The 106,685-nt window shown below is 40.5% G+C and overlaps 2 protein-coding genes across 2 annotated transcripts; one reads left to right on the forward strand and one right to left on the reverse strand.

The window, feature by feature from the left end:
* The first annotated feature begins 35,254 nt into the window (after window positions 1-35,254).
* On the forward strand, window positions 35,255-43,802 carry optc (opticin). The gene is made up of 7 exons (XM_041033186.1): window positions 35,255-35,383; window positions 36,780-37,010; window positions 40,575-40,731; window positions 40,868-41,026; window positions 41,114-41,316; window positions 41,856-41,951; window positions 43,635-43,802. The coding sequence occupies exons 2-7, from the start codon at window positions 36,807-36,809 to the stop codon at window positions 43,800-43,802; spliced, it is 987 nt and encodes a 328-aa protein (XP_040889120.1). The 5' UTR covers window positions 35,255-35,383; window positions 36,780-36,806.
* Window positions 43,803-45,248: 1,446 nt separating this feature from the next.
* Window positions 45,249-101,062, reverse strand: LOC121178809 (dihydropyridine-sensitive L-type skeletal muscle calcium channel subunit alpha-1-like). Its single transcript, XM_041033181.1, has 43 exons — window positions 100,746-101,062; window positions 100,393-100,498; window positions 92,597-92,736; window positions 91,095-91,237; window positions 90,637-90,789; window positions 88,233-88,438; window positions 87,291-87,394; window positions 86,989-87,134; window positions 81,796-81,877; window positions 81,447-81,607; window positions 80,400-80,625; window positions 79,382-79,589; window positions 78,743-78,863; window positions 78,529-78,643; window positions 76,419-76,521; window positions 76,227-76,296; window positions 75,997-76,129; window positions 74,263-74,392; window positions 74,062-74,121; window positions 73,058-73,164; window positions 69,652-69,739; window positions 69,453-69,560; window positions 69,294-69,346; window positions 68,369-68,515; window positions 67,968-68,169; window positions 66,170-66,328; window positions 65,018-65,128; window positions 64,547-64,630; window positions 62,509-62,556; window positions 61,375-61,401; window positions 61,142-61,267; window positions 60,990-61,055; window positions 59,707-59,798; window positions 57,217-57,376; window positions 55,992-56,119; window positions 54,444-54,540; window positions 52,465-52,567; window positions 52,062-52,163; window positions 50,377-50,507; window positions 48,454-48,579; window positions 47,637-47,788; window positions 45,424-46,724; window positions 45,249-45,302 (listed from the first exon to the last, which is right to left on the reverse strand). The coding sequence occupies exons 1-42, from the start codon at window positions 100,931-100,933 to the stop codon at window positions 46,715-46,717; spliced, it is 5,022 nt and encodes a 1,673-aa protein (XP_040889115.1). The 5' UTR covers window positions 100,934-101,062; the 3' UTR covers window positions 45,249-45,302; window positions 45,424-46,714.
* Window positions 101,063-106,685: the final 5,623 nt, after the last annotated feature.

A 106,685-nucleotide genomic window follows, 5' to 3' on the forward strand; every position in this document is an offset into this window, starting at 1 on the left:
TTGAGAGTGTTTTTCACAACGTTTGCCCTGAAAGTGCCAGGTACTGCAGATGACAGAAACACACGGGAAAACTCTTCTTCTAATGTAACATAGTGTTTCCATGCTGGAAAAAGTCTTATTTTGACGCCAGCAACATATTTTAGACACACCGTTCATTTCAGCTCTAACAGTAAAATTTGACCGTTCATGCCAATTTGAGAGTGTTTTTCACAACGTTTGCCCTGAAAGTGCCAGGTACTGCAGATGACAGAAACACACGGGAAAACTCTGCAAAATTCTTCTTCTAATGTAAAATAGTGTTTCCATGCTGGAAAAAGTCTTATTTTGACGCCAGCAACATATTTTAGACACACCGTTCATTTCAGCTCTAACAGTACAGTTTTAGCGCTCCCAGCCCATATGATAGTGTTTTTCACAACGTTTGCCCTGAAAGTGCCAGGTACTGCAGATGACAGAAACACACGGGAAAACTCTGCAAAATGCTTCTTCTAATGTAAAATAGTGTTTCCATGCTGGAAAAAGTCTTATTTTGACGCCGGCAGCACATCTGATGCAAAGCTGTCATTTCAGCTCAAACGGTAAAATTTGACCGTTCATGCCAATTTGAGAGTGTTTTTCACAACGTTTGCCCTGAAAGTGCCAGGTACTGCAGATGACAGAAACACACGGGAAAACTCTTCTTCTAATGTAACATAGTGTTTCCATGCTGGAAAAAGTCTTATTTTGACGCCAGCAACATATTTTAGACACACCGTTCATTTCAGCTCTAACAGTACAGTTTTAGCGCTCCCAGCCCATATGATAGTGTTTTTCACAACGTTTGCCCTGAAAGTGCCAGGTACTGCAGATGACAGAAACACACGGGAAAACTCTGCAAAATTCTTCTTCTAATGTAAAATAGTGTTTCCATGCTGGAAAAAGTCTTATTTTGACGCCGGCAGCACATCTGATGCAAAGCTGTCATTTCAGCTCAAACGGTAAAATTTGACCGTTCATGCCAATTTGAGAGTGTTTTTCACAACGTTTGCCCTGAAAGTGCCAGGTACTGCAGATGACAGAAACACACGGGAAAACTCTTCTTCTAATGTAACATAGTGTTTCCATGCTGGAAAAAGTCTTATTTTGACGCCAGCAACATATTTTAGACACACCGTTCATTTCAGCTCTAACAGTAAAATTTGACCGTTCATGCCAATTTGAGAGTGTTTTTCACAACGTTTGCCCTGAAAGTGCCAGGTACTGCAGATGACAGAAACACACGGGAAAACTCTGCAAAATGCTTCTTCTAATGTAAAATAGTGTTTCCATGCTGGAAAAAGTCTTATTTTGACGCCAGCAACATATTTTAGACACACCGTTCAGTTCAGCTCTAACAGTACAGTTTTAGCGCTTCCAGCCCATATGAGAGTGTTTTTCACAACGTTTGCCCTGAAAGTGCCAGGTACTGCAGATGACAGAAACACACGGGAAAACTCTGCAAAATGCTTCTTCTAATGTAAAATAGTGTTTCCATGCTGGAAAAAGTCTTATTTTGACGCCAGCAACATATTTTAGACACACCGTTCATTTCAGCTCTAACAGTACAGTTTTAGCGCTCCCAGCCCATATGATAGTGTTTTTCACAACGTTTGCCCTGAAAGTGCCAGGTACTGCAGATGACAGAAACACACGGGAAAACTCTGCAAAATTCTTCTTCTAATGTAAAATAGTGTTTCCATGCTGGAAAAAGTCTATTTTTGACGCCGGCAGCACATCTGATGCAAAGCTGTCATTTCAGCTCAAACGGTAAAATTTGACCGTTCATGCCAATTTGAGAGTGTTTTTCACAACGTTTGCCCTGAAAGTGCCAGGTACTGCAGATGACAGAAACACACGGGAAAACTCTTCTTCTAATGTAACATAGTGTTTCCATGCTGGAAAAAGTCTTATTTTGACGCCAGCAACATATTTTAGACACACCGTTCATTTCAGCTCTAACAGTAAAATTTGACCGTTCATGCCAATTTGAGAGTGTTTTTCACAACGTTTGCCCTGAAAGTGCCAGGTACTGCAGATGACAGAAACACACGGGAAAACTCTTCTTCTAATGTAACATAGTGTTTCCATGCTGGAAAAAGTTTTATTTTGACGCCAGCAACATATTTTAGACACAGCGTTCATTTCAGCTCTAACAGTAAAATTTGACCGTTCATGCCAATTTGAGTGTTTTTCACAACGTTTGCCCTGAAAGTGCCAGGTACTGCAGATGACAGAAACACACGGGAAAACTCTTCTTCTAATGTAAAATAGTGTTTCCATGCTGGAAAAAGTCTTATTTTGACGCCGGCAGCACATCTGATGCAAAGCTGTCATTTCAGCTCAAACGGTAAAATTTGACTGTTCATGCCAATTTGAGTGTTTTTCACAACGTTTTGCCCTGAAGTGCCAGGTACTGCAGATGACAGAAACACACGGGAAAACTCTTCTTCTAATGTAAAATAGTGTTTCCATGCTGGAAAAAGTCTTATTTTGACGCCAGCAACATATTTTAGACACACCGTTCATTTCAGCTCTAACAGTACAGTTTTAGCGCTTCCAGCCCATATGAGAGTGTTTTTCACAACGTTTGCCCTGAAAGTGCCAGGTACTGCAGATGACAGAAACACACGGGAAAACTCTGCAAAATTCTTCTTCTAATGTAAAATAGTGTTTCCATGCTGGAAAAAGTCTTATTTTGACGCCAGCAACATATTTTAGACACACCGTTCAGTTCAGCTCTAACAGTAAAATTTGACCGTTCATGCCAATTTGAGAGTGTTTTTCATAACGTTTGCCCTGAAAGTGCCAGGTACTGCAGATGACAGAAACACACGGGAAAACTCTGCAAAATGCTTCTTCTAATGTAAAATAGTGTTTCCATGCTGGAAAAAGTCTTATTTTGACGCCAGCAACATATTTTAGACACACCGTTCAGTTCAGCTCTAACAGTACAGTTTTAGCGCTTCCAGCCCATATGAGAGTGTTTTTCACAACGTTTGCCCTGAAAGTGCCAGGTACTGCAGATGACAGAAACACACGGGAAAACTCTGCAAAATGCTTCCTCTAATGTAAAATAGTGTTTCCATGCTGGAAAAAGTCTTATTTTGACGCCAGCAACATATTTTAGACACACCGTTCAGTTCAGCTCTAACAGTAAAATTTGACCGTTCATGCCAATTTGAGAGTGTTTTTCACAACGTTTGCCCTGAAAGTGCCAGGTACTGCAGATGACAGAAACACACGGGAAAACTCTTCTTCTAATGTAAAATAGTGTTTCCATGCTGGAAAAAGTCTTATTTTGACGCCAGCAACATATTTTAGACACACCGTTCATTTCAGCTCTAACAGTACAGTTTTAGCGCTTCCAGCCCATATGCGAGTGTTTTTCACAACGTTTGCCCTGAAAGTGCCAGGTACTGCAGATGACAGAAACACACGGGAAAACTCTGCAAAATTCTTCTTCTAATGTAAAATAGTGTTTCCATGCTGGAAAAAGTCTTATTTTGACGCCGGCAGCACATCTGATGCAAAGCTGTCATTTCAGCTCAAACGGTAAAATTTGACCGTTCATGCCAATTTGAGAGTGTTTTTCACAACGTTTGCCCTGAAAGTGCCAGGTACTGCAGATGACAGAAACACACGGGAAAACTCTTCTTCTAATGTAACATAGTGTTTCCATGCTGGAAAAAGTCTTATTTTGACGCCAGCAACATATTTTAGACACACCGTTCATTTCAGCTCTAACAGTAAAATTTGACTGTTCATGCCAATTTGAGTGTTTTTCACAACGTTTGCCCTGAAAGTGCCAGGTACTGCAGATGACAGAAACACACGGGAAAACTCTTCTTCTAATGTAAAATAGTGTTTCCATGCTGGAAAAAGTCTTATTTTGACGCCAGCAACATATTTTAGACACACCGTTCATTTCAGCTCTAACAGTACAGTTTTAGCGCTTCCAGCCCATATGAGAGTGTTTTTCACAACGTTTGCCCTGAAAGTGCCAGGTACTGCAGATGACAGAAACACACGGGAAAACTCTGCAAAATTCTTCTTCTAATGTAAAATAGTGTTTCCATGCTGGAAAAAGTCTTATTTTGACGCCAGCAACATATTTTAGACACACCGTTCAGTTCAGCTCTAACAGTAAAATTTGACCGTTCATGCCAATTTGAGAGTGTTTTTCACAACGTTTGCCCTGAAAGTGCCAGGTACTGCAGATGACAGAAACACACGGGAAAACTCTGCAAAATGCTTCTTCTAATGTAAAATAGTGTTTCCATGCTGGAAAAAGTCTTATTTTGACGCCAGCAACATATTTTAGACACACCGTTCATTTCAGCTCTAACAGTACAGTTTTAGCGCTTCCAGCCCATATGAGAGTGTTTTTCACAACGTTTGCCCTGAAAGTGCCAGGTACTGCAGATGACAGAACACACGGGAAAACTCTGCAAAATGCTTCTTCTAATGTAAAATAGTGTTTCCATGCTGGAAAAAGTCTTATTTTGACGCCAGCAACATATTTTAGACACACCGTTCAGTTCAGCTCTAACAGTAAAATTTGACCGTTCATGCCAATTTGAGAGTGTTTTTCACAACGTTTGCCCTGAAAGTGCCAGGTACTGCAGATGACAGAAACACACGGGAAAACTCTTCTTCTAATGTAAAATAGTGTTTCCATGCTGGAAAAAGTCTTATTTTGACGCCGGCAGCACATCTGATGCAAAGCTGTCATTTCAGCTCAAACGGTAAAATTTGACTGTTCATGCCAATTTGAGTGTTTTTCACAACGTTTGCCCTGAAAGTGCCAGGTACTGCAGATGACAGAAACACACGGGAAAACTCTTCTTCTAATGTAAAATAGTGTTTCCATGCTGGAAAAAGTCTTATTTTGACGCCAGCAACATATTTTAGACACACCGTTCATTTCAGCTCTAACAGTACAGTTTTAGCGCTTCCAGCCCATATGAGAGTGTTTTTCACAACGTTTGCCCTGAAAGTGCCAGGTACTGCAGATGACAGAAACACACGGGAAAACTCTGCAAAATGCTTCTTCTAATGTAAAATAGTGTTTCCATGCTGGAAAAAGTCTTATTTTGACGCCAGCAACATATTTTAGACACACCGTTCATTTCAGCTCTAACAGTACAGTTTTAGCGCTTCCAGCCCATATGAGAGTGTTTTTCACAACGTTTGCCCTGAAAGTGCCAGGTACTGCAGATGACAGAAACACACGGGAAAACTCTGCAAAATGCTTCTTCTAATGTAAAATAGTGTTTCCATGCTGGAAAAAGTCTTATTTTGACGCCAGCAACATATTTTAGACACACCGTTCAGTTCAGCTCTAACAGTAAAATTTGACCGTTCATGCCAATTTGAGAGTGTTTTTCACAACGTTTGCCCTGAAAGTGCCAGGTACTGCAGATGACAGAAACACACGGGAAAACTCTGCAAAATGCTTCTTCTAATGTAAAATAGTGTTTCCATGCTGGAAAAAGTCTTATTTTGACGCCAGCAACATATTTTAGACACACCGTTCATTTCAGCTCTAACAGTACAGTTTTAGCGCTTCCAGCCCATATGAGAGTGTTTTTCACAACGTTTGCCCTGAAAGTGCCAGGTACTGCAGATGACAGAAACACACGGGAAAACTCTTCTTCTAATGTAAAATAGTGTTCCATGCTGGAAAAAGTCTTATTTTGACGCCAGCAACATATTTTAGACACACCGTTCATTTCAGCTCTAACAGTACAGTTTTAGCGCTTCCAGCCCATATGAGAGTGTTTTTTCACAACGTTTGCCCTGAAAGTGCCAGGTACTGCAGATGACAGAAACACACGGGAAAACTCTTCTTCTAATGTAAAATAGTGTTTCCATGCTGGAAAAAGTCTTATTTTGACGCCAGCAACATATTTTAGACACACCGTTCAGTTCAGCTCTAACAGTAAAATTTGACCGTTCATGCCAATTTGAGAGTGTTTTTCACAACGTTTGCCCTGAAAGTGCCAGGTACTGCAGATGACAGAAACACACGGGAAAACTCTGCAAAATTCTTCTTCTAATGTAAAATAGTGTTTCCATGCTGGAAAAAGTCTTATTTTGACGCCGGCAGCACATTTGATGCAAAGCTGTCATTTCAGCTCAAACATTACAGTTTTAGCGCTTCCAGCCCATATGAGAGTGTTTTTCACAACGTTTGCCCTGAAAGTGCCAGGTACTGCAGATGACAGAAACACACGGGAAAACTCTGCAAAATTCTTCTTCTAATGTAAAATAGTGTTTCCATGCTGGAAAAAGTCTTATTTTGACGCCAGCAACATATTTTAGACACACCGTTCAGTTCAGCTCTAACAGTAAAATTTGACCGTTCATGCCAATTTGAGAGTGTTTTTCACAACGTTTGCCCTGAAAGTGCCAGGTACTGCAGATGACAGAAACACACGGGAAAACTCTGCAAAATGCTTCTTCTAATGTAAAATAGTGTTTCCATGCTGGAAAAAGTCTTATTTTGACGCCAGCAACATATTTTAGACACACCGTTCAGTTCAGCTCTAACAGTAAAATTTGACCGTTCATGCCAATTTGAGAGTGTTTTTCACAACGTTTGCCCTGAAAGTGCCAGGGTACTGCAGATGACAGAAACACACGGGAAAACTCTGCAAAATGCTTCTTCTAATGTAAAATAGTGTTTCCATGCTGGAAAAAGTCTTATTTTGACGCCAGCAACATATTTTAGACACACCGTTCATTTCAGCTCTAACAGTAAAATTTGACCGTTCATGCCAATTTGAGAGTGTTTTTCACAACGTTTGCCCTGAAAGTGCCAGGTACTGCAGATGACAGAAACACACGGGAAAACTCTTCTTCTAATGTAAAATAGTGTTTCCATGCTGGAAAAAGTCTTATTTTGACGCCAGCAACATATTTTAGACACACCGTTCAGTTCAGCTCCAACAGTAAAATTTGACCGTTCATGCCAATTTGAGAGTGTTTTTCACAACGTTTGCCTGAAAGTGCCAGGTACTGCAGATGACAGAAACACACGGGAAAACTCTGCAAAATGCTTCTTCTAATGTAAAATAGTGTTTCCATGCTGGAAAAAGTCTTATTTTGACGCCGGCAGCACATCTGATGCAAAGCTGTCATTTCAGCTCAAACGGTAAAATTTGACCGTTCATGCCAATTTGAGAGTGTTTTTCACAACGTTTGGCCCTGAAAGTGCAATGTACTGCAGATGACAGAAACACACGGGAAAACTCTTCTTCTAATGTAACATAGTGTTTCCATGCTGGAAAAAGTCTTATTTTGACGCCAGCAACATATTTTAGACACACCGTTCATTTCAGCTCTAACAGTAAAATTTGACCGTTCATGCCAATTTGAGAGTGTTTTTCACAACGTTTGCCCTGAAAGTGCCAGGTACTGCAGATGACAGAAACACACGGGAAAACTCTGCAAAATTCTTCTTCTAATGTAAAATAGTGTTTCCATGCTGGAAAAAGTCTTATTTTGACGCCAGCAACATATTTTAGACACACCGTTCATTTCAGCTCTAACAGTACAGTTTTTAGCGCTCCCAGCCCATATGATAGTGTTTTTCACAACGTTTGCCCTGAAAGTGCCAGGTACTGCAGATGACAGAAACACACGGGAAAACTCTGCAAAATGCTTCTTCTAATGTAAAATAGTGTTTCCATGCTGGAAAAAGTCTTATTTTGACGCCGGCAGCACATCTGATGCAAAGCTGTCATTTCAGCTCAAACGGTAAAATTTGACCGTTCATGCCAATTTGAGAGTGTTTTTCACAACGTTTGCCCTGAAAGTGCCAGGTACTGCAGATGACAGAAACACACGGGAAAACTCTTCTTCTAATGTAACATAGTGTTTCCATGCTGGAAAAAGTCTTATTTTGACGCCAGCAACATATTTTAGACACACCGTTCATTTCAGCTCTAACAGTACAGTTTTAGCGCTCCCAGCCCATATGATAGTGTTTTTCACAACGTTTGCCCTGAAAGTGCCAGGTACTGCAGATGACAGAAACACACGGGAAAACTCTGCAAAATTCTTCTTCTAATGTAAAATAGTGTTTCCATGCTGGAAAAAGTCTTATTTTGACGCCGGCAGCACATCTGATGCAAAGCTGTCATTTCAGCTCAAACGGTAAAATTTGACCGTTCATGCCAATTTGAGAGTGTTTTTCACAACGTTTGCCCTGAAAGTGCCAGGTACTGCAGATGACAGAAACACACGGGAAAACTCTTCTTCTAATGTAACATAGTGTTTCCATGCTGGAAAAAGTCTTATTTTGACGCCAGCAACATATTTTAGACACACCGTTCATTTCAGCTCTAACAGTAAAATTTGACCGTTCATGCCAATTTGAGAGTGTTTTTTCACAACGTTTGCCCTGAAAGTGCCAGGTACTGCAGATGACAGAAACACACGGGGAAAACTCTGCAAAATGCTTCTTCTAATGTAAAATAGTGTTTCCATGCTGGAAAAAGTCTTATTTTGACGCCAGCAACATATTTTAGACACACCGTTCAGTTCAGCTCTAACAGTAAAATTTGACCGTTCATGCCAATTTGAGAGTGTTTTTCACAACGTTTGCCCTGAAAGTGCCAGGTACTGCAGATGACAGAAACACACGGGAAAACTCTTCTTCTAATGTAAAATAGTGTTTCCATGCTGGAAAAGTCTTATTTTGACGCCAGCAACATATTTTAGACACACCGTTCAGTTCAGCTCTAACAGTAAAATTTGACCGTTCATGCCAATTTGAGAGTGTTTTTCACAACGTTTGCCCTGAAAGTGCCAGGTACTGCAGATGACAGAAACACACGGGAAAACTCTTCTTCTAATGTAAAATAGTGTTTCCATGCTGGAAAAAGTCTTATTTTGACGCCAGCAACATATTTTAGACACACCGTTCAGTTCAGCTCTAACAGTAAAATTTGACCGTTCATGCCAATTTGAGAGTGTTTTTCACAACGTTTGCCCTGAAAGTGCCAGGTACTGCAGATGACAGAAACACACGGGAAAACTCTGCAAAATGCTTCTTCTAATGTAAAATAGTGTTTCCATGCTGGAAAAAGTCTTATTTTGACGCCGGCAGCACATCTGATGCAAAGCTGTCATTTCAGCTCAAACGGTAAAATTTGACCGTTCATGCCAATTTGAGAGTGTTTTTCACAACGTTTGCCCTGAAAGTGCCAGGTACTGCAGATGACAGAAACACACGGGAAAACTCTTCTTCTAATGTAACATAGTGTTTCCATGCTGGAAAAAGTCTTATTTTGACGCCAGCAACATATTTTAGACACACCGTTCATTTCAGCTCTAACAGTACAGTTTTAGCGCTCCCAGCCCATATGATAGTGTTTTTCACAACGTTTGCCCTGAAAGTGCCAGGTACTGCAGATGACAGAAACACACGGGAAAACTCTGCAAAATTCTTCTTCTAATGTAAAATAGTGTTTCCATGCTGGAAAAAGTCTTATTTTGACGCCGGCAGCACATCTGATGCAAAGCTGTCATTTCAGCTCAAACGGTAAAATTTGACCGTTCATGCCAATTTGAGAGTGTTTTTCACAACGTTTGCCCTGAAAGTGCCAGGTACTGCAGATGACAGAAACACACGGGAAAACTCTTCTTCTAATGTAACATAGTGTTTCCATGCTGGAAAAAGTCTTATTTTGACGCCAGCAACATATTTTAGACACACCGTTCATTTCAGCTCTAACAGTAAAATTTGACCGTTCATGCCAATTTGAGAGTGTTTTTCACAACGTTTGCCCTGAAAGTGCCAGGTACTGCAGATGACAGAAACACACGGGAAAACTCTGCAAAATGCTTCTTCTAATGTAAAATAGTGTTTCCATGCTGGAAAAAGTCTTATTTTGACGCCAGCAACATATTTTAGACACACCGTTCAGTTCAGCTCTAACAGTAAAATTTGACCGTTCATGCCAATTTGAGAGTGTTTTTCACAACGTTTGCCCTGAAAGTGCCAGGTACTGCAGATGACAGAAACACACGGGAAAACTCTTCTTCTAATGTAACATAGTGTTTCCATGCTGGAAAAAGTCTTATTTTGACGCCAGCAACATATTTTAGACACACCGTTCAGTTCAGCTCTAACAGTAAAATTTGACCGTTCATGCCAATTTGAGAGTGTTTTTCACAACGTTTGCCCTGAAAGTGCCAGGTACTGCAGATGACAGAAACACACGGGAAAACTCTTCTTCTAATGTAAAATAGTGTTTCCATGCTGGAAAAAGTCTTATTTTGACGCCAGCAACATATTTTAGACACACCGTTCAGTTCAGCTCTAACAGTAAAATTTGACCGTTCATGCCAATTTGAGAGTGTTTTTCACAACGTTTGCCCTGAAAGTGCCAGGTACTGCAGATGACAGAAACACACGGGAAAACTCTGCAAAATGCTTCTTCTAATGTAAAATAGTGTTTCCATGCTGGAAAAAGTCTTATTTTGACGCCGGCAGCACATCTGATGCAAAGCTGTCATTTCAGCTCAAACGGTAAAATTTGACCGTTCATGCCAATTTGAGAGTGTTTTTCACAACGTTTGCCCTGAAAGTGCCAGGTACTGCAGATGACAGAAACACACGGGAAAACTCTTCTTCTAATGTAACATAGTGTTTCCATGCTGGAAAAAGTCTTATTTTGACGCCAGCAACATATTTTAGACACACCGTTCATTTCAGCTCTAACAGTACAGTTTTAGCGCTCCCAGCCCATATGATAGTGTTTTTCACAACGTTTGCCCTGAAAGTGCCAGGTACTGCAGATGACAGAAACACACGGGAAAACTCTGCAAAATTCTTCTTCTAATGTAAAATAGTGTTTCCATGCTGGAAAAAGTCTTATTTTGACGCCGGCAGCACATCTGATGCAAAGCTGTCATTTCAGCTCAAACGGTAAAATTTGACCGTTCATGCCAATTTGAGAGTGTTTTTCACAACGTTTGCCCTGAAAGTGCCAGGTACTGCAGATGACAGAAACACACGGGAAAACTCTTCTTCTAATGTAACATAGTGTTTCCATGCTGGAAAAAGTCTTATTTTGACGCCAGCAACATATTTTAGACACACCGTTCATTTCAGCTCTAACAGTAAAATTTGACCGTTCATGCCAATTTGAGAGTGTTTTTCACAACGTTTGCCCTGAAAGTGCCAGGTACTGCAGATGACAGAAACACACGGGAAAACTCTGCAAAATGCTTCTTCTAATGTAAAATAGTGTTTCCATGCTGGAAAAAGTCTTATTTTGACGCCAGCAACATATTTTAGACACACCGTTCAGTTCAGCTCTAACAGTAAAATTTGACCGTTCATGCCAATTTGAGAGTGTTTTTCACAACGTTTGCCCTGAAAGTGCCAGGTACTGCAGATGACAGAAACACACGGGAAAACTCTTCTTCTAATGTAACATAGTGTTTCCATGCTGGAAAAAGTCTTATTTTGACGCCAGCAACATATTTTAGACACACCGTTCATTTCAGCTCTAACAGTACAGTTTTAGCGCTCCCAGCCCATATGATAGTGTTTTTCACAACGTTTGCCCTGAAAGTGCCAGGTACTGCAGATGACAGAAACACACGGGAAAACTCTGCAAAATTCTTCTTCTAATGTAAAATAGTGTTTCCATGCTGGAAAAAGTCTTATTTTGACGCCGGCAGCACATCTGATGCAAAGCTGTCATTTCAGCTCAAACGGTAAAATTTGACCGTTCATGCCAATTTGAGAATGTTTTTCACAACGTTTGCCCTGAAAGTGCCAGGTACTGCAGATGACAGAAACACACGGGAAAACTCTTCTTCTAATGTAACATAGTGTTTCCATGCTGGAAAAAGTCTTATTTTGACGCCAGCAACATATTTTAGACACACCGTTCATTTCAGCTCTAACAGTACAGTTTTAGCGCTTCCAGCCCATATGAGAGTGTTTTTCACAACGTTTGCCCTGAAAGTGCCAGGTACTGCAGATGACAGAAACACACGGGAAAACTCTGCAAAATTCTTCTTCTAATGTAAAATAGTGTTTCCATGCTGGAAAAAGTCTTATTTTGACGCCGGCAGCACATCTGATGCAAAGCTGTCATTTCAGCTCAAACGGTAAAATTTGACCGTTCATGCCAATTTGAGAGTGTTTTTCACAACGTTTGCCCTGAAAGTGCCAGGTACTGCAGATGACAGAAACACACGGGAAACCTCTTCTTCTAATGTAACATAGTGTTTCCATGCTGGAAAAAGTCTTATTTTGACGCCAGCAACATATTTTAGACACACCGTTCATTTCAGCTCTAACAGTAAAATTTGACCGTTCATGCCAATTTGAGTGTTTTTCACAACGTTTGCCCTGAAAGTGCCAGGTACTGCAGATGACAGAAACACACGGGAAAACTCTTCTTCTAATGTAAAATAGTGTTTCCATGCTGGAAAAAGTCTTATTTTGACGCCAGCAACATATTTTAGACACACCGTTCATTTCAGCTCTAACAGTACAGTTTTAGCGCTTCCAGCCCATATGAGAGTGTTTTTCACAACGTTTGCCCTGAAAGTGCCAGGTACTGCAGATGACAGAAACACACGGGAAAACTCTGCAAAATTCTTCTTCTAATGTAAAATAGTGTTTCCATGCTGGAAAAAGTCTTATTTTGACGCCAGCAACATATTTTAGACACACCGTTCAGTTCAGCTCTAACAGTACAGTTTTAGCGCTTCCAGCCCATATGAGAGTGTTTTTCACAACGTTTGCCCTGAAAGTGCCAGGTACTGCAGATGACAGAAACACACGGGAAAACTCAGCAAAATGCTTCTTCTAATGTAAAATAGTGTTTACATGCTGGAAAAAGTCTTATTTTGACGCCAGCAACATATTTTAGACACACCGTTCATTTCAGCTCTAACAGTAAAATTTGACCGTTCATGCCAATTTGAGAGTGTTTTTCACAACGTTTGCCCTGAAAGTGCCAGGTACTGCAGATGACAGAAACACACGGGAAAACTCTTCTTCTAATGTAAAATAGTGTTTCCATGCTGGAAAAAGTCTTATTTTGACGCCAGCAACATATTTTAGACACACCGTTCAGTTCAGCTCTAACAGTAAAATTTGACCGTTCATGCCAATTTGAGAGTGTTTTTCACAACGTTTGCCCTGAAAGTGCCAGGTACTGCAGATGACAGAAACACACGGGAAAACTCTGCAAAATGCTTCTTCTAATGTAAAATAGTGTTTCCATGCTGGAAAAAGTCTTATTTTGACGCCGGCAGCACATCTGATGCAAAGCTGTCATTTCAGCTCAAACGGTAAAATTTGACCGTTCATGCCAATTTGAGAGTGTTTTTCACAACGTTTGCCCTGAAAGTGCCAGGTACTGCAGATGACAGAAACACACGGGAAAACTCTTCTTCTAATGTAAAATAGTGTTTCCATGCTGGAAAAAGTCTTATTTTGACGCCAGCAACATATTTTAGACACACCGTTCATTTCAGCTCTAACAGTACAGTTTTAGCGCTTCCAGCCCATATGAGAGTGTTTTTCACAACGTTTGCCCTGAAAGTGCCAGGTACTGCAGATGACAGAAACACACGGGAAAACTCTTCTTCTAATGTAAAATAGTGTTTCCATGCTGGAAAAAGTCTTATTTTGACGCCAGCAACATATTTTAGACACACCGTTCAGTTCAGCTCTAACAGTAAAATTTGACCGTTCATGCCAATTTGAGAGTGTTTTTCACAACGTTTGCCCTGAAAGTGCCAGGTACTGCAGATGACAGAAACACACGGGAAAACTCTGCAAAATTCTTCTTCTAATGTAAAATAGTGTTTCCATGCTGGAAAAAGTCTTATTTTGACGCCAGCAACATATTTTAGACACACCGTTCATTTCAGCTCTAACAGTACAGTTTTAGCGCTCCCAGCCCATATGATAGTGTTTTTCACAACGTTTGCCCTGAAAGTGCCAGGTACTGCAGATGACAGAAACACACGGGAAAACTCTGCAAAATTCTTCTTCTAATGTAAAATAGTGTTTCCATGCTGGAAAAAGTCTTATTTTGACGCCGGCAGCACATCTGATGCAAAGCTGTCATTTCAGCTCAAACGGTAAAATTTGACCGTTCATGCCAATTTGAGAATGTTTTTCACAACGTTTGCCCTGAAAGTGCCAGGTACTGCAGATGACAGAAACACACGGGAAAACTCTTCTTCTAATGTAACATAGTGTTTCCATGCTGGAAAAAGTCTTATTTTGACGCCAGCAACATATTTTAGACACACCGTTCATTTCAGCTCTAACAGTAAAATTTGACCGTTCATGCCAATTTGAGAGTGTTTTTCACAACGTTTGCCCTGAAAGTGCCAGGTACTGCAGATGACAGAAACACACGGGAAAACTCTTCTTCTAATGTAAAATAGTGTTTCCATGCTGGAAAAAGTCTTATTTTGACGCCAGCAACATATTTTAGACACACCGTTCATTTCAGCTCTAACAGTACAGTTTTAGCGCTTCCAGCCCATATGAGAGTGTTTTTCACAACGTTTGCCCTGAAAGTGCCAGGTACTGCAGATGACAGAAACACACGGGAAAACTCTGCAAAATTCTTCTTCTAATGTAAAATAGTGTTTCCATGCTGGAAAAAGTCTTATTTTGACGCCAGCAACATATTTTAGACACACCGTTCAGTTCAGCTCTAACAGTAAAATTTGACCGTTCATGCCAATTTGAGAGTGTTTTTCACAACGTTTGCCCTGAAAGTGCCAGGTACTGCAGATGACAGAAACACACGGGAAAACTCTGCAAAATGCTTCTTCTAATGTAAAATAGTGTTTCCATGCTGGAAAAAGTCTTATTTTGACGCCAGCAACATATTTTAGACACACCGTTCAGTTCAGCTCTAACAGTAAAATTTGACCGTTCATGCCAATTTGAGAGTGTTTTTCACAACGTTTGCCCTGAAAGTGCCAGGTACTGCAGATGACAGAAACACACGGGAAAACTCTGCAAAATGCTTCTTCTAATGTAAAATAGTGTTTCCATGCTGGAAAAAGTCTTATTTTGACGCCAGCAACATATTTTAGACACACCGTTCATTTCAGCTCTAACAGTACAGTTTTAGCGCTTCCAGCCCATATGAGAGTGTTTTTCACAACGTTTGCCCTGAAAGTGCCAGGTACTGCAGATGACAGAAACACACGGGAAAACTCTGCAAAATTCTTCTTCTAATGTAAAATAGTGTTTCCATGCTGGAAAAAGTCTTATTTTGACGCCGGCAGCACATCTGATGCAAAGCTGTCATTTCAGCTCAAACGGTAAAATTTGACCGTTCATGCCAATTTGAGAGTGTTTTTCACAACGTTTGCCCTGAAAGTGCCAGGTACTGCAGATGACAGAAACACACGGGAAAACTCTTCTTCTAATGTAACATAGTGTTTCCATGCTGGAAAAAGTCTTATTTTGACGCCAGCAACATATTTTAGACACACCGTTCATTTCAGCTCTAACAGTAAAATTTGACCGTTCATGCCAATTTGAGAGTGTTTTTCACAACGTTTGCCCTGAAAGTGCCAGGTACTGCAGATGACAGAAACACACGGGAAAACTCTGCAAAATTCTTCTTCTAATGTAAAATAGTGTTTCCATGCTGGAAAAAGTCTTATTTTGACGCCGGCAGCACATCTGATGCAAAGCTGTCATTTCAGCTCAAACGGTAAAATTTGACCGTTCATGCCAATTTGAGAATGTTTTTCACAACGTTTGCCCTGAAAGTGCCAGGTACTGCAGATGACAGAAACACACGGGAAAACTCTTCTTCTAATGTAACATAGTGTTTCCATGCTGGAAAAAGTCTTATTTTGACGCCAGCAACATATTTTAGACACACCGTTCATTTCAGCTCTAACAGTAAAATTTGACCGTTCATGCCAATTTGAGAGTGTTTTTCACAACGTTTGCCCTGAAAGTGCCAGGTACTGCAGATGACAGAAACACACGGGAAAACTCTTCTTCTAATGTAAAATAGTGTTTCCATGCTGGAAAAAGTCTTATTTTGACGCCAGCAACATATTTTAGACACACCGTTCAGTTCAGCTCTAACAGTAAAATTTGACCGTTCATGCCAATTTGAGAGTGTTTTTCACAACGTTTGCCCTGAAAGTGCCAGGTACTGCAGATGACAGAAACACACGGGAAAACTCTGCAAAATGCTTCTTCTAATGTAAAATAGTGTTTCCATGCTGGAAAAAGTCTTATTTTGACGCCGGCAGCACATCTGATGCAAAGCTGTCATTTCAGCTCAAACGGTAAAATTTGACCGTTCATGCCAATTTGAGAGTGTTTTTCACAACGTTTGCCCTGAAAGTGCCAGGTACTGCAGATGACAGAAACACACGGGAAAACTCTTCTTCTAATGTAACATAGTGTTTCCATGCTGGAAAAAGTCTTATTTTGACGCCAGCAACATATTTTAGACACACCGTTCATTTCAGCTCTAACAGTACAGTTTTAGCGCTCCCAGCCCATATGATAGTGTTTTTCACAACGTTTGCCCTGAAAGTGCCAGGTACTGCAGATGACAGAAACACACGGGAAAACTCTGCAAAATTCTTCTTCTAATGTAAAATAGTGTTTCCATGCTGGAAAAAGTCTTATTTTGACGCCGGCAGCACATCTGATGCAAAGCTGTCATTTCAGCTCAAACGGTAAAATTTGACCGTTCATGCCAATTTGAGAGTGTTTTTCACAACGTTTGCCCTGAAAGTGCCAGGTACTGCAGATGACAGAAACACACGGGAAAACTCTTCTTCTAATGTAACATAGTGTTTCCATGCTGGAAAAAGTCTTATTTTGACGCCAGCAACATATTTTAGACACACCGTTCATTTCAGCTCTAACAGTAAAATTTGACCGTTCATGCCAATTTGAGAGTGTTTTTCACAACGTTTGCCCTGAAAGTGCCAGGTACTGCAGATGACAGAAACACACGGGAAAACTCTGCAAAATGCTTCTTCTAATGTAAAATAGTGTTTCCATGCTGGAAAAAGTCTTATTTTGACGCCAGCAACATATTTTAGACACACCGTTCAGTTCAGCTCTAACAGTAAAATTTGACCGTTCATGCCAATTTGAGAGTGTTTTTCACAACGTTTGCCCTGAAAGTGCCAGGTACTGCAGATGACAGAAACACACGGGAAAACTCTGCAAAATGCTTCTTCTAATGTAAAATAGTGTTTCCATGCTGGAAAAAGTCTTATTTTGACGCCAGCAACATATTTTAGACACACCGTTCATTTCAGCTCTAACAGTACAGTTTTAGCGCTTCCAGCCCATATGAGAGTGTTTTTCACAACGTTTGCCCTGAAAGTGCCAGGTACTGCAGATGACAGAAACACACGGAAAACTCTTCTTCTAATGTAAAATAGTGTTTCCATGCTGGAAAAAGTCTTATTTTGACGCCAGCAACATATTTTAGACACACCGTTCATTTCAGCTCTAACAGTACAGTTTTAGCGCTTCCAGCCCATATGAGAGTGTTTTTCACAACGTTTGCCCTGAAAGTGCCAGGTACTGCAGATGACAGAAACACACGGGAAAACTCTTCTTCTAATGTAAAATAGTGTTTCCATGCTGGAAAAAGTCTTATTTTGACGCCAGCAACATATTTTAGACACACCGTTCAGTTCAGCTCTAACAGTAAAATTTGACCGTTCATGCCAATTTGAGAGTGTTTTTCACAACGTTTGCCCTGAAAGTGCCAGGTACTGCAGATGACAGAAACACACGGGAAAACTCTGCAAAATTCTTCTTCTAATGTAAAATAGTGTTTCCATGCTGGAAAAAGTCTTATTTTGACGCCGGCAGCACATTTGATGCAAAGCTGTCATTTCAGCTCAAACATTACAGTTTTAGCGCTTCCAGCCCATATGAGAGTGTTTTTCACAACGTTTGCCCTGAAAGTGCCAGGTACTGCAGATGACAGAAACACACGGGAAAACTCTGCAAAATTCTTCTTCTAATGTAAAATAGTGTTTCCATGCTGGAAAAAGTCTTATTTTGACGCCAGCAACATATTTTAGATACACCGTTCAGTTCAGCTCTAACAGTAAAATTTGACCGTTCATGCCAATTTGAGAGTGTTTTTCACAACGTTTGCCCTGAAAGTGCCAGGTACTGCAGATGACAGAAACACACGGGAAAACTCTGCAAAATGCTTCTTCTAATGTAAAATAGTGTTTCCATGCTGGAAAAAGTCTTATTTTGACGCCAGCAACATATTTTAGACACACCGTTCAGTTCAGCTCTAACAGTAAAATTTGACCGTTCATGCCAATTTGAGAGTGTTTTTCACAACGTTTGCCCTGAAAGTGCCAGGTACTGCAGATGACAGAAACACACGGGAAAACTCTGCAAAATGCTTCTTCTAATGTAAAATAGTGTTTCCATGCTGGAAAAAGTCTTATTTTGACGCCAGCAACATATTTTAGACACACCGTTCATTTCAGCTCTAACAGTACAGTTTTAGCGCTTCCAGCCCATATGAGAGTGTTTTTCACAACGTTTGCCCTGAAAGTGCCAGGTACTGCAGATGACAGAAACACACGGGAAAACTCTGCAAAATTCTTCTTCTAATGTAAAATAGTGTTTCCATGCTGGAAAAAGTCTTATTTTGACGCCAGCAACATATTTTAGACACACCGTTCAGTTCAGCTCTAACAGTAAAATTTGACCGTTCATGCCAATTTGAGAGTGTTTTTCACAACGTTTGCCCTGAAAGTGCCAGGTACTGCAGATGACAGAAACACACGGGAAAACTCTTCTTCTAATGTAAAATAGTGTTTCCATGCTGGAAAAAGTCTTATTTTGACGCCAGCAACATATTTTAGACACACCGTTCAGTTCAGCTCTAACAGTAAAATTTGACCGTTCATGCCAATTTGAGAGTGTTTTTCACAACGTTTGCCCTGAAAGTGCCAGGTACTGCAGATGACAGAAACACACGGGAAAACTCTGCAAAATGCTTCTTCTAATGTAAAATAGTGTTTCCATGCTGGAAAAAGTCTTATTTTGACGCCGGCAGCACATCTGATGCAAAGCTGTCATTTCAGCTCAAACGGTAAAATTTGACCGTTCATGCCAATTTGAGAGTGTTTTTCACAACGTTTGCCCTGAAAGTGCCAGGTACTGCAGATGACAGAAACACACGGGAAAACTCTTCTTCTAATGTAACATAGTGTTTCCATGCTGGAAAAAGTCTTATTTTGACGCCAGCAACATATTTTAGACACACCGTTCATTTCAGCTCTAACAGTAAAATTTGACCGTTCATGCCAATTTGAGAGTGTTTTTCACAACGTTTGCCCTGAAAGTGCCAGGTACTGCAGATGACAGAAACACACGGGAAAACTCTGCAAAATTCTTCTTCTAATGTAAAATAGTGTTTCCATGCTGGAAAAAGTCTTATTTTGACGCCAGCAACATATTTTAGACACACCGTTCATTTCAGCTCTAACAGTACAGTTTTAGCGCTCCCAGCCCATATGATAGTGTTTTTCACAACGTTTGCCCTGAAAGTGCCAGGTACTGCAGATGACAGAAACACACGGGAAAACTCTGCAAAATGCTTCTTCTAATGTAAAATAGTGTTTCCATGCTGGAAAAAGTCTTATTTTGACGCCGGCAGCACATCTGATGCAAAGCTGTCATTTCAGCTCAAACGGTAAAATTTGACCGTTCATGCCAATTTGAGAGTGTTTTTCACAACGTTTGCCCTGAAAGTGCCAGGTACTGCAGATGACAGAAACACACGGGAAAACTCTTCTTCTAATGTAACATAGTGTTTCCATGCTGGAAAAAGTCTTATTTTGACGCCAGCAACATATTTTAGACACACCGTTCATTTCAGCTCTAACAGTACAGTTTTAGCGCTCCCAGCCCATATGATAGTGTTTTTCACAACGTTTGCCCTGAAAGTGCCAGGTACTGCAGATGACAGAAACACACGGGAAAACTCTGCAAAATTCTTCTTCTAATGTAAAATAGTGTTTCCATGCTGGAAAAAGTCTTATTTTGACGCCGGCAGCACATCTGATGCAAAGCTGTCATTTCAGCTCAAACGGTAAAATTTGACCGTTCATGCCAATTTGAGAATGTTTTTCACAACGTTTGCCCTGAAAGTGCCAGGTACTGCAGATGACAGAAACACACGGGAAAACTCTTCTTCTAATGTAACATAGTGTTTCCATGCTGGAAAAAGTCTTATTTTGACGCCAGCAACATATTTTAGACACACCGTTCATTTCAGCTCTAACAGTACAGTTTTAGCGCTTCCAGCCCATATGAGAGTGTTTTTCACAACGTTTGCCCTGAAAGTGCCAGGTACTGCAGATGACAGAAACACACGGGAAAACTCTGCAAAATTCTTCTTCTAATGTAAAATAGTGTTTCCATGCTGGAAAAAGTCTTATTTTGACGCCAGCAACATATTTTAGACACACCGTTCAGTTCAGCTCTAACAGTAAAATTTGACCGTTCATGCCAATTTGAGAGTGTTTTTCACAACGTTTGCCCTGAAAGTGCCAGGTACTGCAGATGACAGAAACACACGGGAAAACTCTGCAAAATGCTTCTTCTAATGTAAAATAGTGTTTCCATGCTGGAAAAAGTCTTATTTTGACGCCGGCAGCACATCTGATGCAAAGCTGTCATTTCAGCTCAAACGGTAAAATTTGACCGTTCATGCCAATTTGAGAGTGTTTTTCACAACGTTTGCCCTGAAAGTGCCAGGTACTGCAGATGACAGAAACACACGGGAAAACTCTTCTTCTAATGTAAAATAGTGTTTCCATGCTGGAAAAAGTCTTATTTTGACGCCAGCAACATATTTTAGACACACCGTTCATTTCAGCTCTAACAGTAAAATTTGACCGTTCATGCCAATTTGAGAGTGTTTTTCACAACGTTTGCCCTGAAAGTGCCAGGTACTGCAGATGACAGAAACACACGGGAAAACTCTTCTTCTAATGTAAAATAGTGTTTCCATGCTGGAAAAAGTCTTATTTTGACGCCAGCAACATATTTTAGACACACCGTTCAGTTCAGCTCTAACAGTAAAATTTGACCGTTCATGCCAATTTGAGAGTGTTTTTCACAACGTTTGCCCTGAAAGTGCCAGGTACTGCAGATGACAGAAACACACGGGAAAACTCTGCAAAATGCTTCTTCTAATGTAAAATAGTGTTTCCATGCTGGAAAAAGTCTTATTTTGACGCCGGCAGCACATCTGATGCAAAGCTGTCATTTCAGCTCAAACGGTAAAATTTGACCGTTCATGCCAATTTGAGAGTGTTTTTCACAACGTTTGCCCTGAAAGTGCCAGGTACTGCAGATGACAGAAACACACGGGAAAACTCTTCTTCTAATGTAACATAGTGTTTCCATGCTGGAAAAAGTCTTATTTTGACGCCAGCAACATATTTTAGACACACCGTTCATTTCAGCTCTAACAGTAAAATTTGACCGTTCATGCCAATTTGAGAGTGTTTTTCACAACGTTTGCCCTGAAAGTGCCAGGTACTGCAGATGACAGAAACACACGGGAAAACTCTGCAAAATTCTTCTTCTAATGTAAAATAGTGTTTCCATGCTGGAAAAAGTCTTATTTTGACGCCAGCAACATATTTTAGACACACCGTTCATTTCAGCTCTAACAGTACAGTTTTAGCGCTCCCAGCCCATATGATAGTGTTTTTCACAACGTTTGCCCTGAAAGTGCCAGGTACTGCAGATGACAGAAACACACGGGAAAACTCTGCAAAATGCTTCTTCTAATGTAAAATAGTGTTTCCATGCTGGAAAAAGTCTTATTTTGACGCCGGCAGCACATCTGATGCAAAGCTGTCATTTCAGCTCAAACGGTAAAATTTGACCGTTCATGCCAATTTGAGAGTGTTTTTCACAACGTTTGCCCTGAAAGTGCCAGGTACTGCAGATGACAGAAACACACGGGAAAACTCTTCTTCTAATGTAACATAGTGTTTCCATGCTGGAAAAAGTCTTATTTTGACGCCAGCAACATATTTTAGACACACCGTTCATTTCAGCTCTAACAGTACAGTTTTAGCGCTCCCAGCCCATATGATAGTGTTTTTCACAACGTTTGCCCTGAAAGTGCCAGGTACTGCAGATGACAGAAACACACGGGAAAACTCTGCAAAATTCTTCTTCTAATGTAAAATAGTGTTTCCATGCTGGAAAAAGTCTTATTTTGACGCCGGCAGCACATCTGATGCAAAGCTGTCATTTCAGCTCAAACGGTAAAATTTGACCGTTCATGCCAATTTGAGAATGTTTTTCACAACGTTTGCCCTGAAAGTGCCAGGTACTGCAGATGACAGAAACACACGGGAAAACTCTTCTTCTAATGTAACATAGTGTTTCCATGCTGGAAAAAGTCTTATTTTGACGCCAGCAACATATTTTAGACACACCGTTCATTTCAGCTCTAACAGTACAGTTTTAGCGCTTCCAGCCCATATGAGAGTGTTTTTCACAACGTTTGCCCTGAAAGTGCCAGGTACTGCAGATGACAGAAACACACGGGAAAACTCTGCAAAATTCTTCTTCTAATGTAAAATAGTGTTTCCATGCTGGAAAAAGTCTTATTTTGACGCCGGCAGCACATCTGATGCAAAGCTGTCATTTCAGCTCAAACGGTAAAATTTGACCGTTCATGCCAATTTGAGAGTGTTTTTCACAACGTTTGCCCTGAAAGTGCCAGGTACTGCAGATGACAGAAACACACGGGAAAACTCTTCTTCTAATGTAACATAGTGTTTCCATGCTGGAAAAAGTCTTATTTTGACGCCAGCAACATATTTTAGACACACCGTTCATTTCAGCTCTAACAGTAAAATTTGACCGTTCATGCCAATTTGAGTGTTTTTCACAACGTTTGCCCTGAAAGTGCCAGGTACTGCAGATGACAGAAACACACGGGAAAACTCTTCTTCTAATGTAAAATAGTGTTTCCATGCTGGAAAAAGTCTTATTTTGACGCCAGCAACATATTTTAGACACACCGTTCATTTCAGCTCTAACAGTACAGTTTTAGCGCTTCCAGCCCATATGAGAGTGTTTTTCACAACGTTTGCCCTGAAAGTGCCAGGTACTGCAGATGACAGAAACACACGGGAAAACTCTGCAAAATTCTTCTTCTAATGTAAAATAGTGTTTCCATGCTGGAAAAAGTCTTATTTTGACGCCAGCAACATATTTTAGACACACCGTTCAGTTCAGCTCTAACAGTACAGTTTTAGCGCTTCCAGCCCATATGAGAGTGTTTTTCACAACGTTTGCCCTGAAAGTGCCAGGTACTGCAGATGACAGAAACACACGGGAAAACTCAGCAAAATGCTTCTTCTAATGTAAAATAGTGTTTACATGCTGGAAAAAGTCTTATTTTGACGCCAGCAACATATTTTAGACACACCGTTCATTTCAGCTCTAACAGTAAAATTTGACCGTTCATGCCAATTTGAGAGTGTTTTTCACAACGTTTGCCCTGAAAGTGCCAGGTACTGCAGATGACAGAAACACACGGGAAAACTCTTCTTCTAATGTAAAATAGTGTTTCCATGCTGGAAAAAGTCTTATTTTGACGCCAGCAACATATTTTAGACACACCGTTCAGTTCAGCTCTAACAGTAAAATTTGACCGTTCATGCCAATTTGAGAGTGTTTTTCACAACGTTTGCCCTGAAAGTGCCAGGTACTGCAGATGACAGAAACACACGGGAAAACTCTGCAAAATGCTTCTTCTAATGTAAAATAGTGTTTCCATGCTGGAAAAAGTCTTATTTTGACGCCGGCAGCACATCTGATGCAAAGCTGTCATTTCAGCTCAAACGGTAAAATTTGACCGTTCATGCCAATTTGAGAGTGTTTTTCACAACGTTTGCCCTGAAAGTGCCAGGTACTGCAGATGACAGAAACACACGGGAAAACTCTTCTTCTAATGTAAAATAGTGTTTCCATGCTGGAAAAAGTCTTATTTTGACGCCAGCAACATATTTTAGACCACACCGTTCATTTCAGCTCTAACAGTACAGTTTTTAGCGCTTCCAGCCCATATGAGAGTGTTTTTCACAACGTTTGCCCTGAAAGTGCCAGGTACTGCAGATGACAGAAACACACGGGAAAACTCTGCAAAATTCTTCTTCCTAATGTAAAATAGTGTTTCCATGCTGGAAAAAGTCTTATTTTGACGCCAGCAAACATATTTTAGACACACCGTTCAGTTCAGCTCTACAGTAAAATTTGACCGTTCATTGCCAATTTGAGAGTGTTTTTCACAACGTTTGCCCTGAAAGTGCCAGGTACTGCAGATGACAGAAACACACGGGAAAAACTCTGCAAAATTCTTCTTCTAATGTAAAATAGTGTTTCCATGCTGGAAAAAGTCTTATTTTGACGCCAGCAACATATTTTAGACACACCGTTCATTTCAGCTCTAACAGTACAGTTTTAGCGCTCCCAGCCCATATGATAGTGTTTTTCACAACGTTTGCCCTGAAAGTGCCAGGTACTGCAGATGACAGAAACACACGGGAAAACTCTGCAAAATTCTTCTTCTAATGTAAAATAGTGTTTCCCATGCTGGAAAAAGTCTTATTTTGACGCCGGCAGCACATCTGATGCAAAGCTGTCATTTCAGCTCAAACGGTAAAATTTGACCGTTCATGCCAATTTGAGAATGTTTTTCACAACGTTTGCCCTGAAAGTGCCAGGTACTGCAGATGACAGAAACACACGGGAAAACTCTTCTTCTAATGTAACATAGTGTTTCCATGCTGGAAAAAGTCTTATTTTGACGCCAGCAACATATTTTAGACACACCGTTCATTTCAGCTCTAACAGTAAAATTTGACCGTTCATGCCAATTTGAGAGTGTTTTTCACAACGTTTGCCCTGAAAGTGCCAGGTACTGCAGATGACAGAAACACACGGGAAAAACTCTTCTTCTAATGTAAAATAGTGTTTCCATGCTGGAAAAAGTCTTATTTTGACGCCAGCAACATATTTTAGACACACCGTTCATTTCAGCTCTAACAGTACAGTTTTAGCGCTTCCAGCCCATATGAGAGTGTTTTTCACAACGTTTGCCCTGAAAGTGCCAGGTACTGCAGATGACAGAAACACACGGGAAAACTCTGCAAAATTCTTCTTCTAATGTAAAATAGTGTTTCCATGCTGGAAAAAGTCTTATTTTGACGCCGGCAGCACATCTGATGCAAAGCTGTCATTTCAGCTCAAACGGTAAAAATTTGACCGTTCATGCCAATTTGAGAGTGTTTTTTCACAACGTTTGCCCTGAAAGTGCCAGGTACTGCAGATGACAGAAACACACGGGAAAACTCTTCTTCTAATGTAACATAGTGTTTCCATGCTGGAAAAAGTCTTATTTTGACGCCAGCAACATATTTTAGACACACCGTTCATTTCAGCTCTAACAGTAAAATTTGACCGTTCATGCCAATTTGAGTGTTTTTCCACAAACGTTTGCCCTGAAAGTGCCAGGTACTGCAGATGACAGAAACACACGGGAAAACTCTTCTTCTAATGTAAAATAGTGTTTCCATGCTGGAAAAAGTCTTATTTTGACGCCAGCAACATATTTTAGACACACCGTTCATTTCAGCTCTAACAGTACAGTTTTAGCGCTTCCAGCCCATATGAGAGTGTTTTTCACAACGTTTGCCCTGAAAGTGCCAGGTACTGCAGATGACAGAAACACACGGGGAAAACTCTGCAAAATTCTTCTTCTAATGTAAAATAGTGTTTCCATGCTGGAAAAAGTCTTATTTTGACGCCAGCAACATATTTTAGACACACCGTTCAGTTCAGCTCTAACAGTAAAATTTGACCGTTCATGCCAATTTGAGAGTGTTTTTCACAACGTTTGCCCTGAAAGTGCCAGGTACTGCAGATGACAGAAACACACGGGAAAACTCTGCAAAATGCTTCTTCTAATGTAAAATAGTGTTTCCATGCTGGAAAAAGTCTTATTTTGACGCCGGCAGCACATCTGATGCAAAGCTGTCATTTCAGCTCAAACGGTAAAATTTGACCGTTCATGCCAATTTGAGAGTGTTTTTCACAACGTTTGCCCTGAAAGTGCCAGGTACTGCAGATGACAGAAACACACGGGAAAACTCTTCTTCTAATGTAACATAGTGTTTCCATGCTGGAAAAAGCCTTATTTTGACGCCAGCAACATCTTTTAGACACACCGTTCATTTCAGCTCTAACAGTAAAATTTGACCGTTCATGCCAATTTGAGAGTGTTTTTCACAACGTTTGCCCTGAAAGTGCCAGGTACTGCAGATGACAGAAACACACGGGAAAACTCTGCAAAATTCTTCTTCTAATGTAAAATAGTGTTTCCATGCTGGAAAAAGTCTTATTTTGACGCCAGCAACATATTTTAGACACACCGTTCATTTCAGCTCTAACAGTACAGTTTTAGCGCTCCCAGCCCATATGATAGTGTTTTTCACAACGTTTGCCCTGAAAGTGCCAGGTACTGCAGATGACAGAAACACACGGGAAAACTCTTCTTCTAATGTAACATAGTGTTTCCATGCTGGAAAAAGTCTTATTTTGACGCCAGCAACATATTTTAGACACACCGTTCATTTCAGCTCTAACAGTAAAATTTGACCGTTCATGCCAATTTGAGAGTGTTTTTCACAACGTTTGCCCTGAAAGTGCCAGGTACTGCAGATGACAGAAACACACGGGAAAACTCTTCTTCTAATGTAAAATAGTGTTTCCATGCTGGAAAAAGTCTTATTTTGACGCCAGCAACATATTTTAGACACACCGTTCATTTCAGCTCTAACAGTACAGTTTTAGCGCTTCCAGCCCATATGAGAGTGTTTTTCACAACGTTTGCCCTGAAAGTGCCAGGTACTGCAGATGACAGAAACACACGGGAAAACTCTTCTTCTAATGTAACATAGTGTTTCCATGCTGGAAAAAGTCTTATTTTGACGCCAGCAACATATTTTAGACACACCGTTCATTTCAGCTCTAACAGTAAAATTTGACCGTTCATGCCAATTTGAGAGTGTTTTTCACAACGTTTGCCCTGAAAGTGCCAGGTACTGCAGATGACAGAAACACACGGGAAAACTCTTCTTCTAATGTAAAATAGTGTTTCCATGCTGGAAAAAGTCTTATTTTGACGCCAGCAACATATTTTAGACACACCGTTCATTTCAGCTCTAACAGTACAGTTTTAGCGCTTCCAGCCCATATGAGAGTGTTTTTCACAACGTTTGCCCTGAAAGTGCCAGGTACTGCAGATGACAGAAACACACGGGAAAACTCTTCTTCTAATGTAACATAGTGTTTCCATGCTGGAAAAAGTTTTATTTTGACGCCAGCAACATATTTTAGACACACCGTTCATTTCAGCTCTAACAGTAAAATTTGACCGTTCATGCCAATTTGAGTGTTTTTCACAACGTTTGCCCTGAAAGTGCCAGGTACTGCAGATGACAGAAACACACGGGAAAACTCTTCTTCTAATGTAAAATAGTGTTTCCATGCTGGAAAAAGTCTTATTTTGACGCCAGCAACATATTTTAGACACACCGTTCATTTCAGCTCTAACAGTACAGTTTTAGCGCTTCCAGCCCATATGAGAGTGTTTTTCACAACGTTTGCCCTGAAAGTGCCAGGTACTGCAGATGACAGAAACACACGGGAAAACTCTGCAAAATTCTTCTTCTAATGTAAAATAGTGTTTCCATGCTGGAAAAAGTCTTATTTTGACGCCAGCAACATATTTTAGACACACCGTTCAGTTCAGCTCTAACAGTAAAATTTGACCGTTCATGCCAATTTGAGAGTGTTTTTCACAACGTTTGCCCTGAAAGTGCCAGGTACTGCAGATGACAGAAACACACGGGAAAACTCTGCAAAATGCTTCTTCTAATGTAAAATAGTGTTTCCATGCTGGAAAAAGTCTTATTTTGACGCCAGCAACATATTTTAGACACACCGTTCAGTTCAGCTCTAACAGTAAAATTTGACCGTTCATGCCAATTTGAGAGTGTTTTTCACAACGTTTGCCCTGAAAGTGCCAGGTACTGCAGATGACAGAAACACACGGGAAAACTCTTCTTCTAATGTAAAATAGTGTTTCCATGCTGGAAAAAGTCTTATTTTGACGCCAGCAACATATTTTAGACACACCGTTCAGTTCAGCTCTAACAGTAAAATTTGACCGTTCATGCCAATTTGAGAGTGTTTTTCACAACGTTTGCCCTGAAAGTGCCAGGTACTGCAGATGACAGAAACACACGGGAAAACTCTGCAAAATGCTTCTTCTAATGTAAAATAGTGTTTCCATGCTGGAAAAAGTCTTATTTTGACGCCGGCAGCACATCTGATGCAAAGCTGTCATTTCAGCTCAAACGGTAAAATTTGACCGTTCATGCCAATTTGAGAGTGTTTTTCACAACGTTTGCCCTGAAAGTGCCAGGTACTGCAGATGACAGAAACACACGGGAAAACTCTTCTTCTAATGTAAAATAGTGTTTCCATGCTGGAAAAAGTCTTATTTTGACGCCAGCAACATATTTTAGACACACCGTTCAGTTCAGCTCTAACAGTAAAATTTGACCGTTCATGCCAATTTGAGAGTGTTTTTCACAACGTTTGCCCTGAAAGTGCCAGGTACTGCAGATGACAGAAACACACGGGAAAACTCTGCAAAATGCTTCTTCTAATGTAAAATAGTGTTTCCATGCTGGAAAAAGTCTTATTTTGACGCCGGCAGCACATCTGATGCAAAGCTGTCATTTCAGCTCAAACGGTAAAATTTGACCGTTCATGCCAATTTGAGAGTGTTTTTCACAACGTTTGCCCTGAAAGTGCCAGGTACTGCAGATGACAGAAACACACGGGAAAACTCTGCAAAATTCTTCTTCTAATGTAAAATAGTGTTTCCATGCTGGAAAAAGTCTTATTTTGACGCCGGCAGCACATTTGATGCAAAGCTGTCATTTCAGCTCAAACATTACAGTTTTAGCGCTTCCAGCCCATATGAGAGTGTTTTTCACAACGTTTGCCCTGAAAGTGCCAGGTACTGCAGATGACAGAAACACACGGGAAAACTCTGCAAAATTCTTCTTCTAATGTAAAATAGTGTTTCCATGCTGGAAAAAGTCTTATTTTGACGCCAGCAACATATTTTAGACACACCGTTCATTTCAGCTCTAACAGTACAGTTTTAGCGCTTCCAGCCCATATGAGAGTGTTTTTCACAACGTTTGCCCTGAAAGTGCCAGGTACTGCAGATGACAGAAACACACGGGAAAACTCTGCAAAATTCTTCTTCTAATGTAAAATAGTGTTTCCATGCTGGAAAAAGTCTTATTTTGACGCCGGCAGCACATCTGATGCAAAGCTGTCATTTCAGCTCAAACGGTAAAATTTGACCGTTCATGCCAATTTGAGAGTGTTTTTCACAACGTTTGCCCTGAAAGTGCCAGGTACTGCAGATGACAGAAACACACGGGAAAACTCTTCTTCTAATGTAACATAGTGTTTCCATGCTGGAAAAAGTCTTATTTTGACGCCAGCAACATATTTTAGACACACCGTTCATTTCAGCTCGAAAAGTAAAATTTGACCATTCATGCCAATTTGAGAGTGTTTTTCACAACGTTTGCCCTGAAAGTGCCAGGTACTGCAGATGACAGAAACACACGGGAAAACTCTGCAAAATTCTTCTTCTAATGTAAAATAGTGTTTCCATGCTGGAAAAAGTCTTATTTTGACGCCGGCAGCACATCTGATGCAAAGCTGTCATTTCAGCTCAAACATTACAGTTTTAGCGCTTCCAGCCCATATGAGAGTGTTTTTCACAACGTTTGCCCTGAAAGTGCCAGGTACTGCAGATGACAGAAACACACGGGAAAACTCTGCAAAATGCTTCTTCTAATGTAAAATAGTGTTTCCATGCTGGAAAAAGTCTTATTTTGACGCCAGCAACATATTTTAGACACACCGTTCATTTCAGCTCTAACAGTACAGTTTTAGCGCTTCCAGCCCATATGAGAGTGTTTTTCACAACGTTTGCCCTGAAAGTGCCAGGTACTGCAGATGACAGAAACACACGGGAAAACTCTGCAAAATGCTTCTTCTAATGTAAAATAGTGTTTCCATGCTGGAAAAAGTCTTATTTTGACGCCGGCAGCACATTTGATGCAAAGCTGTCATTTCAGCTCAAACGGTAAAATTTGACCGTTCATGCCAATTTGAGAGTGTTTTTCACAACGTTTGCCCTGAAAGTGCCAGGTACTGCAGATGACAGAAACACACGGGAAAACTCTGCAAAATGCTTCTTCTAATGTAAAATAGTGTTTCCATGCTGGAAAAAGTCTTGTTTTGACGCCGGCAGCACATATGATGCAAAGCTGTCATTTCAGCTCAAACGGTAAAATTTGACCGTTCCTGGCCATATGAGAGTGTTTTTCACAACGTTTGCCCTGAAAGTGCCAGGTACTGCAGATGACAGAAACACACGGGAAAACATCAAGCTGCATCAGCTGTTTTCTATGGTGTGGAGCGGCAGCATCTCTACGGCAGAGACTGAGCTGGCCTTCCTGTGTTGTTACCTCGACCCAGTGCAGGTGGTGGGAGAAAGGAGGATGGTAGTGAAACTATCATCAGTGATGGCGAGTCCCTCCCCATGCAGGACACATTGACAGTACTGAGCAGTTCCTTCAGTGAGAGGCTGCTTCACCCCAAGACAGTGAAGGAGCGTTATCGCAGGTCCTTTTTGCCGGCTGCTGTTAGACTTCACAACCAGGTATGCTGAGCAAACCACATGCACACAAACTCACTCCTGGACTTAAATTTGGTGCAATATGTGCAGCCTTTTTACTTTTTTTCCCCATACTGCTCAAACAGTGCACATGGTCCCTTTGGTCATTCTGTTTATAGTATTTATTATTATTTTCCTCTAATAAGAAAATGTCTTTATATATTTTTTGATCTTATCTGTATTATCTGTATATTCTGAGTGCCTGTACCCTATTGCATCTGCTCTTTGCTGCTGTAACAGTGTAATTTCCCCATTGTGGGACTTTTAAAGGTTTATCTTATCTTATCTTAATCCCCCTTTTTGTTAGAATAATGGCCTGATCAACCATTATATATGTGTCCTTTGTGTGGAGGTCTGTTTGTCTTTTGTTGGTCGGCTGGTCTGTTCAGTTAATTGAGTTTGGTTTTTTTTCAGTACTGTTCTGTTAGGTTGACCTCTTTTTTGGATCTGAGTTTGTTATATTTTGGTTAAAACATATTTCTTTGAAAAAGAAAAATGTAAGTAAGATTCTTGATGTAGTACTTCCACTTGAGTAAATGTTTTGCTGGATATTTGTACTTTTACTTAAGTACTAAGCTTCAGTACTTCCTCCACCACTGCAAATCAGGTCAAACAAACCTGCATATACTGTTGACACAGCCCTCCACAGTCCACAGTCTTCTTCCTTACCAAGTCCATGTCTTGCTATGACAAAAAGAGAGCCACCTGAAGACAGAAATATATGTAATTGCATCCCCCCCCTTGTTACATGGCAATACATAACACCACTACTGCTACTTCTAAACCAGGTAGTACTTACTACTGCTAATAATAATAGTATTAATATCTAGTCATAATGAGATGCTGACTCCTCTGGCCTAACCTGATTTTGTGGCTGATGCTGTAGTTTGCACTTTTGACCAGTAGGTGGAGACGTATGCAAAAGCACTTGCATCTAGGTCCCTCTGACAGACAGCAATGTACTGGTGCAGGCCAGGCTTGTCATAGCTTCTGTGAATGATACAAAATAAGGTGAAACAGCTTGCTTTCATCTCCCTACCACCTTCCCTTCCCCAGATACTTAAGCTTGTGTGCCATCACACAAGCTACTCTTCATCTTATTCACCTAAAACTGATGTGAATGTTGTTCCATTCTCTAAAATATTTCTATTTTCCTGTTGTGTTATGCTCTTGTTTTGGTTTTTCAGGATCCATTTCTTTTTCACCTGTCTCCCTCCCCAAAGTTGGGGAGCGGAAGGCTCAAAATTGACGCTCATCTGCCAGAGTCTGGAGCTGTCCATAAAAAAACGGGGAAAAGTAAACAATGGTAGATAATACATAACACAGTACGTCAACAAATAATTATATAATAAATATAAGTGCTAAAAATCCATAAAAGTGCAGTATTAAAGTGCTTAATATTTCAAAATCACAATTAATAAAGAATAAAGTCATGCAAAACACCCAAAAGAAACACAGACATGCATCAATATAATATAAACAATCCATATTTAGAAATGTCGTATTATCATCTGTCATTCAGTTACCAATGCATGGGCGCATGGGAGGTGTTGTCGTCCAGAGCTGGGCTAGAACCCACGACCTCAGGAGATTAAGTTTTTCCCGGAGGACATGACATCAGAACCAGAGGAGAAGGTAAGAAAAAGGCTTTACCAGCAGTGTGGGAACAAAGTATCTGTGTCCTAAGATCCAGAGGTGAGAGTCACATTACATTACATATATTACACATATTTTGGTTGTTCACCAGATGCTTTTATCCAAAGTGAGTTGGTTAGTTCAATTCAATTCAATTTTATATATATAGCGTCTTCCACAATCAAAATTGTCTCAACGCGCTTTACAGAGACCCAGAGCCTGACCCCAGAGCAAGCACTTAAGGTGACAGTGGCAAGGAAAAACTCCCTTTTAACAGGAAGAAACCTTGAGCAGAACCTGGCTCATATGGGGGACCCTCCTGCCGATGGCCGGGCTGGGTGAAAGGAGGAAGATAGGACAGCTGGGAATGGAGGAGAGGGGGAGAAGGACATGCAGCATAATACAAACAGGGTTGGGAAAGGACAATGCTAGAGGGCCAGCATTTAGATTATTTAGATTAATCAGCATATTACAGTTATGATAGGAAACAGAGCACAGAAGCAAAAAGCTGTCATGATTGGTAATTATTTACATTACAGTCTGCATAGAATATTAATCCAAAATTTATCTGTAGCAGAGTGGAACATTAAACATGTGCTAGAAATGGATCATTGTAGACGATAAACTGCAGCAGGTCGGTGGAGCCAGGACCACAGACAGAGAACATGCAGCTCCGGAGCCAGAGATACCTGCAGAAAGGTACAGAGAAAGAGAGACCAGAGAGAAACAAGCACAGGACTACAGAAGAGAGAGGACACAGAGTTAATGACATGGAATAAAGGCTAATAAATGTGAGGGTGGGTCTGAGGAGAGCTTCTGAGGAGCTTCTACCACTGTGCGGTGGAGAGTGTCCTCTGCACCTGCATCACTGTGTGGCATGGCAGCTGCACTGCTGCTGAGAGGAAGGCTCTGCAGAGGGTGGTAAAGGCTGCACAGAGGACTGTGGGGAACAGCCTGCCCACCACCTCAGACCTCTACACAGCACGATGCAGAGGGAGGGCCCTCCGCATCATGAAGGACTCCACCCATCCCGCACACAGTCTCTTCCAACCCGTCCCCTCAGGCAGGCGGCTGAGGAGCATCCGGAGCAGGACCACCAAGCTCAGGAACAACTTCTTCCCTGAAGCTGTAAGACTGCTGAACTCTAGCCCTGCCCTGTAGACCCCCCCCCCCCCCCCCCCCCCCTCCCCCTTCCCCTCCTCACCACACACTGACAGTCCTGCACTACAACACTTTGTCTGTTCCTATAGGCACAATACACGGACTACCTCTGCACTACCACTACCTCCCACTTGCACATGAGTGTTTATGCACGTGCTAACTTCGGCTTCCTTACCTTATCTTATCTTATTTTTACTCTATTTAATTGTTAATTGTTTAATTTCACAATGTTTATATATTTCTACTCTAATGTTTATATGTTTATATTTTCTACTCTAATGTTTATACTATTGCCCTTATGTTTATATTTCATTCTTGTTCACGTCTTGCTCTGAATGGCTTAAACTGGGACCTGAGTACTAATTTCGTAAAAGTTCCTTGATCCTTGATCCTTGAGAAAGAGAGAAAAGAAGAAGTGTGCAGAAGATCACGGGAATTCCCCCATCACCCTAGGCCTATAGCAGAATAACTAAGCAATGGTTCAGTTGCCTGAGCCAGCCCTACTAAGGGCTATATCCTTTACTGTAACAGTGTCTATAGAGATAATTGTGACTAACTATTAGTTTAGTCATAATAACTAAGACTGTAACTACAACTAATTATAAGCTTTGTCAAACAAAAAGGTTTTAAGCTTAATTTTAAAATTAGAGAGGGTGTCTGCTTCCCCAACCCAAACTGGCAATTGGTTCCACAGGAGGGGGGCCTGATAGCTAAAGGTTCGGCCTCCCATTCTACTTTTAGAGATTTTGGGAACCATAAGCAAACCTGCATTCTGGGAACGAAGCAATCTGTTGGGATAATAAGGTACTATCAACTCTTTGAGATATGATGGAGCCTGGCCATTGAGGGCCTTATATATAAGGAGAAGGATTTTAAAATCAATTCTGGATTTTACAGGAAGCCAATGAAGAGAAGTTAGAACAGGAGTAATATGATCTCTCATGCAAATCTCGCTGCAGCATTTTGGATCAGCTGTAGGCTTTTTAGAGAGTTAACTGGACAGCCTGATAATAGGGAATTACAGTAGTCCAGCCTAGAAGTAAGCATGGACTAGTTTTTCAGCATCACTCTGCGACAGAATGTTCCTAATCTTACTGATATTGCGCAGGTGAAAGAAGGCGGTCCTAGAGACTTGTTTTATAACACACTCTTGGAGAGTCTATGACAATGTGCACTGAAGCTGCCTTAGTGGTACATTTTACTGAGACACGTTATGCTGTGGGTTTAAGTTAAAGCTGAACATAGTTCATGGCTGAGTGTCAAAACATATGGGGAGTGGATATTTCGGGGATTTGGAGTTTTTTTGTTCGCTACTGAAGCTAAATAGTTCATCCAATCCTGCTGTGTTTCCAACAGGGATTTTGTGTGTGTGTGTATTGAAGGGGACACTGGTGACAGCTGAGTACACACTGACTGAAATGACCTGCACAACCCCCCTCTCTCTGCCACGTCATTCCCCTTCTCTCTCCCCAGCATAAGGAGGCATTGTCCACAAGCCAATCTGAGGCCAAGTGAACAACAGGGGGCCCTCGCAGGGACTCTGGGACCAGTCTGAGAGCCCTCAGGAGATCAAACACACCATTAATAGCAGCAGGATAAGAAGGAACTGAAGTTTTGTGGAGTCTTCAGGAGTGTCCAGAAGAAACAAAGCAGTAAGTTCTCTACAATTACTAAGTCATTTGATCTCCTGATTTTGTTCAGGCAGGTGAAGATCATGCTTCATCAAGTACTGAGTCGCTTCAAGACTCAGTGGCAGTGATGATGATCTGCTGTAACTGCCTTGTTCCTGGATGAAAGCAAGATAAGTCACATTAGAAACAAATTCGTTCTGCTTTACTTCAGATATTTCAGAAATCTGTCCCATACCAATCACTGTGGTAATCGAAACAGTTTAAGATTAAAAACTGTTCTGTTTTTTTTTAGTTTTTCATACAGATTATACTTTCATGAACAATAGTGTATTGCATGCTCTAGTTCAATAGTGTGGACCTAACATTTATGTGTACAATTGTAGGTAGTGTAGATCTGCAATTCCAGTCTGCAGTGAGTGGGTCCTGATTGCTACCACTAATCAGTAGTATAAAAATAGTCTCCATCAATCAGTCCATTTATGACTTGATATAACAGTATCACCACAGTTCTCTTGACAGAACTGCAACATCCTGACACCCTGCAACATCTGCAGCCAGAAATCACACAGTCCTGTCAGTTTTCAAAGCAAACATTCCTCGGGCATTCTGACCAAACAGCCAACAATGCTCCTTTGGCTCATTAATCAGAAGGGGGAGGGGGGGGCAGGCAAGTTTGTTATTCAATCTCACCACAAGGGTCTATTTATTTTTGCCATTTTGGAGCTTTTGATCCAATCATGTGATCTTGATCAGTAGATTGTAGTTTGTCTGAACATTTACAATGCCATGACAACTGAGCAAAACTATAGCTGCTGATCATCAACTCCAGATTTAGAGAGACCCAAAATTTCCCCCATGAGCAGCACTTGGTAGGGTTGAAAGAAAGATATATTTGTGTTTCATCTGTGTGAAAAAAAACTGTATGTTGTAGCTAATACTTCTGTGACCAAGAGGAAGCATGTGAATTGAGAAGAGATTACACACAAAAAAATGGTTGTGCTGTGTGGCTGCTCTAACCTGTTAACATAGGCACCAAAATCAAAACCAAGACATTCAAGACCATCATGGACAGGTGAGGTAAGCACTGTGAGCCTAAGGTCAACAGGACCTAGAAGACTGAGACCTAAAACCAAAGTGGACATTTGAAACTCATATAATCAGGTTTAAGGAGCAATAGTTTTGAACAAGTAGGAAGTTCTTTGCCCCCACCTAAGGCAACACCTCTTAAACATTCTGACTAGACACCAAAAGAAAACCTTCTCACAATCATTTTGATTTTCCATGTTTCATTAGTGCAGTTAGTATCTTCTGCCATTAATCTTTTTTACATATTAATTTATTTGGTTATATTGTATATTTATATATCATATTGACATATTGGTATATGAAACCCTTCATTCTCCCCTCTTGATGTCAGCAGGTAGTCTTCGTGTTTGAGCTGAAGATGTCTCTGCAATCTCTGATGGTGGCTCCTGTCTTGGTCCTGGTCTTCCTTAGCCCCTGCCCTGGCATCGCAACCCCACCAGGTGAGCCAGATGATGAAGTTTTTGGCATCGAGAACTACGACCTGAACAGTGAGACAGAATGGGACAACCTGGACATCAACATTTATGGAGACAATTATGATTATGATGACTTGGACCAAGAGGTGAGGGGGAGAGATGGATGGAACATATATTAGTAGTTCATCTCTGTAATTAGTATTATGGTATATTAATAGTATTAATACTTCAGACAGAGAGGTGCGCTCTCTTGGCTTGTTGTGGGGAAATCAGCTTCATTCACTTTGTCAAATGAAAGAAGAAATGACCTTAACATAATGTTGATGTGCTCATCTTCAATTATTAAAGTTTTATAAGCAACATCAGGGGATTTGAGCACTCTATGTCTTGAGTTTTACAGGTGCCATACAGGTTGCCCTAATTTATTTTTGGTGGTTATAAGCAGGGCTGGACTGGGACAAAAAAACGGCCCTGGCATTTTTGGCTTAGACTGGCCCCTCATAATTAGTGGTGCACAACAGACTAATTTATGTATATGTTGCCCAAAGCAATGTATTTTACTATTGTTACGTCTTGGCCTAGGGGAGACCATGGTGCAACATTTAAAGGAAAAATCCCAGCTCCCAAAAACCACCAGCAAACTTGCAGTAACTACACATTCAATGGTTTATTTAAAATGCATCTTGCACACAAGGTCAGGAGCACGTTGGCTGACAGTCCACCTGGAAGTGGAGAGAGGAGAGCCCCCAGTAAATGACAGATTATTACAATTTATTAAGTGATAAATAGAAAACCTAAAAAAACAAATTAAAAATATAAATATTTGGAACTACCTGGAAAAACTGTGCAACTATCTAAACCATCAAAACATTTAGTATCTTTAGGTTACATTTTTATTTTTTGATAATAAGCAGAAAAATCTCATACTAACTGCAGTGATACTGTAGAAAAAAACTCACACGGAACAAAAACAAAACACAATGTAAGGCAACTGCTGCGACAGGAAATAACATTATTCACTGCTCACTGCTACACGTAGGTCACCTGTTTGGGCTTCAAAACGGCGAATTTCGCCCAAAGGTGAGCGATTTTCATGCCTGTCCATCACCTAAAAGTCCCGGTATTATCCTAACATTACTACCTGCTTACCTGCTGTGCCTGTGCTACACTTCCCTGGTCACTCTGTCCCTCGGGTTCCCTGTCAACAGTCTCTGGTTGCTCCTCTCCCTGTTCACCTTCAACCTGGGCTGCAGGGGACGTGGAGGCTACAGCGGCCCCTCCAGAGAATATGTCTGTTATTTTAGCACACTTTGCAGCGTCTATAGCGAGATTATTGAATCCTTTAACCCGCAACTTCTCCGCACCTCCTTTCTTCCGCTTCTCCATGTTCCACGCTCAACACTATGAAACTGGAGGGGATCAGTGCAGAGAAAGGGGTGGGGCCGCTCTGGTAAGCTACTATATCCTGATTGGTTTAGTCCACTGTCTATATTGAAGATGGACCAATGGGCCACCCCCTCTAAATTGAGGGCCGGTTTAAAAAAACAAAAACAAAAAAACACAGCATCGGCCCCTAGGACTGTCGGCCCACCGGGAAAGTGCCCGGTATGCCCGAATGTAATGGCTCTGGTGATCCCCTCACCTTTCCTATAGGTTCACCAACAGTTACCATCATACCAACAGTTAATATCTCAACATCTACTGATGGGACTGGTACAAAATCTTATACAGACCGTCATGGTTTCCAGATGATGTATCAAAATTACTTTAATGATTCCCTTACTTTTTTTTCTGAAATGTATGGGTTAAGTGAAAAATCTCAACAATACTGGACTACCATGGACTATTGGTACACACATCTATTTCCCCTTCAAGACTAATTGTAATCCTGATGGGGGGCAGGCAAATAACCCAAAGAGACTTTGAAAGGGGATTAGGAGGGATATGAGGTTGTCACACAGCAAACAACCACTTCCAGGTCTTATTTAGCTTGTTCTGTCTGTCCACAAGACTGAGGGTGAAAACCAGATGTTAGGCCCTGATCAGACATAATACCAACTGGAATTTCATGCAGGCGAAACACAGGAGTTATCATAAGGTCAGCCGCTTCTTTAGCAGAGCAGTTTAGGGTGAGCAATGAAATGTGCAGCTTTTGAGAAACAATCTACCACAGTAAGAATCATTGTTACCTTGTGAAGGTGTGTCCAAACATTCCAAACAGTCCAAGGTACAAGGTGCACAGTCCAAGCTCAGTTGCATTTTAATTTAAACACCTAGGAGATGTTGATCTCCAAAAACCACCAGGTGATCAATTAATAGAAATCTTGGCCTGATAGATTTTCAAGAAAATCTTTCAAGAACATAACTGTATAAAACCCTGTAGGCAGTGTCCTGCCTGATCCAACTAAATCTAGGGAGCCTGCAGTTCACCTTTCCATGTGTTACCAGCCTAAGTCACCAGAGCTCACCCGTCTGTTGCATCGGAGCTCACCTGAGACCCGGCAGCTCTCGTGTCTGTCATCAGAGTTCACCTGAGAGCCTGCAGCTCATGATGGAGACATCATGCCAGTCAACCATGTCCTCAAGATATGGTTGACTGGCAAACTCTCATTTCACTTTATCATTAGATCACTCTCATTGGGTGTTGTACTTGCTTGTTGAACTAGCTTGTTGAAATATTTCTAACAGCCAGTTACATGAAAATGTTTATGGGCAAAATGGAAATTCCCTTCACTTCACTGCAGCACTCTTAGCCATCTTTGATCTCTGGAATCATTTTGATCTCGACTATACACTTATACAGTTTTGTGACCGCATGTTTCACAATTGTGACGCTATCGCGATGACAAAATTTGTCCACAGATAGACTGTAAAATCACTCAAAATTGCATCTTCAGTAGTTCCCACTACAGGACCACATTTTGCCATGAGGACACACACAAGGGGTGTGGCAAGGGGGCATTATCTTGCTCAAACATCCCGTTTGGACCTCAACGGAACAGTGCATGTGCAGAAGGGAGCATGTGGGTTTGAAGAATGGCACAATACTGAGCAGAGTTCAATGTGCCATCACAGTCAGTGAGGTGACCAACGCCAGCAGCACTCATACATCCCCAAACCATGATACTGCCTCCACCATGCTTGACAGTAGGTACTGTACATGCTGGAGATAATGCCTCACCTGGCCTTCCGTGTACCCTCACATTAGCACGAGGAACATTAAGCTGGAAACTGGACTCATCCGACCACAGAATCTTCTTCTAGTTCCTGGCTGTCCAGATCTTGTGTGCTTGGGCCCAGCGGAGCCTCTTGTTGATCAGGGGTTTCTTAACAGCCTTGCAGGACCTTAAGCCATGATGTAGGAGCTCTTCATTAGTGGGTCACTGGTACCACAATACTCAAAATTTCTTAAGTATTTTTATGGAGCTAATCAATTTTAAGTTTTTAATGGCTGATTTTAGGATTGGTTTAGTATTGTGGCTGTGACTGTACGAAAACAAATTCAACTTGGAAACTTAAGAGTGATTGTTAATGCAATATATCACAAATGCATGGAGTGTCCGAAAACGTTTTTCCACCACTGTATTTACTAACAAGATGAAAACAATACCAGCCATGCTTGTTGAAAAAAGAGTTAGAGAAAAGAGAGAAAAAAGTTAAAGATTTTAACTCTCTTTATCTCCCTCCTCCTTATTGCCCTGGGAGAACAGATTGAGGTGGGCACTGTAGCACCAGACACCCCCTCACCAGCCATCCAGTCCACAGCTCAACACTATGAGGAGGAGGTGACCCTGCCAACCCTGCCTCCAGCTCCTGTCTCCTTGGACTTCAAGGCACCAGGACTCTTTGGCCCTGAGACAGGCCTGGGTAGGTGATCCGCATCATTTGAGTGTTTAATCTACTGTCACAAAAGTTCAGCAGTCTTCAACATTTGTTTAAATACCTGTGGCTAATTGTCTCTGCATACAAATGTGTTAAATGTCTACCCTCTGTCTGTGTGCAGGTATGCCTACCTGCCTGCTGTGTGTGTGCATTGGCGGGAGTGTGTACTGTGATGACATGGGCCTGGATCAGATCCCACCCCTGCCCAAAGACACCACCCATTTCTATTGCCGCTTCAACAACATCCGACATGTCAAGAACACAGACTTTATCAATCTCAGTGAGTAACCACATTTTGCTTACACTCAAATCTACTGTACAGATGAATGGCACAAACTGGTCAATGTCAATTTTTGTTTTCTTACAGATAAGCTCAAGTCCATTGATCTAACGGGGAACCAGATCTCAGGGATGGATGAGGATGTGTTCCGCTCTCTGACGCAGCTCCAGGAGTTGCTGCTGGCTGATAACAACATGAAGTTCATGCCTGAGCTGCCAGTCACGATGAAACGCATAGATCTACGCAACAACAAGCTAATCAGTCATGGAGTGCATTCTGAGGGATTCAAGGTACATATTGCGCACATATGCTTGGAATAAAAAGTAAAAATTCTCACAAGCACAATCACTCAGCCTACAGTTACTGTATAATGTGCTCTATGGCTTTGTCAGGTCTGAGAAAATAACCCTCATGTTTGACAAAAATAAGTCAACTTACTCCTGAACCTTCAAACAGCCTTCATTTGCAGAAGATGAACAGAGATTGCACTGTTGTCATAGAGAGGGTTGAGTTGAGATCATGTGGTCTATGCATTTAATGTCAGTCACATGATAACAAACTGTATTGTTATCATATAAGAGTTATATTTTGTCTTAAAGATTCAGATGACATATTTGTGAGTGAACCTTTGGCACTGCAATCAAAAAAACTCCTTCACTGCAACTAATAAACAGTCCTGAGATCAAATACTACTTACGCAGTGAATTCAGCAACTTGTTCAAGAGATAGGTAGCTGATACGTAGCGGGTGTGGGGGTCCCTCTAGTGGATACTTTCATGTATTACAATGTTGTCATGTGAGTGTTCCAATTTCTTTTTCGTCCAAGTAGGATATGAACCAGTTGGAATACCTCTATCTGTCTGGAAACAACCTGGATTACATTCCTACACCACTGCCACTGAGCCTGAGAGTGTTGCACCTGCAGGTACAAGCACAAGCATGTCATGCTTCTTCCTTGTTGTCTCCAGAGGGTGATGTAGTTTTCAGCCTGGTAACCAGATAGGCAGTGTTGGGGAGTAACAGAATACATGTCTTGGCCAAGACAGAAACGCATTCCTGTCCCGGGTCTGTTTTGCCGGCTGTAGCTCAAGTTGGTGCTCCTCGTCCGACTCCATTCTGACCGACTGATCAGGAAAATAGCTCGTTTATTTACGTTTGTTTTCGCGGAGTTGGGGCTTCTGGGAAATGCATCGGGTTGCCTTCGTTCATTTAGAGAACTTGTGAAACAGAGAAGTATCGTCACGTAATCCATTGATTTCAACAATGTAACTGTATTCTGAATACTATCTATTTAAACTGTAACTGTAATGGAATACAGTTACTCATAATTTGTATTCTGAAAACGTAACGCCGTTACATGTATTCCGTTACTCCCCAACACTGCAGATAGGTCACATCTCAGTGAAAAACAGTAATATATAAACTACTAGCCAATGCAACACAGTAACACATATGGACACTAACATAGAAGTATATAGAAACAGTATTATTAAAGGAACATTTATTACGTCTTGGGTGTTTTTTGCAAAGACCATCAACACAGTTTAGCAATCACACATATTTCTGTTATGGACTTTCAATTGGTTCAATTTGTAAGAAAGTTCTTGTGCCACAGTGATGTCTCCGTTTCATCACTGAATCTGTTTTAAAGTCCTATATTGTGGTAGTACAATTATTGGAGTGAGTCTAAAACACAGGTCAATTATGTACAATACACAGCTGGTTGTCACTAAATAACTGCGGAACCATGCATAACTACCGAAGGAGAAGACAGTTACAGGGAGTTATATTAGTCATCAATAACTGCTGTTGCACAAATTGCAGTCAAAAATAGCTTTAATACACAGACCTGCAAACCTTGGGAAAATATTGTGAGTACCACAGTAGTGTAATGCTTAGGTCACATGCTTTGGCACCACTTTGCTGATCCTAAAATGATGATTAATATTTCATATATTTAATTATGTGAAATTACATAAATAAGCTATTGCTAAATGTTTGTCATTTATCAATAGCATCTGCTTCATACTTGAGAGAATAAAATCAGCCAGATGATTGGTTGAACTCTTCTTCTTCCTTTGCTTTTTCAGCAGGCTGGACACTGCTGCCTCCTGCTGTTAGGCTTGCAGTAGCATGTGCACAGTTGAACTCACTAGGTGTCATTAGCTTTATGCATAGCTGACAGTGACAAATCATAGCAGCATACTTTGATGATGAAATGTATACCTGCTACGCAAAATAAGAGTAGATATTGGCAGGTGTGAAAATCATCACATGCATCCATTTAGAGAGCTGGAGAGCATGTTTATTTTTATACATGCTATAGAAGCAATAAAGCTCTGGGCCAATTAAAAGGGATGAAAAGGCTATGATAAAGTACCTTGCCAAAATAAGTACATTACTATTATTACACTAGCTAACCACAAAAGAATCAAAACATGACAATTAGTCTTTAAATTAAAATAAACAAATACTAGACTTAAGTCTAATGAAATGCACAAAATCTTTAAATCCCCACATCCACACTTCTTGTGTTAAGAACCACTGCCTCCTGTGAACACATTTCAGTGTTAAAACATCAACCGTTAACCTTCTTCTTCACAATCAGGACAACAACATCCAGTCTCTGCACGAGGACACTTTCTGTAACAGCCACGATCGCAACTTCATCCGCCGTAATCTGGAGGACATCCGTTTGGACGGCAACCCCCTGAACATCAACCTGTTTGCCCAGGCCTATATCTGCCTGCCACGCCTACCTGTGGGCAGTCACTGACAACTGCCACGCAACATAGTTCAGGCTCCAGTAGATGGAAATGATGGAAGAATAGAAGCTGTTCATCTGTAATGTCTATTTTGTGGTAATGTGGGTAGTTTGAGTGTAATTTTAAACACCTACTGCTTTGTCTACACATTCAAAGCCATTGTTTATGCCAGAAATCTGCAGAATTTGTAGAAAAAGCATTTAAAAACATCATGAAACATGCAGTGCATGATTTTTTTGAAGTCTTATGAAATCATATATGGCTTATGTGTTTGCAAACACTTGCCTATTTACACATCTATTGATGTGTAAAAAGTTTTGTAACACATCTTGTTATAATAAAAAAAAACTAATAAGTTTGGCTGTAATTCTTAATATTATCACATCTTGGGTAAAAGAAAGAGTCTCTCCCTTTATTTACCGGTTTATTGGCATACCTTATATTTAGCTTCTTCTTTGGGTTGGTATGTTTGGTTATTCAGAAATGCCATTATTTGGTTATTATGTCATTGGGAAGTCAGTTTTCTAGGACACCTTTTGTGAAAAATTTTAATACAAAAAATGTTGGTTTTTTTTGTCTGTATTCAATAAACAATAACAAACACCTGTAAGTGAACAGATAGATGCAAGGCCATGGTCAAAAACTGCTCAACTGTTATGAATGCAGAATGCCATATTGTTTACAGAATTTTCCTTGCCACAGACTGTAGCACTTTGAACAGCCATGTCAGAAACAATCAGCAAACTTACTGCTTACATAACTTAGTGCTTAGTGCTCATTAATATGGAATTGTTGGTATCCGTAATTCAGGGCATGCCTAATTTGTTTGCTTTTAAAAACCTCATGCTCTAACCACTAGACACTTTAGAGAAAGTCATGGCTGGTGTATGCACCTTCCATCATGTGTTAATGCCAGTGTGTCCGAGAGCAGGAATTTTGCAGCGCAACATGAAGTAAGTATGGTGTAGTCAAAGGGATTGAATTTAGTATACTCTGAGAATGCTTCACGGTACACTGAGTAATCTCAGTGTAACTGCATCACTGATTCCAAATTTGTTTGGCTCAAACTGGAAATCAAATATCACATACTTTATTATTCCACTGCATGAACTCTAATCTGCCTTTGTCAGACATGTTGTCATACCTACGAAAGTGTGGTTCAGGGTACAAACCAAAAGGTAGTTTTTATTTTCCACTGTGTTGAATAGGAGTGGGAAGGAACCTTTTTTGACATTATCAAAGCCAAATGCTGCAGCAACACTGCTCAGCCTACATGGGAAAGATTTTGTAGCCTTCTGGATAGAAGGCTACAACTGACTATTGAACCTCAGATCCAGGAAGAACAATGTGGAATCCATTCTGGTCATGGAACAGTGGATCAGCTCTTTACCCCTTCAACCTTCAGTATGCAAGAGGGTGGGATGAGACTGAGACATACCCCTGTGGCCCTTAAGAGTCGCTGAGAGACAGAAGGATGGGTACTATTGTCTGACTCGCTACAAAATAATCCACTGAGACTTCGAACCTAAATTTAACAGTTTATTAACAAACAAAAGATAATCAACTCATGATAACGTGCTCCAAAATATAACCAAAAATGATCTCAGTGATCAAAGAAAATTAGTGGTCAACAAAAAATACGGCGTCCCACCCGCTCTCTCTCTCTCAAACAAAAAAAGAGACCAACAGGTGATATCAACTAATATACACGCCCATAATCATGTGACCCGCTAACCCCCAAATCAACATGATCACATAAACAATATCCTAATAAACAAAAAAAAAAACAAAAAAAAACAAAAAAAACAAACAAACAAACAATATCCCTTAACCTCACTACTAATAGAAAAAATACACATTCGTGGTTCCTACAAGGGTTTTTCAATGAATCATTCATTAGTCATATCTTGTTACAATTATCCATTTCTAAGACATTACTATGCTTAATTTTCCACTTTGCTTAAGATACATTTTGTATAATATTGTATGCCGACTGTAATGTAAATAATTACCAATCATGACAGATTTTTGCTTCTGTGCCCTGTTTACTATCATAACTGTAATCTGCTGAGCACACAGTATCCACTGTTCTGTAATCTGAATGCTGGCCCTCTAATTTTGTCCACTTCAAACCCTGTTAGTATCATGTTTTATATTCTATATCTATATATATTCTGTCTTATGTTCTTCTCCTAGTCTCCTCCATTCCTAGCTGTCCTATCTTCCTCCTTTTCCTCCTTTCACCCAGCCTGGCCATCAGCAGGAGGGTCCCCCACTTTGAGACAATTTTGATTGTGGAAGGAGCTATATAAATAAAACAGAACTGAAATGAATTGAATCTGACTTAATTAGAAATTGAGTTCATTTTCCCTCTTTGTGCTTTCTAATGTTTTCCCTAAACTGTTAATGAAAAAATAATGAAGGTAAGGTAATAGCGTGAAGACACAAGGTCTTCTGCCCATTTCTGGTCACCGCTGAAGTGAGGTGTTTGGGCTTGTTTGCACCATGACCTTTGTCTTAGGCCATAGGTTCCTTTATCTCTTTGCAAACATGGGTAGGCCTCTTGATCGTATGCATATTGACACTATTAGTCTACGACGATGTTACTCCTAGGTTGTATTACTGGCGATTATCAAAAACAGGGGAATTGAGAGAAAGTTTTAATTCTGGTATGCCAGCTACTTTTGTGACCTTGTTGTTACCTTCACCCTATACATAAAATTCTCTCCCTGCACTCAGCAGAGACAGCTGAGAGAATATTACACTTAATATCACACAGTTTTCTCTGTGACAGAGTTGGCTCTCCATGTTCTTCTAGTTGTGAAAAAATGTTGCTCTCAGTTGAGCTCTTGCAATCCTCCATGTTCCTGAAGACAAAGATCATGGCTTTGAAGTACACAGACATCAATGGTCTTCTGCTCTGCTAATGAAGGCTGAGAAAAGAAAGAAGAATGAAACTGTGATATAATCTCAGTTTCAGGAAAACATACAAGCCAGCAAACTTTTAAATCAAGTGAATCACCAAAATGTTGTGTCCTGGGCTTCTACATTTAAGTTAAAGTAGTATGTAGATGTAAATGTAGACAGCATGTCTTTAACTTCATATCATCATCATCATGTTTGAGTTCACAACAAACAGTCTAGTATCACATAACTGTTTAGTTACATGTACATGTACATGTACATACAACACTCCCTATCCTCATCTTTTGAGCTCATACCCTGTCCCCAGAATTTATCTGTCCCCTCACCTCCCAGTCCATGTGTTACCCATCCCCTGGTAGCATCAGGCCATATAACACCAAACCTAGCCCAATCCTGCTCGAAACTAACTATGCCCACAACTCCAATGACGTTGGGAGGAACACTATCATCCCCGAGTACTGACAGTACAGGAGAAGTCTGGCTTTATCGAGGACTGTGCTGCAATACTGGAAACCCTCTTCCCAGAAAAGTCAGAGAACAACACCAGGCTGAAGACACCAGCCCTCTACCTTGCCCAGTGGCTCATGCCCTAGCTGCAGATGAGCACACCTATGGACTGATCCATCCATCAGCTCCTGGTTCAACATATTGAACCATATGCATGTACAAGGCAGATATGTATGATATATTATGTTCACAGCTTTTTTCCGCTGCCCCCCAAGACCCAAAAAATCTGTTATTGCAATTTTCTTTGTTTTGTTGTTGTTGAGTTATTAAAGCTAATATTTGCAGACTCAGGACAAGGCTATGCCACAGGTTTAAACAATATACAGCTAGAAAGGTTTGTATTAGGAACAGTAGTTACAAATATAACATAAAGAATAAACGCAAACAACAAACATAGGCATGAGAACACAAACCTGTGACTTGCGTTGCTGTTGGTGGTATTTATATTGCTGATAACGCCATCTTCCATCTGCAGTGGCCGCTGCGTAGTGGCCTGGTTGGCACCGGCTACCTCACTCTCAACAGAGAAAGGGTCCGAGTGGTATCCAAAAAGACTACCTTGTCTCTGTTTTAGTGGCAATGGTACAGTTGTTGTGGGCAAATACACATACAAACACACACATCAGTACTAGTTAAAACAGATACATCAGTATATCAATATCGAGACTCAATAATGTATTTGAATCATGCCTTATGCTTTTTTGTTCACCCCCTTGTGTTTTTACTTTGTCAGGAAGTACCATTGCTCACTGGACAAAAAATGTAAAAATTTGACTGACTAATTAGCAACTGTACGTCTGCCACCAATTTTGAAACAAATCCGAATAAAGACATAAAAACGAACGAATAAACACATGAAAAGATAGAAAAAGGCCTGCCTTGTGTTTGGCCAGGAATTACCTTACATTATCATCATACTGATTATAGGGGTTATAAGTAAGTATCTCCTACCATGGTGTCTGCATCCATTTTTTGAATACAAAGAAAATAAGAATACACCCATAAAAATTCACAGTTGAGTTTTAAAATATCACCAAAATATTTGAGGTGGGGGATGTGGGAGCGCTGCTGTTAAGTGCTGTGAAGGAATATACTTTGAAAGCCCAATAGCAGGTTGTCATTGTTTTCAGATTTCAGGCCCTCCTAGACTGCTGTTTGTTTGTATCATTCCTTCCATACGTCTTTCCCTTTCTCCACTTATCCATTCATCCTTCAATCCTGTCCTGTTACCCTGAAAATGCCTTCTGCAGCGGCTTCATCAGCAGCTTGGTCCATGTCTTCCTCAGTCATCAGGTCTCCGGAAATAGTCCTATGGAGCTCTGGAGCTGCCTCTTCCTCAATGTTCCTCAATCCTGCCTAATGGACACAGACAAAAGACATGGTTAGAAAAGGAAACAAGAACAAAACTCATTTAGGCCCAGTGTGCATGTCTGCATGTTTGACACCATGGCTTGAATCTGAATTTGCAATTCAATTTTATTTAAAGAAAGTGGCACAGAGACAAGGCAAGACAGGCGCAAGAAAAAACTGAGGAAGAAACCTTGAGCAGAACCTGGCTTGTATGGGGTGGCCTCCTGCCGATGGCCGGGCTGGGTGAAAGGAGGAAAAGGAGGAAGACAGGACTGCTGGGAATGGAGGAGAGGGACATGCAGCTAATATTCTATGCTGACAAACAGGGTTGGAAGTGGACAATGTTAGAGGGCCAGTGTTCAAATTAGATAGTGGATACTGTGTGCTCAGCAGATTACAGTTTTGATATGAAACAGAGCAAGGAAGCAAAAAGCTGTCAAGATTGGTAACTGTTTACATTACAGTCTACATCTACATGATACATGTATCTTAAGCAGAGAGGAAAATTAAGCATTGTAATCTGTTAGAAATGGATAATTGTAGACAATAAACAGCAGCAGGTCGGTGCAGCCAGGACCACAGACAGAGAACATGCAGCTCCGGAGCCAGAGATACATGCAGAAAGGTACAGACAAAGAGAGACCAGAGAGAAACAAGCACAGGACTACGGGAGAGAGAGGACACAGAGTTAATGACATGTAATAAAGGCTAATAAATGTGAGAGTGGGTCTGAGGAGAGAAAGAGAGAAGAGAAGAGGTGTGCAGATGATCACTTCCCAGCAGCCTAGGCCTAAGAAAGAATTTTAAAATCAACTCTGGATTTTACAGGGAGCCAATGAAGAGAAGTTAATACTGAAGTAATATGATCTCTCTTGCTAATTCCAGTCAGTACTCTCGCTGCAGCATTTTGCATTAACTGGAGGCTTTTTAGAGAGTTAACTGGACATCCTGATAATAGGTAATTACAGTAGCCCAGCCTAGAAGTAACAAATGCATGGACTAGTTTTTCAGCATCAATCTGAGACAGAATGTTCCTAATCTTAACGATACTGTGCAGATGAAAGAAGGCGGTCCTAGAGAGTTTTATATGTGAGTTCAGTTCAGTTTTGATCAGGACTGATCAAAAATAACTCCAAGGTTCCTCAAAGTCGTACTGGAGGCTAAGTTAATGCCATCCAGAGTAACTATATGGTTAGATTATCTGTTTCTGAGGTGTTTAGGACCAAAAGCCAGGGCAACTGGGTGACTGTTCTTAACAAGAATCATAGCCCTACTTAGAGACACATTTATACACATTTAAAATCTGATCATGCACCAATTTTTTCATCTTTGAAAATATGAAAAAAACAGGCAGGGTTAGGGTGAGTGCTTGTTACTCATTTCAGCCTCTTGAGGTTGAAGTGCACCACTACCATAGACTGTATAAAAACTGGCCACTACCCCAGTCTAAATAGGACTTTTTCTTTTCCAGGGGCTTTTTAATTTGTCCATGCACTCCAAACATAAGGTAAAAGGCTTTCTTTGGTCAAAGCACAGGACCAGATAAGGTCCAAGGTCCAAGCCTTTGTCATCCTTAAAGATGCTGTTATCACAGTACAGTGTGTAACTGTGACAGATATGGTGACCCACTGAAGCTGTATAAAGACCTACAAGCCTTCTGTTCTTCGCTCATTTGTGCGTCTCATGCTTGAGAGCACTGTGGGTCCATTTGTAAACACTTGAATTAAATTCATAGTATATTATTTTTCAGACCACACACAGTTGTAATCCAAAAAAAAAATGCTGGTACCATTAACTGCTTACCTGTATCTCATGGGTAGCACTTTTCTTGGTTGGTCGGTAGCCATAGTACTCTTCCTGTCTCTTCTTCAATTTTCTGAAATAATCCTGGATTAGGAAGGTGGCATAGAACTTTCCCACTGTCACCTCATCATCTGTTAAAACAGAGATGCATGTAAAGGGTCAAAAAAACATGCAATTCATCTTACAAATGGTTAATCCACTGCCACTGCACAGTGACCACATCAGACTTCTCAGGTTTGACTTGACCTTATTAATGTATCTGTAAACAGGAAGCAAACTCAGCATAATGACATTAAAAATCAGTGGAAAGAAACAAATACACAAAAACTGACTTGATTAGGTGCAAATGGAATGAGGTGTCTGCACAACTAGGAAATGTTTCAGCTTGAATGAAAAATTTGCAGTTATATTAAGGTTTAATGAATGAACTGTGTACATACACTTGAAGAAAAGCCTGGACCTGAGAAAAAAAATTGTAATTAAAAATGTGATCCACACAAAATATGGGATAATTTTTTGGTTAAATTTAATTAATGTTTTATTTTTGTTAGAGTAACACTATTTATGTTTGATAAAAGTGATATAAATAAGTCCCCCAAGGATTTTATTCTAGAAAATATGTGTTCCATCACAGACAACAGAGGGTAGCAGAGGGCAGTGGGGAGCCGGCCGAGCCAGGACTGCCTTGATGACATAGCTTTTACAAGCTTGCCATTCCTGCAAGTTAGTAATCTGTGCAGAAGCACAGAAAAACACGAAGAAGCATAGCAAAGGATGTTCTTGTGTTTTTTCTTTTTTAAAGTTGTGTTTACAGTGTACAGTGTAGTTTGTTTTGTTCAAATAAGCGACACCAGCAAATGTCTCCCTGATTGATTTGGAGCTCCCATTCTTATTAGTTTTCGGTTTTCAGTTACGTGCTGCTATAAACTGCTATGTTGCCTGGAAACATACAAAGTCAGCAGGCTTAAAAGTGTGTACAGTTAACAGAGATGTTAGTGAGGACAGAACAGAAAGAATATTTATTAAGAAAGGTTTATATTCCTTCACAATAAGGCATAATATCAGTGAGACAGAATGTGGATTATTTTCCCTATTTGTTTATGGACAGATGTTTTTTTTATTTATATTGTAGTATTCTTCTTCTTATTATTATTATCAGTAGTAGGAGTAGGAGTAGTAGTAGTAGTAGTATTTCTGGTGAGAGTATCTAGGTGGAAACCAAAGAGGAACATGCAGTATGTGACAATATGTTTATTTAGAGCACATAGAGGCAATGGTGAGATTTGTTTAATGAATTCATTCTTATAAAGTAAAAGTGCTGTCTTGCTCCCAGTTCTTTGTGCAAGTGGGGCTTTCCCCACTTGCACTACATCCTATAATCAGCCTTGCTTCCTGTTGTTCCTAAGTGTTTCCCTGCTACCTGCATTTTGGAATCCTCTTGTCTGTATCTTGTCTGCCAGTCTGTCATACTGCTTGTCTGTTTGCTCACCAAGTCTGCCTGTAAGCCTGATATCTCTCATCACTACAAGCAATATCACTACATCAGCCTGCTTCCTTTATGCCTCCTTTTTGCATCCTTCTGAGCAGAGTTTGCATGTCCTCCCTGTGCCTGTGTGGGATTTAATTTATAGAAGTGTGTGTCTCTGATGAGTGACTTTTTTCCCTTAGCTCTCATGAATACTGACCTCCAATAGGTGGTATGACTTGATCCAGTAGTTTCATACTGGTGCGCTTCCAAATCTTCTTGATAATTCCCCTCAGCTCCTCATTGGCTTTTTCAAAATTACCTGACCATTGGAAAAAGGACAATAATGAGACAAAGCTATTTGTTGTTGAGAAACTACTGCTTCAACTACATTTTCCAATAGCAGTAGACGGTAGCAGTAGATAACTACTTTCAAAATCATGTCACATTTCCAGTAGCGGGCTGTTTCTTTTACATGATATATTATTATAAGTTAGTTTGACTGTACAGAGCAGAACAACTAGGTGGAAGTTCATCTGGAAGCTTCCCTGTCTGGAAATTAATTTTATACATTTCATTATTTCTATACTATATACATACAGTATATAATTAATAACACAGACCTTCTGTCTTTATTTTCAGTGCAGTTCTAACAAGGGCAAATAGTGTGGCATTGAAGGTGACTGTTCCATCACTGTTGAGAGGCATGTTCATGGAGACCAACCTCTGTAGAAACAAAACACAACACACAAACATACAGAATGCTAATCAGAGCTGGTTCTATAAATTACTTACAAAAATACATACTGTATTTTTTGTATCTATTTTTTCCAGTTTTGGGTCATTTACCATTTTCATTTATGAAATATTTCATATTTTGCACTGCCTTCAATCATTCCTCTGGTTCCCCCTGGGATCCAAAAGATCCCATCAGAAAAACAGAAGTGATGAGGCACAAAATCCACAGTTGTCATTCTGTACAAAATGCATTCCGAAATTTGTTTGAAGCTAACATGGGGCTTCAGCAGTCTGAATTAGACAAATCAAGTAGATATCTCCAAAAGTTACAGTTCTTTCGCTACCAAATTACATCTTTGGGTTCTATTTTCTTGAACCCTGAAAGGCGATGCAGATCACAGTCAAGTATCCTTGTAGATATGATCTCATGCATATAGGAGGGTCTGGCACCTGTTGCAATGCATGCAACATTCAAGAGAATGTGATGAAGGGGTTTGCTAGTAATCCTTCACTACAAATACATGTGTATGTAACTCTGCAAGGAAATTTAAACTTTATCTGCGTTATCAGAACAAACGGATATAATACAGTATTTTGTGTAGTCAGTCATCTGTAACAAATGAAAACTACTTGAATTACGTGAATACTGACACAATACAGTTCTTACAGGGGGCTAAAAGTAGATGCAGGTGCTCTGGTTACTGAGAAGCTCTTTCTTGTGCTGGACTTGTTTGTCCAGCACATCCCACAGGTTGATTGGATTGAGATCTGGGGAATTTGGAGGCCAAGTCAACACCTCAAACTCGTTGTTTTGCTCCTCCATTCGTGAAACATTTTTGCTTTGTGGCAAGGTGCCTTATCCTGCTGAAAGAGACCACAGCCATCAGGGAACACCAAGGGTGTACATGGTCTGCAACAATGCTTAGGTAGGTGGTACATGTCAAAATAACAGCCACATGGATGGCAGGACCCAAGGTTTCCCAGCAAAACATTGCCCAAAGCATCACACTGCCTCCGCTGGCTTGCCTTCTTCCCATAGTGCATCCTGGTGCCATGTGTTCCCCAGGTAAGCGAGGCACACACACCCAGCCACCCACATGATGTAAAAGAAAACGTAATTCAGCATGGGCACCGTGACTGGTCTGCGGCTATGCATCCCCATATGCAACAAACCGCAATGCTCTGTGTATGCTGATACCTGTCTATCAGAACCAGCATTAACTTCTTCAGTCGCTCGTCTGTTGGATCGGACCACATGGGCCAGCCTTCGCTCCCTATAAGCCTTGGCCGCCCATGACTGTGTCGCAGTTCACCACTGTTCCTTCCTTGGACCATTTTTGATGCATACTGACCACTGCAGAGTGGGAACACTCCAAAAGAGCTGCAGTTTTGGAGATGCTCTGACCCAGTAGTCTAGCCATCACAATTTGGCCCTTGTCAAGCTTGCTCAAATACTCTTACCTTACTCTTGCCCATTTTTCCTGCTTCTAACATCAACTTCGAGGACAAAATGTTCACCTGCTGTCTAATATATCCCACCCACTAACAGGTGCCACAAAGAAGAGATACTGCTATTCACTGTTATTCACTTCATCTGTCAGTGGTCATAATGTTATGTCTGAATGGTGTATAAAGAAACAACAGAATTTAAATTCCAACCAACCCGTGAAAGGCACATCATAATTAATTAAGTCACGCACACTTCAGTGCCATTATGAATCACTGACCAAGTGAAGAGCTGCTTACCAGTAGCAAGCTACATATTTAAATAAATATACTGTGCATGAAAATGTACATTATCTCTCCTGCTTTGAAACATGAAGCCTGCCTACGCTACTCTACTCAGGCTAAACATTTTTCTTACCTTGCATGCGATACGATGAGGACAAAACTTGCCAAAACCCAGAGGAGGAGGTATTCTCCGTAGGAGCGTTACCACATCAAGGTGTTTAATGCGTCCTCTGTAAGAAAGAATAAAACAATGAAGGATTTTTGTATTCACTCGAATACCAAAGACCTGCAGTCCATTTTATTTAATAGTGGAGACAAGCATAGTAAAGAGAACCACAATCTGCACTGATTCATTTGTAATGGACACACTTGGACATTTAACAAAGGAGGTTGTTCAATCCTATTTTAACCATTTCTATCTCCAACAAAGCTGTCTCTGAGAAGATATGCTATCAATGTGATACTCACTACCACTAAAAAAAAAACAAAACAATTTATGGCTAGGTCATCAATTTTCACATCAACTTTCCAAAAGAACCAGTTCTTAATTAGTTTCATCAAGGTTTAAGGCCTAGTTACACAAGCATTTAAAACAGTTCAACTTAGTTCAAATGTTTTATTTTGGACATCAAAACATAGTTCCATCTCCGTGCCATATTCTTTTTAAAATCACATATGATAATCATGACCCCACACTAGGGGATAACTGATGATGAATGCTTTCGCATCACTAATCTGTGGAAACTATACTGTACTGCTTGAAAATATGAATATGTCATTAACCATTGTTTATTTATTCTTTATTTCATCAGAGAGAGATTTGATCGATGTCTCAGTCAGCAGTGTGGAATTTAGGTTCATGCTGACAAAGAAACTACAGTGTCTGTATCCCACTGATCTTCTGAATTGCCCCAGCTCCCCGCAAAGCAGAAATGACACAACATATTAATCATTTTATTCATATTACAGTTCTTAAGTATTTATCAAAAAAGTTAATCAGAATTCATCACACATCTCAGAAGCACTTCCAGTTAGTCAAAGCTTGATTCTGTGGTGCTGCAAATCATTATTTTATAATCCCAACTTTGTTGGACAAAATCAGCATAAAAAGATTCATGATAACAGTTTTGTGATTGGCTCTATTCACAATTTAAAATGACAGAGCACATCCTGTATCACAGACAACTTGGAGATGACTGTTAAAGGACTTAATGTCTACTCTTTTGCATCTGGACTTGTTTTATTTATGATTTATATGACTTATTTGTTGGAAACGTTTTACACAGATGCAGCTGTTCTCGGTAGTGTAGCTTATAAGTCTGATTACATGCTTGTTAATTATTATTATTAATTTTACTTTTTTGCAGTTGTGGCTGTATTGTACCTTTTAGATGACATACTGTAGGTGTGTTGGCCTGTTAAGAGTGATTTTTCTTTTCTTCCCTTGCTCATCTTCACCCATGACTGACATTTTTGTGGTAGAGCAGAAAACAGGACCCTCTGCTGTGTTGTAGGGTAAAAAAAAAGTATCCCTGCCCAACTACATGAGTGTGCGCAGGTCCCCATCCAGATCCATTTCTGTGGGAACCACAGTAGTGCTTCCAGCCACAGGTCTCAGAGAGAAACAGTACATTTCCCTAACACTCCTAAGAACTCCTTAGAACTAAATACAAACACTTACGTAGCCTCAGGGTCATATTCAGCCCAGATTTTCTTGAATTCATCCAAGTGCTGGGGGCCAAGGATGGACCAGTCACGTGTTAAGTAGTCAAAGTTATCCATGATGACAGCCACAAATAGGTTGATGATCTGTGAAGGACACAGGCAACATGTGTGGTTGCTGGACATTTGTGATTTGAGATTGTGAACATTTTTGTCAGTTGCAGTGGTGCCCAAGGTCTCGTCCCCTATTTTTTACTGTGAAGTTTCACAACACAAAAACTAGGCAATTACAAGTCCAATTTAGATCAGTTACAACATTACATTTAAAGCATTTTAAAACAGAGGCAATATTCAATTAACATCAAAATCACTGTAATTAAAAACTCTGTTACATATGTAGTTACACTTTTAGTAATGCTGTGGTGGACTGACAGTCAAGCAACACACCTTCCATCTTGTCAGTTTTTCAGCTGTACAGCAGTCATGAGTTGTGACTACACAGCTCAAAGAACTGGTAGTGACACATCTTACTGATAGTTACTGAAATATACGTGGTCAAATGTGCCTCATACTTCATTTGATTGTCTAAGCATCTCGGCCTGAAGACAGGTCAGTATTCATCAATAGTCACAACACCACCTAGTAACAACAGACAATGACATATTATACTTTTATGCACTCATCCTAGCAGGTTGACCAGATCCAGTTCACATAAGGTCAGAAAAGCCTTAAGACCTTGATGTTTCTACATTGTAAAGCTTGTCAAGTCTGAAGGAAAAATAAATTATTTCTCAGACTTTGACGCTGACTTGCTGGATGGGAGTATCTACTTAACTTTGTCATAGTACCTGAAGTGATGACAGCTTAGTTTCTGGAACAGCAGGCTTATGAGATCAAGTGACACATCACCCTGATTAATGCCAATTTTCAGGCATAGGTAAGCCAGGCAGTTGCCTAGTGCACCATCAGCTGGTGGGTGTCAGGTGTCCAGTTTACTTTCCATCCAATGAGCACATTACTCTAAAAGCACACATTACCCTACACTAAAATAACAAACAAAAAACGCTCCTCATTTTGCACTATACATTCAGCTGATGCTGAGAGGAGTATGCAGGCAGGCTATGGCTCCACAGTCCTTTTGATGACACAGCTGAGTAAAAACCATTTAATAAAATAAATATTATAAAGTGTTAAGTGTGAAGTTGTCAGAGACACTCCATGTGTGAATGTGTTGGTTGTTTTACCAGAAAGGCGCAGAGCATGTAGAAACTCATGAAGTAGATGATGGCAAAGTTGGATCCACAGGCGTACTCCTCCCCAGGCAGATAGTCGGACTTGGGGTCACACTTCTTCCCGTACATACAAGCTAACATCACTTCATGCCAGGCCTCCCCTGTTGCACATCTGCACAACAGATCAAATCACACCTCTGTTACTCAGTCTGTCATTGCCTTCTTGTTGACTGCTTTAAGTATTAATTATAATTGTTTTATATGCAAGGGTACTTTGAATGATGAGCTCTTTTTAAAGAGCTGAATGTGGCTAAGGTAGCTTGCTCAGTCCTACACAACAGAGCCTTTATGATCTAAAATTAAAGCAAATTATCTGCCTTTAGCTAACAAAAGCCCTGACAAACCAAAAGTCTGTTTTATTTAAGTATGCCTGCAAGCACCTCTGACCATTGTACCAGGAGTACAGGGGGCTGGTGGACAGATTTGTGGAGTGGGCTGGAGGAAATCACCTGCTGCTTAATGTGGACAAGACCAGAGAGTTGGTGATTGACTTCAGGAGGAAGGGGACAGCCTCACAGCCCCTTTGCATCCTGGGTAAGGATGTGGAGGTGGTTGAGGAGTACAAGTACCTGGGAGTGACCATCGACAACAGACTGAGCTGGAAGACCAACAGCACAGCTGTGTACAAGAAGACCTGCAGCAGACTCTACTTCCTGAGGAAGCTGAGGTCCTTCAATGTGTGCAGTAAGATGCTGGAGATCTTTTACCAGTCTGTGGTAGCCAGCACTCTGTTCTCCTCTGTGGTCTGCTGGGGGGGCAGCATTGCAGCCAGTGACGCCAACAGACTGAACAAACTGATCAGGAAGGCGGGCTCTGTCATTGGCTGCAGACAGGAGACTTTTGAAGCAGTGGTGGAGAGGAGGACACTGAACAAACTGTTATCCATCATGAATAACCCTGATCACCCTCTCCACCCTGTACTGGACAGACAACGGAGCGCCTTTTCCAAAAGGCTCCGACAGCTTCGTTGTCAAAAGGACCGCTACAGGAAATCTTTCCTGCCTCATGCCATAAGACTGTTTAACACCTCATCACTGTGTCACAGATAACACTGCTGTACATGACAGATCTGACACAAGGTTCAGCTTCAACTGCACTTTTTGTTTTTGTACTTAGATCTTATATTTCTATTCAAATGGCACACTTCCTTTTTTACTCTTATTTTAAAATCCTATTTCTGTAAATAATGTCTATATTGTTTATTTTTACCACTAGAGGTTTATATTTGGAGGCTGAGTGCCTGTGTATTGCTGCTGTGATAGTGAAATTTCCCAACTTGGGATGAATAAAGTATTTCTATTCTATTCTATTCTATTCTATTACTGTGTACTTTCCAATACTGATAATCCGACACTCTTACCCTCCTTCACTGATGACTGCTTCACTGTGCAGAAGGTGACAGAAGAGCCAAGTATCTTTTTTTCAATGCACAACTATGTAGGGATGTCCCGATACAACTTTTTCACTTCCGAAACAATAATGATATTGCAACCTTGAGTACTGGCCGAAACCGATATTGATCCGATACGATGTCAGCATGTATCATACATACTTTTATTACTTATTTTGTAGTGTGGAATGCTAGAAAAGGCTTGATCAAGAGATGTTACTCAAACAGAGAACAATAGTCAGCAACAGTAGGTATGAAAAAAACTGACCTGATTTATTATTAATAATAATATTATATTAATAATATTATTAATAATATATTAATTTCATATATAAATGTTAACCTTCAACATAATATCTACAGTATTCTACAATTGAATAAAATAAATAAAAATTTTTTTAGAAGGCCCTGAAAAATAACCTAAATAAATCCAATAAAAACAAATTATACTTTAAAAGTGCAAACAATTCAAGTTCACTTCAGTTATTTTTTACTGTCAATATATGGTGGGAACAACTGAGGGCAGGGACAAAAAACCAACGCTAAGGTGCATTACCACCACCTGCTGTGTTGGAGTGTGAACCGGAGTCACTTATGGATAGAAGTGCTGAAGCGGAAAATGGACTGCTTATCGGAGCGCTTACATCGGAGATTTTAGATGAGGTCCGATAAAATCCGCTAATTGTTTTTTGGCTGATATTGGACCAATATCCGATATCAATATTGGGTTGGGACACCCCTACAACTATGTGCAGCACTTTTAATGTGTACAACACTGACAGTCTGAAAATGATCATTGTCTCCCTATTTTAAACAATGTGGCGTCTGAAACCGCCTCTCAGTGGTGCCCCACTCATTGCATGATTGTGTGTGTGTAAGATAACACTGATTTCTTGTCCAAAGGTTGTAGGAAATGTTATGCATGCTATTACCTTGTACTGGTAGAGATCATTAAAATCCAGTAACAAGACATGAGAATAGAAAAGTACTGGTGTTACAGAATGAGTGCTGTTTAATAGATTTTTTGCAGCCTGGAGAGGCAGGTCACCCACCTGAATAACAGCAGCACTGCCTGTGGGAATGTTTGGAAGTTGTTGTTCCTGTTGATGTAAGTACCATCAACCAATGCAATTTTACCAAATATCTGCAGAAGACAGAAGCTTAGGTTAGGGATAATACTTAAGTGGGGTTACTTGCTTTGTGTTGGTGTGAGTCTTAGCCATGCGTCATTCATTCATATGCAATTTCCCCATTGTGGAACTAATAAAGGTGTATCGTATCTTATATTATTACAATCATGGAACATACAATACTTGTTTATTACTTTATTGCTTTATTGATCCCTCAAGCTGGGGAAATTAATCTCCACATTTTACCCACACCAAGTGAACGAAACATACACTCACAAGCATGCACATGCATCAGAGACACTGGGGGCTGCCTAGTAAGGCGCCTGGGGAGCTGGGGTGGGTCTCCGGGCACACTCTTAACTTGTTGCGCCATAGTTGCCCCCATTGTAGGGTATTATCCCTGTTATATAATGCCTATCACCAACAATGTGCAATCAGATTTTCAAATGTAGAATCAGAATTTCTGATGTTGCTAGGTAACACTTATGCTGCTGTATTATTATTAAAACCATCTCACCAGCTTGTAACATGCTGTAGAGATTAAGTTACCCAAGTTTCCCATCACTACAAATGAATCCCTACCTTCCAGCCAATCATATATGAGAATGACGTCATTTTAATGGATATCATTTTACTATGAAAATTAAATGGCAATATAATAGCTATAGACACATTCCAAGTGATTCGAACTGTTTATTAACATGTTCATAAAACATTCATCGTGCATTGTTCTTACAATGAAATAGGCCCTTCCTGGCTGCCTGTACATAGTGCAAGGTGGTTGCTCTGCATAATTTGATTGATTTCATCATTTGACTATTCATTTATTTGCAAACTGCCATTTATTGTCTTATGGTCTAAAACTATCTTGTCTCTAACAATCTTATTCGCCTCCTTGTCTCACATGTCGTCTTTCAGCTTCAGCAGGTCTTCTTTCCCACTTCTAAATCCACTCCTCCATAGTTAGGGCACCATAGAGGCAAAAGTTGATCTTAAATGTTTCCATTTTGTAGCAGTTTGCTAGTTAGCTGACTTTTTTCCTGCTTTGACAACAGTTCCCCCTCACAAGCAGAGTGATAGTGAATTATGTAATTATGCCATCACCATTGTAAACAGATATTGTATTACAGCTAACAACCAATCAGAATGCTTGATTTGAGCTGTGTTTTATAATTACACATTATGGGCAGTGTGTGTGTGTATACCTGCATTCCAACCACAGCGTATATGAAGAACAGCATGAGAATGAGCAGGGCCACATAGGGAAGAGCCTGTAACACAATGATCAATGGTGCTGTTAGAGAGACAGTCATTCTAAAGCTCAGGCTGAATGATGCTGAGTGATGATGATACTGACCTGAAGGGACTTGATGAAGGTCCACAAAAGATTCCGTATACCCTCAGAGCGATTCAAAAGTTTCACCAGACGCATGACACGAAACAGTCTGAAGAATGTGATTGATACGCTCATGTTCTCTGAAGACTTCTCAGAAAGAGGGAGAGCGAGGACAAATGGAACATTACACAGTGCCAAATGATAAATGAGATATTCCACCAAACTTGAATTTAAAAAGAGTTGAAACAACTCACCGCAATTGCTTGCATGGGATCCACTGCCTGTGGAAAAAAATATGACTTATGTAGACTTATGAGGTTATCTCACAATAAAGTTAATGCACTTTAACACATTTGCCAAAGCAGATTTGTCAAGCTTTTTAGCTTTTATCTTCCCGTGTTGTAGAAGAAAATGCTGATCACACACAATCTTGGCATAAACCATGACACACATTAAAATCACACCAATCACAATTGTTTTTAATGAAATCCACACAAAAGAAATGTTTCATACTTGTAATAGTTCAGTATGAAATTTACACTTACTGCACTGTAAGCAGCCTACAGCTTTCAGTTTGCCATCTTTTGTTCATGTTCTCGTTTGGAAGTTTAACAAAGTAAACTTTGACTGGTGTAGATGATTGATCACTTTTGTATTAGACCAACTATAAGACTACACTGCAATGTTCAAGGCTGCTCACACTCACTTTTGTTGGTCTGAATATTCAGATCAGAATGTCTCTTGTTCTGACTGACCCCAAAGTAAAGGATCATCATCAATAGTGTAGGGTCAACAGTCAGCGTTTGACTGTGTAATACATGTGCAATTGTTGTTTGCTTCTGTTACTGTTGAAGTTTTAAGTTTATTACTTTATTGATCCCTCAAGCTGGGGGAAATTCATCTCTGCATTTTACCCACACCAAGTGAACAAAACACATGCACAAGCATGCACATGCATGAGAGATGGGGCAGGGGGCTGCCTAGTTAGGCACCAAGGTGGATCGGTGCTTTGCTCAGGGGCACCACAGCCATGGCTGCAGAGGGAGGGGTGCGTCTCCTTCACCACCACCCATATCCGTTGTGCTTGGTCAACGAATTGAACCGGCGACCCTCTGATCTCCAGGCGGTCCAAAGTTCAAAGCCAGACTCGTAACTTGCTATGCCTTGCCCACCCCAGATAGATAGAATATTGGGTGAAACCAGCCTCTGCCTATTACACACCTCATATATGTAAGATGTTGAGACGGATTGTACGATTATTTTGTGTTTCTGGGAAAGGCAGCCCTGGAACCTGAAACACCCTTGACTCCAAGTTCCAAGCCTTGTTCAGACAAATTTCATACAACACAGATGGATGTCATGCAAAACTGAAGCAATTAAATAGTTACAGCACAGCCATGGAGACAGTAAAGTCCTCCCGAAGAGGCCAGGGCTGCCTGTAGGGAAAGAAACACAAATTCAAGAAGTGATGTCAGAGAGAATAGAAAGACAGCTTCACAGCATAGAAAGGTGTAGGTGGATTGCTGAGTGCTCACAAGCCTTTCGGATGACAGGTGAAACATAAAACCATGACCGATTGAGGATCTTCACAGACACAGTACTAACTGACTAGAATATGCTGATGACTTGACTACAAGTGGAGTGAAGTTGAAATAAGTTGAATTGAGAATAAAATATTATAAAAATGATTAGTTTATATGCTTGCTCTGGGGTCAGGCTGGGTCTCTGTAAAGTGAGAGTCTCTTTAACTGAGTATGAATTATTATGAAATCTAGCAGAAGGATTGCCAGTCCATGGGGTGCCAGAGGGGATATGTCCCTTGCACTTTTTCAACCATGATATGCCAGCCTTATTTGATATTTAGGTTGCAAGATTACTTCAAAAATACATCCCAGAGCTTGAAATTTCTTTGTAACTGCTAGATAGTTCCTAACTCTCAGAACTGTGCTACACCATTAAAGTGTGACTTACACCCTCATATTCAGCGACAAGGCTCTCTAGAAGCCTCCAGCATATTAAAAAAATACGACATGGGAGTGACTGCAGAGAACAACTGTATTGCCTACTGACCATCTCTCAGCCATGAGAAGCTGCTGTCAGACTCTGTGTGACAGGGAGTCTGGTGAAGCTTGACACATTTATGGCCCTTTGAGAGCCACTGCATGGGTACTTGTGTTGAGCTGACAGCCTCCCCGGTGTGTGTGTGTCTTTGGGGAACTTTCAGTACGTGACTATTCGTAATTTCATAATTTTGTTGTAATGGCTGGCAAGAATCGTGCAATGACAATATACCTCTTATGTCTTATTGGAGGGGCCTTCTGGGACTCCACAGATTAATTTGTTCACTGTTTACCTACACCTAAACTCTGCCAATGGACCCAACACTGGATTCAGCTGAACCCAAAATTCTAATTTAAGGTGTAGTAAATCGCAGCCAAGCAACCCACACACAGGCGGTGGTTAGGTGTGCAACAACACAATGCCCCACAACACACACCACAGCACTGTTCTATCTCCAACAAAAACATTTTCTTTGGAAATGAGAAATATAAAGAGCTATTAGACCGACGAGCAAACTAACTCAGAGCCAATATCCAGAGGAAAGAGGAAAATCACCTTGTCATAGCTCTGAATATTGGCTCTTCAGGTGAGAAATCAAGTTTGAGTAGTGAGTGTCCACACATGATTTTAAGTTAATGTCTGCACATTGATGAAAACATTTTTAAGGTATGCAATGAAGGTCTGTTATAGTTTAAGGTTAGGTTATATGTAGTCACAAAAAAAATGTTATGTGATAGATTAGCACCTATGTTGGTTGATCCACTATGTTCATTGTTCAATGTTAAGTTATTAATCAAAAATAGACAACTTCAGGGGTGACATGTTACATGTGACGCAGCAGGATGTTTGGCTTCAGCTTGTGAAGCCCTTAGTGATGTGTAAATCAGTTGCAAGGAAAGATCTACAGTGTGTTCAATGAAGGGTGATCATCTATTTAAACAGGAAGTCAATGCAGCACTTCAAGCCAGCATGGTTTCCAAAAGTTAAAGATTTAGAGGCACAAAAGAAATATCTTTTGTAAATGTGGTATTACTTTGTTTTATTCATGTCTGCATACATGGAGCAACCTGTGTTGGTAGTAAGTATTTATACAGATTCACATCATTATTAAACAACATTTAACAAATTTCAGGTCCAATACATGGACCATGCACCATGGAAATTCCACACAGTAAATTGGAGGACTTTCTTGCTGTGAGGCAACAGTGCTAACCACCAGTGAATGAATGTTAAGTCAATGAAGTGCCCCCAAATATTCACATATTATCAAAGAATCCAAGTGTGTGTGTGTGTGTGCGTGCGTGTATGCGTGTGTGCGTGCATGCGTGTGTGTGTGTGTCAGAGCAAGCAAGGCATGGTACTCACATCAATTTCGCTTAGTATCACATCCACAACACTTCCAATGACAATGACAAAGTCAAAAACGTTCCAGGGGTCTCCAAAATAACCCTTCGAGAAAAAAAAAGACAAGTGTGAATGTTAACTCATGTACCTCTGCTCTTAAAGAAAGCATATTTATATACACTGTTTTCTTTATATACCTTGTATATAAAACACACAATATATATATTCTGGTTCTGATTTCTTAACAACTGGAACATGGCAGGTGCATTTTTCATTCCAAAAGGATAGAAGGAAAGAGATTACTGTGTATTTATTAATAAAAATGTTGTTTATTGATTCCAGGTAATGAACTGGAACTAACTATAAATGTGTCTTTAATCAAACACATCAGGTTTCCTCCCATCAAATTTGAGCAAAGTTTTTTTTAGTAAATGTAGTCACTGAAAGACAGAGATGGCCCTTATGGAATTATGAGTATGAGTTCTGACTCACCTTGGCTTTGAAGGCCATGAGCTTAAGGATCATCTCCACAGTGAAGAGCACAGTGAAAATTACATTGAGCATGTCAGACAGGTGAGTAACATGGTCTGACTGGTTGCAGTGCTGTGGGGTCAAAGAGAGTTCAGAAGGAATATAAAGTGAGACAAAGTGATTGGAGCTATACAGTATGTCAGGTCTCGGCCTGCACTTTGGACAGTTAGGAGATGAGTACCATCTGGTCAAAGGTTCAGCTGTGTCTGGATCAGGACCACAAAACTGTCAGCTTTTTCCCCATAGTCTGTTACACCTAGTTCAAACATTCAGACTCTTAGGAGAACCCCACCCAGTGCCTCTCAGCCTCACATAATATATGTACTGAGCTCTGACTGGACAGTTAATTTCTCCCATTGCCGTGTTATAAATACACAAGGAGGCTCTTCATATCCTGAGAAATGTGTTTCCAGCATTGTTTTCAAGTCCCAGTAGCACCATCCGCTATTATTATTGTTGTTGTGATTATTATTAGTAGTATTTTTTTTTTTTGTTAAATATAAGGCACACAGGGTTGCACAGTGTAGAGAGGGTTCCAGGTCCGAACCCTGGTCTGGGCTCTTCTGTGCAGAGTTTGCATGTTCTCTCTGTGTCTGCATGAGTTTTCTCCGGGTACTCCGGTTTCCTCCCACAATCGCAAAAACATGCACATTAGGTTAATTGGCGTTTCTAAATTGCCCCTAGGTGTGACTGTGTGCATGAGTGGTTGTCTGTCTTTGTGTGTCAGCCCTGCGATTGACTGGCGACCAGTCCAGGGTCCCCACAAGAAGGGAAATACCTGGAAGTGAAACATCAAGCAAATAAAGTTCCTCGGGTATAAATAAAGTTCTCTGAATTTGAATCTGAATCTATGCATTTTTTCAGTCTTCTATACTTAAACACATCCTGCTATAATCATTTAAGACATGACAGAAAATAAAAATGATACTAAAAATTACTTGTAACATATCATGTTAGTCAGTGATGTTTAGTCAGTGATTAAATAGAAAAGCATACATTTCTTCATACAATTCTTCCTTAATTCTTTATTTGCCACACCACGATTTTTTTTCCCCAAAATAAGGCAAATAGACAGTATTAAATGTGTTTGGGTAATGTATGTTGTGTTCATACCTGCATTCCCAGACACATGGTGTTGAGCATAATAAGGAGGAACATAAGGTACTCAAAGTAGCAGGAGGTGACGATGTACCACACCTGATACTGGTAGGGATTTTTGGGAATATAACATCGCAGTGGTCGGGCCTTAAGAGCATACTGCACACACTGGCGCTGGAGGGGTTAGAAAGGGGGGTGGGGGACAAATCAGGATGATAAATCAGGATCTCAAAAACAGAATGATGGCTTTTTGAGGACAATAGCAACAACAGACAGTTGAGAGCAAAAATCTAATTCCAATATATTAAATTAAACCACACTCCCTTTATTTGAAGAGCACTTTTGATTTTAGAACCACAGTGCTCCAACCACTATGACTGTGAGGGTCCCTGGAGTTTTTCCAGTGGGCCAGTAGTGTTTGTGAGGTCACAAACTTCTTCATTTGTGTCAAGTTAATAATTGGTGAGAATTAATTAACAGGACATAAAATGAAACAGTAGTTGACATTTTAAAATATGTTAAGAAAACACAGTGTTCAAAAGGCATGGTTACAGCTTTAACTGCAGTAGGATACACAGTGCTATTCTGTATATGCAATTAAAGGTGGAGTAAGTGATTTTAATCCAATATACCTTTTGTCAAATTCAGTGACACAGTTTTCAGTCACACTGTTTTGTGCATGCACTGTTAAAAAATCCAGTGTTCATACAGAGCTTTGGCTCTGTAAATGGAAAACAGTGAATGGAAAAAGTGACTCGGGCCGAGCCACAGAACACAATTCCAGCCAATGAGCAACAGGAGGTTTTCAAATACATAACAAATTTGCAAATTTAAGAATTACCCATCCCTGCCAGACCATGTGGAGTTTTTTGAATGTGATGGATTGGGACTGCAGACGAGAGACCCGTGATGACATTGCAGTGAGTGCACAGAAGGAAAGGTGACGGAGGCATATACTCTACAACACAATTGCATTGTCAGGAAGGAGAGACAGCTGAATCACAGCCAAAGAGGAGAGGGTCAGAAGAACAAAAACTGAAAAAGAAGGGCTATGATCAGGTGCCACTTTAGAGCCACTTTAATGTTGGTGAGGCCGATAAAGAGACAAACAGAGCCTGACACAATTTCAAAAACTTGATGAAGTGATTTGTCGAGGTAGTCCCAATGGCTAGTCCAACAACTGTGGAGAGACTGTGGAGGGTTGAAAGGCATGACGACCCATGCAGAGAGGCAGAACAAAAGGCAGAACTTCCAGACTTCTCAACAGCTTCTTACCACAAGCTGTTAGAGTACTAAACTGCTGAATCACAGACATATCCACCATTACTAATCCAAAGACAGCTAAATAGGTGTTTTACCCGGCACTGGTCACTTTAATGCTCAGTATTGGCACTTTAATGACAGTCTGCTGCTATGGACATTTATAGAAGATCTTGTACATTGGGGATCTTCTTGGATAATGGGCGCCTTAGGGGTGGAGGGTCAGACTGGTTGGCTGTTTGCAGGGATTTGAGTGTATTTGTTTTTTGCTTTTTTTTTTAAGTATTTATTTAGTATTTATTATTACTTTTTTTACCTTCATTCTTCTGACCCAAGGAAACACTGTCTCATTTTGTCTACACTGCAGTTGTATGTACAGCAAAGAGACACTATCTAGTGATACTATCACCCTTACATGCAATAGTTTTGTTGCACCAGTGACATCAAGTCATTGCAACTCAAAACAAAATGTGCACAAGATCAGACGCTGTGAGCTGTGCCCACTGTTCTCAAGTTGCTTTGCTGGCTGTGCAGTGTGTGTGTGTTGGCACACCTGGTTTTTGTCTAGCTCACAGTTCTTATACTCCTGCTCTCCTTGCTCCTGGAAGGTAACGATGACAAAGCCCACAAATATGTTCATCATGAAGAACGCAATAAGGATGAGGTAGATGATAAAGTAGATGGAGATGGCCACCCTGTTGTTGTACACTGGACCTTTATCCTCGAAGTTTGAATCAATGGCTTTATATAGTATCCTAGATTAATAATACACACACACACACACACACACACACACACACACACACACACACACACACACACACACACACACACACACACAGTGCATTATGGTGGATTTCTCTCTCACTGGTGACTAAAGTGAAATTCACAGTGGGCAGATTACTGAATTTTCAGATGTAAATACTGAAATGAATGGAAACCATGATGACTTACTTTGGCCATCCTTCAAAGGTAGAAATGGTGAAGAGAGCCAGCATGCCATTGAGGATGTTATCAAAGTTTAGTTCTGAGTTGGTCCATTCCCTCTTCTGGACCTCCATCTCATGAAGTGCTCCTTCCTGATACTTTATATACCAACCTCTGAACAACAGAGTGAAGGTCAGAGACATACAGGTGAGATGCAGGCAGGATACAGCCAATCAAGATCATCTTATAATGTCCAAATAAACAGCAGGAGTTTTGTCCCAGGTCCACTTACTTTTTCCAGACTTTTCAACCACATATCACAGGCCTCATCATTCAAAGGAGTTCACTCACTTGTCATTGAAGGATTAAAATATACAGTAGAAATTCAGCCCCATAATAACAGGTAGTTGCATATGGAGCAAAATGCCAACACTTGTTTCTGTTCAAAGATTAGTGTGTTTTCCATTCTGCTAATTCTGCTTCCTCTCTTTCATCCTCTAGCCTGTGACCCAATGACAGATCAAGACCCGCTATTTTTGAGAACGTTATAGTTGATCAGATGTGTTATGGAGGACATAACACATCTGAGCAACATTAAGGCGATAGTGGCAAGAAAAAAACTCCCTTTTAACAGGAGGAAATCTTGAGCAGAACCTGGCTCATAAGGGGGACCCTCCTGCTGATGGCTGAGCTGGGTGAAAGGAGGAAAAGGAGGAAGACAGGACAACTGGGAATGACAGAACAGTTAGTGGATACAATGTGCTCAGCAAATTACACTTTTGATAGTAAACGGAGCACAGAATTTTGTCAGAATTCTGATTTTCGTCTCAGAATTTTCTCTGTATTCTGACTTTAATATCAGAATTCAGATTTTTTTTCTCAGAATTCCAATTTTATTTATTATGTATTTATTTATTTTTCACGAGCCCTACTAAACACAAAAAGTCCTTACTTGCATGTTTCCTCAGTCATTTTGTCAGGATCTGTGCAGGCATAGAACTTGCCCTGGGAAGGCAACAAAGGTGAAAAGGCAGACAAAAAAAGCTATTTACAAAATACAGTGTTACAGTATGCAACAGGATGTTACTTTATTCCTTATATTTCTTCTTACTTTGAAAAGTTGAACTCCAATGCAGGCAAACATGAAGTCCAGTAGCATGGTGACCAGTACAATATTTCCAATGGTCTTGACAGCTACAAACACACACTGGACCACATGCTACATACAGAGAGATATTACAAATAGCTGATGATCAGGTCAGTATGAGGCCAATTGTAAAACTCAAAGTGTACTCACAGAGGAGTCATACCTTGAGTCCCTTGGCTCTGTTGATGGCCCTCAGTGGCCGGAGTACCCTTAACACTCTGAGAATCTTCACCACTGAGATGGCACTGGATCTAGATGATACAAACACACCACATTTACTGATCCTACTCTAATTATCCAAGATGGCGCTGTCTCAGACAGCAGCTTGTAGCAGCAGCTCCTTGCATCTGCAGTAGTTTTTAACATTTTTCTAAGCTTTTCTTTAGTGTTCAGTGTTTAGTGTGCCTGTTTCTGTCTACTTTCATTTTTGTTCCGTTCCTGATTGATTTTTTAGTGTTTTTGGCAGCATGACTTGGAGATTTAGAAACTTTTTTTCTCCTGCTCCTGGTGCTTGGGCTGCTGGGGCCCCCAGCAGCCATGCCGAGAAGACCCCCGGCATTGTTTACACACGAGATCAGCTGCTGGCTCTGAGGCCACCATCCTTCGTGGCCAGAGAGAAGCCCCAAATCCCAGAAGAACTGAGGAGGATACAACGAGGATGCAGGGCAGGAGTGAGACGACGGTTGAAGAAGCGACGTTTTAAACCCTGTGTCTCTGTGATCATCACGGGGAACGTCAGGTCACTGGCAAATAAAATGGACGAGCTGGAGGCACTCACACAGACCCAGAAGGAGTACAGAGAGGCCAGCATCATGTGCTTCATGGAAATGTGGCTGCACGGACTGACTCAAATGTTATGATCGCTGGATTCCACACAGTGCAAGCAGACCGGGACACCACTGCGGCCCGTAAGAAGAAAGGAGGGGGGGCTGGCCATGCTCGTCAACAACAGGTGGTGTAAACCGGAGCATATCCACGTCAAGGAGCGCGTGTGCAGTCCAGACGTGGAATTTATACTCCGTCCATATTATTTGCCACGGGAGTTTACAAACGTCATCGCCATCACGGTCTATATTCCTCCGACCGGTAAAGCAGACACGGCCTGTGACGTCATCTACACTGTCACAGGCCGACCTGCAGACTTAACATCCTGGTGCCTTCATCTTCATCACAGGGGACTTTAACCATGCCTGTCTCTCCTCCACTCTCCCCACATTTCATCAGTATGTCCATTGTATAACAAGAGAGAATAAGACTTTGGATTTATTGTATGCTAATGTCACCAATGCATACACCTCCACTGCACTCCCCCGACTGGGCAAGTCTGACCACAGTCCTGTCCTGCTCTCCCCATCATACACACCTGTGGTTCAGCAGCAACCAGTCACTGTGAGGACTGTTAGGAAATGGTCTGATGGTGCCATGGACGCCTGGCGTGATGCTCTGGAAACCACCTACTGACCTGCTCTGTATGAACCACATGGTGACGACCTGGATGGACTAACTGACTGCGTTTCTGAGTACATCAAATTCTGCATGGACAACTCCATCCCCACCAAGAAGGTGCGCTATTACCCTAACAATAAACCATGGGTGACAAGTGATCTGAAGGCCCTTCTGAATGACAAGAAGAGGGCCTTCATGGCTGGGGACCGCACTGAGCTCAGGAGAGTCCAGAAGGAACTGAAACACAGCTTGAAGGAGAGATAGGGACTAACTATCACATCCAGCCAGGTGAGGAGACAATTAGAGAGGCTCAACCAGGGAAAGGCTGCTGGACCTGATGGCATCAGCTCTAGCCAGCTGTGTGGACTGCTGCAGCACCTGTTCAATCAGAGTCTTCATCTGCAGAGGATTCCAGTGCTGTGGAAAACATCCTGCCTGGTCCCGGTGCCAAAGAAGAACCACCCTGTGGCACTGAATGACTACAGGCCTATTGCACTGACCTCTCATGTTATGTAGGTCACAGAGTGGCTGGTGCTGTCACACCTCAGACCCCTAGTGAGCCCATACCAAGACCCACTGCAGTTTGCATATCAGCCCAAGGTAAGGGTTGATGATGCAGTAATACAGTATACCTGCTGCAGAGGGCTTACTCTTCCCTGGACAGACTGAACACCACAATACGGGTCATGTTCTTTGACTTCTCTTCTGCATTCAACACCATCCAGCCGAGACTGTTGCGTGCTAAGTTAGAGAAGATGCAGGTGGAGGCTCCCCTTGTCTCATGTATTGAGGACTACCTGACTGGTCGACCACAATTTGTGGGGCTGCAGAGCTGCGTGTCTGACCTCCTGACCAGCAACACCGAGGCTCCTCAAGGAACTTTGCTGTCTCCCTTTCTATTCACCACCTACACGGCTGACTTTCAGTACTTTCAGTTATGTCACCTCCAGAAGTACTCGGATGACACAGTCATAGTCGGGTGTGTGGAGAGAGGACGGGAGGATGAGTACAGGGGCCTTGTGGAGAGTTTTGTCAGGTGGTATGGGGAGAATTACCTGCAGCTGAACGTGGCCAAAACAAAAGAGATGGTGGTGGACTTTAGTAGGAGTCAGTCCCCGCCCTCCCCTGTCTGTATCAGTGGGAAAGATGTAGAAACAAAAATTTCTTAAAAGTTCCTGAGTGTTCATCTGGACAATACACTGGAGTGGTCCACAAATACTGAAGCTATCTACAGGGAGGCCATGAGTAGACTCTACTTCCTGTGGAGACTCAGATCCTTCAGTGTTTGCAGCAGAGTGCTCCACATGTTCTACCAGTCTGTTATGCCGAGCACCATCTTCTTTGCTGTGGTGTGCTGGGGTGCTGGCATTAAAGCAAAGGATGCCAACAGACTGGACAACTCATTAAAAAGGCGGGGTCTGTTGTTGGCTTTAAGCTTGCCAACCTGGAGGAGGTGGCGAGGGACAGAATGCTGTCAAAGCTGAGGACAATCATGGACAGTCCCTCCCACCCGCTCCATAAAACTGTGAACAATCTGGGAAGCAGCTTCAGCAACAGACACCTGCTACCACGCTGCTCTAAGGAACGGTACAGGAAATCATTCCTGCCGTCCACCATCAGACTCTATAACTCATCTGTATCTGTCAGTGCTGTGTTCACAAACCTGGGCTAATGCATCATCTAAGGTGCGCTATAAACCTCAGTTATATACTTAACACCACATAATTAACATAATTAACTGTATATATGTATGTGCAATTGTCTGCTGCTATGTGTGTATGTATGTGTATATAAGACCCCTTCCTGTATATATATTGTATTCTCTTTTCCATGTTTATTTTTACCTATATATAGTGTATTTATTGTTCTTTGTGACTGCTGCTACAACCGAATTTCCCCACGGGGATCAATAAAGTAACTCTTATCTTATCTTATCTTATCTTATCTTATCTTATCTTATCTTATCTTATCTTATCTTATCTTATCTTATCTTAAAGGTGTGATGGCATGTGGCATTACTCTATCAACTCCAGGACTTGACAAGATAAAGAACAGAGTTGTTTTCATGCTGGAGGTGGTCAGTCAGTAAAAAGTGATGAGGTACATATCTAGACTGCACTTACTCCATGCCCATTGAGAGGAGAGACACACTGACCACCAGAAGATCCAAGATGTTGAAAGAATTCCTGCAGAAAGACCCTTTATGAAGAATGGCACCGTATGTTGTCATCTGAAAAAGAATCACATTATGAACGCCACAACTGTACTATAGAACACGTTCCTACTGTAGCTAAAGTAACCCATTATGCCATGGTTGAAATAAAATGTAAAATATCTGTACATGACCAAGAATAAAACTAAAAATTTAAATCTCTGCTAAGATCAACAATGCTTGGGGCAACCCTAGGCAGAATTGCCTTGAGCAGCGGGTCCCTGGTTCAGTTCAACTGGACAATTTGCTGCATTTCACTCCCCTTCTCCCTCTGCTCTTTCCTGTCTCTCTCTCCCCTGTAGCTCTCAAACAAAGGCCTGAAAAGACTAAAAATAAATAAAAAAATAAATAAATAAATAAACACTGATGTAGATGCACATTCATAGAAGCTCAGTAACCACATAATTTCATGCATTTTGCAATGCATTTTTGTGTTATTTTGAGTCTTTTGTCTTTTATTTTGTGAAACTGGAGCACTCAAGTGGAACTACTCCACCACAAGGAGCTCAGCCTCAGTTGTTCCACAGTCAGTGGGAGGGAGAGGGAACATAAGCGGGGTAAGAGGGCCTGTACCTGATGATCTCCCTGGCCTTGCCAACTGGATATTTATTAACTCACCACCATCAAAATATGCTTTATTCATATGTTTTTTATTTACTTATTGTATATATTTATTGTATTATTCCAAAACACCTGTATGACAGGGTGCATTCCCTGCACCAGGTGACTGAAAGGAGGAGTGCAGCAGGAGTCAGGGGTCCTCCGCACACATTGAGGAGCTACTTTAAGAGTTAAAATACTTTGTGATTCCCTCTCAGACCAAAAACTAAAGTTAAGAGAGATGCAAATATTATTTTCAGGAGTTTGTACTAACTCAGAGTTACTTCAATCAACATTATTAACTCTGGTTATTACCTTAAGAACAATTTCTGCAGTGAACACTGAAGTGAAGACTATATCAGCATGGGCCAACACCTAAAAAAGTCACATTGTAAAATTAATAATAATATATTTTAAACAATACTAAATGCTGAGAATATGAAATTTGCAATCACAGAGTAACTCAAACATTTCGATTACAATGGGACGCAATTGCAAAAGCATGCACTTTGTCACCTGGTTCCTAAAAGACATGGGGTCGATGGGATCCTCAGCAGCTAAAGAAATGGATGACAGCAGGATGAAGAGGAGGATGATGTTGGTGAAAGTAGTTGCATTGATAATACGATGGCAGAGCTTCCGGAACCTGAAATGGTTAAAAGACATTCTCTTAAAAGTGACATTATTGAAGGAACTTGTGAAATGCTTCCAGCAGGCCATAGTAAACTGTGTCAAAACATTTTTCCAGACTGTGTAATCTGTACTATGTGCAGTAGGTGAGGGACAATGGCAAGACTGAAGGAAGTGGAAGTGTATTGATCACATATCTCCAGACTCCTTGGAAAAAACTGCCACATGGTTTGAGAACCAGCTAGTTTCATGAACAATCAATGTGTTCCCATCTCTTCGCTTTTCAAAGTATCTGACTGACCAGTTTCAGCTTTCACAAGCAGACCTCTCGCAAGAAAGAGTCATGTAGAGCGCCAGTTTCAGCTTTCACAAGGAGACCACTCGGTGTTCGTGTTTGTTGAGGCAGACAACTGTCCACCATGAGCCAGGTTCTCTGTAAATAAAATTATAAAGAGTACAGTCTAGACCTGCTCTATTGACTTGACTTGACATCAGCATCCTGGAATAGCCTCTGGATCTCCTATAGCCACATCCAGTATGATTAGTTCAATAATTCATTTATTTATTTCTATATTTGAGTTCCATATTTTATCCCAACCCAATGAGGTGCCAGTGGTGGAGACTTTAACAAGGATTTTTCTTAACACACGTGACCACTTTGTGGGTGTCAAATTAAGGAAACACTGCCTGCTATTATGTGGCCCGATCCTCATTGGCTGGACAACCACTGGGTCTCCACCAAGTACTGCCTATTTATAGGGGTGTTTCTTCAAGCACATCACGGATTGCTGTTAATGCCTCTGTGTAAACCCCTTGAAACTGACATTATCTGGAGCATTAGCCTGTTGGAGTCTTATCCTCTGGATCCCCCATCACAGAAGAGGCTACATCTGCAAAAACAATAGACCTTGAACATCATCAACCCTGTTTACAGTCCTCTGCTGACCTTGGGTTGCTGTCTTAACCTGTACCTTAGACACCACACATGCAGAAACCTAGATCTTCCTCACCTTCTGCATAATTTTCCATCACATGCTGAAATCATCAAAATTCTAAACTGATGATTTCAAATCAAAATCAAAATTGAATAGTTACCTCCAAACTTACACTGCAAAATTAATTACCCAGCTCAAAAAACTTGGAGGACATGCCCCCATTTTGTCATAACATGACTCTTACACCATGACAAAGGGAAGAAAATGCATACTAGTTCTACTACAAAATCAAACAATCATTTCTTTACAGAAATTCATCCATCCATCCATTTTCTATACTGCTTAATTGGGTTGGGTGTGTACCCCGCCACCCAATTAACATAATGTGCATGTTTTTGGGATTGTGGGAGGAAGCTGGAGTAACCGGAGAAAAAACCACGCACCCAGGCACAGGGAGAACATGCAAACTCCACACAGACCTGGAACCCTCTTGCTGTGGGACAGTGCTAACCACTGCACCACCGTGCTGACCCAGAAATTCAATAATTAATAAAATCTAGTAACCAAATAAATGGCACAGGCAATCATTAGATCATGAACAATTGTACGAATGTGTAGTGTTGTGTGGTGTAAAATAGCAGCCAATCAAAAACTGACAATGACGATCTGTGACTGTTACTCATACTTATTCTGAGGTCCAAAGATAAAAAATGAGCTAGCTTCTGGCATCGGTACTGCTTCCTCTTTCAGCTGCAGATCCGCCATTGGACGAGGTCTGGGGCTTTCTGGGATCTCAGGATCCTCCTCCTCATCATCACCTAAGCAGGAGAAAGAAACAGATTAGCAAAAACCTTTCTTACCTCTGAGTACGGAGTCATTTGAGGTACAATAGGTTATGGAGGCACTACGATTTACCAGGAAAGTCGGCTGGTGGGAAAGGGTCTTTGATCTCATTGACATTAGATTCAAACTCATCAATTTTGAGCTGCAGATTTAAAAAAGAAACATTTGAAAGGTTTTTAAAAAAAAGATTATTAAAATTAAATTCACTGTGTAAATATTAGAAGATTTAATTACATGATCAATGAATACTCTTGGATACCTCACCTTGGCAGTAGTAGGGATCCCCTCTATGCCCTTTGCCCTTTGCTCAGCCAACTTCTTCGCCAGATTTGCTTTCTCTTCTGACGCCTTGTCGGGCATGTTGGCCCTATAAATCACCAGATTCTGATTGAAATATTACATGTTGTTATTGTATACCGTATTGTCCACCATCATAATAGGAATAATGGATATGAGTATGTAATAAAAACGGCATCCAGGTCAACCTACAGGTAATAAACGTACCAGTAGCCCAATACTGAAAATTATTAAAAAGGCTATGTACACGGGCCCTTGTACAAGAGCCAACTGACCAACTTGTGTTAGACAGGTCCCTTAATTTAAAACAATCACATAACACAACAAACAAGACCTGAGAGACTTGGGAGAGATAAAACTATAAACTCTGCATCAGTCATAACAGACTTAAATCTGTTTGACACAGATGGTAAATGTTTTGCTGAACAGCCGTTGTATACAGGACAATTTTCTTTCAAGCATTCGCTCTGTTGTCGCGGAGAAGCTTCCTTTTACGCTGCTATGTGTCCTGTTTTGTGACAGTGCTATTCCTAATAAGGGTGATGCTTGAGAAAAGACAGTTGGCTGTTTTAGACATATCCAGAATCAGAATCAAAACCAGAGAAACTTTATTAATCCCTGGAGGGAAATTCTTTAGTTACAATCATTAGTTACATAAGAATTATTCTATTGGAAAGATTGGAGCATGTCATTGCGATTAAAGGGACAGCAATAGGTTGGTTTAAATCATATCTAATGGATAGATTGCAGTTTGTTCATGTGAGTTCCACAGGGTTCTGTGCTTGGACCAGTATTGTTTACCTTATACATGCTTCCCCTAGGCAATATTATCAGGAAGCAAGGAATAAATTTCCATTGCTATGCGGACAGTACCCAGCTATATTTATCTAAGAAGCCAGACAAACTGAGGTTATTTTGTTTGGTCCTAAATACCTCAGAAACAGTTTATCTAATCATATAGTTAGTCTGGATGGCATTAATTTAGTATGACTGTGAGAAACCTTGGAGTTATTTTTGATCAGGATTTGTCCTTTAACTCGCATATAAAACATGTTTCTAGGACCGCCTTCTTTCACCTGCACAATATCAGTAAGATTAGGCACATTCTGTCTCAGAGTGATGCTGAAAAATTAGTCCATGCATTTGTTACTTCTAGGCTGGACTACTGTAATTCCCTATTATCAGGATGTCCAGTTAACTCTCTAAAAAGCCTCCACCTGATCCAAAATGCTGCAGCGAGAGTACTGACTGGAATTAGCAAGAGAGATCATATTACTGCTATACTAACTTCTCTCCATTGGCTTCCTGTAAAATCCAGAATTGATTTTAAAATCCTTCTCCTTACATTTAAGTCCCTAAATGGCCAGGCTCCATCATATCTCAAAGAGCTGATAGTACCATATTATCCCAACAGATTGCTTCATTCCCAGAATACAGGTTTGCTTATGGTTCCCAGAATCTCTAAAAGTAGAATGGGAGGCCGAGCCTTTAGCTATCAGGCCCCTCTCCTGTGGAACCAACTGCCAGTTTGGGCTGGGGAAGCAGACACCCTCTCTTAATTTTAAAATTAAGCTTAAAACCTTTCTGTTTGACAAAGCTTATAATTAATTGTAGTTACAGTTTTGGTTATTTTAGTTATTATGACTAAAGCTATAGCTAGTCACAATTATTTCTATAGACAATGTTATAGTTAAGGATAAAGCCCATAGTAGGGCTGGCTCAGGCAACTGAACCATCCCTTAGTTATGCTGCTATAGGCCTAGGCTGCTGGGGGACTTCCCATGATCCTCTGCACACCTCTCTTCTCTCAGACCCACTCTCACATTTATTATCCTTTATTCCATGTCATTAACTCTGTCTCCTCTCTCTCCTGTAGTCGTGTGCTTGTCTCTGGTCTCTCTTTCTCTGTACCTTTCTGCAGGTATCTCTGGCTCTGGAGCTGCATGTTCTCTCAATTATGACAGCTTTTGCTTCTGTAACTCATTTTCCCACTGCAGTGGGCCCTTTGTGACATAATGTGGAAATGTGCTGCTATGGACTGATATCCTTTTCCCTTTAAAAAACAAGGAAGACTCACCTGAGTGCTTTCTTGCGTTTTTTCTCCTCTGCTTTCTCCTTCTGGGCTAAAGTCAGAGACTCAGCCTCAGCCAGATTATCCACTGCAATGGCCAGGAAGACATTAAGAAGGATGACTGAATGACTGGTGAGTTAAAGATCATGAAAGTCATGGCAGGAGTTCAGTTTTGGTTAAAGATAATACACACACACACACTGTAAGGATGTCAGGATACAATTTCCACACACAAAGAGGATGATGAAGTAGATGCTGACTAGGATTCCAGGCATGCTGGGTCCTCCATGAGCCATGATGCCATCATACATGACAGTATTCCAGTCCTCACCTGTCAGGATCTGAAAACATATAATTTGTTAGTTTGTTGTCTTGTCGTGATCTTAATCTTCTTGACTGCATGGGAATCCCTTGAATAATGAAATACTAATTAATTTTAACATATTTATAAACATTTCAACTTTTTAAAATATTTTTACATCAAATAAAACAAAAAAATTGTTCGTTTCTTTCCATCATTTTATGAGTGGCTCTGAGTATTTGTTAGCATCAGAAGCTACTGTATATGTTAAAATTCAACCATTCAAGAAACTTTGTCACAAGGCTGATTTAAAACTGATAGAAAGCTAAAGCCAATCTACTGATGAGTTCAGCCGACCACTTCCTTTTTTTTAAATGCTGTTGTCAATCTGTACTGCTGATAGATCATCCAGGAGAGTTTGGGCCTGTTAACACACAAGCCTTTGAGATGCCCACACAGTACATTTTCTTTCAGAACAGTTGATGCCAAAAAAAAAACAAAAACAAAAAACATACCAAAACAGCAACAACAACAAAAAAATTAAATAACCTCTTGTACCTGGAAGACAGTAATGAGTGCCTGAGGGAAGCTGTCAAAAGTGCTGCGGGGTTTGGGTTGGTTGGGGAAGTTGAACTTCCCTCCAAACACCTGCATACCCAGCAGGGAGAAGATGACAATGAAAAGGAAGAGGAGCAGCAGCAGGCAGGCAATGGAACGGACCGAGTTCAAGAGGGAAGCCACCAGATTACTAAGGGACGTCCAATACCTACAGAAAACAATATCAGTGGAACAAATCACCAGTCATTCAGCCAGCTGTTTTCAACAGAGGATTTGTAACTTACATTTGAATGTTTTGCAATGACATATTCACAAAGTTAAGGGATTGTTTGCAAAAATGTTTGTATATTCTTTATATTCATCTAGAAAAGGAAACTGGCTTTGATATTAAATTATTATTACACTTAATTGCAATCATCAGTATTAGATATTGTTATATATGCCTCAAATGGACTCTTATCACCAAAGTCTTTCTCTGCTGTTACCTCTGTTGTATACTTCTAAATGATCTCTCATAACTGAAGTTGACGGACAAGCCAAATTCAATTGTCCAACACTATGACATGGTATATAAAATTAAATAAGCTTCTGTACTGTTTACACAGTCGGATTAAATCATTCATGTTGTGAAATAAAAGAAAAAGGTGACAAAGTCTTTTCATGTATTTATAGTCATTAAGTAGTTATTTATTATTTGATGCAACTCTGAAACAGGAAAATAAATAAAAACAATCTAAAAGCTAAGATTTTATTTGAAGCCACAGATGCACTTGTGTGTTCTTCAAGACAACTGACAGATCAACTATCAAAAAGTAAACTTTAAAGAGTAAGATGATAACTATCATTCAAAGAGGAAACACAAAATTGTCAGTAGAAGAATAAATACAGACTAGCTGCATAAGCTGCATTAGTTTTATCATCTGACTTTCTGTGATCTGGTCACATCAGTACTTCATATGTATAGCTAACTACATGCATACTGTTCAAATTGGTTTCTACACAATCAAAGCTATTTCACCTGGTGATTTTAAGCAGGCGGAGCAGGCGTATGCAGCGCAGCACAGAGATGCCCATGACTGACATGACACCCATGTGGACAAGGATGAGCTCCATAATGCCAGTGGACACCACAAAGCAGTCGAAGCGATTGAAGAGGGACATGAAGTAAGAGGGCAAGCCAAGAGCATACATCTTCATAAACATCTCAAGGGCAAACATAGACAGCAGTAGCTTATTGGCATTGTCTGTCCATGGTTGATGTGTTTAGGACCAACAGCATGAAGACAAAGACATGAGACAGAACAAGAGATAGTTATTTAGTTGTTCAAAAATTATATGAGACATCAACAGCGTGGAAAATATGGAATTTGCTATGTAATTTTATTTATTTTCACCCTCTGGAGCTTGCAAGGTGCAACTTGCAATCAACACTTGACCTTGTGTTGATTGCACAAAACCCAAAATAGATAAACAAAAATTTTCACATTGAGGAAGAATACTGTTCCCCAACTTCTTTATTAGCTCTACTCTTTTCGGCATTGCCCATTACAAATTTGTATTCTGTAAATAACCCAATAGTCTCACAGTCACTCAGAATTTGGTTTTCAATAAGAAAACACTTTGGGTGGCATTTGGGCTCCCTTCAGGCTCCTCTAATTGCAAACCAATTATTTACTCCTCTCTCTGATGCAAGGTTTTGTGAGTGGTACAGTAAAGGTATTCGTTGTTTACAATTTGTAACAATTTGTAAAATAATTCAATTATCTACAGAACACAGGCTGCTTCACTCTACTACTTTAATGTTTATCTTTGCTCAGCATTATTTTGTTTGTTTTTTGTTATTGTTGTTGTTTTCTCTGTTTTGTTTTGTCTTCTTTATCCGTACCGAGTGAGTCATTATATTGTTTGTATGTTTAACTCTGAAAACCCCAATAAAAAGAGTTTGGAAAAAAAAAACTGTCTGTGTTTATTTTGCTCTCACTAAAAGTAACCAGATGTGTGAAAACTGTCTACTCAATTACAGGATGAAATGCATGCATGTTTGCAAGGTGTGTGCTGCACTGACCTTGCCAATTTGTGAGTCTCTGAGACTGCTTGTGGTGCTCAGTTGCAATAGCCAGCGTATTGAAGAAGACGAGCATGATCACCCACCAGTAGAAAAGTTTGGACTTCACATACACTCTGCATTTACGCCGTAACCAACGATTCCACTTACGAGCTAGCTTGCTGCAGAAAAGGGGAAGTGTTAATTTCACTTTCTTCTTCCAGTGAAGTATTACTGTATAGAATACATATCTTATAATTAGAAGAACAATTTCAATGTAAAATATTTTAATGTTAACTGAGTTTAAATATTATTCAGTTCCTGATAATAAACCTTTTGCTACACTGAAGATGACAAACGTACTACTGACTAGTAATAGATGATCAGCTGCATTGTGTCCATTTTGTTGACACTTCCAGTCTCCGATCCTCCATTTTCCAAGGGGAGCAGGCCTGATAAAAATAAGCACACATACAGACATACACGTGTAATAGGCATAGTTCAACAGTTAATGTTAGAAATCAGTGTACACAATGTGTTGTCCTCTGTGATGAGATGTGTTAAATGCTAAACTGATCAGAACAGATCTAGAAGATGTTAGTTCAGTTTACTGGATTTGCATTAACATCTGCAGTGCGGGAGTGGTGCATTTGTCAGGCCTGCAAACAAGTGGGCTAAAAAAGATGACAGTCTCCAATCACCCCTCACCTCTGCTAAAGAAAAAATGCTTAGGCTTCCCACCTATCCTGGAAGTTCCGGGAGTCCTCCTCATATCACAACATTCCAGAAATTCTCAGTCAAACACAACAACTTTAAATGAACAACAAACAAAGGAGGAAATAAACAGAATGCAGGGAAGATTCTTATGTTACATTTTCCTGGCTTAGGTCTCTTGGATTAAGTGTATTTTTTATTTAGTCTTGAAGCTCTGTCATTAAAATATTTGTATATTTGAGTTTTTTTCCCCATCTACTTGCCATACCTTTGACATAAGGTTAAGGTATTCTAAGTGGACAAAGGTCATATCTCCCATATGCTAACGAACCAGCACTGTGATTTTCAGCCTCCTAGCCTGAGGCATTGTGGAGGTATGATCTCTGTACACTTGGCATACCCAAGGCCCTGTGGTAAGATATGTGAAGTGGACAAAGTCTGTCCATTTCAAACACCTTAGTGCAGGGCCTGCGGTATGTCAAGTGGACAGTGTCACATTTCCCACGTTAATGTTTTGGGAGCTGAAGATTGACTTTTAGGTTTTAAGATGGCGCCGCGGATGGCTGCTGCGGTGTTTCGGTCCACCTCAAGGCCATCACTGACCCACTCCTGGATCCCCTGCAGTTTGCCTACAGAGCCAACAGGTCTGTGGACGATGCAGTAAACCTGGCCCTCCATTTCGTCCTCCAGCACCTGGACTCTGCAGGAACCTACGCCAGGATCCTGTTTGTGGACTTCAGTTCCGCTTTCAACACCATCATTCCGGCTCTGCTGCAGGACAAGCTCTCCCAGCTGAACGTGCCTGACTCCACCTGCAGGTGGATCACAGACTTCTTGTCAGACAGGAGGCAGCATGTGAAGCTGGGAAAGCACATTTCTGATTCCCGGACCATCAACACCGGTTCCCCTCAAGGCTGCGTTCTTTCTCCTTTACTCTTCTCCCTGTACACCAACAGCTGTACCTCCAGTCACCAGTCTGTCAAATTGCTGAAGTTTGCAGACGACACCACCCTCATTGGTCTCATCTCTGACGGGGATGAGTCTGCATACAGGTGGGAGATTGACCAACTGGTGTCCTGGTGCTCCAAAAACAACCTGGAGCTGAACACAGCGAAGACAGTGGAGATGGTGGTAGATTTTAGGAAGAACCCAGACCCTCCTGCCCCCATCCTCCTGAGTGACTCCTCAGTCAACAGGGTGGAGTCCTTCACCTTCCTGGGAATCCTCATCAGCCAGGACCTCAAATGGGAGCTGAACATCAGCTCCCTCACCCAAAAAGCCCACCAAAGGATGTACTTCCTCCGGCAGCTGAAGAAGTTCAACCTGCCGAGGTCAATGATGGTGCACTTCTACACCTCCATCATTGAGTCCATCCTCACCTCCTCCATCACCATCTGGTACGCTGCTGCCACTGCCAAGGACAAAGGAAGGCTGCAGCGTATCATCCACTCTGCTGAGAAGGTGATTGGCTGCAATCTGCCATCTCTCCAGGACCTGTACGCCTCCAGGACCCTGAGGCGTGCAGGTAAGATTGCAGCTGATCCCTCCCACCCTGGTCACAAACTCTTTGAGACACTTCCCTCCGGCAGGAGGCTGCGGTCCATCAAGACCAAAACCTCACGTCACAGGAACAGTTTCTTTCCCTCTGCCGCCACCCTCATCAACACAGCTCCCCACCCCCTTCCCCCCAAAACAGCACAGACCCTCATTTCCCCAATACAGACTATGTTACATTAACATAATTCAGCTCTGTACTGTATGCATTATATTAACGCTCCTATAAGGCATTATTACCTCTGCACTACAACCACTTTGCAACATTGCACATTATATTGTTATTATTTGTACAGACTTCCACTTAGTACTTCCTCTTTCTCTTATTTTAGTATTAAAACTTTCTTTTCTTGTTCAAACTTGCACCAACAACACCACGTCAAATTCCTTGTATGTGTAACATACCTGGCAATAAAGTTTTCTGATTCTGATTCTGATTCTGATTGTTGTCCCCTGTGATCACAGGAGCCTGCAGTGTAACTTTCAGGTATTGTGGAGGTGATCACCTGACTGGACCCAGCCAATGCATTAAAGTGAGCATAGCATGCAGACTGTCCACTTTGACATTTGTGTCCATTTGCAATAATACCATTATTTCAATGAGTGTTATAATGTACAATAATGAATAAAAATCATTTTTCACTCGACATGCACCAAAATTAAGACAAAGGCCCCAGATGCTGCACGGGTGACCGCCAAGAGGTTCGGAAGGGTCTATGGACACTTATCATTTCACGCTGTCCAATCGGGCCAGTGATTGGGGATTGAGAAGGGGGTCCTGACCCTGACTGGTAGTCAAAGTATGAGACCCAGTCGAAGTTATTAGTTTAATTTGGCTCCCTACTGACAAATCAGGAAATCCTGCAGTTGCTGTTCACAGGAGTCAACTGCAATTGGGAAGCTTTCCATGTTCACTTATAATTTGCACTCTATAGGTATTTAGCGCAGATAAGGTGCCCACTGTCAATACCTTAGCTTGAATGCTGAGGTATTGGTGGTGGATATATAGCAATACCTCACATAGAATGGGCCCCATGGCAATAACTTGTAGGGGGAGAGCAGAGGTTCGTGTACGATGGTAATAGTGAGACGCCTGTTAGACTGGGTAGGCAGCCAATGCAGACAGTGAGACCTTTTATTTCTTGTCGTTCTAAACTGACAAAAGAGAGAACTCAAGTTCGCAAAGCAAGAACCACAGACTTCAGCAATCATCTAACTCTGAAAAAAAGGGACTGCTGTGTTCTGTTAATGACTAAGACAACAGGGCTCTATGCCCTCTTCACTAATGATTGTGCCCCCACCCATCTCACCAACACTATCATCAAGAATATATCAATATCTCGAGACTCTTCATAAACAAAAGCACGCAGAACAGACTTCGAGAGGAATAGTGCAGACCCCGATCCATTACACATCAGCAGGGACTGTGTGGGAAAGGCTCCTGTTTTCAGGAACTCCTGTCTCTAGGCTAGCTCGGAGCAACCGAGCTAGCCTAAGGCTAATCAGCTAATCAGCTAGGCTAACAAGCTAAGCGGCAGTTACACGCAGCTACATCCACCACACGACAGTCCCCGGAGCGACCCCGTGCGACCGCGACACAGAGCATACAACAGAGATCATAATGTTGCTGCTGTGTTTTAAACATGACTGTTTCAGATAGAGAGGTTTTAGATGGAGCTGCAGGGTTTGGTGGAGTTGTGGGGGGAAATGTATTTCTAGCCTGTTATTTAACTGTGAAACAATCATTATTATTTCATATTGATAAAATATATTAAAAAGTTAAAAACATTATTATGATTATAATTATTGTCATTATTATTAATGATAACGATAAAAAAGAATGATGATAATAATATATTAAAATGTTTAATATTAAATATTTAATATTTACCGGCATTCACCACTATCCACTTACAGTTACAGCAGCACACAACAGCAGCCACTTACTGACGGAGCTGCTCTGTCCATGCAATGTCGGACTTTTTAAACAGAAAAATGAGACGAAATAAAATTGTAGCCTCCTACTCCCGCAATAAACCTACTCTGAGAGCACGGAACACACCGCAGCAGTGTTCCTAACATTATCCGCTCCGGGTCCTCTATCTATATCAGCAGCGACCATAAATCGGCAATAAAGTCATAAGCCAGCAGCAAAATATGCCGGTACATGCAAACATCCAGGTAAAATAGTGAGAAATTTACTTACCGAAAAAACTGCAACACAGACGGTCGGTTAGTACAGTCTACACTACAACAAGCCATACTGTCACAAAAACCTATCCGAACATTGGCAAACAAACACGGACACTGCAACCCCTGTCAACCGCTGGAGGTAGCCGGAGGCCTCTGGATGTAGCCGCCTAGCCCAGCCGATGCTTTAGCAAAGAGCTGAAAAAGAACCCCCCCCCACCCCCCACAGTGTTCACGGAGGTGGAAACTATCAGTAGAGACCAAAAACAAAAAATGTACCAGGCTGTAAAGTTGGCTATTTTAACATGGGGGTCAATGGAGAATTACTCACTTCTGGAGCCAGCCCCCAGCGGCAGCCGAGGAACTGCAGCTTTTTGAACGCGGAAGTGATCCTCACTGCTGAAACCTACAACTCCCCCCTTGTGTTAAACTGAGCTCTTAGGTTCTTGTTAGCAGTGTCTTCACTGAAGCCTTGTGATGCTCATACTGAAAACATTTGGTTGATAGGACTTGTACTTTTCAAGATATGGGGACATTTTTGATGACAAGTTCTGGCTTACACGCTGTTATCTGCTGGGGATACAGAGTGGTTTGTCTGTGTATTTACATTCTGGTCCAAGGGTGCAGTCACCATTGCCACCAGTGACTCAGCAGTATTTAGGCACAAACAGACAATTCTAACTCTGATTGGCTAATTAGATTAATTAACTTTTAGTCTCATAGGGGGCCATGGCCTCCTCTCATGGGACCATTTTTACTGTCAGCCATCTTGTCCTCTTCTAGCAGGAAATATCAAACAGCAGCTTTAAGACAGATCAACACAACTATATCAACACAATTATAACAGACATAATAGACAAACTTCATATGATTCAAAAAAAGGGACAGAAAGGGGCAAAGGTCCACATCTTGAGGACACATGAAGTCCACCACATTGAAATTCCAGGAAAAGCTGATAAGGAAGACATTTTGAAAATTGGCAGTGAGAACTGCAATCATTTAAAAGAGGCAGTGACTTGCAATGACAGGAGTTTAAACAGTTGCACCTGGAGGCTTATGTCTTTACTGTTCTAATTTTATCTGTTCTGTTTGTGTTGTGTCTTACCCTGGCCCTCCTGGTCATTGTCGATGACCTCTGCCTGAGTGATCCACTCCATATAGCCTTTGAGGTCCTCATCAAGCTGCTGGGTTTCTCTCAGCTTCTGAAATTCTCCTCTGGATTTAGCCTTCTCTCTCTCTTTTGTGAACTCACTAGTGGGAAACAAGACAAACTAAACTAAAAAGACGTAACAGTGAGTAATAATGTCCAGAGGAGACACTGAAAATGGCTGGAGAAATTAATATAGCATCTTGATTATGCAAAAGAAATGAATAGAGGAGCTGTAGTTAGGTTTAGAGTAATCCTACCCACTGAGTACACCCAGCACTAGGTTGAGCACAAAGAAGGAGCCAACGAGGATGAGTGTTGTGAAAAAGATCCATGGCCATTCCATTCCTATAGCATCATTTACCTGTTGGACAAGCACACTTATTTGTCTTTATCAGAGAAATGGGGTTTATATGGGTAACTTAAATGAAAAGAATACTGCCATATTTCTCATGTGAGAAATGTCAAAAAATAAAATGTCAAAAACATGTATGGGAATACACATTCGTTATAGTCTTACATACAGACTGTAGAATATAAATATCAAGAGGTAATGTTGACAGTTCAGTGATCTATATTTTTGAAGTAGTTCACTTTATGTGCCACACCCCAGTTGATTTAAGGTGTGTGAAATGTAATGCTCATGTTGGGAGTATGGTATTTGCTGCATTCTCTTTATGTTCATTTTTAGAGTGATTCAGGCTTTTGTTGTGAAAATCAGGGAGAGAGGAAGTTGCGAAGGTGAAAGGGGAGACACAGGAAGTGTATGTGGTGGGGGTTTTGTTATGATTTCTGGCAGACTAAAAGGTTATGAGAAAGAGCTCCAGTGTCTGCATGTTTCTTTATGAACCTGCACAGATCAACAACCACGTTTACCTTAGTTTCAATATTAGTTTCATCTTTATACAAGTCACAGACATTGACTTAAATCAGATCTGACTCCTTTGTAAACCAGAACATGAACATTTTATATATATAATTAATTTGTTGCTGCCTGTTGGATTTTGAGTGATGTCTATGGAGAACATCTGTGCAGTAAACGCAACTATAATAAAGAGTATATGATTTTACTTTAAATTTCTTGAATTAAAACTTGACAGTAAATTAAAATAAATGAATAAATAAATATAAAATAAATAAACAATAAAAATTAAATTCTAGTTCAAAAACTCTGAGTGTGAAATAGTCTGCTAATACCTTACCCAATAGAGAACATCGGTCCACCCTTGTGTGGTGACACACTGGTAGACAGTTAGCATAGAAAAGCCCAGGTTGTCGAAGTGGGTGATTCCATGGTTTGGGCCTGGCCAGCCAGCACGACACTCTGTGCCATTGATGGTACAACGGCGACCGTTCCCTGCTTGGGCACATGGAGCCGGCTTCTCATTTTCCACAGTTGCAATTATGTCTGAAGGTCAGAAGAGGGTAACAGTATTGATATATCTTGTGGGATAATGCTAAACAATCTGAAGCTGAATGATCCCACACGTACTATATATATAGTAGCATTACTTAGAGATGCACCTTTGTATGTGTAGCATAACATGAAGCCATCACTACACATTACTTTTTAACCATAACAGAATTCCGTTGCTGTTGGGCTTATGCACATGTTCTACTATGATTGTAGTTAAAGTTAAAGTTTATTATTACTTTTTATTATTCCTCAAATTGGGAAAATAAGATAGAAGATAAGATACACCTTTATTAGTCCCACAATGGGGACGCTGCATCTGTCACAGCAACAAAGAGACAGATACAGGCACCCAGAATATAGAAAAGATCAAAAATATAAAGACTCAAGATTTAGCTTTAAATTATTCTCTGCATTTTACCCACACCAAGTGATCAAAACAGCCAAGTGCTTGTTCTGGGGTCAGGCTCTGGGTCTCTGTAAAGTGCTTTGAGACAATTTTGATTGTGGAAGGCGCTATATAAATAAAAATATAAATAATTTATAAATAAATTGTTATGGATAACTGCATGGACAAGAGCTGTACAAATAATCTCATTCTACCTTAGGCCACTTAGGCTTATCAATCCCCCCTTGCACTACTCAACACCCAGTGTACACCCAGAATGGCTGACCTTCGCCAATCCTGTCAAGCTGCACTGCTGAGTGTGCAGTTATGCGCACTTCTTCTACGGCCCTTCCCTGATTCAGATTTCTTGGCTCGGCCAGATTCACCTCCCATCTTCTCCATCTCCTCCACAAAGGTCTAAATTATTAAGGTAGAAATTATTAAACAACTGCTGACTATCGTCATCAGGTATTCACAAGCTTGTTATAGCCACCAACTGTGCATCACTACATCAAACTTCTAAAACAAGATTTTAAGTTCCTTCTTGATTTGCTAAAAACGTTTGGGAAACCTGTTTTCATATACACTCCCCTCTTCTAATCTGTGGTACTGAGCACTTTAGCTGGCTTCTTAGTCACCACACATGGCTCCAATCAGCCTACTCAGCTCAGGGAATTGCATTCATTGATCATTTTAATAATTTCTGGGAGGAAAGTTCCCTTTTCTGCAAAGATGGCATCCATCCAAATATCAGTGGTCAGGAAACATATCTATATCTCAGTTAAAGACATTGCTCTGTTTCTAGTGGTAATGTCTCATTTTCCACTGGCCATCTTACCTGCAGCATACCACAATGCTGTCTTAGGTTGATTATCATTTTCAAATACACATAGGAGACATTAAAGAATTGTAACAGCAATAGTTTAAGAAATTTCATAAACTGCCTCCATGAAAATGAGGATTTCCAGCAACTTTCTCCAGTTCTTTTATTCAGCTCACAAATCTCTATCCAGTCAATCCACAATTACCTTGACACTCTATCAGGATATGTTTCACCTGCTGCTAAAAACCCTTTCTGTCTGACTCTGAAAAAGAAAATTACACGTCAGTCACTAAAGGATTAGCTGCAGTAAAACTAGCACTTGGGCCTAGGAATGCAAACAGGGCAAGGGCTTACCACAGCGGCAGGAAAACCGAAAAGGGAAGGGTCCATAAAACTAACCACCACCTGTGACACTGCACACCAACAAAATAAAAGGAATCGTGAAGAAAACACCACCAGCAGGGATCGACTGCCGCCTCAGGCCCTCGGTACCAGACGGACAGCGAATGCACCCAGAAGAAATCTAGCGGCGCAATATGTCCTCCACAGCGCCAGCAGTCAGGCACGCTGAATTCGTGGAGACCAGTGCCTCGACGGCTGGCACAAACAACAACAATTGCGTCTGATCGAAAGAAGTCACGGCCACGCCAAACAAAATGCTCTGCCACCCCAGGCCACAGCCACCACGGGGGATGAGTGGAATGGGAGGAGGACCCAAGGTATGGGCACTATCTATATCTATATCTATACCTATACCTATATCTATATCTATCTATATCTATCTATCTATCTATCTATATATATATATATATCTATATATATCTATATCTATATCTACATCTATATATGCACACTTATTTCTTGCCAATACACAATCCATTAACTAAGGTTAGTAATGGCTCCCAATAGCAATCTACAAATCAGATTTGTGCATCCCAAGTATAACTGCCATATATAACCTTATTGTGCTGGATACTGTACTTGTGCCAGTGTAGTAGCAGGTCTTGTGCATTTTGCACTTGAAGAGCTCCAGTCCCATGATCGAGTAAATGGTGACCATGAAAAGGACCAGTAAGGTGATGTGAAACAAAGGCAGCATAGACTTGAGAATGGAGTTCATCACCACTTGCAGGCCTGAGGGGTAAAATCAGATGTATCTTGGAATAAATCTCACAAATTGTCATGTACCATGCATATGCCAAACCAATAATGTGTTTTCTCTCCAAGCAATAATTCCCCTACGTTTACTAAGCGTTAGTGATATAATCTAATGTATCTGGCTTCCACATTACTGTATAACACTGACTTAAATTTATTACTTATAAAACTGCTAAAAATAAAATAATGGTATCAAAATAAATTGTATTGATTATGGAATGATGAAATTGTACAGTTGAACAAAAGAGAGTATCTGATTCCATAGCAAACCGGTTACTTACTGGGGACTCCAGAGACCAGTCTGAGTGGTCGGAGGACTCTGAATGCTCGCAGAGCTTTCATATCAAAGCCACCCCCTTTTTCTCCTACTGGAGCCTCCACTCCACTGATGTGGTTAATGGCATCCACAGCCACGGTGAACAGCCTGGAGAGAGACAAACATAGCATATGAGGTTTCCTCTGATCAGATGGTTGCCAAGATTTTTTTTTGCAACATTCAAAGCTCCCAGAATATACTGTAAAAAGCAGTTTGCATCACTCCTGTTTTTTTCTCATTGACAGGTGTCAAAATGTCTCTGCCTTTCTTTGGTGACTCTCAGTTGCATACATCCATCCATCCATGTTTCTCTTATGTTTACCCCCTTTAATCTGAAATTAATTGGAACTGACAGAAGTATTTGACATCTATTCCACATTTAAAAGAACAGATACACTGTTTTTGATTTTCAATGGTTTTTGCACCACTGAATTCTCAAATGTGCATTCCTCCTTGTAAATAGGGGTTTATGCACTGCAACCCATATATTCAGGCTAATCTGCTCACTGCTTTTTTTAAAACATAAATCTAAAGAAATTGCTAGCTCACTGCTAACTTAGATGTTTTTAGATTCATATGTTAAAAATGGTAACAGTATTGACATTGTATGCTTTGCCCCCCTTGTCAAGACCTTATAAACCATCAAACGTTGAACAAAAGAGATGAGAAAAGGTATCCTTGTTTAGAGATGATGCAGCTTATTGTAAATTATGTCACAAAATGTTACACTACTTTGCAGGATTTTTTGGTGAGAGTAACAGTGTTGGCAAAAGAATGGGGACCCTTAAACTTACATTTTGTAGCACAAACTGTTGAAACAGTCACTGCAATAAAGTGCTTTTTGTAGCTCTTCAGATAGATAGATAGATAGATAGATAGATAGATAGATTCTTCAATTCTTTCTCCTGTCCATATTCAGTGTGGTGCACAAAATGTTTTCAAGCAGCACAATGAAGACTTTTCTTTATTTAAATAGACTGATTGTAAGAATGAAGACACCTTTGATACTAATTGAAGACAACAGTCTGCTTGAAATATCACTACAGTCCACTTATTAATCATCACTTGTAGAGCTACTAGTTTGTCCAGGCCATTTTAGATGATCTTTGCAGATTAAGCAAAAATTCTTGCTTATATCTTTTTGTGTAGACTAGTATAAATGTAGAATACCTCCACTAACTCTGTGATAAACATATAGCATCTTCCTGTTGGTTGTCCAGTGGAAAATGTCTATTAGGTTGCTACCCATCAGTATTTGCAAATCATATATTTGTTGTTAAAGGGTCATGTTTACAGGGATTTACTCAAACCTGTTGTTTATAGTGTCTCTGTCATGACTTTAAAAATTATAGTTCAATAAAGAGAGACAGGTTTGGAATTATTTTATAGTATATAGAGACACTTCCTCTTCACCACTACTTACCAAAGCAAAAACATGTGTAAATGGACACAAACTTATCAACTTACCCAACAGATACACAAACAAAGTCCAAAATGTTCCAGCAGTTTCTCAAATATGCATCTGCATGAAAAAGAAATCCATAGGCTACAATCTTCAGGAAACACTCAATAGAGAAGATGATGAGGAAGATGTACTCCAGGCTTTCCTGTAAAACAACAACAATGGCTATTGTTTGAATCTGTGTTGCCTGGAAATGCTCTTACAAAATAATTTCCATCTTTGTCTGATGCAGAGCATTTTTTTTAGATCAAGATCTGCCTGTCAGTCTTTTGTTTGCTTGTTTGTTTTTTGTTTTTAACACAGGGCTCACAATATCAGTTTAAAGTTTTAGAACATCTCACTTTTTCCAGCTGTTAATATAAATTCACATAATTCAGTGGCCCCAGTGTTTCTGAAATTAAAGCATAGAACAACTGGCTCATCTAGCAGTCCAACATAATTTACACATTCTTTCTACAATGGAAATAAAATATTGTCATGAAAGTTTGTCCCAACTATTGCAGAAGTCCCTAAGAATGTGTTGCACTTTTAGAATACAATGCTTTCACCTTCTGTCCAGTTCAGTTTATCCCAAACCAGCTCCATGGTGTAAGCCTGGAGACTGTGCTGGTTTTCATCATGTGACGCTACTGTCTGTTCTGGTTCTAGTTTCCTCTAATGTTTTGGGTCATTATCTTGTCGGATGACGCTGCATGTCATCATTCCGTCGCTGACTGTCTAGGTGGTGTCCAGCAAACGACATGGCCTTCATTGACAACCTGGGAAAACCTGGTCTGATTAGGAGAGATGGCATCCATCCCACTTTGGATGGTGCAGCTCTCATATCTAGAAATATGACAGATTTTATTAGACAACCAAAGTCATGACAACCCAGAGTTGAGACCAGGAAGAGTTGCAGTCCTACACGCTTCTCTGCAGTTTCTCTAGAGCTTTCACCCACCCATGATTCTTACTATTCCTACCATTCTAATGATTCCCTTTATCCTATAGAGACTGTGTCTGCTCTCCGTCAACAAAAAGTGTATAAATTAAAAAATGCAAGAGGTGTTATTCATAAAAACCTCAAAAAATTTAATTCTACAAAAGTATCTGAACCTAAAAACACATAATGAACTGCACAGCATCTGGGATTAAAATTAACTGCTGTAGATATTTGTCTGATAATGCTGTTATCAAATATAAGGAAGCTATTCCATCTTTATTATCTCCGTTGCCATATGCCAGTTTTACAGAGGGCATTGGCCTAAACTTTACTCTAGCAGATATAGACTATCTAGTTGATAGTACTGCTGCTTCATTGCGTTCAACCGTTGACTCTGTTGCCCCTTTGAAAAAGGTCAGTAATCAGAGGAAACTAGCTCCATGGTACGATTCACAAATATGTACTTTAAAGCAGCTATCACGAAAGCTGAAAAGGAAATGGTTATCCACTAATTTAGAGGAATTCCGCCTAGCCTGGAAAGACAGCTTCATAACGTATAAAAAAGCTCGTTCGTAAGGCAAGAACTGCCTATTACTCATCATTAATAGAGGAAAACAAGAACAACTCTAGGTTTCTTTTCAGCACTGTAGCCAGGCTGACAAAGAGCCATAGCTCTGTTGAACCATGCATCCCTCTAGCTCTTACTAGTAATGACTTTATGAGCTTCTTTAGCAACAAAATAGTAGACATTAGAGACAGAATCCATCTTATCCTGCCTACAACTGTTAATGATGTAGGTATGTCTAGAACAGCATCTTCTAGAAATGTCTGCCAGCCCTGATTTGTCGTTAGACTGTTTCTCTCCCATAGATCTCGCTGAAATGACTTCAATAGTTTCTAAATCTAAATCATCAACATGTCTTTTTGGATCCTATCCCGACCAGACTTCTTAAAGATGTTTTTCCTTTGATTGGCACTAACATATTAGATCAGGTAAATCTCTCTTTGGTAACAGGATGTGTTCCACGGGCTTTTAAGGTTGCAGTTATCAAACCTTTACTTAAAAAGCCTTCTCTGGACTCTGACATTTTGGCAAACTATAGACCTATATCCTATCTCCCCTTTAATTCTAAAATTCTTGAAAAGGCTGTTGCAACTCAGTTGTGTGACCATCTACATAGGAACGGTTTGTTTGAAGTTTTTCAGTCAGGATTTAGAGTTCATCATAGCACAGAAACAGCGCTGGTGAAAGTTACCAACGACCTTCTCATAGCATCAGATAATGGACTCGTCTCTATACTTGTCCTGCTAGATCTTAGTGCTGCATTTGACACTATTGATCATAGTATCCTATTGGAAAGATTGGAACATGTTATTGGGATTAAAGGAACAGCAGTAAGACAGAGTAAGTCATGGAGTTCCACAGGGTTCTGTGCTTGGACCAATATTGTTCACCTTATACATGCTTCCCCTAGGCAATATTATCAGGAAGCATGGAATAAATTTCCATTGCTATGCGGATGATACCCAGCTATATCTATCTATGAAGCCAGACGAAACAGATCAGTTAGCCATACTTCAGGCATGTCTTAAAGACATAAAGGCCTGGATGACCTGTAACTTTCTTCTTCTGAATTCAGACAAAACTGAGGTTATTTCGTTTGGTCCCAAACACCTCAGAAACAGTTTATCTAATCATATAGTTACTCTGGATGGCATTAATTTAGCCTCCAGTACGACTGTGAGAAACCTTGGAGTTATTTTTGATCAGGATTTGTCCTTTAACTCACATATAAACCAAGTCTCTAGGACCGCCTTCTTTCACCTGCGCAATATCAATAAGATTAGGAACGTTCTGTCGCAGAGTGATGCTGAAAAATTAGTCCATGCTTTTGTTACTTCTAGACTGGACTACTGTAATTCCCTATTATCAGGATGTCCAGTTAACTCTCTAAAAAGCCTCCAGCTGGTCCAGAATGCTGCAGCAAGAGTACTGACTGGAATTAGCAAGAGAGATCATATTACTCCTGTACTAACTTCTCTTCATTGGCTTCCTGTAAAATCCAGAATTGATTTTAAAATCCTTCTCCTTACATATAAGGCCCTCAATGGCCAGGCTCCTTCATATCTTAAAGAGCTGATAGTACCATATCATCCCAACAGATTGCTTCGTTCCCAGAATGCAGGTTTGCTTATGGTTTCCAAAATCTCTAAAAGTAGAATGGGAGGCCGAGCCTTTAGCTATCAGGCCCCTCTCCTATGGAACCAACTGCCAGTTTGGGTTGGGGAAGCAGACACCCTCTCTAATTTTAAAACTAAGCTTAAAACCTTCTTGTTTGACAAAGCTTATAATTAATTGTAGTTACAGTCCTAGTTATTTATTAAACTTATAGTTAGTCACAATTATCTCTATAGACACTGTTACAGTTAAGGATATAGCCCTTAGTAGGGCTGGCTCAGGCAACTGAATCATCCCCTAGTTATGCTGCTATAGGCCTAGGCTGCTGGGGGACATCCCATGATCTACTGCGCACTTCTTCTTCTCTCCTCAGACCCACTCTCAAATTTATTAGCCTTTATTACATGTCATTAACTCTGTGTCCTCTCTGTCCCGTAGTCCTGTGTTTGTTTCTCTCTAGTCTCTCTTTCTCTGTACCTTTCTGCAGGTATCTCTGGCTCCGGAGCTGCATGTTCTGTGGTCCTGGCTCCACCCACCTGCTGCTGTTTATTGTTTACAATGATCCATTTCTTACACGTTTAATGTTCCATTCTGCTACAGATAAATATTGGATTAATATTCTTTGCAGACTGTAATGTAAATAATTACCAGTCATGACAGCTTTTTGCCTCTGTGCTCTGTTTCCTATCACAACTGTAATCTGCTGAGCATACATTATCCAATAACTGTTCACTAACTGTAATGTAAATGCTGACCCACTAACATTGTCCATTGTCTGTATTATGCTGCATGTCCTACTCCCCCTCTCCTCCATTCCTAGCTGTCCTATCTTCCTCCTTTTCCTCCTTTCAACCAGCCCGGCCATCGGCAGGAGGGTCCCCCATCTGAGCCAGGTTCTGCTCAAGGTTTCTTCCTGTTAAAAGGGAGTTTTTCCTTGCCGCTGTCGCCTTAAGTGCTTGCTCTGGGGTCAGGCTCTGTGTCTCTGTAAAGCGCTTTGAGACGATTTTGACTGTGGAAGGCGCTATATAAATAAAGTTGAATTGAACTGCTGTAGGATGAATCCCTGAACAGCCAATAGTGTACAGTGTTGGTTGAGAGATTAAATAATTTTCCTGCTCATGTTTCTGACAACTTCATGAGAGTTTTATGTTGCATGACACACTAATCTTCTTCTGTCTGTTCATGTCACTTACAAACTCACTGCTCACTGAGTGTTTTATGGCCTCTCTCGTTTCAGCAGAGGCATGCAGTGAATGTCTATTTTAAATACACATCACATTGACAGTGCCCTTCACTGGTGTTAACCTGAAATGTGAGCCTAATATTGTCCTTGTATCTTTGTACTTGGATATGAGCTAATTAAGGGAACTGAAGTGAATTTATTTTAAATAATGACAGTAAATGATCAAAACAAAAACTGATAGGCAACACTACAACTATGAAGGAAATGACTGTAGCTAAAGTCAATGCTGCACTCAAACTATGGATGCTACATTGACATGGTCAGCCTCTTTGACTACAAGAATGGTCCAGAAACTGTCAAATGATGCTTCAGATTTTTAAAAGAACTACAAAGAGGGAGTAGACTGGATTCTCAGAGGGGTCCTGTGGAGTTTTCTTGTAAACAATTAGGGGTTATGTTTACATTCAGTTGTGATCCTTTAGGTTTTAAAGCAACTTTGGAGCCTTACTTTCCCCAATTTCGACTTGTTTACATCCATGTTTGCTTAACAGCAGTATTCTTCACTGCTTTTGTTGGTGTAATTGTGGTGCATCATATGTACAAATTCATAACAGGGAGCCAGTGAAAGAATGCAAGGGGTAATATGAGACCTATTATTCGACCTATCGAGTATTCTTGCATCAACATTCTGTATTGCCTGCAGAAGTGAAGTTATGCTAGATCTGAAGGCAAGTGCATTACAATAATAAGTACAGGGACAAATAAAGGTACATATAAGCATTTCTAATTCTGCATTTGAAACTACAGGCTATTTCTTAAGTGGAAGAAACAAGATCTGGTCAGCTGCTTAACAGTGGAGCTGAACAACAAGACCTACTCAAATATAATCCCTAAATTATGCAAGCTGGGGTGGGCAGCAGAGGAGAGAAGCCCAAAACTTTGCTTGATCATGGATACAACATGTTCAAGAGCTACTGTCTCCTAAGCACTGAGCTGTACGAAATTGTCCACCCTCCATCCTTAATGCCATTACACAGTTTAGAAGCTTCTAGAAGTAGAGTTGATATAATCTGCAAATAAATGATATGCAATCTTAAATTTGTTTATAATCTGTACCAAGGGCAGCAGATAAAAGAGAATAAGAGAGGCCCTAGTGCTCTGCACAACACTACAAGAAAGTGGAGAGGGATCATAAAGTGAGATAATGCTATGCCTGATGTGCCCACAGTCACATAATCTCTTCATCAGGATATGACGGCCAGAAGGACTAACATTCTGGTTGAGGAGTTGTTTTACCTGGGCAGACAGTGGGAACAGTGGAAAACTCCAATTTGAGCATATCTAAAAAGGGTGACTGGAAGGCGTGCCTCAGTTAGGTTTCCTCTGGAAAGCTTGTGCTAGGGTGCTGGAAAGGAGGATCTGACTGACTGTCAAACCTCAGATTCAGGAGGAGATTTTCATGAGATTGCATCTCCTGAGTTGTACACTACCCATACTGAAAAGGCAGAACCCTTCACTTTGTAGATGTGGTCACATGCACCATTACAAATAAATGGAACATGAATGGGGTAAACTAAACATTATACATGACTCCATTAATTTCAGGCCGTCCATAGGACACCCCAGGGGTGTATATTTCTACCTGTATTTTGTTCCACATTTACAAATTAAGATTTCTTCAAAAAAAATATGTTCTTGGCCTCAACCCAAACCGTTCTTAAGTGTAAATACTGATGGACCATTTTTGGTTCAGTCGCCAACTGGTCAGATGATGCACATACAGCCGCCTCAACACCATAAAGACAAAATATGACAACTTCAGTGTGACATGTAACACCTGTGACAGCTACTTCACTCTCCCCTGCCTCACCTCTTTTGGGGGTTCCCTGACAAAACTGAAGAGCTGGCTAAAGCAGGCATTACCCTCCAGATACTGCCACTGTAGTCTGCCTCCTCCCCAAAGAGAACATTCTCTAACACCAACCTTGCTAATAACAAAGACAACAAAACAGCTCTCTCCTACTCCTTTATCAGTCTGAATCTCCTCCTACTCCTTTATCGCTCTGAACAGACTGATAAAGCAAGCAACATCAGCAATAGCCTGGCTCCACTAGTCTCACCCCACCTCATTTATAAGCAATATCACTATTAAATTGAGATCAGAGACATCTGACATCTTCTCACCTCTCCACCTGGATACCAAGCTTGGTATCCAGGAGGACAGGTAAGAAGATGTCTCAGATAGAGAGGGTCTTGTCTCTACCTAAGTGTTAAGGTTTATTCTGCTTGGCAACTGTGACTGGACCTAAGTTCAGTCCAACTTGTTGACAGTTTATACCTTCTTTTCCACGGGGTAATATTAGGTTGGTTTTGGGAAAGGAGCGAATCGTAGCCTTTGGCTCTGTCTTAAAGAGAACTATACATCAAGTTTCATCTATTGTTCAAGGTTGTAAAGTATCTTCCCAATATATACCTCAACCCACTGCCTCATTTTGTGGAGCAGAACTCTGCAAATGTGGTAAATTAAATTTGTTTTTTTAAAACACTAAATTCAGCTTTTTCTAAACACCAGGTCTTTAGCAGGAAAATCATTTTGAATTAATTATTTAATTATCAAACACAATCTTGGTTTTCTGCTTTTAACTGAAACTTGGAGAGACCGACCAATAATAAGAACATCACTGCACCCTAAATATTGTGAAAAAGTTTGAAACAGATTACGCATTTATAATTCAGAACTGAACAATAATACAATAATAATGTACTTGATTTATTTGCTGCTAAGAGGCTGAAAAACCTTCCTGCATCATCAGCCCTCTACTTTTAGCCAGTAGTCATTTTGACTCTTCTACGATTTGTCTCATTCTTTACTGACAAATTTCAGAAAATAAGAGAAGATATCAGTACCTCCATATCAGGGTCTGTTCTCATTCATTCATTTTCTACCGCTTAATCCTCTGTCAGGGTTAAAATTGTATTAATTTTAATAATAAAAAACAGTTTAATAAAAACAGAATCCAGGGGATGCCATGCATCTATAAACCAGTTTAGTTTGCGCCACCAGTTTAGTTGGAGTTACTAAAGACATTTGAGTAAGACATTAAGTAAGACATTTGGGGAGTTCCAACTGTGATGACATTTACATTAGTCAGTTAAGCTAGAACTACAAAGTATGTCTATGTATGAACACAACTGAAACAGAATGAAGCAAAAGAAAATGCATATTGTTTTATTCAACTTGGTCAGATAAGTTTTTGCCACTTTTGCACTTTGAAATGCTGTCATATATTTACTCTCATCTTAGATAGAAGGTTAATAGATTTATATATTAATTAGTATATTAATTGATTAGATGGATAAAAAAGATTAGACAGAAGATTAGAGAAATAGCATACTTTATTAAACCCAATGGAAGACCGGTGTTACAAAAACTCAAGTTATTCAGTACAGTATTTTCTACATATGCTTTGGGGTGATGTAGGAGTCTTATGCACACAATACAAGCATGCTGACGCACCAAGTTGCTGTTGGTGTTGTTGCTGTCTTCCTCAGGCATCGGCAAGTACACAGCCAGGGCCACACAGTTGGCAAAGATGGCCAGAAGGATTATGATTTCAAAAGGTCTGAGAGTGATTTTATAGGAAGCTTACATACCAACCATAAATGTTCATATATAGATGTTCCCATATTCCACGGAAATGGCACCCTGACACACACACACACACACACACACACTAAACTAAACAGAACACCACACACTTAATGATTACTTCAGGTAATCTGCAGTAGCAACAATCACAAGAAATGTTATCTCATAGTTTTGATTCAGTTGTCCCCCTGCCTTGTGACCCTTTTACTACAGCAGGATACTTCCATTCCACAATACTGATGCATGCCTTGCGGAAGGGATTCCTCAGTGTCAAGAAGAGGAGAGAGCGTGTAGGCCTTGGGTTACCTCCTGTAGCCATCAGTTTCTTCAGTTTCTCCTTCTGTTTTCTCTTCAGAGTTTCTTCATCCATGATGTAGGATGACAGTGGGGGACTGCTGCTATCTGCCATTGTGGCCTCAAGGACGTATTTATGCTAAGTTTACCTTGAATTGGAAGTGGTATTCCAGAAGATTTTCGTTCAAAATATAGCAGAAGTCCTACAGGTTAAGTCTCGTTCCACTCATTTATAACACTTCTCAACTCCCTCTCTCTGACAGTCTGACTGAGCTCCCTCTCTTACCCTGTCCCTATCTGTGGAATGGCAGCTGTCCCCTCTAGTTCTAAGGGATTGGTTTACTGAGCAGCTGTTTGGACAAGAGAATAAATATAGACAATGAGCATTTATATCACCCATGCTGAAGTAGCATGGGGTGACAAAAGAGGCTGACTAAACAGATACAGTCTTGGTGTATGATACTTTTTAGAAGTGACTGTGTCCCAGACTGAGTGGGGTAGAATTCCCAGAGCATCAAAGAAAGTACAAAAAATTAAAAGCGGGTAACATGGTACTGCAATCCAAAAAAGGAGCCCAGAGGAGAGGAGCCTGATAGCTGAAGGAGCTGCCTCCCATTCTACTTTTGGAGACTCTCTGAACCACAGTTAAGCCTGTCTCCTGGGAACACAGTGTTCTAGTGGGTAACAGTGTACTATGAGCTCCTCAAGATATGATGGTGTCTGACTATTGTGGGCTTGGAGGCGAGGAGCAGAATTTTAAATTCTATTCTGTATTTTATAGGGGGCCGGTACAGAGAAGCCAATACAGGAGAAATGTGATCTCTTTTCCTAGTTCCTGTCAGAACTGTGCTGCAGCATTTTGGATCAACTGGAGAGTTTTCAGAGACTTGTTGGGGAGGAGCCATAGCAATAATACAGGGGAAATAGCCTTTAGTAATGCAGGGGATGTAGCTGTGCTGATGCAGGGGAAAAGCCAAAAGATGTAGAGGATATTGAAGTAAACTAACAGAAGGACAGAGGAAGAGGAAAGACACAGCAATCATGAAGAATTTTCCACAAGTTACATGCATGACTTACATAACAATCAAAGTCTAAGAGATCTCTGAGCTGCTAGAACTGAGGCTGGACATACATAAGTGTAGTAAGCAGAAGAAGACCGGCAGCCCAGCCGCTGCAGAGAGGCTGAAGAAATTCCTTGCATAGCAGCAGAGTGACTATTCTAAATCAATGACCTGAATAGTGCTGAAAGCATAGATTACACTTGAGGAGCACTTTTCTAACATGATGGCTAAACCAAAACTTTGACATTGGATTATTGTTGGGGGTTAGAAAAAGAGAATGATGAACTAGAGGAGGGTCTGGGGCAAACATATTTTACCATAGCTTTTAAAGACAGAAGGGGGGAATCGATGCGGGAGATTATATTGAAACAAACCCCCTTCACCTTGGAATGTTTAATAAATAAACTGTAGTGGCCCGGATGGGGCACTAAATCAGGAAATGAGATATCACACAAAGTGTTTTCACTTTTGCTAAATAAATGCTTTTATACCTGTTGGTCTATTTCAGTGATTCAGTGAGACTGAATCAATTAACTTATACACTGAAAAAAATGATACTTTGGATCAACTTAAAAAAATTACTAATTTGTTACACCTAAATTTATTAGTTTTGAAACCATAAATTTTGATTTTATGGAAATACATTTTTGACAAAGGAAAAAATTTAATTCATACAAAGTAAAAATATAATTCATAACAAAGACCATACACTATTTTTTTCCTTTGTTACAACTTAATTTTTTATTTTGGAAAAACCAAATTTTTATTATTACATGTGAGTATCAATTTTACTTTGGAATAAGCTAATTGAATTGTTGTAATTTTGTTACATGCATTTTTAAAAAAATTTTCTCAAGCTACATTTCTGATTCCTTACAAAGGATAATTTTAATTATACCTTAATCAATATATTATATTTAATCCCAAGCCAAAGTGTTACTTAATGTAGGCCAATATAATGATGTTTTTTGCCTTCTTACAACTTGAGATTTCACCACAAACAAAAGCTAAATTCCCTATAATATAAAAGTATAATTCACTGAAGATAAAGCTTAACACAGGAAAATTCTCTTCAAAAGACCATTTATTTCTGATGATTTGAAAATGGCATCACCTTCAAAATAATAATAAAAACTAGGGATGGACCGAAATAAAAATTCTTGACCGAAACTGAAAATGAGGAAACCAAGGCCGAAAACCGAAAGAAATTATTATGCCAAATATTAGTACCATTGCATTTATGGCTATGAGTGTGTACTAACCTCACGAAAATTGCAAGGCATTGCGATTACATAAATTAATATGAATGTTTCAAAGAATAAATCAATTTAAACAAGACTGTAAAATTAAATATGTTCTCTCACAAAGTGCATATAAGTCAAGTGCATTTTAAAATTTTCGCTGTAGGACTACAACATAATAGTGTATCAAAACGAAAGACTGCCATAGCAATAGCGAGATTATGTTAACCGTAGGCCTTTAACAACAACAAATGCACCAAGAATTGAGGCGCTTTAAGTTTTAAACTTCCTTGCCTTTTCAATACGTCCGCCACAGACAAGGGTGGGCGTGCTCGGAGGGATTTTCCTTTTCTGTGCTGCATTCCTCTCATATTCAGCATGGCGATCGAGATGTTTGGATTTCAGGTGATAAATTAAACTCAACGTGGAGAAATTCTTTGCAGACATGCTCGTACTGGCCGCGGTTTTTGCTTGCGTCATCACAACATCCTGTTTTGGACGTGTTGTTTTGGTGATAAAAGTCTTTCGGTCGAAAATTTTCGGTGGCCGAATATTTGGTGCATCCCTAATAAAAACCCCATCAAAAAGTTAATAAAATTATGTCAATGTTGTTGCCAGTAAAGATGCGTAAAATTGTGTGTTTTACACAATAACACTTAAAATTAAATAAAATGTGGTCTTTTCATCATGTTTTTTTACACCTTATAAAACTGTAAACAGATGAATCTACAGATCTTAACATGTAAAACTTCTTTAAAACTTGAGAGATCCAAAGTAACAGCATTATAAAACAGTAACAGTAATAAAACAGTATAAAAATACAATGTTAACCTTTTCCTATCATTTGACAAAATTATCAAAATGTATGAATATCATACACCCCAAGTAAGAAAAGCACAGCTGCTGTGGGTGCAATTATGAATAAAGGCAGTTCAAGGGAAAAAAAACATAACCACTAGTGCTCTTATATTGCTGACTGAATTTAGTATTATTCACATTTCAATGTTGATGAACCCTTACATTATCCTGGAATGTATTTGAATACAAGCAATAAAACAGAACATGTTGTATCCAAATGTCTTTCTTTGAGCAATTCCATATTTAGAGCTTGACACTCAGACTGCACACTCTGCGTGTCATTCTCTTTGGTTCTATCTCAATGAATATTTTCTGCAGCACATCGAAAGTGTGTTTGAGCTCACCTGGATAGCTCAAGTTTAGAGCATCAATGAGGCCAAATAGGAGGGCACATCCATGTGCGATTGATGGCAGTTCATTAAGCACCTCCACACCTTCAATAATGATGCCTATGTCACATGGTGGCTTTAATAGATCCTCTTCCTCCCTGATAACAAACACTGCCATTGTGCACTGCTGAAGCTCTCTTTCAGCGTCATCCTTCTCAACAACCTGACAAAAGACAAGACATTTATTTTACTCCCAAGTGTAAAGTGAATCAAGAAAAGTAAGTACCATTTCTGTTGCATTTATATTGTTTGTTGTTTATTGTGTCACTGTCATGAGGCAGCTCGGCTGCTTCTGGGGTTTTTCTGTCTTGGTTTTTCTGTCTTAGTTTTTCTCTCTCTTTTCTCTCATCTGCGTGGGTGTGTAGGAGTGTGTGTTCTTGGCGTGGGTGTGTTTTTCAGGCAGTGGATTCCGGGGCAGCTCCTCTCTACTCCACCCTCCTGCTCAGGCTGATTGTGCTCACCTGTGCGCAACTGGGGTGCAATCAGTCTCCCCCGCAAAGCTATAAGAGGCTTGGCTGTCCTGTCTTCCCTTGCCAGATTGTCTCGTCATCTCCCATGGTGACTACTTCTCTGTGCTCTTCCTTGTGAAAGACTTTTGTGGATTTACTTATCTGTTTTTTTCGACTAACTCACTCTTCCTCAAACTAACCATCGTGCTCTCTTCCTCTGCAGTCTTCCTCTGTCCCCGTCCTCCTGCCTTCACTACGCCATTACTGTCGATCCGGCCACGCCGCCCTGGAATCCCTCCTCTCTCCTGTCTTTTTCTTTTGTTTTGGACTTTTGTGAATAAACTGTTAAGAACTGCTCACCTGCCTGCTTTTGGGTCCTGGCCTTTTTCATAGACTCAGCATTACAGTCGCATCTCGTTAAATTTCAAAGTTTTGCCCTCAAAGAGCCAGTTGTAAATGTAAGACAATACTATACTACTACTATAATTGTATCTATCCACATAATTGCTTCCGCATTTGATTAATATTGATTTTTAAAACAATTTTAATAAGCTCTAATAGCAAAAATCTAGTAGAAATAATGGCAAGTAGACATTCAAATGTGCAACAATTATGTATTAAAAAAATGAAACAAATAGAGTTGTTTCTGTGAACAAACTTTAAAACTGTTTAAAATATTAGTATTTTTGCAGTAAGATGATCAGCTGCTCTGTTTCATATGAAGAGTTCTGTGGTTCTGATCTGATGCTCCGTGTTACCTGCTCTCACAGTCACATGACATCTCTGTGGGTCAAGCTCGTGTCAAACTTATTCTACACTTACATGTTATGAAAGTTTGGTGGTGTGACCTTTTGTCGCTATTTTCATCGCGGTCTGTTCTGAAGAAATGACGAGGAGACAGACGGAGGAGGGAGCGCTTGTTTTGTGTGAGCGCGGCAATAGGTGTCCAGTAAGATCGGTGCAGACAGAGAAAATTTACAGTGGCAGTTCCTTCATGCCCAAAATGAAACATATGTGCATCAATCTGTCAATTCATGTTCAGCTTTTTACCAATACAGGCCGTCTGAACCTGATGCCTTCGTAACTTACACATCAGTATGTGTGTAAAAGGGATGAATTCTCGGACAGTTATTGTATTTATTGGACACCATACTTCTGTAATGCAGTTTAAACTTGTATGATGCAAATTATATTTTTTGCAACTTCTTGCGGGCCACATAAAATGAGATGGTGGGCCAGATTTGGCCCGTGGGCCTTGAGTTTGACACGTGATCTAGAACTTCAAACATTCAGCTTCACTATAATATTATCTAAAAATGTGTTATATTCTTGTTTCTAACATTGCACGTTTGAGCTTCACTGTGTAGAATGATGTGTGTACAAAATTTGCTATAGTTATGGAGATCAGGACAGACTCGGATTCCTCCAGAGCTCCTCAGAGTTCAGTAAGTGTCTGGAAGTGAGCAGCAGCTCCATCTAGTCTTCATTGTGAGATTGCTTGCAGTATATCTGGAAAAGTGTTATGTATTGTATGTTGTGTGTGTATAGCAGAGGTGGGACCAAGTCATTGTTTTGCAAGTCCCGAGTCAAGTCCAAAGTCAAGATTGACAAGTCACAAGTCAAGTCCAAAGTCCTACACTTTGAGTTTCAAGTCCTTTCGAGTCCTACATATTCTTAATATAGCGCACATTTAAAGTGACCTTGATTTTATTAGGTTTGCCTCTTTGTAGGTGGCTAAAATATGCGTTGCTGCTAACCGCCGTCTACTGTGTGATACCTTGACTAATGTTATATATAAGTACCTCAACCATAGCCCTGTTAAAAAAATACTTAACAAAGGTATGAATAAGGGAGTGAACTCGCAGTAGA

The sequence above is a fragment of the Toxotes jaculatrix genome, chromosome 3, assembly GCF_017976425.1.
Source record: "Toxotes jaculatrix isolate fToxJac2 chromosome 3, fToxJac2.pri, whole genome shotgun sequence".
Lineage (NCBI taxonomy): Eukaryota > Metazoa > Chordata > Actinopteri > Toxotidae > Toxotes > Toxotes jaculatrix.

Bases quoted from the DNA above. Each gene is read 5' to 3' on its own strand.
- LOC121178809 (XM_041033181.1), bottom strand. From the start codon at position 100,933: ATGGCAGATAGCAGCAGTCCCCCACTGTCATCCTACATCATGGATGAA. The intron at 79,590-80,399 runs GTGAAATAGCTT...TGTTTTCTGTAG, and splicing joins CGCCTGCTTAAAATCACCAG to GTATTGGACGTCCCTTAGTA. The intron at 74,122-74,262 runs GTGACAAAGTGC...TGACTTTTTTAG, and splicing joins CCATGTCTTTTAGGAACCAG to GTGTTGGCCCATGCTGATAT.
- optc (XM_041033186.1), top strand. From the start codon at position 36,807: ATGTCTCTGCAATCTCTGATGGTGGCTCCTGTCTTGGTCCTGGTCTTC. The intron at 37,011-40,574 runs GTGAGGGGGAGA...CTGGGAGAACAG, and splicing joins ATGATGACTTGGACCAAGAG to ATTGAGGTGGGCACTGTAGC. The intron at 41,027-41,113 runs GTGAGTAACCAC...GTTTTCTTACAG, and splicing joins CACAGACTTTATCAATCTCA to ATAAGCTCAAGTCCATTGAT.